General features: G+C 42.0%; 1 protein-coding gene across 11 annotated transcripts; it reads left to right on the top strand.

Annotated features, from left to right (window-relative positions):
• The first annotated feature begins 10,443 nt into the window (after window positions 1-10,443).
• On the top strand, window positions 10,444-96,599 carry LOC112649130 (integrator complex subunit 6-like). Of its 11 annotated transcripts, none has more exons than XR_004812968.2 (22): window positions 10,460-10,923; window positions 11,065-11,142; window positions 36,511-36,660; window positions 37,506-37,595; window positions 37,818-38,001; window positions 38,261-38,389; window positions 40,583-40,746; window positions 42,623-42,775; window positions 46,093-46,225; window positions 53,852-53,946; window positions 54,973-55,083; window positions 57,359-57,577; window positions 58,214-58,337; window positions 59,799-59,941; window positions 61,507-61,741; window positions 64,205-64,579; window positions 65,458-65,551; window positions 65,795-65,934; window positions 92,686-93,014; window positions 95,089-95,453; window positions 95,798-95,887; window positions 96,288-96,599. XR_004812968.2 is itself a non-coding variant. In XM_035711588.2 (19 exons), exons 2-19 carry the CDS (start codon window positions 10,852-10,854, stop codon window positions 65,904-65,906), a joined length of 2,661 nt encoding a protein of 886 aa, XP_035567481.1. In that variant the 5' UTR covers window positions 10,444-10,491; window positions 10,838-10,851; the 3' UTR covers window positions 65,907-66,803. The 11 variants fall into 11 exon arrangements, 8 of the variants coding, with proteins under 8 accessions (XP_035567481.1, XP_025286940.1, XP_025286942.1 ...); XR_004812969.2 differs by having other exon boundaries at window positions 92,686-92,802; XM_035711588.2 differs by lacking the exons at window positions 92,686-93,014; window positions 95,089-95,453; window positions 95,798-95,887; window positions 96,288-96,599 and having other exon boundaries at window positions 10,444-10,491; window positions 10,838-10,923; window positions 65,795-66,803.
• Window positions 96,600-106,606: the final 10,007 nt, after the last annotated feature.

Genomic DNA, 106,606 nt, shown 5'->3' on the forward strand with positions numbered 1-106,606 from the left:
CGATCCTGGGTTCCAGGATCGCGCCCTAGGCCAAAGGCAGGCGCCAAACCGCTGCGCCACCCAGGGATCCCTAGAGTATTAATGTTTCAATGGATTATCACTTTCAGAGAGATCTGTACTTAACTAGGGGCTCTTAACTAGGTCCATGACTTGACCTAAATGAACAAGTCATTAAATGTGGGGAAGCTACTTCATTAAAGGTGGGAGCCATGATTTGAGGAAGAGTGCTTTAGACTAATATAAAAGGCTTAATGTAAAAATAAAAGAAACTCAGAGGCCTTGCCTTATTCTTAGGTTTAATCTTCCCAAGACTGTTTCTAGACTCACGCGTTAAATACAAGGTATGCTAAATTTCTAGAAGTTCATCAAACACACTATCTTGGGCTGGGTTCCCAATAAGCAGAGTCAGAGCGAGACAAGGATCTGGGTGCTTGTAATTGACTGAGGGAGAGCTCTCAGGAAGAAGGGGATGAGGGAAGCACCATGAGGCAGGTCTAAGAATGGCTGTGGTCTCATTTGGAGTCTGGCTTTGGCCAGATCCCAGGTCACTATGAAAGTGTGGATGACATCACAAGGTGATCCCATTCTGAGGCAAGGGGACTGTGTCAGTCAGTCATTGGAAGGAGGAAGAGGGGAGGCGAGCAGGCTGCCTAACCTCTAGGCCAAAGTGGCTCTTACCTCTCAAGGCAATTTTCCAGAGAAGGGAGAGAAGTTGGGAGCTGTTAGCAGCCCCTATTTACACAGCTATCAGATGGGGCCAGTGGCCATGTCAATGGAACCTGGGCAGGGTCCCAGCAACAGCTATCATGTACCTCAGTCTGTTTCAAGACCTCAGACTCTGCCTTGTACGAGTCCTTTATCCTAGGATATAAATCTTTCTTTCATCAGTGATAATCACCTCCTCCAGTAGGCTTTCCCTGATAACTAGCTGGCTACACACTACCCTTCCATGCTCATATAGAAGCCTGTGAAAGTCTCCCTATAGCTCAGCATTTATCACGTTGCACTCAGAGTACCTGCTTATATAACCAGCCTTCCCCCGTGGAGTAGACACTTACCAAGGCAGGAACCTTGTCTGTTCATCTTTTTGCCCCAGGAAGTTAGCAGAATGCCAGGTGGAGCAGGCCTGAATAAATATCTGGTGAATTGCACAACAGGTAAGTGACTTCTTACGGTGGTAGTTCAAGAGCAGCCGGCTCTGCTGTTAAGACTCTTCCATCCCCAGATAGTAGGAGGGAAAATGGAAAATCCAGTTATTTGTGACACATTAAGTGATTTATGACAAACTAGCTGTAGGGCTTCTCCCTACACCTAAGTACAAATACTGTCCTACTACTGGTACATTTTAAAGAATATGTTCTAACATGGTTTAAATGTTGTCAATTTTTTTTAAAAAAATAGTGTTACGATGAAGAGGGAAAATGATGAAATCTATGCGCTAGCAGGAAAAGAAATCTTTTTTAAAGATTTTATTTATTTATTTGAGAGAGAGAGAACATGAGCGGGGAGGGGTTGGGGAGAGGGAGAAGCAGGCTCCCCACTGAGCAGGGAGCCGAGGGTTGGGGGGACTCAATCCCCGGACTCTGGGATCATGACCCAAGCTGAAGGTAGATGCTTAACCATCTGAGCCACCCAGATGACCCAAGAAGTGATTTTTTTTTAAGTGGCTATGGCTTGGTGTAAGCTATTGGAGGATTTGTCCCAGCACCAATCCTCCCCAGAGATCAAAAAGGGAAACTGAAGATATGTCAGTACTATTGGCTCTCAGCTGAAAAGGGCCTGAATTGAGGGATAAGGAGGGAGATGAATTTGAGTAATGTCTACAAGGTAAAAAGCTCCCTGCTACTCAATGGCAAAGACAGAGGGCCCGGGTCACTAGAGGCAGGAGAGGCCAGGGCTGGCTCCCCTGCTGCTGTGCTTGGAATCTCTGGCAGGGTGCACAGCCCTGGAGCACCGCAGACAGTGAGGATGCTCTTGCCTTGGGAGTTTCTGACTGAGGTTCCATAAGATGGGGGGGGGGGTGAGGGGTGATGAATGAGGTGGTGGCCTCATGGCAGTGAAGTGGAAGGAGCGGAACACTGCAGAAGATCCCAGGGATCCTACGCCCTGATGGGTGACAGGAAGTTATCCAAGTGGCAAAACCCTCTGGGAAGGCTCTCTGGGGGCTGTCCTGAGCCAAATTTCATCCCCAGCTATTGTTTTTTTTGTTTTTGTTTTTGTTTTTTTTTTATCCCCAGCTATTTTTATGTTTAGCTTCTGCCATCTCTCAGAGTACCCCGGTCTATAAATGTCCAGATGACTTGCTATGTCTGAGCCCAGGGCAGAAGGGAGCAGCTGAAAAGGATTGGGCTGGGCCCCTGTGCTAGGCAATTTGCTGCCATCCATTGGCAGAGGCCTGGACCTCAAATGTCCCAGGGTTGCCTCACTAGCTCTCCTCCCATCAGGTTTCACAAAGAAGATTCCCTGGGCGTGGGTAAATCAACAGGTGTCAGTAGGCAGATCACAGCAAAGCCAGGTCCCACATAACCTCATAGGATAGGTTATCAAAGACCAGTCTTAGGGGAATGAGAGGGCATCTCCAGGCCTGTGGTGCTGCTCAGGGCTGGTGGACCACTCCTGCCCTCCTCTCTCTAAGCCCCTCTGCATCCTGCTGGTGAGTTCATTCCTCCCGGGCTGCTTCTAATAGGCATCTGGGCTCTTGGCACTCTGTACACATCCCCTCATCCCGCTATTATTTCTGCAGAGTGGGGAAGGAGAGCTGGGGCACAGGGGTCCAGCAGCTGACCAGTTGAGGGACTTCAGTTTCTTTCCATAATGGGACCAATAGGCCTTACCTCATAGGACTGTTGCCCCTGCCCTGAGGTTAGGGGTGCAAAGCACCAAGCACCTGGCCTGGTGCGTTGTTAGTGCTTCAGTAATGAGGCACCCAGAACTCTGATGTATGCCCCCCAAATCTGCCAGAGTGGGGCAGCTTTTCCTCCTTCAGAGGCTTATTTTTATACTTTCTCCCAGCCAGCTTGCCTCCTACATATTTATACTTGGGTGTCCCTACTTCATTTTCTCCATAGTGTTTGTCTCACATACTAGATACTTACTTGTTTATTGGTTCTTCATCCCCAAGGGCAGGGATTTTGGCCTTTCTTGTTCATTGATGTATGTCTAGCTCCTGCAACAAGGCCTGGTGCACAGTAGATGTTTCATAAACATTTGTTGACCGAGCCACCCCCCCCCAATATGCATCTCTTCTTTCATCCTCACTTTCAGTCTGTGGCCTCACGGTTGCCCTGTTGCTCAAGCCAGAATACTGGTCCTCCTCGGCTCCTTTCTTTTCCTCACACCCAGACTCAGTCAATGGATACCCTAACACCTAAGAGTCCCTGGCACCACACGCTTCCCTTCATTCCCTTGTTAGTGTGACAAGCTGACTCACCTAGAAAGAGATGTCTAATTTGTCTCCTAGAGTCAATGCTTGCCCGCATCTAACCCATTCTCAGAGCTACAGACAGAACAAGACCCAAACACAATCCTTCAGTGGTGCTTCACCGCTCCCGGACTAAAAGTCCAAGTCCCTATCAGGCCCCACATGGCCTGGCTCCTGCCTGCCTCTGCAAGCTCATCTCCAGTCACCTCTACCCCCTTCTTATTCCCCTGCCCTCTCTCCCCTTTAATATAGAACTTTCGTTTTCTTTTTACCAGCTTGCTTTTCTTTTTTCTTTCTTTCTTTCCTTCTTTCTTTCTTTCTTTCTTTCTTTCTTTCTTTCTTTCTTTCTTTCTTCTTTCTTTCTTTCTTTCTTTCTTTCTTTCTTTCTTTCTTTCTTTCTTTCTTTCTTGATCTTATTCATTTATTGATGAGAGACACAGAGAGGCAGAGACATAGGGAGAGGGAGAAGCAGTTTCCCTGCGGAGAGCCTGATGCGGGACTCCATCCCAAGACCCCCAGATCATGACGTGAGCCAAAGGCTGATGCTCAACCACTGAGCCACCCCGGTGCCCCTACCAGGTCTCTTTTAATGTCACTCACCATCTTGCTCCCCTCACCATTTCCTGACTAGAATGCTGTCCCTGGTCCCCTTTACCCTAGCTCACTTCCACTGGCCCTCCTTCCCCGGGCTACTTTGTTTCTTGTGTGTCAGCTTCAAAGTCATCTCCTCAGGAAACGTCTGGTCATCCCTCTGAGCTCTTCACGCCCTCTAGAGCCCTCTAGAGCGTGTGCTCCTTCCCAACATGCCCATGACACCATCCTTTGCCTGTTTCCCAGCACGTCATAGACACCGTGTCTACTCTTTTGATCATTTTCCCCAACAGAATGTCATCTCCATGGACATGGACTCTATCTGTTCTTGCTTTGGTTTAAAACTTACATAGAACTTACTCTGTGCTGAGCCCCTCTATAAACTGCTTACAGATATTAATGCATTTGCTCCTCATAACAGTTATATGAGGCATTAGTCTTATTACCATTCTCCAGACGACAAAGCTGAGGCAGAGAGAGGTTGAGTAGCTTGCCCAGGATCAGAGAGCTAGCCAATGGTAGAGTTGGGATTTGAACCCCCAAATTCAAGCTCTGAACCCCTGCAATATACCATTCCCCTTCTTCACCAAGGGATTCTCGTCGTCTGCCATATAGCAGGTGTAGCCAAGAAATATTTGGGAAAAAGAAAGAATGCATGAACACCGATGGAGGGGGGGTAGCCAAGGCTTCTGTGGGGCAGTGGCAGGGTGGGGGGAGAGGTAACCCAGACTGAGACAGAGAGTAAGTTTAGGAGTCCAAGGAGTTGAAAGGAATCATGCAAGGGGTAAGGAAGACATCAATAGGAGTGGCAGGTGATGAAAGAAACACTGGCCTGAGAAGGGGAGCTCACAAAGGCAGGTGACAGCTCCACAGTTGGCAAAGGAAAATATAGAATAGGCCCATGGATCTGGCTAGGAGCTGGCCCCTAGGGACCTCGGGGTGGGGATGGGGTGGGGGTAGTTTCCAAAAAGTACTGGGGAGAGAAAACAGACTTTGGGGTTAGGGTGGGGGTAGGCATGGAAGAGGGAGCCAGAGCTGGAGCAGCCCTATGCAGATCTTACTTCCCTCTGAGTCCTGGGCTGCAGTGGCAGGACTCAAGAAGGGGGAGTCATCAGGTTAAGTCAGGTCTTTTCTAGAGATGCCAATGTGATTAGGGCCTGCTTAAAGGCAAGAGGTAACAAATCTTTGGAGAGTGAGAAGTCAGACCAGCTCTCCCTTGAGGCGGTGGAGGGGGACTGCACCGCATCTTGGCCAATGGCGGGATTAGGGTGTAAACATGGGGCAAAGTATGCTAACATTTGGTGTGAAGGGAGTGAAGGCTAGGAGAGCAGTGCTTGGGAGGAACTTCCCCCCCTACCATCCCCCAGAGCTGTCTGGTAACCCCAGACATGAGGTAGAAAGGTCTGGAATGGAGGGGGATGGTGCTGGGTATGGTGAGGCATTAAAGTGGATTGATTTAGAGACTACAGGTGAAAGAAAAGCAGATAAAGGGCAGAGACATGAAGAGGAAAGAGGAAATGATTTTCAAGAGCTAGCGAGTTCAAAAAGCCGGAGAAAACCAGAAAGAAGACAGGATGGTTAGTGCAGGTCACAGGGCTGCGGTGAACAAAGCATCCTGTTACCTGGCCAGGGGCCTGGCAGTGCAAATGGAAGCAGGTCGGGAGAGGGTTTCGCTGAGGGGGGGCACACGGTGAGCAGGCCCCAGCAAGAGTCACCACAGAAGGAAGCATGAGTTGAACCTCAGGGAGGTAGCACTGTGTTTGGTTGGTTGGGTGGGTTGGTTGGTGGGTGGGTTGCGAGGTGGGGTGGGGATATCTCAAGGGGCTGCCCCAGTTCACAACTGGCATTTTGGGGCCACTGGTGCCCAAACCCCAAGGGGAAGGGGAGCTGTCCTGCTTGAGTGGGGGTGGCAGGCAGGGGCCAACAAGGCAGCCCAGGCAAGCTGAGGAAAGCAGCGCCCAAGAAGACGATGACAAGAAGGGACAGACAACATTGTGACAGTTCAGCAAACAATTTCTTTCAACAACCCTTGGCTGAGCATGTGCTTTGTACCATTGCTTATAGGCTCTGCCTGATCACCAGGACTTTACATTCCAGAAGGAGATAAAACCAAGGCACCAATCAAACCTATAACATGAAGGGACTGATGGTCTGGGGCTGAAAAAGATGGAGAAAGGATTCTGGGGTTGGGGGCTAATGTTGATGTATGCCAAAGACATGCAATTAAGGAGTCTATGCACACTCCATCATGACATGAGGTTTACTTTCCTCCAAGAGATGGAGAGGTTGCATGCTGAGGACTAGGGATTTGGTTTGATCTGAATAAGCCCCTAAGTCCACTAGATGGCTATTTTAAAGAAATATATTGTCACATTTGTCATTTTATGACAATACACAGATAATTTTCAGATTCTATATTTACATCATTTCAATTCCATTTGCCCTTATGCTGAGAAAGATCAATAACGTGCCCTGGTAGGGGAAGAAAAACCATGAAAAGGCATTTACCTGCATGAGGAGCCCATTCTAAGAATGGTCTTGCTGGACCTGTGTGCCCCTGAACTCGACCTCAGAAGCACTGCCTGACTGAAACTATGTGTCCTTCCCTAATATGGATAAAGCATTTCTGAAAACTGTTTCAATAGTATTCACCTTGGAGGGATTGTATTGAATACTTTGTATGTCATTTTGTAACATAATATCTTGCCTGATTGTAAAACTAGGGCACTCTCATTGTAGAAAATTTGAGGGAATGTATAAAGAAGATTTTTTTGAATGTCATCTCAAAATGCCATTTGTGAACTGTGGCATAGCTTTAGCCATCTATCTATCTACCTGCCCAGCATCTTTAATATAATATAAAAATATAAATGCATATTATTATCAATATATGTATTACTATAAATGTTTTTCTACTATAAATGTTTTTATATAGATATAAATGCATAAAGAATGAGTGTGATATGCCTCACTTCACAAATGATATCTACATATTATGTTGATTATATATAAAATATAATATATATAATATGAAATATATATATGATATAAACCCAAGTGCCCCAGGAAGTATTTTTTAAAAGATTTATTTATGGAATGTCTGGGAGGCTCAGCAGTTGAGCATTTGCTTTTGGCTCAGGGTGTGATTGTGGGGTCCCAGGATCGAGTCCTGCATTGGGCTCCCTGCATGGAGCCTGCTTCTCCCTTTGCTTGTGTCTCTGCCTCTCTCTCTCTCTCATGAATAAATAAATAAAATATTTTTTTTTTTTAAATTTTTTTTTTATTTATTTATGATAGGCACACAGTGAGAGAGAGAGAGGCAGAGACACAGGCAGAGGGAGAAGCAGGCTCCATGCACCGGGAGCCCGATGTGGGATTCGATCCCGGGTCTCCAGGATCGCGCCCTGGGCCAAAGGCAGGCGCCAAACCGCTGCGCCACCCAGGGATCCCAATAAAATATTTTTAAAAAAGATTTATTTATTTTAGAGAGAGAGTGTACATGTGTGAGTGGGGGGAGGGGCAGAAGGAGAGAGAGAGAGAGAATCTCAAGCAGACTCTCTTCTGAGTGAGCAGCCTGTCATGGGGCTCCATCTCACCACTCGGAGATCATGAGCTGAACCAAAATCAAGAGGTGGATACTCAGGCGCCCCCTTAATAGGAAATCTTGTTCTTCAACCAATCAACCCCATGTATTGATCTTGTGGACTAGAAATGTTACATTATTACTTGGAGTTGACTAACAGAAGTGGTGAGCTAGACAAAGTCCTACCCCCACCTGATGTGAGGCAGAATCATAAGTGACCCCCACAACCTCCACCCCCTGGTGTTACCTCATATATAATCTTCTCTCCTTGAGTGTATGGATAAGACCTGTGACTTGCCTCTAGTCAAATGAATACGCAAAGGTGTGATGGATGTCCCTCACAGTTAAGTTACCTTATATAAGGCTCCATCTTAGTAGATGGGAGCAAGCAGTTTCCCTGGTGGCCCTGAAGAAGCAGACAGTCATGCTGTGAACACAGCCTATGGAGAGGTCCATGTGGCAGGGAACCGCAACTGCAGGTAGACATGATGGTGGCCCTCAGCCAAAGACAGCCACAAGGAAACGAACTCTGCCAGTCATCCTGACTCAACTTGGAAGCAGATTTTTTCCCCAGTCGAGTCTCCAGATGAAAACCCAATCTAGGGATCCCTGGGTGGCGCAGCGGTTTGGCGCCTGCCTTTGGCCCGGGGCACGATCCTGGAGACCCGGGATCGAATCCCACGTCGGGCTCCCGGTGCATGGAGCCTGCTTCTCCCTCTGCCTGTGTCTCTGCCTCTCTCTCTCTCTCTGTGACTATCATAAATAAATAAAAAAAAAAAAAGAAAACCCAATCTAGCCAATAACTTCAGTGCAACCTTTGAGACTGAGCAGAGAATCCAGCTGTTCCATGTCCAGATCCCTAACTAGAGGCAACTATGAGGTAAGAAATACACATGTATTTGACCTGCTGACTCTGTGGTAATTTGTTACACAGTAATAGAAAATGGACATGCAAAAAAAAAAAAAAAAAAAAGAAAATGGACATGCCCCAACCAGTCCTGCACGTTTAGCTCCCTGCCCCATGCTCTTCTGCAACCATATTTGCATCAGAATGGAAATGGAAGCTTCTAGTGCCTTTTTCGTCTTGATCTCCCCATTAATTCCCACGGGATGTAACCCACCAGACTGGCCTGAAGTGCCCAAGTATATTTCTTTTTTTGTTTGTTTTTAAAGATTTTATTTATTTATTTATTTATTTATTTATTTATTTATTTATTTATTTATGTGAGTGTGAGTGTGTGAGCACATGAACAGGGAGAGGGGTAAGCAGACTCCCCACTGAGTAGGGAGCCGGATGTAGGACTTGATCCCAGGACTCCGACTTGATCCTAGGACCCGGAAACCATGACCTGAGCCAAAGGCAGATGATTAACCTACTGGGCCACCCAGGTGATCCTGCCTAAGCTTATTATTATCATCGACTGAACTTTTGTGCACATTATTCCTCCCAACCAAGAATTCCTCCCTTCTGTCTCTGTGTCCTACTCATGAAACCTGAACTTCTAGACCACTAGGCCATTGTTTTTCATATACTTTTTACTTGCATCACTTGTTTGTCCCTGGTTCAAATGCTGCCATGTGGCCTCCTTTGAAATCTTATTTTTCTGAAAATGTTACTGAATGTATATGTATGTATATGTATACATGTGCATTTATATGTATATACATATATATTACAGAGACATGAAATTGTAAGGTCAAAGAGGCTCAAAGATTCCATGTTGTTTATAGCAGACTGCTGGGAATCACACCTCCAACATTTTTTAAAGATTTTATTTATTTGTTCATGAAAGACACACACACAGAGGCAGAGACACAGGCAGAGGGAGGAGAAGCAGACTCCATACAAGGAGCCCGATGCGGGACTTGATCCCAGGGAATCCGGGATCACACCCCAAACCAAAGGCAAACGTTCAACCGCTGAGCCACCCAGGTTTCCCACACCTCCATATTTAAAAGTTGTGTTATATGAAGTAGTCAGCCAAGCCTGGTTGGCCCCCTCCCGAGCCTCTCTATGGAACCAGACCTGAGAACATCCCTCATTTTTTTGCCCTCATTTCGGCATGCTGCACTTTCCCTTACTGAAAATTGAATATAGTATCATCTACCACAATTATTTCAAAGACTAAATAAAGAGAACATGGGTTCCTGGCACTTCATAGGTGTCCAAATAAACTTGAGCTGAATCAGAATCTACGTTGGCAAACCTCCCACGTGTAAAGGCTATGCAGATGCAACCATAGTGGAATTATCAGAGGCAGGCCAATACTTTAAAAAGCTCAATGAAACTGAAGAAGCTTGTGTATTCAAAAGGCCAGTTTAGGTACTGTGTTTAAGCTTTAGTTTTCTTTCTACGTGGATATATGTGGAATGCAAGGCCAGCAACCACCTTACAAATACTGATCAAGAGTGGGGAGGCATTGAAAGGAATGCGAGTAAGTCTTGCCAGGAAAGAAGTTTGCTGCCTCTTAAATGTTTTGGTCTTAGCCACTGGCAGGATTGATCGATTGCAGTTAGAGCATTTTCTGTGCAGCCTGTCCAAGCATCTGCTTCTGTAGTGCTGCGCAACTGTTGCTCAAATTCACTCTCCCTTTTGAATCATCTCTGAAGAGCAAGCAAAAATCCCTTCAAACAACCGTAAGTACCCTAACAGCTTTTAAGTCCTTTAAAAGAGGGTCCTTAACATTTCCCCTTACCCCCTGCCTGGGTTCAAACTTCAACTCCCAGGGTTCGCCCAAGTCCCTCCCCTTGCCCTGTCATCTAATGAATATGCAAATACCATATAATTGGCAGCCAATGGCGTGGGTTCTGGTCACATGGTGCCCATGGTAGGTGAGCGGACCGAAGTTGTGTGTCGGTGAACAGAGACAGCTCTCAGTCTGGGGCGAGCGCTTGAGTGAGCGTGGACGGATGCTTGGGCAGTAGTACTGGCGGCGGCGGCGGCAGCGGCGGCGGCAGCGGCAGTAGTGGTGGCAGGGGAGGGGAAAGGGGAGGGCCCCGAGGGCTACACACGCTCACACTTTCAAGTTCCCTTGGAGGGAGAGGAGGTGGGGCTGCAGAAAGAGGAGGCCAGGAGCAGTTCCATCCGTCCCGTCCCGTCTCCCCCTTGCTCCCTAAACCTTGGCTCTGCGAGAGTTGAGGGTTCAGGTGGCAGTCCTCGGCAGTGAGGGCAAGACGGTCAGGAGAGTGGGGAGTGGAGCCAGGGGTGCAGGGGAAGATGCCCATCCTGCTGTTCCTCATAGACACGTCCGCCTCTATGAACCAGCGCACTGACTTGGGCACCTCCTATCTGGACATTGCCAAAGGCGCTGTGGAGTTATTCTTGAAGGTAAAGGGAGGGGAGGGGAGAGCTGGGGAGAGCTCCCGAGGGATGGGGGTGGTGATGGATCTAGGTGCTTCTGTAACGTCCATATCGCCCCCTCCTCCCTCCTTCCCTTCGCGGCCCCCTCCGTCATCCCTCGTCTCGCAGCTGCGCTCCCGGGACCCGGCCAGCCGCGGAGACAGGTACATGCTGGTCACCTACGACGAACCCCCGTACTGCATCAAGGTAAAGAGGCCATCGAGGGCGTGGGCGGGCGGGAAGTGGGAGCCAGGCACCCGGGGCTGCCGCCCCCTGCCCCCGCCTGAGGCGGTGCTGCGGCGCCTGGCTGGGCGCGCGGGCCAGGCGGGGGCGCGCGGGGGGCTGGCGGAGCGGCGGCGGCGCCCGGGGCCGGGACCTGGGGATGCGGGAGGGGTGGCCGCGGGGCAAACGGCGGGCGGGGGGAACCGAGTCGGTGGCAGGGCCGACCGCAGCGGCCTCGGAACATGGCGGACATTTTGCTTTTGTATGAGCCAGAGAGGGAGACTGAGGGCGCTGCTGAGATGGAAAGGAGGGAGGAAAGGGAGGGGAGGGGAAGGAGGGTCCGAGACCCGGAGGAAGGCCGCGGGGTGGGCCCACCCGGGCCCGCCCCCTCGGGGCGCACCGGGCTCAGTGGCAGTGGCGGCGGTGGCGGTGGCGGCGGTGGCGGCGGCGGCGGGGCCGGGGCCGGGCGGGCCGAGCGACTCCGCCCCGCGGTGCTGAGGGCTGGGCGCGCGGGCTCTCCAGGCGCAGGCTCCTCCTCCGGCCCTGCCTCCTCCCCCTCCCCTCTCTTCCCCTCCCCCCTCGCCTCCCCCTCTTCCTCCCACTGCCCTCCCCTTCCTGCTGAGAGCGTGGCAGAGCCAGCTGCCGGCCCTCGGAGAGGGACCGAGCCTGTGCACGTCTGTGGTCTCTACCCTACCCCGCCCGATGGCAGATCTGTCCGCGGAGCGAGCCTCCCCGCCCCCAGACCCGGAGAAACTTCTCATTTCTCCCCCGAGAACGGTCCGCATGAGCCTGCTCCAGGCACCTCCGCTACTGTTAATGTTTCATTGCGTACTCCACCGAACCGCGACGGGCGGGGCGGGGACGTGCGGATCGAAACTCACGTGGGGCCGAGCTTTTTAGAGACCTGGCCTACCTATTTACATCCTAAATTAGGTTGCTGTTAGCCACGTAGGGATTTGTCCCAGGAGAAGGAAGGAAGGAAGGAAGGGGGAAGATTGGACTGTGCACGGCTGCAGTAGCCAAATTCGATGATTTGATCCATGGCATTCTGACCTATAGGCGAAAAGTAGGGAGGATTTAACCTCCGTGGGGTAGTTAATCTATGTTCCTAATGGTGAGGAGATAAAGAACTGCCTTGCCTGCAGTGGCCCGATAAATGAGAACGTGGACTATTAAATCAACCTGCATAAGAGTCCTCCTGCTTGCATGTTGAAATTTCAAAATTATATTACCATAATCCTTGACGGATTTTGCTTGACGCCTTCTTTTTCTCAGAATTATCATAATAGTGCTGGGGATCGGCAGTGTGGATGTGTTGTAATCCGTTTCAGCCGAGGGAAGTGTTTAAAAGAATGGAACCTATCAAACCAAATAGTTGGTCAGAGAGTATGTGCCTTCAGAAATAAAACCTTGGGTTAACAGTTCGACGAGTGGGTTCCCCTTCAGACTGTTCTGGTTTGGAGGCTTTATTTTCAGTTTTCGATTTATCTATTTTAAAAACTACAGTGAGCAGACAGCTTTCAAAAATGCCATAAGCTTTTAAAAAATGTCAGTTTCCCAAAAGGGTGTGACCATTTTTTTCCACATAGAAAAGCAGATGTTTGTACATTCAAAGTCTGAAAGTCTACACCCTTTGAGTTACTAATACAGATAAGAACCCACCATTTGTACTGTGGCCTTTGGAAATTCTCCTTAATTTGAAGTAGTAAAAAGGATAATCCACAATGCAGTGTGACTTTTGTTTTTCTTGATAACTTATTTAACATTTTTTTCTGAACTGCCAAGACTTGTCATTTAAAATTTTTTTAAGCTGGAAATATTTCATGGCAATGTTTACAGAATCTTTGGAAAGGAAACACAAAGTCTCCCCCCCACACTCCCCAAAACAACATGCCATCTTTTTACCTAGCAGCCTAACCATAGTTAGTATACATTTTACTTTGTGTTCTGCCTTCCCCACCTATTTTGTCCCATGAATTATTCTGGGTTGCCACATAGTCTTCATACTTAAAATTTTTAGTGGCTGTGTAACTTATCCATGGTATTTTGGAGGCTCCAGATAGTTCTGGGAACAGAGGGGGAAAGTTGGATCTTGTTCTCAGTGGAAATTTCATCTGTTAGCTCTTTTTATCCTGCTGTGTTATAGATCACATTTTTCCCCTTAAGAAAAAAAGCGTCCTTCCATGTTGAATTTGATCCTTGTTTTCTTCTGTAGGTCAGGTATGGGAAGGCACTTTGTGTAATGGTTTTAATTACCAATCATTAGTTGTCTCCTTGTTTAGTCTTGATGCTTTTCTAAGGTTTGCTCAGGTTTTTCGTTTTCATGCCACGTGATTAACTCCATGTGCTAGAAAATGGTTCATGGTTAATGATCTTAATGATGTTCCTGTGATGTTGCTGTGGGTACCCCAATCACTAATGATAGGCATCTTTGGTAACAGTTTTTTTTTCTGAGTCTCCTCAGCCACTCCTGCCTTCCCTCCCCCCTCAGCATGTGGTAACTATTTCTTCTTTGGCTTTTAGGATCTAGACATCTGGGAAGGCCTGAAATTTTAGAACATATGGTGAATTTTTCTTAAAATTTAGTTGAGTCTTTCATTAGCTAATAACTAGGAGCCACAAAGGTCTGTTTTCTGTCACACGGATTATCAAGAAATTCTTTCTTTGATTGTCAGCTGGCATGTAGTTCCCACTCAAAACTTCACTCTTCATTAAGAGCCCGGTTCCCTTCAGCCAAGTGATGTTACATATAGGGCTTTATCCGTAGCTTATTTTTTTAAAAAAAGATTGTATTTATTGATTGATGAGAGGTGCAGAGAGAGATGCAGAGACATAGGCAGAGGGACAAGCAGGCTCCCTGTGGGGAGCCTTATGTGGGACTCGATCCTAGGCCCCGGGATCACGCCTGGAACCAAAGGCAGATGCTCAACCACTGAGCCACTGAGGCATCCCTGTAGCTTATTTTTCTGCAGAATACTGTGTACTGTTATTTCTCATTCGTTCTACAGTTGGAGGGCCATTGTTTATCTCTTCTCAAGATAACTGCTTGTTTCTCGTCTTGGTTACATCCAGCTCCAGACGCTGCAGAGCACACTTTTTCCCCCTACTACAAGATTCAGTTTTTTTCTTTCTAGAAGATTTCTACTAGAATATTCAGTTCTATTGGTGGTTTAACAGGCAGGAGTTGTGCATTTGGTTGGAAGGTTTTTTTCCTAATAGGCGTGAAACTATTCCCAGTATATCCACTTACAGGCTCTGACAATAAATCTTGTGAAAAGTTAGTGACTGAAATTTCTCTCTAATGTATCTAAAGTATACTGTTGAGTACATGAATATAGTGTTTCACCTAGGACTTAGTAACTTACTGCGCATCCCCTAGTAATGGCTATGTGCTCTTTTAAAATTAGTCATACCTGTTACTTGCAGTCTGCTTGGCGGGGAAGGAATGAGGTTTGATTTGGGGACCATATAAAAAGCCTATGGAATGCAAGCATTTTGTGTTTCATCTGTTTCAAGCGTTGCTTGGAAGACAAGTTTTATACACAGTGTCACAAGTGTTAACACTACTTTTATAAAATGGTATCTTTAGTGTATAGAAGGATGAAACCATGTTTAATATTTCAGAATTTCTAATGTAACCACATAAGAGTGATACAGGATTTTTACAAAGTGGGGCTTGGTTTGCACACTAGTTCTCAATAGTTTTGGCTGAGGTTCTGCTGTCTTTCTGTTTTGTTTTGCTATGAATCATAATTTCCTTTTATTCAGTGAATAGCTGAAGTAAGCTTGTCGCTACTACTAGTTCTGAGCACATTGAGGGCTCCAAGAAGAAAGGGAGTTGTGAGATTGGGGTCCAGAATAAATATTCAAAATAGTTTGATGTTTGAAGCTACTATCTTAAAATTTCTTTATTTCTTATTGAAGCAAATGCTTTTTTAACAGAAAACTGAGTCACTTTTCTAGAAATAGCTGAAACACATGTATAAATAGTGGGCAGAAGTGGTTTTTTTTCTTTTTGCATAAATAGGAAGAGAGGTTTCAAAGACATATCCCAAGTCTGTAATTTGAAAACATAGAGCATTTGAAAAAGTGAAATTTTCCCTTGAGTGTTACTTTTTCACATCCTGTAGCTAGTTTTGTTTACTGGTGTCTGCATGCCCTTGTCGACATGTGTCAGCAAAGGCAGCATTTTGGCTGACAGATTTAGGAAGTAAACTAATGCTTTTTAAATGATCTGTGTTCCAAACATGCATTGGTATTTTAACTAAGGCATCACTTTTTCATATTGCCCCCCTTCAGTATATGGTATGGGCTTTATTTGGACAAAAGAATGACTTACTTATAGGGGAGCCTTTCACTGTGGTTGGAAGCTAAGGAAGTGCTTTAGGGTGAACCAGTAGCAAAGCCTGTGAGAGCAGCCTGACACAAGAAGGTGCACTTGCATATCAAAATGCCACAAAGGGGGTGCATTGACTTCTATGATGAACTGTGCCTCTCCCATCCTTGCTTACTTTTCACCTTTCATTGGCCATTGGAAGCATGCGATCATACTTATTTTGAAATAAGAAAAGGGGAGAGAACCCATGCACAAAAGGTAAAGGCAACTTACTGAATGGAGAGAACATATTTGCAAATCATATATCCAACGTTAGATATCCAACGTCTATAAAGAACTCATCCAACTCAAGAGGAAAAAAACAATCTGACTTGAAAATGGGGAGAGGATCTGAATTGACATTTCTCCAAAGAAAACATCCAGATGGCCAACAGGTTCATGAAAAGATGCTCAACATCTTTCAGCATCAGGGAAAGCAAATCCAAACCACAATGAGATATCACCTCATGTGTGTTAATGATCATTTTCAAAAAGGCAAGGGATAGCAAGTATTGGCAGGGATGTGGAGAAAAGGAACCTTGTGCACTGTTGGTGGGAATGGAAATTGGTGCAGCCACTATGGAAAACAGTATGGAGGTAGGTGCCTCAAAAAATTAAAAATATAAGTACCCTATAATCTGCTTCTGAGTATTTATCTGAAGACAGTAAAAACACTGACTCAAAAAGATACCTACACCCCTAGGCTCCTAGATTTATTGCAGCATTATTTACAATAACTAACATATGGAAACAACGTAAGTGTTCATTGATGGATGAAGAGATGGTGATACATGTATTATTCCTCCATGCAAAAGAAGGAAATCTTGCCATTTGCAAAACATAGATTATGCTAGGTAAAATAAGTCAGGCAGAGAAAGACAAATACCGTATGATCTCATTTATTTTTTAGATCTTTTTTAAATATCACCTTGGTTTTCTAAGAATATTTATTCATTCATTCATTCATTCATTCATTCATTCATGAGAGACATAGAGAGAGAGGCAGAGACATAGACAGAGGGAGAAGCAGGCTCCCTGCAGGAAGCCCAGTGTGGGACTCGATCCCAAGACCCCAGAATCACAACCTGAGCCAAAGGCAGACGCTCAACCACTGAAACACCCAGGTGCCCCTATATGATCTCATTTGTATGTGGAGGCAAAACAAAAAACAAGCTCATAGATACAGAAAATAGATCAGTGGTTGGCAGAGGCAGGGGTTGAGAGGTGGGCAAAATGGGTGAAGGGGTCAAAAGGTACAGACTTCCAGTTATAAAATAAGTCATGGGGATGTTATGTGTGGTATGGCAATTATAGTTCATAATACTGTATTGCATATTTAAAAGTTGCTAAGAGAGTAATCTTAGAAGTTCTCAGCATAAGAAAAAAAGAAAATAAGTTTGTAACTGTGTATGCTGATGAGTTTAAGCAGAATTATTGTGGTGATCATTTTGCAGTATATACAAATATGAAATCAACGTGTTGTATACCTGAAACTAATATAAGGATACATCAGTTATGCATACATAAATACAGACTTTTGTCCAACCTATGAATTAAATATAGTTTATTGGAAAGAATTTTATGTTCCTTTTTTAAAAAAGATTTTATTTATTTGAGCGAAAGAGAAAGAACAAGCACGAGGTGGTTGGCAAGCAGAGGGAGAGGGAGAAGCAGAATCCCCACTGAGCAGGGAGCCCCAGGAGGGGCTTGATCCCAGGACCTTGAGATCATGACCTGAGCCAAAAGTAGACACTTAACTGACTGAGCCACCCAGGCACTCCTGGAAAGCATTTCCCGAGTGAGGAACTCTGAGTAGTAGCACTTTTTCTTTATACAAGGAATTAGAACTTCAGTGAAACCTTATCCAGAAAACTCATCACTCGAGTCTATGCCACTCTATCTGTACTTTTGTTGGTGGTTTTGTCTTGCAGTGAATAAAATATTTCTTGTTAAAAATAAAAAGCCAGTAAAATTTTTGGTAGAAGCCTAGATCCTTGGGTTGGGGAGTAAGTGCCCTCTGCAGACTAGCTATGAGCTGGCAGATGATGGCAGAGTCCCATCAGTTCCCTATTACCAACCTCTCCTCTCTCCATTCATTCTTACCTGCACCCCTCCTTTTTCCAACTTTCATCATTCTTCACCCAGACCTGTGTTGTAGCAGCCACTCAGCTGGTCTCCCTACTTCTTGTCTTACTCCCCACTGATGCCTCCCCCTCATTGCCACTAATTGTTCATCCTCAAAATAAAACAAAGTAAAGTAAAGTCATTCCCCTACTAAAATCCTTCAGTGGCTCCCTGGTACATTTCAGAGTAGAATCTAGAATCCAGAGACCTCCAAGGCCTCTTGGAGCGTAGGATGATCTAGCTCACCTAGCTAGATCTAGCTCACCTTCCCAGTTGTGCCTTTCCACTCTTCCACTCTTCTTCTGGACCCTAGGCTCCAGCCAGGGCGATGGGAAAGTCTGCTGTCTTCTCTGGACTCACTATGCCTCTAGTTTCCTTTGCCTGGGACACGCACTTGGCTGACGTGACACGCCTCAGCTCTCTATTCTTTAGTCTCCAAAGTCATCCTGCCCTTCTGCCCAAGCTCTACTCCAAATGGTATAACCCCTCCTACTGTGATCCGCCAGCACTGCCCGGACCTTAAAGTTAGCAAACTGTATGGTGGTGGTTCTCAGTGCTCATATTGGCCTTCCTAACATGAGGTCTTTATGGGCTCCTATTTAAACTTATATTTGTACCCTGAGCACCTGAAAGAGTGCCTATATTTTAGCAGGTACTCAGTCAATGGAAGGGGTAGATTTCAAGCAGTAGGTAAGTGTGAAAGTTACCCAGTCCCAGCTCCCATTTCTGCTACTCTTACTTCAAAGGGTGATCAGTATTAACGAACGGTGTAATGTGTTTAATGTTGATTATAGCTAGTATTTTCACTTAGGGTCAGGTTTATGATCCGGCAGGGCTGTATCTTTTATAAGGCCAATGTATGTGCCTCCCCTTTCTTTTGTTCGTTGCAATGTGAGTTACATACCTAGGTACATCAATCTTAATGACCCAATGCAGTTTTTAACATGTTTCTACATTCATGTAAGCACCAACCCAGGCCAAGCTACAGACTATTTCCATCACCCCAGAAAATGCTTCTTGCTTCTTCCTGTAATCTGTTCCTCCCCTGCGGGTAACCACTGGTTTAACTTTTATCAGCTCCACGATGATACAATCATGATGGTGTTTCCAGAATAGAAATCCAACGGTGGGTGGCTACTCATAGCACTCATAGTAGGGGTCTGCAATCTAGGCCTGAGAGACCTGGCCCAGGGGGACACCAGAAGGGTAAAAGTCACAGTCCTCATCATTGAGGGTCTGGAGAATGGTCACTTGGAAAAAAAGGTGACTGGAGCATATGGATTAAGGTGTGGGATACACCAAAGACAGTGAGTGGACTCTTAACCGACAGATTGGAGGTGAGGCAGGGGGTGGGGTGGGGTGGGCAAGTTACAGTGAAAATTCAATTTATCCAGTCAGGGTTGTAACTAGCTGCGATTGGATCACAAAAGGGCTTTGAGACCTCCACGCTAGAGTGTGGACATTTTCTCTGGGATGAAGAGTTGCAAGGCAGATTTGAAGAGGAATGGGGCTAGGCTTGTGGTCAGTGCACTTGTTCAGTTGTTATTCCCAGGAGCGTAGGATGAGGAAGGCTGGGGCAGAGGGATGAAGGGAAAGATGGGAAGGAACCCGAGAGATATGGTTGGAAATGGCCTTGCTTTGCATGAGTGCTGACTGCCTGAGAGCTCCTGGTTTTGGGGTTGGGATTGGGGTGGGGCACTGGCAGAGGGGTGGGGCCCACAGGAGGAGAGTACAGATATGTCCTCCTCAGGTTGCCTGTGTTTCAGGAAGGTCATTAGAACTGCTTCCAAGATGGGACTCGGAGGTTCACAGGGAGCTCAAACATGGAAGCAGTTGCACATTTCAAGCAGAGATGTGCCTTCCAGAGAAGGGCAGGACCCTCCATGTGGGGGACCCTCTGTAGGACAGGTCTGAAGACAGACCTTGGCTTTTAAGTCTTTCAATGAAAAACTCTGTAAACATGGCCTCTGGGTCCCTTTTGCCAAGGGCATAAGAGATCAAGGCAGTCCCTTTGTGTGAATATTAGAAGCTTGGAACACACTATCTCCTGGATACAATGTTCTAAATCATGATGAGGTTCCCAGACCTTCCTTCCCAGGAAAGGCTTTTTAACCCTTAATGCCACTTAGCCAGAGAACTATTGTGTTTGTTATTGTTTCTACGGGGGAAACGGATTTGGGTTTCCAGGTGATTTGGTCAAAACACATCCTTCCCCTCTTCTTCCTCACAACTCCTGGTGGCTAGTGATGGGGGTGGTGGAGACCCTCTAAGGGCTCCAGTAAGATAGATGAAAGGCTGAGATGGCAGTGAGGTAGGCAGAGATCTTCAAATATACCATTCTTGTGTATGAGAGAGAGGAGGGAGGGGCAGAGGGAGGTAGAGAGAGAGAAAGAGAGAGAGAGAGAGAGAGAATCTTAAGCAGGCTCATTGTACAGCACGTAGCTGACATGGAGATTCATCTCAAGACCCTGAGATCAGGACCTGAGTGGAAATCAAGAGTTGGATGCTTAACTGACTGAGCCACCAGGGTGCTCTACCATTCATGTTTTAGATTGGCTACATTTACCATTTACACCATTCAGTACAGTACCCACTGGGCACATGTGGTGATTGAGCCCATGAAAGGTGGCTGGTCTGAATTAAGATGATAAGTATACATTAAACACTTGATTTTAGGGATCCCTGGGTGGCGCAGCAGTTTGGCGCCTGCCTTTGGCCCAGGGCGCGATCCTGGAGACCCGGGATCGAATCCCACATCGGGCTCCCGGTGCATGGAGCCTGCTTCTCCCTCTGCCTGTGTCTCTGCGCCTCTCTCTCTCTGTGACTATCATAAATAAATAAAAGTTTAAAAAAAAACACTTGATTTTGAAGACACAGTTCAAAAATATATAAACTACTCATTAACAATTTTTGGATTGATTACAACAAATTTAAGCAATTGTATTTCTTATATACTGAGTTAAATGAAATATACTATCAGTTTCACCTAGGTCTATTTTTTAAAATATGTCTACTTAATATAAAAAGACACATGTGGCTTGCACTAGATTTCTGTTAGCAGTGTTAGTCTACAGTCTTTCTTTTTTTGTATATTTTTTATTGGTGTTTGATTTGCCAACATATAGTATAACACCCAGTGCTCATCCCATCAAGTGCCCACTCAGTGCCCATCACCCAGTCACCCCATCCCCCTGCTTACCTCCCCTTCCACTACCTCTTGTTCATTTCCCAGAGTTAGGAGTCTCTCAAGTTCTTTCACCCTCTCTGATTTTTCCCACTCATTTTCTCTTCTTTCCCCTATGATCCCTTTTACTATTTTTTATATTCCCCATATGAGTGAAACCATGTGATGATTGTCCTTCTCCAATTGACTTATTTCACTCAGCCTAATACCCTCCAGTTCCATCCATGTTGAAGCAAATAGTGGGTATTCGTCGTTTCTGATGGTTGAGTAATATTCCATTGTATACATAAACCACATCTTCTTTATCCATTCATCTTTCGATGGACACTGAGGCTCTTTCCACAGTTTGGCTGTTGTGGACATTGCTGCTATAAACATCGGGGTCCAGGTGTCCTGCTGTTTCACTGCATCGGTATCTTTGGGGGGAAATCCTCAGGAGTGCAATTGCTGGGTTGTAGGGTAGCTCTATTTTTAACTATTTGAGGAACCTCCACACAGTTTTCCAGAGTGGCTATGCCCAGTTCACATTCCCACCAACAGTGCAAGAGGGTTCCTCTTTATCCACATCCTCTCCAACATTTGTTGTTTCCTGTCTTGCTAATTTTCCCCATTCTCACTGATGTGAGGTGGTATCTCATTGTGGTTTTGATTTGTATTCCCTGATGGCAAGTGATGCAGAGCATTTTCTCATATACTTGTTGGCCATGTGTATGTCTTTTTTGATGAAATTTCTGTTCATGTCTTTTGCCTATTTCATGATTGGATTGTTTGTTTCTTTGCTGTTGAGTTTAATAAGTTCTTTATAGATCGTGGATACTAGCCCTTTATCTGATATGTCATTTGCAAATATCTTCTCCCGTTCTGTAGGTTGTCTTTTAGTTTTGTTGACTGTTTCTTTTGCTGTGCAGAAGCTTTTTATCTTGATTAGGTCTCAATAGTTCATTTTTGCTTTTGTTTCCCTTGCCTTTGTAGATGTATCTTGCAAGAAGTTGCTGTGGCCAAATCCAAAAAGGGTGTTGCCTCTGTTCTCCTCTAGGATTTTTTTTTATTTTTTTTTTATTTTTTTTTATTTTATTTTTTTATTTTTTTTTATTTTTTATTTTATTTTTTTTTTAAAGATTTATTTTATTAATGATAGTCACGGAGAGAGAGAGAGAGAGAGAGAGGCAGAGACACAGGCAGAGGGAGAAGCAGGCTCCATGCACCGGGAGCCCGACGTGGGATTCGATCCCGGGTCTCCAGGATCGCGCCCTGGGCCAAAGGCAGGCTCCAAACCGCTGCGCCACCCAGGGATCCCTATTTTTTTTTATTTATTTATGATAGTCACATAGAGAGAGAGAGAGAGAGAGAGAGAGGCAGAGACATAGGCAGAGGGAGAAGCAGGCTCCATGCACCGGGAGCCCAACGAGGGATTCGATCCCGGGTCTCCAGGATCGCGCCCTGGGCCAAAGGCAGGCGCTAAACCGCTGCGCCACCCAGGGATCCCTCCTCTAGGATTTTGATGGAAGTTTATATTCTTTCTTAAGATATTTATGATGTTCCTATCCTAGAAATTATTTGCTAAGGAGGTTCTTTTCTCTTGAAGTTCTGTTTAAAATTAACATCATAATGGACTCATTTGTGCATGAAAGGTTTTCATACAGTTCAGAATTGATGGGTTGATAACCCTCAGCCCTGGGGCAAAATATGAAAGCATCCCATTCTTGTTTGTATTGAAAGCCAGTGGCTTTTGGATGCAGTTGGTGATCCAACTGGTTGGGTTAGAAGTATTTTCCTAGGCTAAATACAATAGAATATATGTGTGAACTCCTAATGCAACTACAGGAATCAGAATTCTGTTTGTAATATGTGCTCAACAGTGGCACTGAATGTTGCATGCTTTTAGTGTTACTAGAAATATGTGACATAGCCCTGATTCAATTTATAAAACTTCATGGCCCAAAAATCCTTAGGAACAGCATTCATTAAGAAAAGTAGGATAAAGGATAAATTCTCTAGCTTGGCATAGTATAAAACCCAATAAACAAAGGGGGGTTTGTATCTCTGCTTTTATTGAAGGCGTTCTCAATGTTCCGTAGAGGAGCCCTTGTCTTATATTGTGGGATGTCATCAATAGCATTAAAAGGAGGGGGGAGAGCTCCCATGATTATTTCTCTCTCTAACATCAGTCCTCCTCATGGGGGTTACGGAAGTGACCACGTTACTTTATTTATTTTTTTACTGTAATGACTCCCATTTAAGGAAGAAACAGCAATGTTTAATCCGGAATCTGGACAAAAGTGCAGATGTGCTGCTGAATGGCATGTATTTTATAGCCCTAGTTTTGGGTCCTCCTGAAACCCACCTCATTGCTGAAGGTGTTATCTGGCTTTTACAGATACGATTGGTCTTATAACTACTTTCTTGTAATAGTGAACAATAATAATACAGTAGCTTTCTAATAATAGCAGCTGATGTTTATTGAGTAATGCCTATGTATAAGGCAACATGACAATGAATATAAAGCACTTCTTTCATTTATCTTCCCAACCACCCTAACTCAGAGAAACCAGGCCCAGGCAGGTTACTTATAACACAGCCAAATAGTAACCCAGGTCTGTCTCTCACTGGTATTTTCTCATTATAATATACGTCCTAGAGCCATGGTTTTTAGACAGAATTATCATGCTCTTATTTATAGTTCTTGATATAGCAGTGCCTGGTATTAGAGCAAGCACTCAGTGAATGAAAATTATTACTGCCACGTTACTAGCTTTATTTTCTTAACTCGTTCTAGCACGGTGCATTAATTTGTGAAATGGTTTGGCTTTTGATGTTCTGCAGTTTGGCCCTTACCCCAGTACCCATGTGTGTGCAGGTGGTAGAGATGGAGATAGTATGTATGTCGGGGGCGGAGCTTGAGGGCCTGTCCTCTGGGCTGAGTCCACCCTATAGGAGGAGTGGTAGGCTTGTAAAAGCAACAGGGTAGTCTTTGGCCATCTAGTGGCTTCCACAATCTGATTTGCCACTTTCCCTTTATGAATCTCATGATACATGTTTTTCTTGTAAGGAAAAAGAAGACATTCAAGATACGCCACGGTAACCATTTCGTCTCTTCTCATCCATCACCTGTGGGGATGCAGAGTGGTTTTGTAAAAGGCTTGAAGGTGCCAGAACCACCTTTGCAGTATTTTAGGCATCAGCCTGTGCTTTACCTTATGGTACCTTCTTCATTCCCTCCCCATCACCCTCTCTTTCCCCGGGCCCCCGACCCCTGCCATAGCCAGATGGCTTGTGGCTGCTTAGTTAGGTTGGGAAAGATGAATTTCAGAGAAGGAATGGAGGTACTCCCTCATTCAGCCACTGGGGTCTTAACTAGAGAAAAGGTGTATGAACACTTTTGTGCTGATGTGCCAGAGGTTGGGAGGAAAAGTGGAGTGCTGTTTCTGAAACCATGTTCACCTGATTATACTAGTCATTAATGGCAGGTGCTCTTTCATTATCTATATTGTGCCCTGTAGGTTGAATAGTTCAGTAAACTTAGTACCAAGAGCCAAATTCTGGACTTGAATGCTAATGAACAGAAGACTTTGAAAGCATTTATGTTTGTGTAACTAAGGAATGGTACTAGCGAGAAAAGTAAATATGATTTCTCAAGGTCTCAGGATTCACTCTGTAGCTACTTGAGCCAATGTACTAATGTTTACTCTCCTTGCCATTGACTATATTTGGAACTGTTACTACTCCTTCCTTCCAAAAACTGATCACCTCCTCTGTATTCTTTCTCTGTCTTCCCAATCTGCTCCCTTGGTGAATGCATCTGACCTCATTCATGGTTTCCTATAGTCCTTCCACACTGAGGTTTCTACATCTTCAGCGTCTTACCCAGACACCTGTAGCTGACTCCAGGACATCTCCACTTGACTGTCTATCCTGCCATCAGCTCACAGTAGGCATGTCAAGAAGACCCTGTGGCCCTAAACCTATCCGCTCTTCCATGTTATCCAGCTTTTAGTCACCCAGTGCTGAAAGCCAGGCATTATTCAGCTTTGACCTGGTCCTTCTATTTCTTCTAATACCTGTCCATCATTTCTTTGAAATGTCTCTCACGTATGTTCCTTCGTCTCAATTTCGGCTGCCGTCACTTGAGGCTGGGTCCTGAACTTTTGTGCTTTGACCACTGTAACAACCTTCGACTTGGTCTCCCTAAGTGCTACCCAAATTCCTACTCTGCCCTCATGGACTGCTAACTCTCTAAAAAAGCTGGTTTCATCATATCGACCCCCTTCCCCCGCCCAAGTCTCCAAAGACTTCTCAGGTCTGTGGATGCCATCCCGAGGCCTCTAGTATCTGCTCCATGCATGAGTAGAAAACTTGACCCCCATCATCTCCCCACAGGAGCCCCGTGCTTCAGCCAGACCTGTCTCTTACACCGCCTGATTTGGTCTCCCCATTCCTGATGCCGGCCCTTAGAGCATCAGTTAACTGAAGTAAGAGGGAGATCCAGAGCCCAGAGAACTGGGGGCTGGGGGGCAGATGGGGAGAATAAAAAGTGAACTGGCAGCATTCCAGTAAGGGTGTGACTTGAGGGGGAGGATGTGACAGAAGGTGCTTTATTATAATGATGAGAAGTTGCAGAAGGAAGGGGGAGAAAGGTGGAGTATGACCTTTGGAGGTTTATTAGCGTGAACTAGACCAACATGTTGTGATTTAAATCAGTCTGCAGTTGCCTGGAGGTGTGGCAGTGTAATCAGGAGTTCTATCTTTTTGCATTTGTCTGTGCCCAAGGGGACCTGCCTAACTAGACAGGAGACAACAGAATTCCGGGGAGAATATCTAGGCTTTAATACAGCCATGGCATTGGAAAGTGTGTGTGGGGGGAGTGGGGAGGTACCTCCTGGTTTATTTCTTGTAGGAGAAAGCTGAAGATGGGCGGGGCAAAGCTGTCCCTCTTTCTTAAAAGCTCACATGTGCTTTGACTCTATAACCTCCACCTCATAGGGATGGCTCTGAGCTGCACGTTAGAAGTCTGGTGAAATCTAGGTCCTGTTACAAAAATCAGTTTTTAAAAAGTGGTCATGATACATCCTGTCTGGTAGGTCACCCGCCCACTGTCATGTACCTGTGGCAAAGGGTGTCACTTTAGCACGCAGCCACAATCTGCCATGGACTAGATAGATACATGACCCTGGGAAAGTCACTTTCCTTTTATGAGGTTAATTTTCTTATCTGTAAAAATGAAGGGATTAGACTAGGTTATTCCCACTGTTCTTTCCAAAAAAGGACAGGAGAGAACTGTATAACCGAAAGATAGGAAAGGGGAGTAGTTGAGGCATGGAATTCAGGGTGATTTCAAAATTGCTTTAAATTTTAGAAAACATAGAAAACATGGTTCCTGTCCATGCCTACTGTGCTCTTCTGCACACTTACTCAGTGAATGTCACTCCATTTTAGTGGTAAATGTCACTCCATCTTACTGATGTCATTTTTGTCTGCTAACAGCTCCATGATTCCCGGCAATGGTGACCTCTGAAGAGTGTGGAACTGGGAGTTTTGGGGAGATATTGACTGACCTTGTATTTCTGTTGGAATTTTCAACAATGAATGTTTATTTGTATAATGTAAAAAAAAACTGCTCATAAAATTGAGAAAAAACTTTTTAAAAAGTCTGAGGGCATCTAGATGGTTCACTTGGTTGAGCATCTGACTCTTGATCTCAGCTCGTGTCATGATCCTGGGGTCCTGGGATCCAGCCTTTCTTCATGCTCCCTGCTCAGTGGGGAGCCTGCTTCTCTCTCTCTCTCCCTCTGCCACCACCCCCACCATTCTCTCTCTCTCTCTCTCTCAAATAAATAGATTATCTTTAAACAAATCAGTCTGGGGGAAAGAGATGCTATGCAATCTTAGGAAAGTCACGAGTGGCCATTCTAGAGTATCCTCTGTTCAATTTTTTCTGCAGTGTTTGGGTGGGTTAGCCTTACTTCTGTCCTTGTGTCTTTCCAAGGCCACCTTTGTTAATTTTTATTCTCTGTATGTGTTCATAAAAATTTCTCCTATCAGAACCCAAAGTCTCAACAGTTGAACATGTGATCTGCCCAGCGGCTTTTTTTTCCCTGACATTAGGTCAATAGCTACAGTTGAAATGGTCCGAGAGTGAGAGAGGTAACATTTTACACTATATCTGACTGGGTTTGGCCAATTCTTTGCTTCTCTAGGGTATTTTTCCTTTAGTAACAGTGCAATTGACTCTCAGAGAGAAAAGTTTCTAAAGTTCTGGTTCTACATGTTAGCATCCTCTGGTGAAGATAAAATTTCTTTTGATCTTACCATGTTTTCAAGTGAGAGGTGTGCTACTTCATAATTTCATCCTGATTCTCTGGGGTAAGAATTGAAAACTCATACATGCATTTTGGAGATATTTTAGACTAATCTTTAGGTTTATTTATCCACTAACCCCTCCCCCCCCATTCTAGGAATTCTAAAGAGACTGGTGATACAAAATCACGAACTTTGTGTCAGTAGAATCAAACTGTGAATCATTTCCTTGCCCAGTTTACTTAAAAATAGGCACTCATGGTGGCACCTGGGTGGCTCAGGCGGTTAAGTGTTTGACTTCAGCTCAGGTCATGATCTCAGGGTCGTGGGATCAAGCCCTGTGTTGGGCTCTGTGCTCAGCAGGGAGTCTACTTCTCCTTCTCCCTCTGCCCTTCACTGTGCTCATGCTCTCTCTGCCTCTGTCTCTCTCAAATAAATAAATACAATCTTAAAAAAATAGACGCTCATGAGGGCCTTTAGCCATCTGCTGGAAAAACAATCCTGTGGTCCACACACTGTCAAATACACTTCAGCAATGTACTAGGGGGTCAATTTCTTAGGCATTTTTTTAACAAGTAGAAGACTCAAGTAAGCTGGAATTATTTGGTGTGATCTTGACTCGTAGTATTTCCTGAAGTATGTGGATAGAAATTAGTTGATGGACCAAAACACAGAATGGCAACATCCAGAGTTCTCAGGGAGAGGACTGATTGAATCAAATAAAATGGACTTTGAGCATTTTAGCAATTTCAGGACACTAGGTGCCCATGGGGGCAGTAACTCAGACAACAAGAAATCCAAGAGAACTGGATATTCTTAAAACCAGTAATTTTTGTAAGAAAAAGTGATATTAGTAATCCCAAATGATAGGCCACCTCGTTACACCTGAAAGTGTATCAGAACCTCAAGTCACTAAAAAGTGAAACCAGTCCAAATCGCTAGAGTTTTATGGGGGAAGAAATGTGTCAGGGTGAGAAAGTATAGTACCAGAAGAGAAGTTTAAGGGAGATACAAGAGGCAAGACAATTCCAATCTTTTAATGATATGATGTCTTCCTAATGTGTAGTTCACCATTTGAACAAGCTCCTTTGTAAGGGTGCTGCCTGGAAACACAATTTAGAAAGAAGTTTGAATGTTTTAAGGTGATCTGGCTAGCATGGTGGTCTGTTTATGTAAGAGGACAAGAAAACCTTGTCTTATATCTCTCAGAATTAAAGTCTGTTTTAGTTGTGAGAAGAAAACCCCAAGAGTTTTAAAGTTTTAACGTACACTGATAGTCCGTATAAGGCTAAGGGCAAAGACCAAGGGAAAAGGCATCTGTCTCCTCCAGAGATAGAGTTGATTTGAAAAGCAAGGCTTCCTACTTACTCTTCACATCATTCTGTCTTACTGGTCAGTTCACCAACACAGGAACAGTCCGCACTGACAAAGTTGACAGAGCATCAGATTGGAGAAGAAATTAAGTTTGTCAGAAAATGTGGAAATTGATTTAGTCCGATTTATGAGTTGCCCTCAACTTTCAGAGAGCAAATGGAAAAGGGAAATAGTTTATCTTTCAGCAGGAGAAATGATGGCCCTGCTAAATTTAAACTCCTTGGCTTTAACTTGCAACATCTGGAAAAATACTCAAATCCGTTCATCGTCTGGTTTGTAACCACCTTGAAGAAGAGCCCAAGGTCCAGGATAGCTCTATGGGATTGTGAAGGGCAAATATTACCAGGCTGATTTCATTTCCTTTAATAAAAGATTTTAAAAAGTCTTGTTAAAGAAAGGGAAGCAACATGTATTATCTCTCCCTGAATCCCAGGGAAGCCTTTTATTCATCAGGAAGGCCTTCTAACAAGCTATGAAGACTTACTTGGGCTGAGTTGAACTGTTACTTTTCAGAGGAGTGTCCAAATAGGCTTTCAGGCATGTGTGCCGAGAATGGGTCGGTGCAGTGGCTCAGCACTAAGTCAGAGGGACCCAGTGAGTGGTGCCCTTCTAGTGAGAGAGCCTGGGTTGTGACAAGCTCTATTTCTGCTCTTTAAAAAGATTCCCTACGGTTGATTCACTTTCAATAGCTATCACCCTATTGGATTGGAATTATCCGTTTATTTCTTGATTTACAAGTATCCCATTTACATAGTTAGAGGGGTGCTTCTCTTGTGGAAAATTAGATGTTGCTGCCCTAAATATGTTTTTTGCTTACTTTAGAAGGGGAGATTCACAGCACATTCATTAAATTTGCATGTAATCCTAAACCTAACAAGGTTGTTTATATTTTGGAAAAGGATTACAAGTGCCATTTACATGTGGAGGGATTTTCCAAAAGGGCTCTAGCACCACTCCCACATTGCCTTCAAGGACAGTTGATCCGCTTTTATCTTTCTTACTTGTTTATACTTCCTGTCATGATTTTGATGGAGGAAAGGGTTCTCCTCTTTTCAAAAATAAGAATAAATTAAAATTGATGAATTAGGGAAATGGTCTGGCCAAGGTGGGATGAAGCTCGGGAAGGAAAAGTATTAGGATGGTGAGGTTTGGGGGAGCCACTAAATAACACCTCCACCTTTCCCTCCTCCATTGAAACCAATGACGAAATAAGACCCAAGGAGCCAGCCAGAGTTCTGAATAACAGCTGTCTTCCTGACAAAGGCTAGACTGGAGGTGTGCATTCCCAAAAAAGCTTCTAAACTGTTCACACATTGATAGACCTCCCCTATAGGTCTGATGTAGGGACAGAGCCTATACCTTAAGCAACCAATGTCAGAACATACCAGGAGATTAGAAAGACATGCTTCCTCCTCCATGGGAGCATGCCAATTTCCTGCAAAACCTAGCAGTCAAATAAGAAGATGGAAATAAGGTCACAGAGGATAGTAGAAAAATATTTTCTTTTAGGCTTTGACCTTCCAGGGAAAGGAGTGAAGATTCTCTCTTTTCTGTGGTGATACGAGGGGTCAGTAAATGGCCAGTGGTTAGTCAGTAGAGCTGGAACAGAACCCAAGGCACTGATAGGCTGAAAGGCTCATCATACTTTCTCTGTTGGTATTCAAAGACATTTTCAATTAACTGTACATATTTCAACTGGGCCTGAATGAGCATATATATTAATATGTGAGGTGTTTTGTTTCTGTAAGTCAGATTCATATAATGGTATGGAATTATGAGGTATGAAAGCTTGAAGGGACCTTCGAGTTCTTTAGCCTTTAGGCTAAACTTAAAGGCTAAAGTTCTTTAGCCTTTTCATTGCTTAGATGAGGTACCAGGCCCAGCAGAGTGTAACTGACTTCCTCTGGACCAGTTGTTTTGATAGTTAGTTACAGCCAGGATAGACTAGGGTCTTCTAAGTCCTAGATCACTCGCTGCTCCCCATACCCCACTGGTCTGCATTTAGACATCAGGGAAGGTAGGCTTCGGTGAAAGGAAATTTGGAAATTTCGTGAAATGTATGAACTTTTAAGCTACTATAACAAGACTTGTCTATGAAGTGAACATGCAGAATAGGTAGAAGATCCTCAAGTAATTAATGGTTTAAATTGGCTACCTGGGTTCAAATCCTGGCTGTGTCATTTACTAGTTGTTTGACTTGGATGAGTTGCTCATCCTTTCTGAGCCTCAGTGGGCTTATCTACAAAGTGGAAATAAGAGCAGCACCTACTTGATGGGGTGCTGGACGACGAGGAGGATACTGTGCTTAGCATGAGGTCCTGACACATTGGCCCAGAAACACATTACCTATTATTATTATTCAGCACCACCATCATCCTATGACTTCTGGGAGACTTTTAAAACTTGATCTGTAGAGACAGTAAACTCTTAATTTAGGATTTCACTGATCCCAGGTTACTCTTTTGTCCCAAACCTCTGTTTCTTCATGTGTCCTGGGCTAGAAGTTTGTCAGCATCTTCCCTCTCTACTTGTAGGCCCATGGTCTATCTGTCATCAGATCCTATCTTGTTGGTTTGAAATGTTCCTTAGTTAACCCCTTGCTCTTCATCCCTATCCTAATCCAGGCCCTGCTTCTCTCAGGCCTGGATTACTAATTCAAACCTTCTAGTTTTCTTTTTCCTGACCACAGGTTCTCCTTCCCCAATCAGTCCCCTATGTCACTGCCAGACTGACCTACTTGAGATACTGCTTTGATCCTGTTTCCCCCCTGCCTCGGGGTCTGTAGTGTGTCTATTGTCTGCAGAAGACAGGCCAGGCTCTTTTGCCCGACCTCCAAGTCCTTCTAGAACATCTCTGTCCAATAGACATATAATGCCAGCCATACACAAAATGTAACATTTTCTAGTAGCCACATTAAGAAGTACAAAGAAACCGGTGAAACTTTTAGTGATACATTTTATTTAACTGCAAATATTCAAAACATTATCATTGCAACATGTCATCAATATAAAAATCAATACTCAGGTATTGTCATTCTTTTTTTTTTTCTTCCCAGTCCTCAAAATGCCATGTCTTTTACACTTTTTTTATTCCTTTTTTTTAAATTTATTTTTTATTGGTGTTCAATTTACTAACATACAGAATAACCCCCAGTGCCGTCACCCATTCACTCCCACCCCCCGCCCTCCTCCCCTTCTACCACCCCTAGTTCGTTTCCCAGAGTTAGCAGTCTTTACGTTCTGTCTCCCTTTCTGATATTTCCCACACATTTCTTCTCCCTTCCCTTATATTCCCTTTCACTATTATTTATATTCCCCAAATGAATGAGAACATATAATGTTTGTCCTTCTCCGACTGACTTACTTCACTCAGCATAATACCCTCCAGTTCCATCCACGTTGAAGCAAATGGTGGGTATTTGTCATTTCTAATAGCTGAGTAATATTCCATTGTATACATAAACCACATCTTCTTTAGCCATGTCTTTTACACTTATATCACATCTTAAGTCAGACTAGCCATGTTTTAAGTGCTCAGTAGCCACAAGGGGCTCAGGGATACCAGAGCAAGTACAATTCCAGAGTGTGACTCACTGCCACTATCACCCCCCCCCAAACAAGACCTACTTAAGTCTTACTTCTTCCTGGTTTAGAAAAACAAAATTGGATTGGTAATACCATCCCTATTTATAGGGTTGTCCTCAACAAATGTGAAATGGGATATGGCTCTGTAAGTTGTAAAGCTCCATAAAAATGTATAGAACTCATCATCATGAGTCAAGATTTTACTGACTCAATATGAAAATAGGGTACCTTTGGAGTGAGTTGAAATAAAAGACTGTATTAAGAAGGTAAGTGTGGATGGGGGGAGGGGCACCTGGCTGGCTCAGTCTTAGTGGAGCATGCAGCTCTTGATTTCGGGGTTGTTTGAGCCCCATATTGGGTGTAGAAATGACTTACAAATAAAATCTTAAAAAAAGAAAGTAAATGGGATGTTCTGAATTCACTTATTAAAGAAAGTCAACTCTAAGCAATGAAGAATATAATGAGAATGAGAATGAAGAATATAAACATCTACTTTCTACCACTAGCTCTTTATAATTATCTTTTGCAAAGAAATTTGTCACATGAATAAAGTTCTCTAAATATTGAGATTAATCTGTAGGCTTTTTCCTCTTCAGCATTGTGAGGAATGCATTTAGGGACATTTAATTCTTCTCTTGAAGAAGCTAAACTGCTCCCAAGAAGTTCATTGCTTTGGGCAGTAAATGTGGCTCCACTTTGTGATACCGAGGTAGGAGTAGCATCCACATTTCTTGTATTGTTCCATTCACTGCAAAGAATTGGAATTGGCCTGAAAACAGAATGCCACCAATTCAGTTGCAGAAACGATTTGTAAAATGCTTTCAATCCATATTATAAAGGGAAATTTAAAAGGCAGTTATTCCAACAGATTGATTAGTAAGATGATGAAAAATCAGAACACATTATTTTAAAGATGGACAAGTTACAGGGTGGTTGTTTAAGTGGTACCCATGTCTAATCCCAACCCTTTCTTGAATCAAGTAAGTCTGTTAATTCTTCTTTGGCCACGCCTTGAACTACTCTGGCTCCCAGGAGTTCAATCCTCACTATAGATAGAATGTTGAATGTATGGTGTGGAAATAAGATTGCTATGTGAAGTCACTTTGAAAAAGAAGTCAACTTAATAACGTGGCTTGTGGATGAATGACCCACCATTCTCAGGTTTGCCCAGGCCACAGAGCTCAACCTAATGGACTACCTCTTTTCCTCACCCGGCTCTTCTAATTAGCTCCTAAAAACCTTGTGACTGCCTCTGAAATACTTCATTCATTGGTGGCAGCCTCCTCCCCTCCCCACTGCTTTTGCCCAGGCTTTCATCACTCTTCCCATAAGCTATTGCAGCAGTTTCCAAACCAGTTTCCCTGCCTTGAGCTTCAGAAGCCTCCCCTATACCCCCTCCCCAATTTATTCTCCAGGTCCCTAGCGGAACAATCTTGCTAAAAGGTATATCTATCTGATCATGACACTCCCCTAATTAAAAACCTCAAGTCATTCCCAGAGCCAACAGATAAAATCCAAACTCCTGAGCACAATGTACAAAGCACTGTATGGTCAGAGCCCCACTTATCAGCCTCGCCTCCCGCCATGTACCCAGAACAATGATAATCAAATTACTTGTGGTTCTCCACAAAGCTCTAGCCTCTTATGGATTCTTGTTCTCTTCCTTGGCACACCCCTCCACTCCTACCATCAATTTGGGACGTCCCATGCTCTTCCACAGATGCCCCATGCTCAGGGAGAAGCCCTCCCTGACTTCCTAGCCACTTGCCCTTTCAGCCTTCCTGCCAAAAACTGCATTTCTCATTCCTCTGTGACAAGAGCTCCTCAAGGGCCTAACCCCTTCCATATCCTCAGTGTATGGCGTTCTGCCCAATATGGTGGGGTTGATCCATGCCAATTTGTTGACTTAAGGAAAGAATTCCTGCTGTCCCTCCCAACTTTGTACCTTTCCTGTCCGCCACAAAGCAGAAAGCTTATTTTTGAATTCAGCTCAATTTGTTTGATTTATTTATTTATTTATTTATTTATTTATTATATTTTTTATTGGAGTTCAATTTGCCAACATATAGCATAACACCCAGTGCTCATCCCGCCAAGTGCCCCCCTCAGTGCCCATCACCCAGTCACCCCAATCCCCTGCCCACTTCTCCTTCCACTACCCCTTGTTCATTTCCCAGAGTTAGGTGTCTCTCATGTTTTGTCACCCTCACTGATATTTTCACTCATTTTCTCTCATTTCCCTTTATTCCCTTACACTAATTTTTCTATTCCCCAAATGAATGAGACCATATCATGCTTGTCCTTTTCCGATTGACTTATTTCACTCAGCACAATACCCTCCAGGTCCCTCCACATCGAAGCAAATGGTGGGTATTTGTCGTTTCTACTGGCTGAGTAATATTCCATTGTATACATAGACCACGGCTTCTTTATCCATCTTTCGATGGACACCGAGACTCCTTCCACAGTTTGGCTATTGTGGACATTGCTGCTATAAACATTGGGGTGCAGGTGTCCCGGCGTTTCACTGCATCTGTATCTTTGGGGTAAATCCCTAGCAGTGCAACTGCTGGGTCGTAGGGCAGATCTATTTTTACCTCTTTGAGGAACCTCCACACAGTTTTCCAGAGTGGCTGCACCAGTTCACATTCCCACCAACAGTGCAAGAGGGTTCCCCTTTCTCCACATCCTCTCCAACATTTGTTGTTTCCTGTCTTGTGAATTTTCCCCATTCTCACTGGTGTAAGGTGGTATCTCATTGTGGTTTTGATTTGTATTTCCCTGATAGCCAGTGATGTGAAATTCAGCTCAATCTGTAACCTGCTGATATTTCTAGGTAATTTGATGAGGACCTGGGGCTCCAAAGATTTAGTCTCATGTGCTACTTTCCCTAGGCACTAGAAGTCATATCTACAGTGTGCCAAAGGAACACGTGCAAAGGTTTTACCTTTCGATCCTTTGATCTATAGGATATGTTAGGAGTCTTTTTAAAAACAAACAAACAAACAAACAAACAAACAAACAAACTAAGCATGTCTTTAATTTTACAGAATCCCAGACTATTGGACTGGAATGGATCTTAACCAGGCCCTCCTTCACCTTACATGGTTATGCAGGTTCTGAATTGTTCAGCTGCAGGGAGTGCCATTCTCATGGATTCCAGTGGGAATGACTCCTCCCTCGGGTTGTATTTTGCACAGCCTCACAAGGTGTCCCTGTTTGCCTTAACCTTCTTCATTTTCAGAGAGTATGATTTAGGTCCTCAGAGCCAACAGGTTTGCTCAAGATCACGCAGACACTGCCCCCTTTCTGCCTCCCACTCATCCCGACCCAAACTGCTTCTGAAGACTGGGAAACCAGCAAAATAGCTTTGGCTGGAGTTGTGTAGATAATGGACAGTATGCCTTCAGCCAAATGTGATATTTGAATGCTTTACTTTATCTCTTGTCATTTGCTTTTGCTTCCACCTCCATCTGTCCTGGCCTGGTTGGCATGACTTCAGCATCTCACACTGCTGCCCTTAGGGCTCCCAAGACTCAGGTGGCCACTGGTCCCACCAAGTTGCCCAGCTGTGCTGTGTGCTCTCTCCCTTGCTGGACTTCTCCTCTGTGACTCGCTCTTAGCCGCCAATTCTTCTTTTGGCCTCTCTTCTTTACATTTGAAGCTGCTTTGTTTTTCTGGCCATGACTGCCCCATCACTGTGATCTTTTCCTCCTCTTCCACAAACCATTAAATCATAGCATGCTGGCTGCTGACCTTGGTTCTTCAGTTCCTGGCTGCTGTCCAGAGCTGCTGGGGGTGCCTCAGGGATGCTGCTGCTTTGCCAAAACTTTTTAAATTTCTTTCTCCCCTTTTTCTAGACTTGGGGCTTTCTAAATGTTTGAAGATACCAGAAGGGTTGTCTCCAAATAGTTGTGGCTCTATTCCTAGAATTCCCCCTTGATTCTTATTTAAAGTGAAAATATTGTTTGGGAGGAGGAATCGGTTAGAAATGTTCAGGTAGATCAAACATTCAAGAAAGAATTGTCTCTATGAAGGACAGTGCATTTAAAAATTGTGCTTCCTCTCCTCTGTACTTCATGCTCATCATCCATGTCAAACTAAGGTAAATACTGAGATGTTTGGGTAGTTTCGATTGGACCTGAACAGAAGACTGGACTCCTTGAACCAGAGCCTTCCAGCCATAATGGATGAAAACATTGTTTGCATCTTTGCTGTTGGGCATTAATGTGGATGGATCTTTCTGAAACTGATGGCTTGCTTTAGTTCCATTTGGTTGGCCAAGACATAGAATATAATTAGATCAAGGAACTATTCATTCATTAGATGTTTGATACTTGCTGTTTAGTGGTTGCTTGCACTTTATATTATTGTTCATTGTGTAATCGGGAATTTCTTTGTAAATGTTTGGTTTTCAGGCTGGTTGGAAGGAAAATCACGCAACATTCATGAGTGAACTAAAAAATCTTCAGGCTTCTGGACTGACTACTCTTGGTCAGGCTCTAAGATCCTCATTTGATTTGTTAAATCTCAATAGATTAATATCTGGAATAGACAATTATGGACAGGTAAAAAAAACTTTAAGTGAGTACAGCTAATTTATTTTGGTGACTTGGGTTAAGAGTTTAAAATTGGGTGTGGTTACCAAGTTTTTTTTTTTTTTTCCAAGTTTTTTTTTTTGCTATTTGTCACAACTGCCAAAAGGAAATCTGTATCTTTTAAATACCTGCTTTGAAAAAGATCCCTCTTTTGGGGAGGGGAGTTTTGTATGTGGCTTGATCATAAAATATGTAGTGAAAAGTGACTCCCCATCATATCATCAGAGATCTGAGAATGAGATGAATAAATTGCTGAGAAATATTGGAATGAGGCCATTAAAGAGTGTTTCAGTGTCATGAACTCCCTTGTCTCTCCCAATTCAATGAAAAAGCTCTAGAATAAGAGGAAGGCAAGATAGCATCTGGTGCTCCTGTTGTCCTTACTCTAGAATCTCTGATCACAATAACCAGACTCACTGCCTGAGCTCCAGAGCATAAGTCACTATTGTCCCCCCAATCTGTGCCAACGTTTTGACTCAGGGGAATGAATTCACAGATGTGGATGCTGCTGCCATTATAATCTCTCTACTATCTTTCTCTTATGATTACTTGGAAAGCAGAAGGAGAGGAGTATTTGGTTGTTATAGTTTGGGGAGTTCCAGAATTATATGAATTCCTCAGTTTATTCTGAATGTTACCTCGGCGGGGATCGTTATTTTGATTCCCACCCACTTTAGCCCCTAATCTTTCCCTTCTTACTTATCCAGGCAAATTTTGTCACATACTTGAGAGATCACTGGCAAGACAAATGTAAAAAAGTTTAAATGCAATTTTATTACTTTACATGGCTCTAATACTTGTTAAATGTATTTTAGGGGAGAAATCCATTTTTTTTAGAACCATCTATTTTAATTACCATCACAGATGGAAACAAGTTAACAAGTACTGCTGGTGTTCAAGAAGAGGTGAGATTTCATTTTTTTAAAGTTTCGTTTAAATGGCAGAGAACATGCCGCTATTTCTGTGGGAGGTGTACGTTGCCAGTTAAGAATAAGTTGGATCAAACCTTCCATCTTCATGAGCCCTGAAAGATTATCGAGTACATGAAAGAAAAGTGACCCTTTTAACTCTTTCTTCATTGTTGCCCAGGTTGTTATGATGAAACTTTTCAACTTTTGCCTTATCAGCTTCATCTTCCTTTGAATTCTCCTCTGCCCGGAAGTGAACTAACCAAAGAACCTTTTCGTTGGGATCAAAGGTTATTTGCCCTGGTGCTACGTTTGCCTGGATTGGCTTCTACAGAACCAGAGCAACTAGGGAGTGTACCAACTGATGAGTCTGCCATCACACAGATGTGTGAAGTCACAGGAGGTATGGGCAATAACTTGTATTTCTAAAGGAAGAATTCAGAGCAACAGGGGGTGGTTCTTCTTAAATGCCATATTCTGTCTGGCCTTGCTTTCCTTCAGAATCCTTTAGCTCTGCTGCTTACGCGCATAATAAGCATGAGGTTTGCTGCCAACGTAGTTATGATTAGTTCAAGGTATATTTTAGGATTTCAGATGCTTATATTGTTAAGTAGTATTTTATTTGATCAAACTTTCACAATTTGTTTTTCTTTTTGGTATAGGTCGCTCCTACTGTGTTAGAACACAAAGGATGTTGAATCAGTGTTTAGAGTCTCTAGTTCAGAAAATTCAGAGTGGTGTAGTTATTAACTTTGAAAAAACGGGACCAGATCCACTTCCTGTTGGAGAAGGTACAGTAGATGACTTTTTTTTTTTACCCTGGAGAATGATCTGAGATTGGGAAGATATTCAGCTAATAATAGACAGTCTTTACTGTCTATACACATTCATGTGGTTGTGAACATCCATCCAAGCAACTGCCATTCATTCACTGCCTTTGTATGTGTCAGGTGGTCAGATTCTAACAACTTTAATTTGACATCAGATCTTACAAAAATTTTTCCTTTTCCCCATCCAATTCATATCCCCTTGTCCCAGTTCTGGGATACACCAAATTACTCTCTTGATTCATTAAGTATCTGGAGAATCACTTTGGAGTGCCACTTAACCAGTAACCTGGTTTAGGTCTTGTGAGTGCCAAATGTGCCAAGTGATCTTTATGAAATCTGTGTTTGTCACCACATGTCAGCGAGAGATTGTGAACGTTTGTCTAGAAACTGCTGATATCCTGTAAGATCCTACACCAGGATTTTCCTGGCCACTTTTTAGCTGCAGAAACTTTTCTCTTCAAATGACATTTTACAGAAAGTTCAGCGTCTCAAAATAGATGATCACAGAGAGTACCTTTGTGTAAGGGAAGGGTCTTCTCTCTTATATCATCTTAGCACCACAAGGCTTCCTGGAGCATAAGGCTGCTGCTTCTCATTCCTGAGTGCTCACACACATCATTACCATGGTGCTTGTCTGATCGGATCCATACATTTTCATTAATGGCCACAATTAGTGGTGACTGCTCAGAGAGACACATGTTTCTGTCTGAAGCCATTGGATCCTGTGATTCCTGGCCTTTTGAATGTTTAGTTCCTAGAACCCTTTAAGAAGCAGTTGGAAACAGGAGAGACTTCTCTCCCTAGAATAATGGACATAGGCCACACAAATACAATTTTGTATTTAATTCTAGGGTTTCTTGGACTCCAATTTAAGAACACTCACCACAGAAGACTGAAGCCTCACAATCTATTTTAAATTCATTAAATTAATTGAGGAAAGACATGTTCTTTTGCTAATGATTGACTGCTCCATCCATACTTTCGTGTTCGTTATCTAAATGTGAACTGGGAACTGTCCCACTGAAAGCCGATTAGATTTGGTGTCCTGTGAATAGCTCAGATTTTCTTTCTAGATCCAATTCTCCTTTGTCCAGAGTTCTCAGCCTTTGAGATTCTGATGAAAGCTAAGAACTCTCTCCTGAGAAGAATGCACATCCCCAGAATTGTGAGCTCAACTTCAAGGGGTGGGGGTCCTTTTGGTCCCCTGAAGCCATTATATGTCTTCCTTAGAGCTCCATGGACTCTAATAAATCTCTGGGTATAAAGTAATTACTTGTTTAAAGTAATGTGTAAATAAGTAAATCATATGACTTGTAATATAAGAAATATGAGACTCAAATCATTAAAACATGTCCTTTACAAATATAATTTAGACTATTTAATCATTGCATTAAAGGAGATATATATGCCTTCTTTGCGGGGGCAAATGAAATATGCTAGTTTAAATAATTAAAATACATTCAGGATATATCCTTCAGCATTATACAAGCCCAGTTTCCTGGAATTTTAATGGTGGATGGGGAAACTATCATGAATTAGTTCATAACAAACTCAATGCATTTGCATTATGTTCCCTCCCCCAACTATATATATAAATTGTATTGGCAACATTCCTTCTATCTTTGTGTGAATCTGGATCGTGTTTATTTTGCTTTTGTGGTCATTGAGTCTGTTTAGTAAAGAATACTTTTTTTCCCACCTAATTGGGAATAGAAAGAAAAACTAAATGTAATTTAATGACCTATTTTGTCAGATCCCAAAAATGTAAAAACTATACCAGGAGGTGAGCAATTTCATTTGCCTAATTTAGAAAAATAACTCTAGTGGTTTGGTGTGTTTAATTTATGTGTCTAAATTCAGAAAATTAAAAAAACAAATTCAGAAAATTGAAAACTAATTTTATAATAGGTTCCCATAAACTACATGTTTGGGGCATAGATAAAGATGGCGTGGGGTGTTAGATTAGAGGGGTGGATTAGAGGAAAATTGCTAGAGAGAACATTCAGAAATCTTGATACAGTCTTATTTCTTTAATTTTTCATGAATCACTGTTTTGGTTTGTTTTGTACTTTGCTTTTTGCTGAAAATTTTCTGCAAGAAGATCAGTAGCTGTTAAAAGAAAGTCTTGCCTTAGTGTCTTTGTTTACCTTTTAGATGGACTTATGGATTCATCCAGGCCAAGCAATTCATTTGCTGCTCAACCATGGCATAGTTGTCATAAGCTCATTTATGTACGACCTAACTCTAAGACTGGTGTTCCTGTTGGACATTGGCCAATTCCAGAATCTTTCTGGCCAGATCAGAATTTACCTTCACTAGTAAGTGTCATAAAACAAAAAAGTAAACCTCATTCTGGGTTTTCAGTTTGCTGATTAAATTGGGCCTTGTAAAATAGCTTTGAGGCTCTTCAGCCATACCTTCTATCTCTTGCTGGAAGTCTAAGCTTGTACCTAAAAGCAAGAGAGGACTTCCTTGCTATTCTGGTATTCTCTTTCTTTTAATTGCCTTTTGCCACTTGAACTGCCCACTTTGGATGTTTAAAGCATTGTTATTTTTGATGGTGTTGCAATCGGTGGCTTGGTTTTTATTTCTGAGTGTCTGATTTGATTAACATGGGAAATGCAATGTCTAAAGACTGCTAGCATTATTTTTTGTGTACATCCCCAGGAAACGAAAACTTAGCTTACACCTTGCATAGGTTCTAGAAACCTACTCAGAACAGAAGCTCTTCTACTTCCTCCTAGGGAGTCATTAGACACATAGTGCAACTTTGTGGACCTGCTTTTCATCTTTTTTTTTTTTTTTGTAATCAGTGGGACTTGGCATTCCTTGGGAGTGCACCTTTCAATGATGGGTAATTAAGCAATATTTTAAAAATGATCTTTAAGTGAAGACTTTTCTTTTTGTTCACTGCATTGGGAGAAGAGGTTTTGATATTGTAGTTGCTCCTAGTACCAGATGAATTGGCTTTTTCGGAGAGGGGGTGTCTGCTAATGAGGGAAAGCATATGAAACCCACTCTCCCTCGGTCTTCTTCCCTGCCCACCCCCCAGCCTCTGTAAAAAGGCCCAAGTGAGCCTTCTTGGGTGTGTTAGGGGGGTGCATGACGCTCACTACGCCTTCAGTTAGCACCTTCCTGGTTCGGCCAAACTACATTCTGTGTAAGTTGTAGAACTTTCTGACATGAGCTGCATTTTTTTCCTGGATTACTCCTTCTAGGCTCCTTTTTCTCAGGAGACGCCATGAGAATATAGGGCCAAACAGCCACTTCCACCACTGCTGTGGGTGAGGGCACATCTCCTCCACCTTCCCTCAGGGCTCCAAGATCACACACCAGTCAGAGCTCAGTGCCCAGTTGCTCTTAGCTCCAAATCCCAGAGTGAATATTTTGGTTACAAATTTATGTCATTATTGCTAGTGACAGGGCTGCACTTGTGTCTTTATGGCTTTTTGAAAATCGGTTTAAATAGAACAGGCCAGAAATATTTCTCAAGTTTAATTAAAATGAAAATCAGGGGGTCACCTGGGAGGCTCTGTCAGGTAAGCGATTGGCTCTGGTTTCGGCTCAGGTCATGATCTCAGGGTCCTGGGATTGGGCTCCAAGTCAGGCTCTATGCTCAGTGTGGAGTCTGCCTGTCCTTCTCCCTCTGCTTCCCCCCACTTGAGTGTGAGAAGTGCGATACAAATTCCACTTTAAAAGAAATTTCCACTGGTTCTGTGCCTTGCCATTTTTCTGCTTGCTTGTTAGTGGCTCTAGCCCTATCATTAGCTCATTAGATAGCTTGATGGATTTCTTCTTCACCAGTAGGGTCTGGACTACCTGTAACCTCTTGGTACAAAGGAATGAAGGGCAGGTCATGCTTGGACGTGCAAAATGGGTCTGAAAATCAGGGTTCATCTTACGGATCATTAGTGACTTCCTAACCATATTCAAAGCACTTATCATCTTTATTTCATGGAAATTGTAGTTATGGGTATTCTAATTTACCTTTCCTCCTCCAATGCCAAGTAGATGGTAGAGCTAAAGAATCTGTGTGCCCTCCCCGAATGGAAGCTGTTGTCGATGCTCTCTTTTACAAAGCGCCGGTTTATAGTTCAGCGATGGTTTAACAAAACATGAAAGGGATTGCAGATTTTTGTCAGAAATGTAAGCTTGCTTTGATAACAGACTGTATCTTCCCTTTTTGTCTTTTAGCCTCCACGAACATCTCATCCTGTTGTGAGGTTCTCCTGCGTAGATTGTGAGCCAATGGTAATAGATAAACTTCCTTTTGACAAATATGAACTTGAACCTTCCCCCTTAACTCAGTACATCCTGGAACGAAAGTCTCCCCATACCTGCTGGCAGGTACTTACTCTTACCTGGTGGCCAAATGTCTAACCACTCTGGGATCTAGGGACTGTTTTAAGAAGTTTCAAAGGTTATTCTGGGAATAATTAGACTGAATTTGTTAATAATTTTTCTAACAAATGCTATCAAATAAGCCACAGGGCCAGGCAAATAATTTCAGAGTGATAGGAATCATTAGTCCACTGTATATTGCCATTTGAGGTGGTGGAATCTGATTACATTTGTGTATTTGGAGGATTTGGAGGAACCTCCCCCCCTCCCCGCTTACTCAGGGACCCCAGGTTAAGAATCTCTAACCTAAATGATATAATTCTATTTAGTTATGGCTTCTGCAGCTGAAGCTTAGTGTGAGTTTGACAGATTGGAAGCACAAGATCAATTTTTAAAAGTTTTTTTTAATTCCATTAGTTAACAGTACAGTGTAATATTGGTTTCAGGTGTACAAGATATTTTTGACACAAAAAAACCCCATAGGCCCTGAAACTACTTTTTACATTAGTGTAAAGTAATCAAACTTCTCTTCCTGTACAAAGCACATTGGCATGTGTAACATGGATTTTACGTGGATGAGACAAATGCACATACTGGCTCTTGCAAGTGTTAGACTTCAGCCAGAAAGGCATGCTGATTTATTAATAGACTCACCTTTGGATATTAGTTTGTAAAAATCCAGACATGGCAGTCATAGCCCTTTTATTTGGATATAATAAAGAAGTCCTACGCTGGAAGAATGTTTGTTCTGTTTCTAAACTACAGCACCATATAGCAATCAGTAATTGTTAGGTTCTATTTACGCAAGAAACGCTTTTAGACTGCCATCTGTTTCATCCTAAAATGTGAGATTATTGCTACCAGTTGTCTTTAAACTACTTTAATTCTCTAAAGATGCTAAAACTGGGTAGAAAAAAAGGAACAAACTTAAAGCAAGAGTGTAAAAGTGTAAGAAACAGAACAATCTCATAAATATAATATTGAGTGAAAGAAGCCAGACCTCAAAGATCCCAGATCCTGTGATTCTATTTTATTGACACTCAAAAAGATGTAAAGCGGGCTTACTCTGTCAAAAGTCAGGCTGGTGGTTTCTCTTGGGGTTGCAGAGCAGTGACCAGTAAAGGGCATGAAGGAGTTTCTGGTCATGTTCTATTTCTTGATCTGGGTGCTGATTACACATGTGCTTTCACTTTGTGAGCATTCATTGAGCTATATACTTACGACTCTTGCACTTTTCTGAGTGGATGTTTATATTACGGTAAAATGCACTGGAAATGTGCTAGGAATGTAGAGATATAGATAATAGAATGTTAACTTAAAATCACAAGAGGAAGTTTGACATCATGGATTGACAAAAATTTTGCAATAAAGGCAAATACAATTACAAATCATAGCTTTTTCCTAAAGGCCTCTTTTCTGTATAGCACATTTCTTGTAAATCTTCTCCAAAGGAACATCAGAAATTATGCCCTTGCTTGTTGCACCACCCCTCAAATGTGCCATATGCTTGTCTCCTCCTGTACCTTATGTGACTTTGGTTGAGTTTTAATGCAATGAATTAATGGGAGTGAGAAAGAATAAGATGAAACAGGGGAGGGATGCCTGGGTGGCTGAGCAGTTAAGCACCTGCCTTTGGCCCAGGGCGTGATCCTGGAGTCCCAGGATCAAGTCCCACATCGGGCTCCTTGCATGGAGTCTGCTTCTCTCTCTGTCTCTGCCTCTCTCTCTCTCTCTCTCTCTCTCTGTTGTCTATCATGAATAAATAAATAAAATCTTTAAAAGAAAAAGAATCAGGGTGAGCCAGGAAATTTGGCTGAGTCGTAATGGAGCCTGGATTCTAACCTTAGGTCTGCCACCAATTATATGGTCCTGGGCCAGACACTTCCTTTCTCTAGACTAGATGGTCTCTAATGATCCCTTTGAACCCCCTGATTCTATGAATTTGCAGGTGAAAAGGAGTTTGGAAAAACTCAGAGGGCTTATGAGAAAGAAGGAAGAGAAGAAGGAAGGGAGGGAGAGGAGAAAGAGAAAGAGAAAAAGAGGAACAGAAAACAATGTTTCTCCTCTCATGAGCCTTATACGTCTGACTGCCAATGGCTGTGTGTAATGTTTTTAATCCTTTCTGATGATTTTCCCCTTCTTCTGTTTTACACACTTAGGATGTAGGGGGAAATTCACCATGTGTTATTACAGTCTATTAAGGTTCAAATTATGACATGAAATCTCATAGATGAGTCCTGTTTTATAGCACCGGCACGACTCATTGTTTTGTAGGGTTGTAAATGACACAGGAAAGATTTATTCTTAGCTATGACTAAATATAGCAAGAATTTAGTCAACTGGTCGGTGATATGGCTGGTACCAGGAATTAGCAAGGTGAATGGATTCTGTTCTTCATCAGGATTTGATTTTTGTTTTCAACGATCCTACTGAAGGACCTGGGAACCAGCAAAGGTCTAGGTCCCTAAAAGTATATACTGGTGCCCTAATTTTTGGCCAAAGAGTAAACAGAGAACAGAGAGAAAGCATGGTAGTCAGAGGACTTCAGCCCAGCATATTGAGTGTACAGGACTTGACCATATGATATATATCAAATCAGGAATCATCAGTGAGGAATAAGATGATAGTCACATGGAATAAAGATCAATGTTTTGATCTTTACTGAATGTTTGCTCTATCGGCATCATTTAGAAGAGAAAGTGCCTTCCAGATTTAGCCAAAGCTCAATCCTTGCTGCCTCCAAATAATTAATACCCATTCCTGGCTTATAATAGCCTACTTGATAAATATTTACTGGATGAAAAATGAATAAAAATGGGTAGGAGAATGGGGGCATCAAAAGGAAGCAGGGCAAGACTAATAGTCTTGTACATATGATGTAATAGTACATCAGGAGTAGTAGTAGGATGCTTTAAATGGGCTTTAATTTTGTAATTGCATGCCTTAGGCATGGGGCCATGTTCATTTTTCTCAAGTCTCCACTCTGGTCACCACGTGTTCTTTTGAGAAGTCAGTTTGTTTTAATGGCTGGTATCACTTGGTGGAATTTCAGCCTTGATTGCCATTGTACTAACTAAGTCAGTATTTGGGTATTGTTGATGTGAGCCCATGGTCTCCAAATGGTTACTGCACAGTCCAGTCTCAGTTTTTTGTATAACCTATAAAGAATTGCAATTTGAACATCCTTTTTTAGTATGGCATATTTGGACATAACTTTAGACTAAAAGCACTACTGCCTTAGATATCATTTTGGAATGTTGCTGAATGCTTAGTTTCAGATAAAATCCTTATTGTTGTAACTGTGTATGACTTCATGTTCTCAGGTATTTGTTACTAGCAGTGGAAAATACAATGAACTTGGTTATCCATTTGGTTATTTAAAAGCCAGTACGACTTTAACTTGTGTGAACCTCTTTGTGATGCCGTACAACTACCCGGTTTTGCTCCCTCTTTTAGGTAAGTAAAGTATATGCCTCTTAATCATCTTTAAAATACAACAGAAATGAAAAATAGGATAACGGGCTAAACATTTTAAATGTAGCCAAAGAGTAATTGGTATCAGGATATAGAAAAGTCTATACATGGGTTTGGAAGGATGGAATTCACACACAGTTTTCTGTTCTGTTCGTTTTGTTGCTGTTGTTCTTTTTTGCATCACACAGAAGAGACACTTAACCTCTGGTGTGGCTTGTGACTCATGCTGCTCTTTAGACTGTGAGCACCACTGCTGCCATTCCTGGCACCCCCCACCCCCCGCCCTGGGTTTCAAGCGACTTTGATTTTCTGTAGACTAAATTTGGACCAAAAATTCCATTGATTGAGGTTAATGCTCCAAGAATCTGATGGTTTTCTCCAGAAAATAGGGCTTCTCTGTGTGTGTGGTGGGGGAGGGTATTGGCTCACACTATTTCCCCCCTAAAAGAATCTCAAATGCTCTGGAGGCATCTGTGTTAGGCAAGTTAAGGAGCTTGGTATGAGAGTAAATTCTGCAGTCACTCTAGTCGTAAAAGCTGTGGTTTCTATGGTAAAATTCTACAAGAAACAGCTCTAGAAGCTGCTACTGAGATATCACTGAAAATGTGTGTAGAGATTTTTTTTTCCCATTGAAAGAGCTGCATCTGTTTGGAGCAATTTAGTAGTAAACCAGTATGCTTCCAGTTGTGCAGTTGGACTCACTTTTATTTGATGGGCTTTCTCTCTCTCTCTCTTTCTTTCTTTCTTTCTTTCTTTCTTTCTTTCTTTCTTTCTTTCCTTCCTTCCTTCCTTCCTTCCTTCCTTTTTTTTTTTTTTTTTTTGGTTGGGGTTTCTTAATTCTTGCAAAAAGTTTCAACCTTACTTGAAGTTGTAATCTAGTCATTAAAAGCATAAGCTTTTTAGTGCTATAAATACTATTTGTACTAAATATGCTGAAAAGCATTTCAAATTTTGCAAGTTAAGCAGATTAAGAACTGGTCATCATAAATGTTAGCATGATTGTTTCACATGTAGTCTACGGACTTTCTTTCTTAGTCCAATATAAAAATGTCCTCTAGGGGGCGCCTGGGTGGCTCAGTCGGTTAAGCGTTAGCCTTCTGCTAGGTTCATGATCCTGGGGTCCTGGGATGGAGCCCAATTAGGGCTTTCTGCTCAGCGGGCAGCCTGCTTCTCCCTCTCCTTCTGCTGCTCCCCGTGCTTGTGTTCTCTCTCTGTGTGTGTCAAATTAAATAAATAAAACCTTTAAAATAAATAAATAAATAAATAAATATGTCTAAAAGGTGATTGTCACTGATATAAAATATAGGTTATGTCTTTGAGATTAATAACGATACCAATAAAAAGTACCTAAACTTTGTGGATTTGTTTATACGTTCAAATAAATTTATTAATCGTTAATTTATTTTCTTAAAAAATTGATTTTTTAATGGGTGTAGTTGACACACCATATTTTTTTAAATATTTTATTTATTTGTTCATGAGAGACACAGAGAGAGAGAGAGAGGCAGAGACACAGGCAGAGGGAGAAGCAGGCTCCATGCAGGGAGCCTGATGTGGGACTTGATCCCGGGACTCCAGGATCACACTCTGGGCTGAAGGCAGGCGCTAAACCGCTGAGCCACCCAGGAATCTCCAACACGCCATGTTACATTAGTTTCAGATGTACACCATAGTGATTGGACAAGTCTATATGTTGTGCTGTGTTCACCACAAGTGTAGCCACCATCTGTATCACTATAACAATACCACTGATGACATTCCCTATGCTGTGCCTTTTATTCCCAAGACGTATTCCTTCTCTAACTGGAAGCCAGTATCTTCCATGCCCCTTTACCCAGTTCACCCATCTCCCCAACCCCTCCCGTCTGGCAGCCATCAGTTCTCTGTACTTATAGGTCTAATTCTGCTTTGTCTTTGTTTATTCATTTGTTTTGTGTTTTTAGATTCCACGTGTGAGTGAAATCATATTGTTTTTCTCTTTCTCACTCTGACTTATTTCACTCAGCATATTAGCATCATGTCACAAATGATACAATCTCATTCTTTTTTTTTAATTTTTATTTATTTATGATAGTCACAGAGAGAGAGAGAGAGAGAGAGAGAGAAGCAGAGACTCAGGCAGAGGGAGAAGCAGGCTCCATGCACTGGGAGCCCGATGTGGGATTCGATCCCGGGTCTCCAGGATCGCGCCCTGGGCCAAAGGCAGGCGCCAAACCTCTGCGCCACCCAGGGATCCCTACAATCCCATTCTTTATGACTTCAGTTTTCCCAACTATAAAGTGAAGGATTAGACTAGATAATTTCCACTTAAACTATGAATGATATTGTTTTTCTATTTTTAAAGACTACCTTTTATTTTCAAATAATTGTAGATTCACATGCAATTGTAAGAAGTAATGAGAACACTGGTGTAGCCACCAGTATGGGGGAAGACAGTATGGAGATTCCTCCAAAAGTTAAAAAGGATACCTCCCTGGCTGGGAGAAGTAGGAGTTCCTCATAACTCCTCCCCATGTGGTCTCCACTAACACCTCTGGGGTGGAGGTGCCCTTATTTACCAAGGCAGTGGAAAAGTTTTATAGAACTATTATGGGCTGAATTTCAGGATCTCTTCTTTGGTCTAAACTCAGCCTGCCTTCCAAATTATGATATGAAAGTGCCCCTAACTAGAGTAGCTGGTCTCCCGTTAGAAATTGAGATGTACAGTTCTTCACAAAGCAAGACCAGCCCTCTAAGCCTGGCCTTTGCTGGTCTTGTGGGCAATAGAGGTCAGATGTGGACACGGTGTAGTTAGTGGTTAAGAGGAAGCATTCAGTCCTCTCTTTGTCTCAACCTGCTGTGCCTAATAGCTATATGTTGTCCACTCACACTCCCCACTACTAGATAAGGTCAACTCCTGGGACTGTCTGCTTGGTGACCTGGTAGTCTGTATTTCTTCCCCAAATGCCAAGTTCCCCTTCTCTCTGAGATATTTCCTGTCACAAGAGGTACATGTGCCACATCTATCCCTGGTCCTCCTTAACCTAGGACACTGAGGATCCAACCCTGCCTAGAGCATCACTATACCTCCGCAAACATCTCAAACCAGAAACCCCAGACACATATTTGATTCCTCCCTCGTCCCCAGCACCACACGTCTATCTGAGGGTCAATCCATCCTTGACTCAGTTCCCATTCTGCCCTTTGGCTTTAAATATCCATTTCCAGGCTTTTCTGTAACCTGTGTCTTTCCAGGAACATAGGGTTTTTCATACCCTCTGAGGCTGGAGGTCCTTGTGCCCCTGAATCCCAAACTTCAGTTTTGTGTTGAGTTCTGAAATAGACACTCTCAATATTTTCATCATTACTTTGCTTTCTGGGTTGTGTAGCCCCACAGCCATAAGAATATGGACTATAGAAGGGCACCTGTGTGGCTCAGTCAGTTAAGCATACAACTCTTAATTTCAGGTCAGGTCATGATCTCGGGATCATGGGATTGAGCCCTGAGTCAGGCTCCTCACTCTGTGGAGTCTGCTTGGGATTCTCTCCCTTCCTTTCCCTCTGCCCACCCCCATCTCAAATAAATAAATAAATAAATAAATAAATAAATAAATAAATAAATAAATAAATAGATAAATAAATAAGTAAGTAAGTAAGTCTTAAAAAAAGACTATGGACTGTAGAGCATAGATGGCTTAGTATGGATCCTGGCTCTGCTGTTTGCTAGCTTTGTGACCTTGGATAAGATACATACCCTCTCTGTGCCCTAGTTATTTTATCTGTAAAATGGGAGTAATGATAGTATATATCCAAAGGCATTTAGTTGGGATTAAATGAATTAATGGAGTAAAATTGCAAATAGTAAATGTCCAGTAACACTATCAGCATTATTACTACTATTGTCATTATTAATATCTTTTTTAAATAAATTTTTATTTATTTATGATAGTCACAGAGAGAGAGAGAGAGAGGCAGAGACACAGGCAGAGGGAGAAGCAGGCTCCATGCACCGGGAGCCCGACACGGGATTCGATCCCGGCTCTCCAGGATCACGCCCTGGGCCAAAGGCAGGCACCAAACCGCTGTGCCACCCAGGGATCCCTCATTATTAATATCTATGCTATTTCTGTAGCTCTTGAAGGTACTCCTATTCCATATGAAGGACATTATTAAAGATGTAGAACAATTTTGCAGTTTGGTGGGCCGGGCATTTAGTAAAAAAGACAAGTTAAGTCACATGCCTAATGCCTGGAAACATCACTATATTACTGCATAATATAAATGTCCAAAAAGGTCATCCTTGTTTTCTTCCCCCTTATTAATTCAAGATTTCCATCAAAAGTAGTGAACAGAGGTTTAATTATTTAAGCACTAAACCTTACCTGGAAGGGATAAATGAAGCTTGATTGGATCAATAAGCCATCATAAGAACATGTCAGTAGGATGGTGACCAGAATATCACAATTGGCAAAAAGATTATCTCTCAATAAGGAAATTCTTTTTTCTATCAAGAACCAATATGGCAACCCAGGTGGCTTAGCGGTTTAGCGCCTCCTTCGGTCCAGGGCATGATCCTGGAGATCCGGGATCGAGTCCCACGTCAGGCTCCCTGCATGGAACCTACTTCTCCCTCTGCCTGTGTCTCTGCCTCTCTCTCTCTCTGTGTTTGTGTGTTGATGAATAAATAAATAAAATCTTAAAAAAGAACCAATGATTACAGAAATTAAGGCATTTATGGCAACTTTTTTCCCCTTGACTATACCATATTCAGTTCACCATTTTTTTTAAGATTATTTATTTATTTTAGAGAGACAGAGAGAGTGTGGAGGGAGGGGCAGAGGGAGAGGGAGAGGGCGAGAGAAATCCAAGCAGAAATTCCCACCGAGCTCAGCTTGGAGCATGGAGAGCTCTATGTGGGGCTTGATCTCATGACCCTGAGATCATGACCTGAGCTGAAACCAAGAGTCGGGCACTCAACTGACTGTACCACCCAGGTGCCCTTATTTGTTTGTTTAATTAAGAACTGGAAAAAAAAATAAGAACTGGAGATTTGTGTAAGAAATAAAATTCAGCTCCATATTAAGATCAATTTCGATCAGGGGGGATCCCTGGGTGGCTCAGCAGTTTGGCGCCTGCCTTTGGCTCAGGGTGCGATCCTGGAGTCCCGGGATTGAGTCCCGCGTCGGGATCCCGGCATGGAGCCTGCTTCTCCCTCCTCCTGTGTCTCTGCCTCTCTTTCTCTTTCTCTCTCTCTCTCTCTATCATAAATAAATAAATAAATCTTTAAAAAAAAAAGATCAGTTTCGATCAGAAGAACAAAAAGGACATAGGCAAAGCAATTTCTCAAAGCTCACTCTGCTGAGTGTGTGGCTGAGCCTGGAACTCAAACCCACGTCTCCCCTTACTTTTTTTGCAGCAGGAAAGGAGGAGAAAGGAATGAAAGGGAAAATATCAATAGTTTTCGAGGTGTGGGCAGTATCACTTTACTCTCCTACGCTCTTATATCCTTGCCTTTCAAATGCTGACTAGCTGAGTGTTTATGATATCTTCACTGTCCCATCCTCCTAATGTAGCCTAACACCATGGAAATAATTTCCTGCCCTATGGAGAATGTGACTCAAGCGGCTTTACCCTGGTGGCTCTCTACCCTTAATCTAGACTGTGGAATATTCTCTTTCTTCCTACCCATTTCAGAAACCCCCAACAAGAAATAATTAGACTAAATGAGACTAATTGGTGGAGTCAGTGCAATCAGCAATTGTTTGAAATTGTAAGACTATTCTTAACTCTCATTATCAAATCTATTTATATCTAAATGTCTCCCAAGTCTTGTGGTATTTCCATTTGTCAGGTTCCAAAAATCTGCTTAATTCCCAACAGACTCCACGTAAAGACCCAAGTATAACAGCATATTTCCACCGACTCTCATTCCTTTCTGCCAAGATATGAATGGTCTTTAAAGGACCTGCGTGTTACAGTGAGCCAGAAATCTCTTCAGATCTGTTTTCCTTTGTTCTTTCTATCTTGTACCAAAAGAACAAAGAGCCACATTTTATGACTTTGTAAATTCATTTAAATTAGTTTCGGCAGGGGTGAATAATTTATTATAGCAGTAAAAGGAAGAAAATGTGTAGTTGCCTTTCTTAAGTAATTCAGCATTTCAAAGAATAGGCCTATTTGTAGAGAAATTATGCATATGGCAGAGGAATGGCTTTTGTCCTTGGAATAAAGCATTTGGATGTGTTTTGGATAAGAGCCAATGAAACCTGAAGAAATAAGATAGAAGATGAATTTCAAATATCTTTGGCATTTATAGTGTGGCAGGTTCTTGTTGATGTCTGGTGATATCAATTTTGAATTCTTAGATAAGAAATATTTTTGTACCCTCAGAAGGAAATAATAACGTGTTTTGTAAATTTTCCTGTAATGTATATAATGTATTTAGATTATCAAAACAATTAAATTTAAGTGTGAAAAAGGGAGAGGATGTCTGCTTATTGAAGGACAATATCTTCAGTGGTATTAACACACATGGTATTCAAGAAACATAATTGTACAGAGTTTCAAACTTCAACTGAACATCTCCACTAGCCTTTTCTAGTGCCATGGCCTAATTGTTAACTAATGTTTGACAGAGCCAAAATTTGCCTCGAACTGCCTGACCACAGAAATGGAAGAAATGAAGTGAGTGTACGGGAATAGACTAATCAAAGTATAGGTAGATGAAGGCGAATCTAAAGCCTAATTTACAGCTCGCTGTCATTGCCTGAAAATTAGAGGCTTCGCTTTTGTTCTCATATACTTTGTGTAGTCTCTTTACAACACCCTCCATTTATTTATTTATTTATTAATTATTGAGATATAATTGATATATAACATATTAGTTTCCTGTGTACAACATACTGATTCAATATTTGTATATATTGTGAAAAGAACACCGAGAACACCAGCTAACATCCATCATCATGCATAATCACAAGTTTCTTGTGATGAGAACTTTTAAGATCTGCTGTCTTAACAGCTTGCAAATATTCAACACAGCATTATTAACTAGAGTCACCATGCTGTGCAGTACATCCTCAGGACTTATTCATTTTGTAACTGGAAGTTTGTACCATTTGACCACTTATCAGCCATTTCACCTACCCCTTATGCCTCCACCCTACCTCTGGCAGCCTCCAATCTGTTCGCCATCTCTGTGAGTTTGGGTTTTTGTTATTGGTGTTGCTTTAACACCCTCTATTTGAATGAAAGAAATATTTTACCAACCAGTGACCACGGATTCCCCCTAAGGTGAAAATTAGTACAGTAGTGTTACCAGTACATAACAGGTCAGAAAGATATTTCACGTGGCTCAGAGTAAGCGCTTTAATATTATATTTGATGTAGCTTCACAGATGGAAGAGGAATATGTAATGTGAGAATTTGGTATTTTCTTTCCTAGAAAAATACTATATGTAATTTTGGTAAGTGGTACCAAAAACGACAATCGAATCAATGAAAGGTTCATCTGATGTAATTAAAACTTGAGCTTTCTAGGAAATGATACAACAGATGTGGGTTGCCTGATATAGATCTTGGAATTTAGGACTGGAATAACGTAATACTTTGTTTCATTTTCTTTTACAGATGACTTGTTTAAAGTTCACAAGCTTAAGCCAAATCTGAAGTGGCGACAGGCTTTTGACAGCTACTTAAAAACTCTGCCTCCGTACTACTTATTAGTATGTATTTAAGTGTATATATGCATTAACTGTATCAGTGATGAGTCTTGTCACCAGGAATGTCAGTGAACCAAAAACTTGACCCCTGAAATAAGCTTGATATTTTTATTGCTAAATATTTGTATTGCCATTGTCTTCTCGAATTATGTGTAAGTTATGTGTAAGAGCTTGGTGATGTCATGGCAGCACAAAAAAGAATTTTTTCTTTATTTTATTTCCTATAACTGCCATGGTTATTTTTATAAGAAACACATCTATCTATGTTTTTCTTCTTAAAAGTAACCTTATGAAATTGGAATTTGGGGATTTAAGAAAAACAGGTCTGGATTCATGTGTGATATCAACTTCCCTTTTTAACTCTAGAAATTTTCAATATGGAGTTACCCTCTGAAACACAATTCTGAAGGCAGTATATTGACATACTGTCTGTTAAATGTGTCCTAGACACAGCCTCAAGCAAGGGTGCTGGTTGGGGAGGGGAATCTAAAAAGGAGGAAAAGCTACCTGGCCTCATGTGGGTTTTTACAATTTGAGAAAGATCGTCATGATGATTTTGAACTGGTTGCATAATCGAGCGTCACGACGATCAAAATCATTTTGGAGGTGGATGTAGCAAACTTTTAAGCCAAGTTTCTAGAGGTGAAAAGGCGGAATCTTAAATGGTACTATTGGTGTTACTGGGAGGAGAAATTGGGGTGCATTAGGATTCACCATGGCAGGAGCGGGGTGCACGCTAAAATGCAGTATGAAATGATTTTATGACTTGGGAATTAAGACTGATGCAATTGATCTGTTTGAATTTGCTGTTTCTTGCTCTTCTTATCCCACTCTCTTCTGATTTTGTTACTTTCTGCTCCTTACTCCTCTGCTATATTCATTGCCACTTTTTAATGTTCCATGTTTGGTTTTATGTGCAGCACCTTGACTTCTAAGAAATGAATCATGTCCCTTTGCCCCTTATAACTGAACGTTGAGTATTTTAAGATTTATTCTATTCTTACTGTTGTGTATTTTGTTTCCTTATAGCCATTAAAGAAAGCACTAAGGATGATGGGAGCTCCAAATCTGATATCAGATAATTTAGATTGTGGACTTAGTTACAGTGTTATCTCTTACCTTAAAAAACTCAGCCAACAGGTAGTATTGGTAAAAACAAACAAACAAAAATCCTTTGCCCTCAGAAGTGCATTTCCTTCTTCTTTAGTGTAATTGTAATTTTTTCCAATTAAATGTGTATATATTTCTCCACTTTATGGATTAGTAATAATGTGATACTCTCTGACTTCTAGCTTCACCATTAAACTGCAGTTAAGGGTCTGTCAGTGTCATTGGATGCTGTGCCATCTCTCCTTTCATTTGCCAGTCTGTGTTATGCACAAGCTGGTTAATATCTTGTGGCCTGAGAGGGGCAGAGGCTTAGTAAAATTATTTCACGGGTCACATTTTGTCTCTTCTCAACCTTGTGCCTCCGCAGGTCACATTGGGCTAGAGCATCCCCCCTTTCCTAGGTCAGCACACTGAGGCATGGTGTGATTCAACGTCTTGCCTGAAATTCGTTTTTAGGCAATACATATCCAGATGCTTTTGCTTGGAGACGGGGAGATGAGACCAGTGTTCTCACGCTGGAGGGGGATAGGCCCCAAGGGGACCTGAAGAGTGGAGCTCAACCTCCTCTCTTCTTGCCCTCCATCTATTCCTTTATACCCCCACCTCATTTACCATTATTCACCTTGTCCCTGCCCCTCTATGAGTACCTCATCCTCCACTCACCCCTACTTATCATACTTCTCACCTCTACCTAGCCCATTCTCGCAGGATGGAAATGTTTGAGAACTACCGAGGTAGAGATTTACTGCCACACGAATGTGTTCATGTGATAGGACCAATTAATGCAGCCTTTTAACTTTCTTCTTCTGCACAAGGGTAGTTCCAGGTAGGGAGCAGTACTAGCATTTGCAGTGACTATCAGGCTTCAAGTTAGTTATGTTTGGAAGTTGGCCTGTAGAAGACAGATAGTAGTAAGCAAAAGGGTGTCAGATTCCACTAAAGAACCAAAGTGACTCCACAACTGGGAACGCTGACACACCTTGCTAGGAGCTGGCACACGCAGAAGGATGGTCTGGGGCTTACCAGCTCCTGACTGGCCAGCATGCTCATAAATGCCAAAGAAATTGCTCATAAAGGCAAACCTTAGACTTCTGATCTACCAAGTGTCCCCATGATCCCCCTTTCCTCTCTGCTGATAGATTTTTGTTGTTGTTAATGTTTTGTTTTGGTTATTGATCGATTGATTGACCTGTTGATTTATATCTATTTTTTATTTGATGTCTACTGTAGGCCTTTAAGGCTGTGTCAGCAGGGTATGGCCACAAGGAAGAATAGTGAGCAGAGTGGAAATTCATGCAAGTTCTGGGACCTTCTGGGACACGTTGCTTATGTGGTTTTCCAAATGAAATTTTGAGACCACTTCTGGAAACAGACCATTTGCTCTTATCCCTTATTTCAGGACTTAATTTTTTTTTCTTTTTGAGAAAGATAATAAATGTGTTTAATTCCAATCATAGTGAGAGTTTAGTGCATATTTCTGACCTAACCATAAGAAACTCAGAATTCTTTTGGGCTTACTGGGCATTGGTGGAATTCCTTCTTTTAGAGAAAAAGAAAAAATTATTACTAATTTATAATCGCTCCAATTACTAATTTAATTACTAATTTAATAACTATGTTGCCAGTGTTCCTTGATCCATCTCAGATGTGTGTCAATCACAAAATATGCCCAATATATTCCTACAATACCCTGTCAAGCAATCTTTATCAATGTGGTTTAATAGTGTCTGTTAAGAAAAATTTTTTGTAAGTTAGTTAGAAACTTACTGAGTACATATTACACATTATTTACGTGGTAATGTTTGTTAAATTGAGCATTACTTTTTGGGGGTGGTCCGATATAAGAAAACAACTGTTAAAGTTTTTACAGATGTAATGCCAAATCTATGTAATCTGAAATTTAGCACTCATTTACATTTAGAAATCCAGAGTCCTAAACTTTTCTGTCTGGGTCTGAAATAAATATGTTGACTTAGACTAGATTTTAAAGCAACAAAATATGCTTTTAAATGTCTATGAATGGAATTCTTATCCACTATTTCCATTCTCTCTATGATTTGATCATAATTTTGACACTAGATGAGAAAAAAAATGTACCAAGTTATTGACCTTTCTAGCTACCCCCTCCCTGTTTGCTGTGATAGCTCAGAGAAGCACAGGGAAATGTTTAATTATCAGTTTTTCTGTAATTTACAATTGAAAAAAATTATTCTGTGGGGTTCTTAAAGTATTACCTTTCTTAATTAGTGAAAACAACAGTGATGCTATAGGCCTTTTCTTAACATACTATGTACTTTCATTTTAGACCAAACTAGAGTCAGAACGGATACTAGCATCTGTGGGGAAGAAACCTCCCCAGGAAATTGGAATCAGAGTGAAAAACCATTCTGGAGGTGGCGTGTCCTTGACTCACAGTAAAAATTTTAGAAAACTCTTGAAAGAAATCATAGGGGAAACTGCACCAAGACTGGCAGAATTGAATACCAAAGAATTTGCTGGCTTCCAAGTAGGGCTCTTAAACAAGGTAAACTGACAGAAATAGTTCTTATTTGTTTGAACTTGTCTGATGCATTTATGTCGTATTACTTCAGTTTTGAAATAATCATGATCCTGTTTTGGACTTTGTGGTTATTGATGTGGACCAGTCTAGGAATTGTCCTGCAAGTAGCTGCCACTGTGGAATTAAATGTACAAGATACATTTGGTGGGGAGTAGGGTGTGGGGTAATGTCTGTGAAGGATAAAGGGGAGAGAGGACAGGAGTAGGCAGGGAGAGCCTTCAGGCCATACTGCTGATCTAGCACCTGTGAGGACAGAACAAGGCAGAGGATTGCGTATGAAGAGTTTTGGTAAGCAGTGCAGCTGTGAGACAGTCTTGGCCAGGCCCGCAGGGACCTGGCCCCACAATTTCCCGTAGAGGAGGTCCACTTGGGGCAGAACTGGCCAGGCCAGTTGACATACTTGGAAAAGGGTATTCTCAGGGGTTTGAATACTTTGTGGGGGCGTATGAGAATTCAGAACAAATTTGCCACTGGAAGAGTTCTACTCTAGTTAAGCATTGAATATCCCTCTCTAAACTATGATTTTCAGAGAATTAAGAATTATACTTCTATCTGAAAAGCCTCAGGAAGAACTGAAATTATTTGTTCCCTTTCAAATAGGATTTGAAACCCCAGACGTACAGAAATGCTTATGACATTCCGCGTAGAGGTCTCTTAGACCAGTTGACCAGAATGAGATCCAATCTGCTGAAGACACACAAGTTTATTGTGGGACAAGATGAAGGTAAATGAACAAAGAAGTAGTTTTTGTTGATTAGGAAAATGTCAAGCCCTGATTTACATGGAGGTGTTACTGCCTAATGGGTAGGCTATTCAGTCATATTTTAAGGCTTAGGATGGCCATTTTCATTGAATCCCTACATTCCTCAGGCACAAGTTGATTGTTCTCGGGTTTTAGGGGAGGTGTGCATTAATCTGCAAGCGTAAGACACCACCCATGCTTCAGCTCCTGTAAGTCTCAGAACAGTCCCATGAGAGAGATACTGTTTTTATGCCCATGTTACGGATCTGGGAATGGAGAGTGAGCATTTTTTTCTTAGTTTTTAGTTTAATTACAGTCTAGTTAATGAACAGTGTAATATTAGTTTCAAGTGTGCAATTTAGTGATTCCACACTTCCATACATCATGCAGTGCTCATCCCAACAAGTGCCCTCTTTAATTCTCATCACCTGTTGCACCCATCTCCCATCCCCCCTCCCCTCTGGGAACCCTCAGTTTGTTCTCTGTGGTTAAGAATCTGTTTCTTTTTTAATTTACTTAAATTTTTAAAAACATTTTTAAAGATTTTATTTGAGAGAGAAAGAGAGAGCACAGGCAGGGGGAAGAGGCAAAGGGAGAGGGCGATGCAGACTTCTTGCTGAGCTAGGAGTCTGACATGGAGCTTGATCCCAGGATCCTGAGATCATGACCTGAGCAGAAGGCAGACGCTTAACTGACTGAGCTACCCAGGGGCCTGTTTCTTGATCTCTCTCTCTCTCTCTCTCTCTCTCTCTCTCTCTCTCCTTAATGGCTAGTCATGAGTTGGAAAGTGGCAGGACCTAGGTGGAAATTGTACAACACAGTCTGCCATGATGAATTCAATCCAGAATTCCTCATTTACATGAAAAGAATTAACCTGATAGCACTTAGGATAATTGGTGATGTTGTACAATTCCCCTTTACTCCCTTTTGTTCATTTTAAAAGGGGTCATTTGTCTATTGAAATGAGCAAATCTTAGCCTGGCCAACCTCCTGAAATTATACACCAAGTTTATGGCAAGGAGGAAGCTTCTCTAGGAAGAGAGCCTGTAGATTTAATCACATTCTCTAAGAACATAAAGCCTACTACTAACCAAGGTCCTCTGGAGGATAAGACAGAACCATGGAGCGTAGGCTCTTTGAAATGCAGAACAAACATGGTGCTTCAAGTTGGGTGGTGCCCTAGGGGATGTCAGCCCATTTTTAAACCTCATTTGAAGTGGAAGGGAGTTGCGGTTGGCCTAGTGATTTGAGCTTGTAGGCATTACTGATGGTACACTGAGTAATGAGTGGGATGATGAGAGATGCTTTTAGATTTTAGAATTTGAGATTTTAGACTATTGTATGCCAAGGTCCACATTGTTAAAGCCAAGTATGATCATGTCCTCTTAAAAAGACAGACACTGCAGCTGTGTAGCATCTGTTTCTTTCCCTATGATTTTATAGATTCCCTTCATAGCGTTCCGGTCGCACAAATGGGTAACTATCAGGAATATCTGAAGACATTGGCTTCTCCTCTTCGGGAGATTGATCCAGATCAACCAAAAAGACTGCATACTTTTGGCAATCCGTTCAAACAAGATAAGAAGGTAAGATGTATATTTCTAGGTCTACCTAAATTGTGATATTCTTGCCATAATTCCTTTCTTCTGGGCAAGATGAATATAAATCAGAGCTTCTCCTTCTGTTTGTTTAAAAGATAAAATAGGACTCTGGGGGGTCTTTGTGAATGGAAAGTGGGAGCCTCCTAATACGAAGGTGTGTTGCTGGAAGAAAATAATAACTGGCCTTTCTTGAGTACCAAGTAGAAGCTGGTGTTTTAAATTATCACATTTAATGTTCACATCTGCCCTTTAATAAGAAGAAACCAGGGCTCACAGTAGTCAAGTGACATGCCCTGAGTAACATGGCTGACAAGAGCCAGGATTTGAATCTACATCTTTCCAGCTCCAGAGTCTGTATCCATTCCCACCTCTACACACTGATTCATTTACTATTGAGATCACCATTTATTTCCTGTTTCTGTGACTCAGATTTCTAGTACTTCCTCTAGACTGTGATGAAGTGCTCCTCATGAAATAGGGAGTACTAGGTGATGTTGCTATATTTGGATTGTCCTACTAGAGATCTAAATGTTATATGCATGTGTGTGTGTGTGTGTGTGTGTGTGTGTGTGTGACCAGGAGAGAGAGAGAGAGAGAGATGCTGACTTGATCATGTAAGGATGAGGACACATGGGGATTATATCTGCACACATGGAGAAGACCATTGGTATTAAAGTGCAGACCATACAATAGTCTCTTTTGTAACAAAACTAGACTGGGAGGTATCCCATTTCACCCCCATCTTCAATTAACTGGAGCTTTTCTTAATCTTTCTGTGCCTTGGTCTCCTCATTTGTAGCTATGGGGATATTTGTTATGTTTAACTAACAGAGCCCTGTGGAATAGTGAGTGGATGCATGTATACCATTTTGAACATGATCAGACATGTAGTAATGCTCAGTGAATGTGGTTTCCCCTTGCCTACTGTTTTGCTTTGGAAAATGCCTTGGAAATGTCGTTTATCATGATTTTATGAAAATATTTCCATATTATTGGGTTATCCTTGAATGAGAACAGCTTTTAGCTTACTGTCTACACTACTGGCTCTCATCCTTTACTCCTGAGAGTAAAAAGCCCCTGCGGTAGACATATTTGAATCTCTGTGAGGTTGCTGTTGGGGGAATGACATTTCCACCATTTACATGCAGCATTCTGTACAGTGATAATCAGTATTTCCTAATGATGCGTTTAAAGCACAAAAGCACAGTAGAAGGAATTATTTCCTTTACCCAACTGGGTTGGCTCAGAATGGTTTGTCCTTCCTCAGAAAAGTCACTGTGGGTTTATTCCCATTTTGGTTGATACAAGTTGCTCATTCCTCAAGTTTTCTGAGTAATCATGATTGTACTGTGTTTGACCTTGGCAGCCCATTCTATTGGACCAGAGTAGAGCTTTCTAAGGAAAGAGTCTATGTGGGGCATGACAAATCTCTGGCCTGTGATAAAGACCTGTGTTGGTGATGTGATGCATGATTGTGTATATGTGCATGTATGCATGGGGCATGCACACAGCATTTTCTTTAATGGACCTCATTCACTGATGTTTTCTAGGGAATGATGATTGATGAAGCAGATGAGTTCGTAGCAGGGCCACAAAACAAAGTGAAGCGTCCTGGAGAAGCCACCAGTCCTCTGTCATCTAAAAGAAGGCGGAGTATGTCCCTGCTGTTGAGGAAACCACAAACACCACCTACTGTAACTAACCATGTGGGCGGAAAGGGACCACCCTCAGCCTCGTGGCTGCCATCTTATCCAAACCTCATAAAACCCACCCTTGTCCATACAGGTATAGAGTAGTGGTTGTGATTTCCTTATGGCTCCTAGAGGACTAAGACTCTTAAGCAACTTTAGTTTCCTTTGTACTCATTTCTTTTGTTTTTGCTCTTTGGTTGTTGAGTAAACCGTTATATCATCGATGTGGTAGGTATGGAGGACCAGGTGGAGAACAGAGGCCCTAGTTGAGGGGGGAGGAGCCAGACTGACATTGTCACCAGCCTGAGATGGAGAAATGGGTAAAGGACCTTATTGCTCCATGAGTCACAACGAGGAAGCAGGTTCCTGAAGTTGCAGGGGTGAATGGGCTCAAGAGGAGCATCAATGCGGCTGCGCTGGCTCTGTGTCCTCTGTTCCTCTTCCTTCTCTCACTCAGTGTGGTTGGGCTCAACCTCTACCTTCCACTGACGCAGGCATTATCAGGGTCTCCAGTATCTGCTGCATGTTGCCATTGCCCCTCTGTGTCTTTTGACACAGCCATTTCCTCCCTCCTCCTTGGAAACTTCCTCGGGTTCCCAAAGACTACCTGGTTTTATTTGCTCTTTAATGGCGACCCATCTTCATCTTCTTCTTGTCCTCTCTCCCTTTCTCCCCTACCTGTAAATAGTGTAGGAACCCAAAGCTCTATTCTGGACCCTCTCACCTCCCTGGGTCATTCCATCCAGTCTTGGACTTTCCAGGAGATTTATGTATCAACAACTTGGATATTTATTTACACCTCTACATTACAACTTGCTCCAAACTCTAAATTTAACGATGGGCATGGTCTCTCCACTGAAGTGTCTGGTAGATAGACAAAACTCAGCTGGTTTCATATGGGTCATTGGAACACCTCACCTCTACCCTCTCCATGGCTGTGCTTATAGCACAGTGCAGGTCATTCAATCTTAAGTGATGCCATCGGGCAGTGTGTTAGTAAAGCTGTGACAGCTGGCTACCTGAGGGTGTGGGGGTTGGCAGGGTGAAGCCCTGGATTATAGTGTTTGCAGATTTCCACAGTGTAAATAATGCCAGCATTATTGATGTCAGGCCATCAACATGAGGTCACTGAGGCAGATTGGGAAGAGTAGGGCACGGTCCACCCTCACGAGCAGTTGGGCACCGATCCCTGCCCAGCCCTGGCACTGCTGTTTCCCCAGGGGTTCAGATGAAAACCTTTGGAGTCAACATGATTTCTCTTAATTCTTCTCTCACTTCCATCCTTTAGCAATTCCAGGCAATTTGACACCCAGAATTCCTGTAGTGCCCATTTGTCCCCATCCCTCTAGTCTCTGCTGCCACCATGTGGCTGGAAGCTACTATATAGTAGCTTCTCATCTGATTTCCCGGCTTCCCTTTCTTGATTGACCCTGTCTAGCCGCTTCACTGCCCTGCAGCCAGAGTGACCATGTCCACACAGAAACCAGATCATGCCACGTCCATCCCGGAATCCATCATCACCCCCTGCCCTCTGTGCACTCAGGAGGAAGTCTGAGCTCCCGACACTGGTCTACATGCCCTGCAGGACCTGGCCCTGCCATCCTCTCCTGCCATCACCTGTCCTCTCCTTGTCATTCTTGATGCCTCTCTCTCTGTCCTTTGCTCCCCAGCCCTAGCTTGTCCCATCCTAGGGGTCCTGCATGGCCCTCATGGCCACTAGAACTTCTCTGCATGTGCACAGGCTGGCTCTGTCTCCTGCTCCTGGCTCTGACCACACGCTGGTAGAGGCTTCCCCTCTTGCTCTCTGCCACATCCCTGCTTACTTCTTTCCTGCACAAAGTCAAAATGGGTTATTCCCTTTGCCCATTTTACACATACCATCTGACTTCCCCATGAGGATGTAAGTTCCATAAGCTTAGGGATCGTTTCTGTCTGTCTCCTTCACTGCTGATCCCCTGGTGTTGGCTCAGTGCCTGGCCCCAAGGAGGCTGAGCATATGAAGTACAGGTATCAGACTTGAGGTGAAAGGACACCCACTTCTCTGTCACAGAAAGGAATTATGAGAATCGTATGCAGACAGAAATTTCTGGTAATGGAGTACATATAGAGCCTTGGGACCTAATGGCCACCTGTTTCCTCAGAGACTTTGAGGTAGAGAAGAGGCAGGTTGAAGGGGGCCCACGGAGTCTAGTGCCAAGCTCAGTGAAGAATGCCATTTTATATGCCAATTACATACACTATGACATCAAGTGAGATTTGCTGCTATTCAGCTTGTAACAGGCAGCCACTAAACCATGGATGCCAGGTATCTGAGAATGCTTATTAGTTGTACTGTCTGACTTGGTTTCCATATGTATTTCAAATGCCATGGAGAGAAGAAATGGTTTTGTGGTATTATCTTCATGAGCTCAATTGGAGGGGGTCTCAGACTCCACCTGTACATCTTCTCGCTCTTGGAAACAAATAATTTCCTTCAAACTGAGGAGCACCAGGATCTACGTGTAGGGTTGATATAACACATCTACCTCACAGCTCAACTTCTTAATTTGGTTTCCAGATGTTACTGTCATTCCTGAGGTCCATGAGGAGAAGATGGAAAATGGTCAGATCTCCCCTGATGGCTTCTTGTCAAAATCTGCTCCACCAGAGCTTATGAATATGGCGGGAGATGGCATTCCCCACAACCAAATGGATTCTCTGTCAGATGACTTCACTACCCTAAGGAAAGATGGCCTGATTCCCAAACCTGGTACTAACACACTTCTAGGAGGAAGCAAAAAGTGCAGTGTCTCTGTCGAGGATCAGAAAGTCTCAGTGACATCTCCTCTGGGAACTGTACCAAACACATTGCAAATCACTCCTGCCATGGCGCAAGGAATCAATGCTGATATAAAACATCAGTTAATGAAGGAAGTTCGAAAGTTTGGAAGAAGTAAGTAGTGAAAGAACATGCATCAATAATGTCACGGAAGGTCCGCATTCTATGATTCAGGATAGATTGATGCTATCTCTTGAGGTACATTTTTGAGAGGTTTTGGGTTTTTGCATAATTTAAAGTGATTCCTCTTGCTTTAACTAAAAGGACCCAATACACTTTTTTCTCTTGCCTCGCCTTAGGTGTCATACTAGTTTCTTTTTGCTGCTGTAACAAGTTTCCACAAACTACCAGGCTCAAGACTCTATTCCCCTTGCAGTTGTGGAAGTCAGGATCCTAAAATTATTTTCAGTGGACTAAAAGGAAGGCACTGGCAGTCCAGCGTTTCTTCTGGAGACTCTAGGGAGAAGATGTCTTCTTGCCCTTTCTTGTTTCTCAGGCTGCCTGCACTCCTTAGCTCCTGGCCCCTTCCTCCATCTTCAAGCCAGTAGTGTTAGCACCTTCTCTCCTATTTAGCCTCTTCTCCCATCCTTACATCTTTTCTCTCTGATGCCAACTCTACTGCCTCCCTTTTATTCAGATATTTGTGATTACACTGATGCATCAACATGGATCATCCCCTATCTCAAGATCCATCACTTAATCACATCTGCAGAGTCAAATCCCTTTTGCCATATATGGTAACATATTCGAAGGTTCTGGGAAATAAGATGGGGACAGCTTTAGGGGCTGTTCTCAGCCTACCACATCTGTGCAGTGTTTACAAGAGTTTCCTTAGTAGCTAATGGGTGGATTTTTTTATTTGAGGGTTTAAAATACAAACTATATCTGACTTTCCACCCATGAAGAATGATTTCTAAAGGTACATAAGGATTGAATTTTATTTTTCATTTATTTTTTTTAATACTGAAGTTGTTGTTTTTATATATCTTTAGAGTATGAAAGGATTTTCATTTTGCTTGAAGAAGTGCAAGGGCCTCTTTCAGTCAAGAAACAATTTGTTGAATTTACCATCAAAGAAGCTGCAAGGTGGGTGTAAAGAAGAGACCTCTTTTTTTTTTTTTGAGGCAGGACAGGGGTAGGAATAAGCCCTACCTTGCTTTTCTCCAACCCCGGCCCTCACTCATAGTTAAGGCTGTCTCCAGAGGCATTTATATTGATATAATCTGAGTCCACCTCCTTCATTCTAAGTCTACGGAATCTTCTAGGCTCACCACAGTGTGAGGTGGGCTTTAAGCGTATTTGGTTAATACACTTTCTCTTTATTTTTAGGTTTAAAAGACGAGTCTTAATTCAGTATCTTGAGAAGGTCCTAGAAAAAATAGACTCCCACCACCACCACCTCAACAACGTTAATCACATCAACAACAGATCATCATGTTAATGCAAAGACCAAGGAGGATAAAAAAAGGGCAAGTTTTCTGTACTGTAGGATGGACGGGGATGTTGTTAAATCTTCCTAGACTGTTTAGCCAAGGGAATTGCCTTTCTGAAGCTAAGGAAAAGCCATGGAGCTTTTTATTTTTTTTATTTTATTTTTTTATCTTATGAGTCTCCGGAAGTCAAAGCTGGCTTTTGCCCTAAGAGTTTCCCTTGAAAGTATTAATTTGTTGTTTTGTTGTTTCTTTTCCCAGTTGGGGAAGGTGATGTTCTTAATTCAGCAGGTTCAATTCAGTAAACACTGTTACCCCCTACTAGATATGATAAGGGTTTCCTCACATGAGCTTTGTTCTGTGCATTTCCAGAGTGACTAGGGGTCACGTGTAAGTGGAGCACTGCTCGGTGCTCTCACTACATCGTTTAGAAAGAATAAGTGTTCAGAATACAGCTGGTAACCTTGTGTGTGCCGAACAGAGTTTTCAACAGTTCCTAGTTGTGCCTTTTAAACCATGCAATATTCAGGACAGTTTGAATCAAAGAGTAAGAAAGCTGCTATGTGGGTAACTTATTTCTCTGTGGGAGGGGGCAGGGAGAGTCATGAACGATCTACCTCCAACTCTCTTCTATTTTGTCTAGAGACATTACAAAGTGCACCTGAGGCAACCCCAACCCTGACATTTGTTCTTGCATGTGACGCCAGAAAGTCTTCAGGTGGACTTGTACATTCTGTGCTTTGAAAGCACAAAAAGAAAAAAATAATGTATATATTTCCTTTAATGTTTATACAAAGGTTTATATGGAGCAGTATTGTTATGTCTGTACTAATTTGCGAAAATTTAAGTGTACAAAGAGATTTTGAGTTTGCATATATAAAATAAATCATTTTATTGATTTTTCACAAGCTTGTTAACACTAGAGAAATTTCTAGTTTTACCTTTCTTGTAATCTGTTGTTCCTTTCCCAAAACAGTGCACATTGTCAGTAAAGATGTTAACACAAGGATTTAAACTTCAAAATGTCACTCACAGAACCCAATGTTGGGGAAAATGGCAGAGCAGGGTACTTTGGAGGGGGGTCAACCCCTCCCCAGAAACACTGAAAACACTGAAAAAAAAACCTGTCAGAATGAAGGATAGAGATTTACAGCAACCAAGCGAACACTGAATCAGGAGAAAAGCCATTGAAACCTGATAAGAGAGTTCTGTGGCATTTGAATAGATTCTTGTTCACCTCCCTCCCCAGTCTTGAGGATGGCAGCTTGCATTCTAAGTATGGGTTCCTACTTCTGGAGGCAGGAGAGTTGATCTTAGTCCCAAGGAATTGTTTGTCTGTTTGAACCTGTCTGGGGGCCTCCCAGAGGACAGACACAGGGGGAGCAATTGCTTCTGTTTGGCCCAACTCCTGGGAGGAGACACTGGGGGATGAGAAACCTTGGGTATTACGGGCTTTGGCATGCTCCAGTATGGACCTGAGTATCTAGAAAACCATGTGCATGCCCATGGCAGGGCTCATAGTTGGAAAAGACCTGAGAAGACCATAAGTTTTCACCTCTGGTTGGGTTTTAGGTTTAGCACAGTAATGGCTAGAATGACTAGTCAGGATCAGTAAGAAAATAGAGCACTTGGGATCCCTGGGTGGCGCAGCGGTTTGGCGCCTGCCTTTGGCCCAGGGCGCGATCCTGGAGACCCGGGATCGAATCCCACATCGGGCTCCCGGTGCATGGAGCCTGCTTCTTCCTCTGCCTGTGTCTCTGCCTCTCTCTCTCTCTGTGACTATCATAAATAAATTTAAAAAAAAATTAAAAAAAAAATAACTAGTCTGTTAAAAAAAAAAAAAAAAAAAAAAAAAAAAGAAAATAGAGCACTTGAACAACACTACATCAATTAGATCTAACAGACACCTATAGAACACCCACCCAACAACAGCAGAGTACATATTCTCAGGTGCTCACAAAGTATGCTTCATGGTTGTCCATATATTAAGCCACAAAACAAGCCTTGATGAATTTTAAAAGATTGAAATCAAAGTATCTTAAAAAATTTTTGTTTTCATTTACTTGGAGCACCTGGGTGGCTCAGTTGGTTGAGCGTCTGCCTTCGGCTCAGGTCATGCCTGATCCCAGGATCCTGGGATTCAACTCTGCATTGGGCTCCCTGTTCAGTGGGGAGCCTGCTTATTCCTCTCCCCACCTCCCACTTGTGCTCTCTCTCTCTCTCAAATAAATGAATAAAATCTTTTAAAAAAGACTTCATCAAAATTAAAAGCATTTTGGGTATCAAAGACTATCAAGAGAGTGAAAAGACAACCCGTAGGATGGGAGTATTTTAAAATATTTGCAAAGCATACATCCAATAAGGGTCTAGTATCCATAATATAAAAAGAATTCTTTCAGCTTAACAGCAAAGAGGCAATCTAAGGAAAAACAGACCAAAAAACTTTGAAGAAACATAACTGGGACACCTGGATGGCTTAGTGGTTGAGTGTCTGCCTTTGGCTCAGGTCATGATCCCAAGGTCCTGGGATCAAGTCCCACATCAGGTTCCCTGCAGGGAGTCTGCTTCTCCCTCTGCCTATGTCTCTGCATCTCTCTCTCTCTGTGTCTCTCATGAATGAATAAGTAAAATATTTAATAGTAATAAATATATATATTTAATATCTATCTATCTGTCATCTATCTATCTATCTATCATCTATCTATCTCCAAAGAACACACACAAAAGGAAAAAAAGAAAATAAAAAGAACATACACAAAAGGCCAACAAGCACATGGAAAGATGCTCAACATCATTAGTCATTAGGGACATGCAAATCAAAACCATAATATAACACTTCACATCTACCAGGACGGTTATAATAAAAAAGAAATAGAATAAGCATTGAGGATGGAGAGAAATGGGAGCCTTTGTACATTGCTTGGGATAAAGTACTGACACATACTACAACATGGATAGACACTGAAAGCATTATGCTAAGTGAAAGAAGCCAGATAAAAGACAAAATAAGGCATATATGTATGATTCTGTTTATATGAAATATCAAGAACTGGCCAATCCATAGAGACAGAAAGTAGAAAACTGGCTCTGAATGGCTGAGGAGAGGAGGAAATGGTGGATGACAGCTTGTATAGTTTCCTTTGGGGATAGTACAAACTGATTCCTTCTAGAACCAGTTCTGTGATGGTTACACAACATTGTGAGTGCACCTTATGCCATCGAATTGTACCCTTTTAAAATAGTAGATTTTATGTGTAGTTTACAACAACAACAACAACAACAACAACAACAACAACAACAAAATGCTCTAGGGCAGTCCAGCAGCCATCTAATGCCACTTGATGCTGTATGGAGCAGAATGAGTGCCATCTCAGCCCTGTTCAAATTCCTGACATACAAAATTATGAGATGTAATATTTTTTTAATTCTAGTATAATTAACATACAGTGATACATTAGTTTCAGATGTACAATATAGTGATTCAGCACTTCCATACATTACTCAGTGCTCATCAGGAGAAGTGTACTCTTCATCCCCTTCATGTATTTCCCCCCTCCTCCTTCCCACCTTCCTTCTGACAACCACCAGTTTCTTCTCTAAATTTAAGAGTCTGTTGTTTTGTTTGTTTCTTTTCTGTCTTTGCTCATTTGTTTTGTTTCTTAAATTCCACATATGAGTGGAATCATATAGTATTTGTCTTTCTCTGACTGGCTTACTTTGCTTAGCATAATGCACTCTAGATCCATCCATGTAATTGCAAATGGCAATATTTAATTCTTTTTATGGCTGAATAATATTCCATTGCATGTATGTATACACAAATATACATACAATATATACATACACACACGTACACAAACCCACATCTTCATTTTCTTTATCCATTCATCTATTTATGAATATTTTGGTTGCTTCCATATCTTGGTTATTTTAATAATGCTGTGTAAACATGGGAGTGCATATATCTTTTTAAATTAGTGTTTTTGTTTTCTTTGGGTAAATACTCAGTAGTAGAATTACTGGATCACATGGTAATTCTATTTTTAATTTTTAGAGAGATGTAATAACATTTAAAAAAAAAATTCACTTCTAGTTTTTTGGTCCTGCATGTAAAAAGCTTGGAAGTCATCATTCCATCCCAACAAGTGAAAGGCTGAACAGACTGAAAAACAAACAACTCTTCTTGGATCTATAAGTGAGGGGCAGACACAGGGCTGACAACTGCCCCCAACATTGGAGAGACAAATAGCAGGGAGTCATAGCTTATTGGAGCAGGGATTAATGATAGGAAGCCACCATGAGAATGAGGGCCATGGTAGAAAAACCTGAACTATAATCAACAAATTGCTGGTTGCTTAGTGTGGACAAGCCTGAGAGTTAAAAACTCCAGTCTTTGGTTGTCAATTCTTCCCAACTTGATTTATAGATTCAATGCAATCCCAATCAAAATCCCAGCAAGTTCTCTTCTGGATGCTGATAAACTGTTTCTAAGATTTATATGGAGAAGCAAAAGATCCAGAAGAGGCAACACCATATTGAAGGAAAAGAAGAAAGTTGGAGGATTGACCCTACCTGACTTCAAGACTTACTACATAGCTGCAATAATCAAGACAGTGTGGTATTGGCAAAGGGATAGATAAATAGATCAAGGAACATAATAAAGAACTTGGAAATAGGCCCATATAACATAGTCAACTTATCCTCAACAAAGGAGTAAAGGCAATACAATGGAGCCAAGATAGTCTCTTTCTTTTTTTAAAAGATTTTATTTATTCATGAGACACACACACACAGAGGCAGAGACATAGGCAGAGGGAGAGGGAGAAGCAGGCTTCCTGTGGGGAACTTGATGTGGGACGCAATCCTGGGACTCCAGAATCACGCCCTGAGCTGAAGGCAGACACTCAACCACTGAGCCACCCAGGTGTCCCGCCAAGATAGTCTCTTTAACAAATGGTACTGCAACAGGTAGACATCCACATACAAAAAAAATGAATTTAGACACAGATTCTTCACAAAAATTAACACAAAATGGATCATAGACCAAATGTAAAATAGAAAACTATTAAACTTTCAGAAGATCACATAGGAGAAAACCTAGAGGACTTTGGATATGATGAAGACTTTCTAGATACAGTACCAAAGGCACAATTAATGAAAGAAAAATTGACAAGTTAGACCTCATTAAAATTAAAAGCTTCTTCCCTGTGAAGGACAATGTCTTGAGAATGGGAAGTCAAGCAACAAACTGGAGAAAAGGTTTGGAAAACACATATGTAATAAAGGATTTTTCCTGAAAATATTCAAAGGTCTCTTAATATAATCAGAAAAACAAAACAATCCAACTAAAAAAAGGGCCAGAGGTGACAGACATCTCACCAAAAATTATATACAGATAGTAAGTTAGTATAGGAAAAGATGATCCGCATCCTATGTCATTAGAGAATTGCAAATTAAAACAGCAATGAGATACTACTACACTCCTATTAGAATGGCCCAAATCCAGAACACTGACAGCACCAAAAATTGACAAGGATGTGGAGCAACAGGAACTCTCATTCATTGCTGGTGGACACAGTCACTTGGGAAGACAGTTTGGCAGTTTCTTACAAAACTAAACACACTCTTGCCATACCATCTTGCAATCACTCTCCTTGGTATTTACCCCAAATAGTTTAAAACTTATGGCCACACAAAAGCCTGCACGAAAGTGTTTATTGCAGTTTTATTCTTAATTGCCAAAACTTGGAAGCAACCATTGTCCTTCAGTAGGTGAATGGATAAATAAATGGGTACATCCAGACAATGGAATATCACTCACTGCTAAAAAGAAATGAAATATCAAGGGGCAACTGGGTGTCTCAGTGATTGAGCATCTGCCTTTGGCTTGGGTTGTGAGCCCGGGGTTCTGGGATTGAGTCCCACATCAGGGTCCCTGCAGGAAGCCTGCTTCTTTCTCCCTCTGCCTATGTCTCTGCCCCTCTCTCTGTGTCTCTCATGAATAAATAAATAAAATCTTAAAAAAATGAATTATCAAGCCATGAAAAGACATAGAGAAATCTTAAATGCATATTAATAAGTGAAAGCAGCCAATATGAAAAGGCCGTTTACTCCATGATTCCAGCTATCTGTCATCCTAGAAAAGGCAAAACGCTGGAGACCATAAAAAGATAGTGGTTGCGAGGGGTTGGACAGATTGAGAAGAAATGAATAGACCAAGCACAGAGCATTTTTATAAAGATCTATTTATTTATTTTATATATAGAGAGAAAGCACGGGGTGGGGGAGGGGTGGAGGAGAGGGAGAGAGAGTCCCAAGCAGACTCCACGCTGAGTGGGGAGCCTGATGTGGGGCTCGATCTCATGACCCTGAAATCACAACTTGAGCCAAAGCCAAGAGTCAGATGCTTAACTGTGCCATCCACCCAGGCGCCCCAGGACAGAGGATTTTTTTTTTTTTTGCATTGTGTTGAAAATGATTATTTTACCCACCATTTGCTTTGACATGGATGGAACTGGAGGGTATTATGCTGAGTAAAATAAGTCAATCGGAGAAGGACAAACGTTATATGGTCTCATTCATTTGGGGAATATAAAAAATAGTGAAAGGGAATAAAGGGGAAAGGAGAAAAAAATGAGTGGGAAATATCAGAAAGGGAGACATAATATGAGAGACTCCTAACTCTGGGAAACGAACAAGGGGTGGTGGAAAGGGAGGTGGGTGGGGGGTGGGGATGACTGGGTGATGGGCACTGGGGGGGCACTTGATGGGATGAGCTCTGGGTGTTATGCTATATGTTGGCAAATTGAACACCAATAGAAAATTAAAAAAAAGAAAATGATTATTTTATTTATTTATTTATTTAATTGGAGTTCAATTTGCCAACATATAGCATAACACCCAGTGCTCATCCCAAGTGCCCCCCTCAGTGCCCGTCACCCAGTCACCCCCACCCTCCACCCACCTCCCTTTCCACCACCCCTTGTTCATTTCCCAGAGTTAGGAGTCTCTCATGTTCAGGACACAGGATTTTTAAGGCAGTGAAAATACTTTGATACTGTAATGGTGGATACATGTCATTATACATTTACCAAAACCCATAAAGTGTGCCACACCAAGAACGAACCCCTATGTAAACTATAGATTTGAGGTGATGATGATGCACCATTGTAGGTCCATCAATTGTAACACATGTCCCACTGTGGAGGGGGATGCTGGTAGTGGGGAAGCTATGCTTGTGTGGGGCAAGGGAGACATGAGAAATCTCTGTATCTTCTCAGTTTTGCTGTGAGCCTAGAACTGCTCTTAAAATTAAAAAGTTAAAAAAAATCACTTACTGCAATGGACTGAATATTTATTTGTGTGTCCCCCAAATTCAGGTTGAAATCCTAACCCGCAATGTGATTGTATTAAAAGGTGGGGCCTTTGGGGGGGTGTTTAAGTCATGGGAGTGGGACCTTCAAGAATGGGATTAGTTTCCTTATAGAAGAGACCCCAGAGATCTCTCTTTTGCTCTTCCTGCCACATAAGAAGAGAGCAATTTGCAACCTGGTGTAGGGCCCTCACTAGAACCTAAGCATGCTGGCTCCTAGATCTTGGACTTTCAACCTTCCAGAACTGCAAGACATACATTTCTGATTTTTTAAGATATTTTATTTATTATTCATGAGAGACACAGAGAGAGAGGCAGAGGGAGAAGCAGGTTCCCCTCAGGGATTGGGATGTGAGACTTGATCCCAGGACCCCAGGATCATGTCCTTAGCCAAAGGCAGACACTCAACCACTGAGCCACCCAACCACCCCCATTTCTGTTGTTTTTAAGCCACTGTGTCTATGGTATTCTGTTTCAGCCATCTGAAGTAAGATACTTCCAATCAATAATGGTATCTGTTTATGCTGGATTTGGAAACATTGAGCCAAACAACAAGGAAATTATAAAAAATGAAATTCAAAGGTGTTCTTATATACAATATACAATATACTAGCACGGGGAAAACTACCAGATCCAAGAAGCCAGTGGTATGATGAGGCCTAATAAAAGTTAGGTATCCTCTGGTCAACTAGAGACACAGAGAAAGTAGGAGATATATATGCTGTTGCTGCTGCTGCTGCTGCTGCTGGGACAGAAAATTGGCCTCATTTATGTAATTGTGGAATGCGGTTAAGAAGTCTCTATAAGGATGCTGTCACCTCAGCTGGGGTAGGGAGGGAAATTCATGAGCTAAATCCCACACATTTGATCTGGAAACCCATAAGAACAAACAAATACATCACCTTTCTTGTTGCCTCTGATCTTGGTGACAAGGTTATCTGCAGAATCCAGGGCCCAGCTTCTTGGGGCTAACCACAAACACCTGGTCCATATGATAGAAAAACTGAGGGGGAACCTAGGAGAAGGTAGAGAAATTGCAGGCCGAGCTGCTGACTTAGGCCAACAGGTGAATTAGCAGAGCAATACCATGTGTGAGCTACAAAATGGCAGTGGTTTCTCTTCCGCCATGCTCTTCAATCTCTAGTAACCTCCCTGTGGCACATTCTAATTGGAAACAGCCAGTGGAAGTGTCTGTAATTTGTGCCATCTAACCAAGTGAACACATTAGAGTGGGTGCCCTCTTCTCAGCTTGGCACCCTTCAACATCTCTTTAAACCATGCTCCCTATTCCTGGTTAACATGATACAAGAGTCCCTGCTTATAATTGAGAACATGTTAACCCTTTTCCTAAAGAGGGTACAAAGTTCAATTTTTGCTGTTAAGTCTTTGTTATTCTTTTGCTGCCTAAATCACTTCTGCCTTTATTTTATTATTTTTTTTTTGAGAGAGAGACAGAGAGTGAGCATAAGTGGGGTGGGGGGAGAGGGGGCATAAGGGAGAGAATCTCAAGCAGGCTCCATTCCCAACACAGAGCCCAACTCAAGGCTTGATCTCCTGACCCTGAGATCATGACCTGAGCTGAAATCAAGAGTCTGATACTTAATGGACTGAGCCACCCAGGCGCCCCTCCTCTGCCTTTAATTTCCTGCATCTTAAACACTGAGAAATAAAGTTAACTCACATTGATGCATTTTATGCTAGTAGCTAAGGGGATGAGGGGGAGGAAACCCAAAAATATTGATTGGGGCATGGGTAGTGTAAGCATCTGCCTTTGACTCAGGTCATAATCCTGGGGTCCTGGGATCGAGCCTCACGTCAGGCTCCCTGCTCAGTGGGGAGTCTGATTCTCCTTCTGCCCCTTCCCCTGTTCATACTCTCTCTCTCAAATAAATAAAATTAAAAAAAATATATTTGGTTACTATGTATGTAAACTTGTTCATATCAAACTAAGGAAATAACACTCATAATTATTACAGTCTTTGATTCTTCAAATGGCTGTGTGGTCACTTCTCTCATTACCCATTCCACATTCCCTTTGCCCTCACCAAGCACCTTGCCTGGTGATGGTCCTGTTCCTATTGGGGTGACCCAAATCTTTATTCTCAAAGTTCATGATCATTAGCAGTCCTGAATGAATTAGCTTGGCGTAGTTTCCATTGACCATAGGAAGTGGACATGGGAATATTGAGAGGTGCCCTGCAGGATCTCCTGCAGTGCAGACATACTTCTCCTTACTCCCCTTCTGACCAAGGGGCCCTGATCAATCAAACCCCACACTTGACTTGGTTAAAGATCCAAAAACTAATGTATGAAGGAGAGGCTTTATATATATATATATTTTTAAATAATAAATTTATTTTTTTGGTGTTCAATTTACCAACATACAGAATAACACCCAGTGCTCATCCCGTCAAGTGCCCCCCTCAGTTCCCATCACCCGTTCACCCCCACCCCCGCCCTCCTCCCCTTCCATCACCCCTAGTTCGTTTCCCAGTTAGGAGTCTTTATGTTCTGTCTCCCTTTCTGATATTTCCCACACATTTCTTCTCCCTTCTCTTATATTCCCTTTCACTATTATTTATATTCCCCAAATGAATGAGAACATAAAATGTTTGTCCTTCTCCGATTGACTTACTTCACTCAGCATAATACCTTCCAGTTCCATCCACGTTGAAGCAAATGGTGGGTATTTGTCGTTTCTAATGGCTGAGTAATATTCCATTGTATAGATAAACCACATCTTCTTTATCCATTCATCTTTCGATGGACACCGAGGCTCCTTCCACAGTTTGGCTATCGTGGACATTGCTGCTATAAACATCGGGGTGCAGGTGTCCCGGCGTTTCATTGCATCTGAATCTTTGGGGTAAATACCCAACAGTGCAATTGCTGGATCTTAGGGCAGGTCTATTTTTAACTCTTTGAGGAACCTCCATACAGTCTTCCAGAGTGGCTGCACCAGTTCACATTCCCACCAACAGTGTAAGAAGGTTCCCTTTTCTCCACATCCTCTCCAACATTTGTGGTTTCCTGCCTTATTAATTTTCCCCATTCTCACTGGTGTGAGGTGGTATCTCATTGTGGTTTTGATTTGTATTTCCCTGATGGCAAGTGATGCAGAGCATTTTCTCATGTGCATGTTGGCCATGTCTATGTCTTCCTCTGTGAGATTTCTCTTCATGTCTTTTGCCCATTTCATGATTGGATTGTTTGTTTCTTTGCTGTTGAGTTTAAGAAGTTCTTTATAGATCTTGGAAACTAGCCCTTTATCTGATAAGTCATTTGCAAATATCTTCTCCCATTCTGTAGGTTGTCTTTTAGTTTTGTTGACTGTATCCTTTGCTGTGCAAAAACTTCTTGTCTGGATGAAGTCCCAATAGTTCATTTTTGCTTTTGTTTCTTTTGCCTTCGTGGATGTATCTTGCAAAAAGTTACTGTGGCTGAGTTCAAAAAGGGTGTTGCCTGTGTTCCCCTCTAGGATTTTGATGGAATCTTATCTCACATTTAGATCTTTCATCCATTTTGAGTTTATCTTTGTGTATGGTGAAAGAGAGTGGTCTAGTTTCATTCTTCTTCATGTGGATGTCCAATTTTCCCAGCACCATTTATTGAGGAGACTGTCTTTCTTCCAGTGGATAGTCTTTCCTCCTTTATCAAATATTAGTTGACCATAAAGTTCAGGGTCTACTTCTGTGTTCTCTATTCTGTTCCATTGATCTATGTGTCTGTTTTTGTGCCAGTACCGCACTGTCTTGATGACCACAGCTTTGTAGTACAACCTGAAATCTGGCATTGTGATGCCCCCAGATATAGTTTTCTTTTTTTAAAATTCCCCTGGCTATTCAGGGTCTTTTCTGATTCCACACAAATCTTAAAATAATTTGTTCTAACTCTCTGAAGAAAGTCCATGGTATTTTGATAGGGATTGCATTAAACGTGTAAATTGCCCTGGGTAACACTGACATTTTCACAATATTAATTCTGCCAATCCATGAGCATGGAATATTTTTCCATCTCTTTGTGTCTTCCTCAATTTCTTTCAGAAGTTTTCTATAGTTTTTAGGGTATAGATCCTTTACCTCTTTGGTGAGGTTTATTCCTAGGTATCTTATGCTTTTGGGTGCAATTGTAAATGGGATTGACTCCTTAATTTCTCTTTCTTCAGTCTCATTGTTAGTGTATAGAAATGCCATTGATTTCTGGGCATTGATTTCGTATCCTGCCACGCTGTCAAATTGCTGTATGAGTTCTAGCAATCTTGGGGTGGAGGCTTTTGGGTTTTCTATGTAGAGTATCACGTCATCAGCGAAGAGGGAGAGTGATTTCTTCTTTGACAATTTGAATGCTTTTAATGTCTTTTTGTTGTCTGATTGCTGAGGCTAGGACTTCCAGTACTATTTTGAATAGCAGTGGTGAGAGTGGATATCCCTGTCTTGTTCCTGATCTTAGGGGAAAGGCTCCCTTGCTTCCCCATTGAGAATGATATTTGCTGTGGGCTTTTCGTAGATGGCTTTTAAGATGTTGAGGAATGTTCCCTCTATCCCTACACTCTGAAGAGTTTTGATGAGGAATGGATGCTATATTTTGTCAAATGCTTTCTCTGCATCTAATGAGAGGATCATATGGTTCTTGGTTTTTCTCTTGCTGATATGATGAATCACATTGATTGTTTTACGAGTGTTGAACTAGCCTTGTGTCCCGGGGATAAATCCTACTTGGTCATGGTGAATAATTTTCTTAATGTACTATTGGATCCTATGGGCTAGTATCTTGTTGAGAATTTTTGCATCCATGTTCATCAGGGATATTGGTCTGTAATTCTCCTTTTTGGTGGGGTCTTTGTCTGGTTTTGGAATTAAGGTGATGCTGGCTTCATAGAAAGAATTTGGAAGTTCTCCATCTCTTCCTATCTTTCCAAACAGCTTTAGCAGAATAGGTATGGTTTCTTCTTTAAACATTTGATAGAATTCCCCTGGGAAGCCATCTGGCCCTGGACTTTTGTGTCTTGGGAGGTTTTTGATGACTGCTTCAATTTCTTCCCTGGTTATTGGCCTGTTCAGGTTTTCTATTTCTTCCTGTTCCAGTTTTGGTAGTTTGTGGCTTTCCAGGAATGCGTCCATTTCTTCTAGATTGCCTAATTTATTGGCATATAGCTGTTTATAATATATTTTTAAAATCGTTTGTATTTCCTTGGTGTTGGTAGTGATCTCTCCTTTCTCATTCATGATTTTATTAATTTGAGTCTTCTCTCTCTTCTTTTTAATAAGGCTGGCTAATGGTTTATCTATCTTATTAATTCTTTCAAAGAACCAGCTCCTGGTTTTGTTGATCTGTTCCACAGTTCTTCTGGTCTCGATTTCGTTCAGTTCTGCTCGAATCTTAATTAACTCTCTTCTTCTCCTGGGTGTAGGATCTATCTGCTGTTTATTTCTCTAGCTCCTTTAGGTGTAAGGTTAGCTTTTGTATTTGAGTTCTTTCCAGTTTTTGATGGATGCTTGTATTGCGATGTATTTCCCCCTCAGGACTGCTTTGGCTGCGTCCCAAAGATTTTGAATGGTTGTATCTTCATTGTCATTATTTTCCATGAATCTTTTTAATTCTTCCTTAATTTCCTGGTTGACCCTTTCATGTTTTAGCAGGATGGTCCTTAACCTCCACGTGCTTGAGGTCCTTCCAAACTTCTTGTTGTGACTTAGTTCTAATTTCAAGGCATAATGGTCTGAGAATATGCAGGGGATGATCCCAATCTTTTGGTATCGGTTCAGACCCGATTTGTGACTCAGTATGTGGTCTATTCTGGAGAAAGTTCCATGTGCACGTGAGAAGAATGTGTATTCAGTTGAGTTTGGATGTAAAGTTCTGTAGATATCTGTGAAATCCAACTGGTCCAGTGTATCATTTAAAGCTCTTGTTTCTTTGGAAATGTGTTTAGAAGACCTATCGAGTGTAGAAAGCACTAGATTGAAGTCACCAAGTATAAGTGTATTATTATCTAAGTATGTCTTAACTTTGGTTATTAATTGATTGATATATTTGGCAGCTCCCACATTCGGGGCATATATATTGAGGATTGTTAAGTCCTCTTGTTGGATAGATCCTTTAAGTATGATATAGTGTCCCTCTTCATCTCTCACTACAGTCTTCGGGGTAAATTTTAGTTCATCTGATATAAGGATGGCTACCCCTGCTTTCTTTTGAGGCCCATTTGAATGGTAAATGGTTCTCCAACCTTTTATTTTCAGGCTGTAGGTGTCCTTATGTTTAAAATGAGTCTCTTGTAGACAGCAAATAGATGGGTCCTGCTTTTTTATCCAGTTTGACACCCTGCGCCTTTTGATGGGGTCATTAAGCCCGTTCACGTTCAGAGTTACTGTTGAAAGATATGAGTTTAGTGTCATCATGATATATATTCAGTCCTTGTTTTTGTGGATTGTTCCACTGGACTTCTTCTTATAGGGGAATTTTAAGAGTCCCCCTTAAAATTTCTTGCAGAGCTGGTTTGGAGGTCACATATTCTTTCAGTTCCTGCCTGTCTTGGAAGCTCTTTATCTCTCCTTCCATTTTGAATGAGAGCCTTGCTGGGTAAAGTATTCTTGTTTGCATGTTCTTCTCATTTAGGACCCTGAATATATCCTGCCAGCCCTTTCTGGCCTGCCAGGTCTCTGTGGAGAGGTCTGCTGTTACCCTAATGCTCCTCCCCATAAAAGTCAGGGATTTCTTGTCTCTTGCTGCTTTAAGGATCTTCTCTTTATCTTTGGAATTTGCAAGCTTAACTATTAGATGTCGAGGTGTTGATAGGTTTTTATTGATTTTAGGGAGGGATCTCTCTATTTCCTGGATCTCAATGCCTGTTTCCCTCCCAGATTAGGAAAGTTTTCAGCTATGGCTTGTTCAAATACATATTCTGGCCCTCTGGCCCTTTCAGCGCCCTCGGGAACCCCAATTAAACGTAGGTTTTTCTTCCTCAGGCTGTCGTTTATTTCCCTTAATCTGTCTTCATGGTCTTTTAATTGTTTGTCTTTTTCCTCAGTTTCCCTCTTTGCCATCAACTTGTCTTCTATGTCACTCACTCGTTCTTCCACCTCGTTAACCCTCATCATTAGGACTTCTAGTTTGGATTGCATCTCATTCGATTGATTTTTAATTTCTGCCTGATTAGATCTAAATTCTGCAGTCATGGTGTCTCTTGAGTCCTTTTTGCTTTTTTTCTAGAGCCACCAGTAGCTGTATAATAGTGCTTCTGAATTGGCTCTCTGACATTGAATTGTAATCCAGATTTTGTAACTCTGTGGGAGAGAGGACTGTTTCTGATTCTTTCCTTTGAGGTGAGGTTTTCCTTCTAGTCATTTTGCTCAGTGCAGAGTGGCCAAAAACAAGTTGTATTGGGAAAAGGAGAAAAGGAGAGAGAAAGAAAGAAAGAAAAGAGAAAAAGAAAAAAGAAAAAAGGAAGAAAAAAGAAAAAAGAGAAGAAAAAGAGAAAGAAAAAGAAAGAAAGGAAAAAAAAGGGTGGGGGAAGCAAACAGAAATCAAAAATCAAAACAAAACAAAACAAAACAAAACACCACAGGGGAGTATCTTCTGTTTCTGTATACTTTAAGTCCCTTGACTTCCCCTGGAACTTGTCCGTCTAGCTGGTCTTCTGGGGGAGGGACCTGTTGTGCTGATTTTCAGGTGTTAGCACTTGGGGGAGCTGCTCTGCCCCCTGCCTGGTGCAGGGCTCAGTGGGGGTTGTTTACCCCGTGAGGCCCCAGGAGGAACAAACACAGTGGTGGGCGGCCCTGGAGCCCTGGCTTCAGTAACTATGGAGCTCTCCATCTGCAGGGCCTGGAGGCTCCAGGGCGGGGCCGCTGATCTGCTCAGCTCGCTGGCAGGAGCGTTCTTGCTGTCCTGTGCCCTCCCGGCCTCTGCCTGTCCCGGTGGGAGGCCGGATCCTGGGCTGTGTCCCAGCGCCCTGTGCTCCCGGTCTGCGCTGTTGGATTCACGCTCCCACGGCCGCGCAGCCCCCTCCGCGGAGCCGCCGCCCGAGCCCCTCCGAGCTGTTCCGGGTCCAGCCATGCACGCTGCAGTCTTTTAGGGAGCTCAGCCGCGGGGTATGGCATACTCTCCTGGGTGCGCAGGTGTCTGTTAGTGTCCCAGGGAGCCTGAGAGCATCCCCGCCCTCCTGGGGTCCTGCTCTAACTCCCTGCGGGTGCCTTTCCCCCGGGGAAGATTGGTGCAGCTCCTGCTTCTCCGGGATGGAGCTCTCCTGTCCTGGGGGCACTCGCCCCGTCCTTAGCCCGGCTCCTCGCGGGGCCCCTCCCCCTTGGAGGCCTTTTGTTTCTTTATTTCTTCCCCCCCCTCCCGTCTTCCTACCTTGATAGAAGAGCAAAGTCTTCTCACTGTAGCATTCCAGCTGGTCTCTCTTTAAATCTCAGGCCAAATTCGTAGATTTTCAGGATGATTTGAAGGTTATCTAGGTAATTTGGTGGGGACAGGTGATTTGGGGACCCTACTCTTCTGCCATCGTGCCCCTCCTCCAAGGAGAGGCTTCTTAAGGAAGGACCTTTCTAATAGTTTCTGTTATTACCTCTCTCCCATGAATACCCAAAGGGGCCTGCAATCTTTTACTAGTGTGACTGTACATTGGGGATGAGAAATAATCAGATTTGTCAGTGATTACAGGACCCCAGCTCTGAACTGGCACTAATTTCCCAGACATATGAAACGTCATTCTGGTCCTTTTGAACAACATTGGGCTTACTACTGGGCGTTAGTAGGATTGAATACTTGACCAGGGTACACTGAGTTCCCATGCCATCTGAGCTGTCCATCCTAACCTGGGTGCTTTCTGACCACCAAGTCACAGCAGTGGGTATGCACAGAAGTGCTCCTTTTCAAATGGAAGTGGCGTGTACAAGATTGACTGAAGCAGGTCTTAAAACCAAGGGCTTGGGATCCCTGGGTAGCGCAGCGGTTTGGCGCGGGCCTTTGGCCCAGGGCGCGATCCTGGAGACCTGGGATCGAGTCCCACGTCGGGCTCCCGGTGCATGGAGCCTGCTTCTCCCTCTGCCTATGTCTCTGCCTCTCTCTCTCTCTGTGACTATCATAAATAAATAAAAATTAAAAAAAAAAGAAAGAAACCAAGGGCTTTTCATTAAGGAAGTGGCTCTAAACCCATGGCTACCTTAACTTCTTTCTCTTGCTTGGAAGAATTCTAAGATGTTCCCTATGCCCTTTGCCCTCTCGTTTTTTCCTATTGTTACATTACAGGGCAAAAGTGACTGTGCAGATGTAACTAAAATTACTAATCATCTGACCTTTATAGTGGGATTACTGGGAGCACCAAAGCTACCCTCTGAGCCTTTTAAACAGTGTTTCCTCCAGCTGGTAGCACCAGCAGCTGGCTGAGGTCATTAGAAAGCATGAGAAGAATTTGATATGTCTTTGGTAACTTGGAGATGGACAGAGCCACATGAAAAGGGCCTCTAGAGGTGACGCTGAGCCCTAGGTAACAGCCTGTGAGAAATGCAGGATCTGTCTCATAGCACAAAGGACTTGAATTCGGCCAATAATCCGAATGAATTTGGTGGTGCATTTCACCCCAGACCTTCCAGATGAGAACCCAGCTTGGCTAAAATCTTGACTTTGGCTTTTTAATCCCTGAAGCAGAGAACCAAGTCAAAGCCATCCAGACTTCTGAGCTACAGGACTACGAGAGAAGAAAGAACAAATATTGTTTTAAGCCACTAAATCTGGTATAATTTTTGAAGCTGCTAAATTAGGGGTAATTTGTCATACAAAATTAAAAAATGAATAAATACCCTCTCTGGGGATTCACATACGTTCATGTGGATTTCACTAAAACCAGTTGGCTAGAGAAGCAATACATGAAACCTGGATTATAGATGGTTCTTCCTGATACGCAGGCACTGCCTATACTAGTTTTCGTCCAGAACAAAAAGAGAAACAGAATAAAAAATTTACAGTCTTATACACTCGATTTTATACCTCATTTAAAATGCAGCATATATTGGGGTGACTGGGTGGCTTAGTCAGTCAAGTGTCTGCCTTCAGCTCAGGTCATGATCCTGCGGTCCTGGGATGGAGTCCCACATCAGGCTCAGCAGGGAATCTGCTTCTCTCTCTCCCTTTGCAACTCTCCCTGCTTGTGCGAGCGTGCTGTCTCTCTCTGTCAAAAATAAATAATAAAATCTTTTTAAAAAGGTAGCATTATAAATCAGTCAGAAGAGCATGCTACTCTTGATCTGAAGGTGGTGAGTTCAAGATCTGTGTTGGCTGTAGAGACTACTTAAATAAATTTAAAAAAATAGCATATATAAAGAGGCACTTCTGGGTTGTTGGAGGAAGGCCCTATGAAAATCCACTCCAGCACACAAGCAATGAGAACACACGTAAATCCTGTCTAAATAATGGTTATTATTTAAATGGATTCAGAACTGTGCAAATTAACCCAAGGCTGACAAGAATGGGAAGAGCGTTCACTCAAGAAAGAAGGCTAGATCCCAGGAGGGACAGTGAACTCTGGGCTGTTGTGATGAGCACTATTCCCATGGTTGTTTCCTGAGTTCTGTGGTGGCCCTGACATCAATGATGTCACATGCACAGTAGCTCTGAACACCAGCGACCTGTCACCCACTGAAGGGACAAACTTATTGGAACCCCCAGCAGTCTCTATTCCCAGACAATTGTCACTACCTGACATGCTTGATAACTCCCTGAAAAGCACCACTCCTGGGGCTTGTCTATCACTGAGCAGTCTGAGAGCTCATTCCATGGGCATAGCCCTGTTCACCATCTTAAGGTGCCAGGTAGGACTCCTGTAGGGAGTATGAATAGAAGGGATGATGATGGGCATCCTTATTTCTGATCCTTTTTTTAAAGATTTTATTTATTTATGCATGACACACACACACACAGAGAGAGAGAGAGAGAGGCAGAGACACAGGCAGAGGGAGAAGCAGGCTCCATGCAGGGAGCCCGACGTGGGACTCGATCCTGGGACTCCAGGATCACGCCCTGGGCCAAAGGCAGGCGCTTAACCGCTGAGCCACCCAGGGATCCCCCTTATTTCTGATCCTACAAGGAGCACTTCTAATTTTTTACCTATGAATAATATATGCTGAAGATTTCTGTAGATTTACATACCCTTCTTAACAAATGCTTTTAAGTATACAATGGAATATCACTTAGCCATTAGAAATGACAAATACCCACCATTTGCTTCGACGTGGATGGAACTGGAGGGTATTATGCTAAGTGAAATAAGTCAATTGGAGAAAGACAAACATTATATGGTCTCATTCATTTGGGGAATATAAAAAATAGTGAAAGGGAATAAAGTGGAAAGGAGAAAAAATGAGTGGGAAATATCAGAAAGGGAGACAGAACATGAGAGACTTCTAACTCTGGGAAACGAACAAGGGGTTGTAGAAAGGCAGGTGGGTGGGGACTGGGTGATGGGCACTGAGGGGGGCACTTGATGGGATGAGCACTTGGTGTTATGCTATATGTTGGTAAATTGAACACCAATAAAAAATAAATTAAAAAAAATTTTTTTAACTTTTCTTCATGAATAGTTGTTGCTTTTTATCCCATTTTTTGCATTCTTTGATCATGTGACATTACTCTTTTAGTGTGTTAACAAAATGCCTGTCTATATTGCCTGTAAGATCCAAATTCACTCTTGTCCTGCTCTGTGGAAATGTTCTGAGTCCTTTAGATTTTTTCTTGTAGTTGTTACTGAAGTTTGTTTGTAAAGGGTGCCAGAGACAAGTGAAAAGTTTCCCTTCCTGGTCTGGGTCCCTTGCACAACAGGGTCCTGTGGGCACAAGATTTCTCCAGCACCAAGGCCCCGCACCCAGCAGTGGGTATGCACAGAAGCGCCCCTTTTCAAATGGAAGTGGCATGTACGAGACCAACGGAAGCAGGTCTTGAAACCAAGGGCTTTTCATTAAGGAAGTGGCTCTAAACCCATGGCTACCTTTACTTCTTTTTTTTTCGTAGCTGTTACTGAAGTTCTTCAGCTTCTGGGGGGGGGTGTGTGGGGGAGAGCTGCTGTAGGGCAGTGTGGCCAGCAGCACTCCATGGCCTGCAGCCTCCCTTACACCTCCCTGGGGCAGTAATAATAGATCAGACTCTTCTGGTGGGAAGGACTTTGCCTTATGCGCTCTATCTCAACCCAGACAGGATACTTCCTTGGTGCTCCTTCTCAGCTCTGGGCAGGAAAGTCTTCCTTGCAGGGAGCTTATGAAGTCCTTGGGTAATTTCACCTTGTGTGCTTTAACTCAGCCAAGGAATGGTGGGGGTTGGTGGTGGGGTTTTCCTTGAATGTTCTATTTCAATAATGGCCAGGTGAAGAGTGTAGGGGGATAGACTGTCTTGGGTGCTATAACAAATGATGGCAGACTAGGTGGCTTAAGAAACAATGGGAATTTATTTCTTAACAGTTCTGAAGCTGGAAGTTCAAGATCAGGGTGCCAGCATGGACAGGTTCTGGTGAGGGCCTTCTCTTCTGGTTTGCACACAGCTGACTACTTGTATCCTCACATGGCAGAAAGAGGCAGAAAGAAAGCCTCTTCTTATCAAAGCACTAATCCCACTCCCATGAAACCAGAGCCCTTATGATGCAATTACCTCTCAAAGATCCTACCTGCATATACCAACCACATTGGGATTTGGATTTCATATATGAATTTAGGAGCTAGGTACAAACATTCAGCCCATTGCAGGTGCTCTATTTCAATTCTGGGGACTGAATAAGAATAGGAATTCTCTTTACTTATCAGCCAATCTCTTGTTACTCTATTCCTGCCTGTTACAGTTAATAATTCTTTATGTGAAACTTTTGCTGTTCAAATTACTCTGTGGTTTCTTTCTACTGATTTGATGCACTCGGAAACAGAGCTGGTGTTGTGGGTAGGATGGTCCCTGAGGTAGACTATTAGACTGAGATTTTGGGGTTGACTGGGTTGTGCTTTTGGGTTTGAGAGTAGTGCTCTGCTTGTTGCCAGTAGTAAACAGGATAAAAGTAATCCATGGCATGCAATAACACCACAGTTTGTCAAACTGTCACAATGGATGATTGTAATAAAGTGCCAACTGAGGCACAGCGGAACAAGTGTATCTGGTTCCAGAAATGCATGAGAATTGTTACATCAAATTCCTGCAAACATATGGTCATAGTTTGTCTTAAATTGTAGCCATTCTCGTGGGTGTTTAATGGCATCTCATTGTGGCTTCAATTTATGTTCCTCTGCTGATTAATGATTTATACTTATTTATATGTTTAATGGCCACTCTGGGATATTCTTATGAAGTACCTTCTCAGGTCTTTTGTCCGTATTTTGGGGGGTTGCCTTTTTCTTATCTATTTGTAAGAGTTCTGATTGCAACTCCTTTATCGGATGTATATGAGCCTTTTGTGAGTCTCTGGTTTACTTTTTCACTCTCTTAATAGTGTCTTTTGATGAAAAGAAGTTCTTAATGAAGTCCAATTATCAATCTTAGATTTGCTTTTGTGCCCTGTTTAAAATCTATGCCTACCCCAAAGTCATGAAGATGATGTCCCAAGTTTTCTTCTAGATTTCTCATGCATCTGAAATAAATTTTTGCATGTGGAATGATGTAAAGATCAAGGTTCATTTTCCCAAATTGTTATCTAGTGGACTTATCAAAAGATTCTTGGAGTGCCTGGGAGGTACAGTCAGTTAAGTGCCCAGCTCTTGATTTTGACTCAGGTTGTGATTTTAGGGTCATGAGATAAAGCTCCATGTCAGGCTCTGTGCTGAGCATGGAGCCTGCTTAAGACTCTCTCTTTCTCTCCTCCCCACCTCCTGCATGTACTTTCTCTTCTCTCTTAAAAAAAAAGATTTTATTTTCATATAGTATGTGGTTATATTTTTCTGTGAATTTGTCTATTTCACCTATGTTGTCAAAGTTAATATAAAGTTCACAGTATTTACCAACCCCCCTTAAAAATCTTTGCTGAATCCATAGTTATGTTTCCCTTTTCATTCCTAGTATTACTTATTGGTGGATTATCTTTCTCTTCATCAATCTCATTAATAGTTTGTTTTTGTTGTTTTCAAAGGACAAACTTTGGACTTTGTTGATTTTCTTTATTGCAATTTTTTTTTCTATTTCACTAATTTCTGTTCTGTCTTTACTAGCTCCTTCTTTCTATTTTCTCTGGGTTTATTCTACCCTTCTTCCAACTTCTAATGTTGGACACAGATAACTGATTGTGAGGCTTTTTATCCCTTTTTAATTTTTATTTTACTTTTTAAAAAATATTTTATTTATTTCAGAGAGAGAGAGAGAGAGAGAGAGAGTATGAGCATGGGGAAGGGCAGAGGGACAAGCTCAGCAGGGAGTCTGACACAGGGCTTGATCCTAGGACCCTGAAATAATGACCTGAGCCAAAGTTAGTCACTTAACTGACTGAGCCACCAGATGCTCCTTTTTCTCACAAAACAACATAAGGAAGGCTATAGCTTTGAGGTCCACCTTCACTGTACCCAAAAAGTTTTGTTATGTAATATTTTCCTTATACATTTCTATGTATTGGTTTAAAAGAGTGTTTAAAAACCTCTAAATACATTTTCCTGTTGCTTTTGACTTCTCATTTAATTCAGTTTTGCTTAGAGAGTGTGGACTGCATGAAACTATGTATTTGATCATTGTTGAGACTGTGGTCCATTTTTGTACATATTCTTGAGAAGAATTTATACTATGATTATTGGATACAGGTTTCTGTAAATGGCCATAAATCAAGCTTGTTAATTGCATTGTTAACATTTACCCATTTACTCATCTTTTGTCTGTTTGAACTAACAATAATGTAAAGAATTGTGTTACAAATCTTCCACAATAAAGATGACATTTTCAATTTCCTTCAGTAGTTCTGCTTATATATTTTTGAGGCTGTTTTATTAGGTTCATGCAAGTGGATGGACAATTGTTAAACATTTCTGGTGAAATTAAATCTGGTTATTCTATAGTGGCCTCTGAACTGTAAGGATGCATTTTAAAAGTCTCTTATATCTAAAAAAAATAAAAATAAAAGTCTCATATCTGATATTAATATAATTACCTCAACTTTCTTTTGGTTAATATTTTCTCAGTATAAAATACAAATTTTTAAATAATCATTATGTGTTCTCATATTTTAAATGTTTTTCTTTTAAAGAACATAACTAGAGATGCCTGGGTGGCTCAGCAGTTGACTGTCTGTCTTCGGCTTAGGGCGTGATCCCTGGGCTCTGGGATTGAGTCCTTCATTGGGCTCCATGCGGGAAGCATGCTTCTCCCTCTGTCTGTGTCTCTGCCTCTCTCTCTCTCTCTGTATTTCTCATGAATAAATAAATAAAAACTTTTAAAAAATAAAATAAAAAACATATAACTAGAATTAAAAAAAAATCCTTACTGGCAACCTTTACTGGCAAGTGTAGCTTATTTATATTTATTTTCATTACAGATATTTGGACTTGTATTTAGCAAGTTACTTTGTGCTTTCTCTTTGTATTTCTTTGTGCTTATTTTCTCCTTTATTTTTATTTTTTAAGTTAGATTTTTGACAATAAATTAAAACATTAATGAATGCTGTTGTGGATGTTTTCTTTTATGATCATAAAGCCTATTTGTAGTTGGCACTTATTATTTGCTTTCATTTAGGTTTATGATCCACTTGGGGTAATTTATTTTAAAGATAGTATTTATTTATTTATTATTTATTTATTTATTTATTTATTTGAGAGAGATAGTGTGAGAGAGAGCACAAGCAGGGTGAGGGGGACGGGGAGGGGCAGAGGGAGAGGGAAAAGCAGACGCCCAGATGAGCAGTGAGCCTGACTCTGGCTGATTTCAGAGTTCTGGGATCATGATCTAAGCCAAAGGCAGATATTCAACCAACTGAGCTATCCAGGCTCCCAACTTGGAGTAATTTTTGTATATGATGTGAGGAAGGGGTTTGACTTCATTCTTTTGCATGCAGATGTCCACTTCTCCTGGCAACATTTGTTGAAAAGACTGTTCTTTTCCCATTGAATAGTCTTGGCACCCTTGTCAAACCAATTGACCATTGATTAGGGGCTTATTTATGGACTCTTTTGTTTGTTCCTTTGGCCTATATGTCAAGCCTTATGCCAGTACCAAACAGTCTTGATTATTGTAACTTTGTAGTAAGTTTTGAAATCTGGGAATGTTTATGATATTGTGTGTAGTAGTCAGACCAGTTAACTAGAAGGAGACTGATCTGCTAAAAACAGACAAAATTTTGTTTAGGACATTTGTTGTTTATGAAAATATCAGGTCTAGCTCACATGTTTATTGCATGAATGGGTTGTTTTGTAATACTTTAATATTTAGAATATTCATTTTCACTGAATCTCTTCATCTAACCAGATGTACACACATTTATTTTTCACATTTATTTTTCTCAAGCATGTGGGAAGGGTGTGGGTTGATTATCACTTACAGTGCTCTCTTCATGCTTTATCTCTTTGCTACAAACATTTCCATGAAGTAGACAGCATTTTATGCTCATTTTATGGTTATAGTAGTTTCCCTAGGTTTAGCCAGTTGAAAAGTGGCAGAATCTAGATCTAGAAGATTCCAGAGATTGCACACCCTGATATTATATTACACTGCCTCCAGTTATGAGTTCAGCAGAGAATTCCTTATTCACATGAAAATAATTGAACTGATAATATGCAGGATAATTTGTGTCAGTTTATAATGCTTCTTTGCCCAATTTAGATGATTTTAAGTGGGGTTATCTGTCCATTAAATTGAATAGATCTTAGGCTGGATGCACCCTTGAAATGATACACCAAGTTTTGTTTGTATGGGGGCTATCTTAGGAAGAAAATCTGTAGGTTTAATCAAATTATTCAAAGAAGTTAAGGTCCTCAAAGACTATCTGGACTATAAAAGAATTCCATGGAACCTAGGCTCTTCCAAATGGGGACAAGTGTGGTCTTTTATTTGGGATGGTGGTATAAGGGAGATCAGCCCGTTCTCTAACCTGGCTTGAGACATAAAGGAGTTGTTCTGGACCTAGTGGTTTTAGCCTATAGACAGTAGTGATGGTGGACTGAGTAATGACTTAGATATGGGGAGATTATTCTAGACTCTAGACCATGATAGATATCCTGGAAATGAGATTCTAAATTCTATTTGGTGCCATGGTGCACTTCGCTAACACAGTGTTTGGCCATGTCCTCCCTAGAGGATCATACATTTGAGCTGTATAGCATCAATTTCTTTCCCGCTGACTTCCCTGTTTCCCATCAGAGTGTTCTGCTCGCACAAATAGTTAATTATGAGAAATATCTAAAGACAACAGCTTCTCCATTTCAGGAGACTGATCCAGGACAACCTAAAAGAGTTTATACTTTTAGCTATCTGCTTAAAAATGATAAGAAGGTAAGATAACTATGACTATTTCTGCTCAAATTGTAATATTTTTGGTATAATTATTTTTGTCTTTAAAGGATGAATGTAAGTCGTGTGCTCTACTTCTATTTATTTAAAAGCTGAAATATGATACAAGGATTCTTATGTGAACAGAAAGTGGAAGCCTCCTGATTCGAATGGGACAGAAATCATAGTTATCATTTATTAGAGTAGGAGCTGGTGTTTTAAATGATTATATTTTAATGCTCACAACTGTTCTGCAGACCAGTGTTCCCATCTGCTCTTTAATAAGAAGAAATCAAGGCTGACAGTGGTCAAATGCCTCTTCCTGAATGACACAGCTGATAAGAGATAGAGTCAGGATTTGAATCCACATATTTCTGGCCCCAAAGTCTATAATCTTTCCCACCTCATGCGCCAGTAAGCCCTTTGGTATTGAGTCTACTCCCTCTGCTTCCATTATTCAAGTCATTATTGCTCTACTGAGAAAATGCCTAAGTGTTCCTCTTGAAACTTGAATTACTAGGTGATGTTGCCATCATTGGATGGTCCTTATGGACCTCTTAGTGTGGGATTATGTGTAGTGTGTGTGAGAGAGACATACTGACTTGGCCGTTGAAGCACAAAGACAAAGAGCATATAATATCTGCCCTCATGGAAGAGAACACAATATAAAGGCACAGAACAGGGATCCCTGGGTGGCACAGCGGTTTGGCGCCTGCCTTTGGCCCAGGGCGCGATCCTGGAGACCCGGGATCGAATCCCATGGCAGGCTCCCGCTGCATGGAGCCTGCTTCTCCCTCTGCCTGTGTCTCTGCCTCTCTCTCTCTCTCTCTCTCTCTGTGACTATTATAAATAAATAAAAATTTTAAAAAAAGGCACAGAACATGCTACAATATCCTGTAACAGGACAAGACTTGGAGTGTCCCACCACACCCCAAACTCCTCAGTTAGTTGGAGTTTTTCTTAATTTTCTGTGCCTTAGTTTCCTCATTTTTAACAACAGAAATAGTAATCACACATAATTCAGAGCTTGGTGTGAGACTGAGTTAATATAAAGCATTTAGAACAGTATCTGGTAGAGACTAAATGCTCAATGAAAATGTTTTCACCCATTCTGGATTCCTCTTTTATGGGAAATGCAAATGGTTTGGGAAAATATTTTTATCACAACTGTATTCAGGGAGTGCAGGGACGTATTCCTGGCTTATACTTTATTTTTTTAAAGATTTTATTTATTTATTCATAGGCAGAGGGAGAAGCAAGCCTCCTGTAGCAAGCCCGATGCAGGACTAGATGCCAGGACCCCGAGATCACAACCTGAGTGAAAAGCAGATAGACGCTCAACTGCTGAGCCATGCAAGCATCTCTTGGGTTATCCTTTAATGAAAACAGCTTTTAGCTAACCAATTATACCCTTGATTTCATGTTTTATCCACCACTACCTCTGAAAAGCATTCTCTACACCTACCCAGCTTCAAGGATGACAGATTTGATTCTCCATAGGGTTTGGGATGGAGAGATTTATATATTCAATTGGTTCTACCTCTTACCATCTACATGTATCATTTAATGGAGTGTTAATCAGTATTAGTTCATAGATTTAAAGCACAATAGGACAAAAAAGATATTTGCTTTTTTTCTCCACTAACAAAACGTGAAGCAAAATGGTGCATACTTCTCCAAAGAGATAACCATAGGTTTATAATTTTGATTGATGACAGCCACTCCTTCTCCGGCATTCGTAGTTGTCATGATTGTCCCATGTTTGGTTTGGGACACAGACCTTGCATTTTACCTTCTTATTATTTCATTTAGGGTAAATTAAAATTGGATTGCATTTTCTGAAAACACGGTGTGGGTTGGGTGAGTATAAATCCTTGGCCAATGATTTAAACATATATTAATAATATGAACACATGGCTGTATGTGTATATGAAGAGTGTGATTTTCCAATGATTGGATTTTGTCTTTAATGAAATATGTTCACCGATGTTTTTCAGGAAACAAAAGAATGCTGAAGGAGTTCAGTTTGCAATGGGGCATCAAAAGCAAATGAAGCATCCTAGAAAGCCCAGCAGCTGCTCATCAACTAAGAGAAGATAGAGTACATCACTATGGTTAAGCAAACAGGAAGGAGAGTGGGAAACCCATCTCTAGGGCTCAACCATGTCAATGGAAGTTTATAACCCTTGAGGGATGGATAAATACGAGCATGTTTGCAAGTGGTGGGGCAAGTCTCTACGTTACTTCCAACCATTTGGAGTGGTTTAAGAGTTAGAACAAGCAGTTCCTGAGGCAGAAGAAAATGATGAACTTGACAACAGAATGGGTCTGCTCATGTTTTGCCTGTCTTCACATTGTGTTCATGCTCTAATCCAGTGTAGTCTGGCTTCTTATGATAGTCCAATGAAGCTGTTAGCGTCAAGGTCACTAGCAGCTGCTATACTTTGGTATTAATTTCTCAGAAGCATGTGATATGTTTGTTCACTTCCTGCCCATGGAAAACTTTTTGGGTTCCCAGATACCACATTCTCCTGGATTCCTTATCGCCTTACTAGTGACCCCTTTTCCTTCTCCCTTTCTCATTTTTCCCCTCTTTTTTCCCACATATTATATTTCAGGGGCTCAAAGCTGGATATTGGGCACTTCTCTCTTCAACCCACTACCCCCTTAGGTGATTCCTGAAGTCTTAGAATTTAAGTATTACTCACACTACAAGAACTCTCACCTTTGCACCTTTACACAATTTGCTCCTGAACTTCAGTCTCAAATACAACTGTTTACATGTCATCTCCAGTTTCTATTATATATCTAAAATGTATCTGGTTGTACATGAACTTCTGACTCTCCCCCTCTCCAAAAATGCTCTACTTTCAGCCTTCTCTATCTCAGGTAATAGCACCCCCCCATTGGTGTAACTTTCATAAAGGTGTAACAACCTGCTGTCCACAGGTATGGTAGCCAGTGAAGGGTCTAGAAGCCCCAATATTTATATTTGTAGAAATCCATATTGTAAAAAGTCTCAACCATGGCCTACATCAATCTACCATCCTGAGGTCACTCACCCAGAATCAGGAGACCACACTTATGACTCTTGAGAGCAGTGGCCTAACACTATGCACACTCCTGTACTATTATTTCCCCGGGAGTTCAGGCCAAAACATTTAAATTCACTAATGATTCCTCTTGTTAATCTATTCTTCTCTCACATCCATCCCTTAGCAAATCCAGGCAACTTGACACCCAGTAGAATTCCTGTAGTGCCCATTTGTCCCCATCCCTCGACTGCCATCATCTTTCCCCAAGCTACTATAGTAGATTCTTAACTGATTTTCCAGCTTCCCTTTATTGCCCCTGTCTAACCCATTCGCCACCCTTCAGCCAGAGGGACCATGTCCACACAGAAACCAGATCATGCCAAGTCCATCCCGGAAGCCATCATCACCCCCTGCCCTCTGTGCACTCAGGATAGAGTCTGAGCTCCGGATGCTGGTCTACACACCTTGCAAGATGTGGTCCTACCAGCCTCTCCTGCTATCACATGTCTTCTTCATATCCTCCTTGCTGTCTCTGTTTCTGCCCTTTGATCCCTGGCTCTGGATCGTCCCATCCTAGGGGCACTGCATGGCCCTCATGCTGCTGGAACTCCTCCTCTGTGTGTGCCAGGGTGGCTCTGTCTCCTGCTCTTGGCTTTGCCCAGGGGTAACCTCCTTGGAGGGCTCTGCCCTACCAGGGACTCATGGAGGCTTCCCATCCTGCTCTCTGTCACATACCTGCTTACTTCCTCCCTGACACAAAGTCAAACTGGTTATTTCCTTTGTCCATTTTACACATACCATCTGACTTCCCCATGAGGATGTAAGTTCCATAAGGGTAGGGATCGTTTATGTCTGTCTCCTTCACTGCTAATCCCCTGGGGTTGGCTCAGTGTCTGACCCCAGAGGAGGCTGGGAATATGAAGCACAGGTATCAGACTTGGAATGAAAGGAAATTACCTTTCTGAGACAAAAGACAAATGAGGAGGATCATATACTGACTGGGATTTTTGATGATGGAGTGCCAATATCAGGCATCCTGACTTCAAGTGATATGTTCAGCTTTTCACCTTGTAGAGAGTATCAGGGGAGACATTAAATCATGAGTGCCAGGGCTCTGTGAATGTTTGTTTATTAGATGTACTATCCAAGTACATTTCTGTATGTATTCATGGTGCCAAGAGAGAAAAAGGGATTTATTGTATGATCGTTATAGAGCCCTATTTGTGGGATCTGACTTTTCCCCTTGATACCTACTCCTGATTTTGAAATAAATAATTTTCTCAGAACTTCAGAGCACAGAGATGTCCCTGTGGGGGTGACAAAATGCACCTACCTCACAGCTCAATCTCTTAATTTGGTTTCCAGGTGCTATTGTCACTCACGATATCCATAACAGGAAGATGGAAAATAATCCGAACCCACCTGAGGGTTTCTTGCCAAAACCTGCTGCACCAGAGGTGATGAATATGTCAGGAGCTGGTATTCCACCCAACCAAATGGGTTCTCCCTGTGACGACTTCATTAAAGATGACCTGATTCATAAACCTGGTAGTAATTCACTTGGAGGAGGAACCAAAAGCCACAGTGTCTCTACAGGTGACCCCAAAGGTCCAACAAGGTCTTCACCAGGATCTGTGCCAAATAAATTGCATATAAGAACTGCTATGGCAATAAAATTAATGATGATATAAAATATCAGTTAATGAAGGAAGTTCGGAAGTTTGGTCGAAGTAAGTAGTGAAAGAAATGCTATTACTAAAACCATGGGAAGTATCTCTCAATCTATGATTTAGAATAGATTCAACCCACCTCTTGAACTCATCCTTTGGCCAAGTTGGGTTTTTACATAATTTAGGGTGATTTCTCTTGAATTGGTCTCAAAATTCCTAATACATCTCTTAAAATTGTACTTTTTGCTTGGTTAGTGTTTACAATAGTTTCCTTAGTAAACACAAATACTATGTAACTCTTTAGCCCATGAGGAATAATTACTGACAGAGTGGATGCACTAAGATTGAGTTCTATACCATCTTCATGTCTTAAAAAAATATTGAATTTTAAAAACTATTTTCAGAATATGAAAGAGTTTTCACTTTGAAGAAGTGCAAGGATCTCTTGCAGTCAAGAAACAGTTTGTTGAATATACCATCAAGGAAGCTGAAAGGTAGGTGTAAAAAAAGAACTCTTCACTTTCCTTTTTTTCAAAGAACTCTCCAAAAAAAATTTTTTTAAACTACAGTTATGCCCAATGCTGGAAGAGGGTCACAAAAAATTCCTGGCTTATTTTCCTCAAATCCTGGCCCACAGTCATAGTTCATGCTATTTCCCTTAGGCTTTTTGATTGATATTATCCTAGTCTAATCCATTCTTCCAAGCCTAATGAATGTCCATGCTCACCATACTCTGGAGTGGGCACAGGCCCTCAATTGACATTATTGGTATTTTTCGAAGAGGATGCATTTTCTATTCCCATTTTAAGCTCTATCTTGTATTCACTACTATCTCTTACACATCATAGATGCTTTAGATACCTTCTAGTTATTTATATTTGTCTTTACTTTCAGGTTTAAAAGAGGAGTCTTAATTCAGCAACTTGAGAAGGTCCTAGAAAAAATAGAATCCTGCCACCATCTCAAGAAAGTTAATGATCAGAAAAGTAAATAATTGTGTTCTTGTAAAGACCACTGAGAAGCAAGGATGAATTTTCTATGCTGTATGCTGCAATGAGATACTTCTTAAGCCCTCCTAAAATGTAGTCAAGAAAATTATAGTCAAGAAAAGGATAAGCAAAAAGGCAGTGGAGCCTTTTAGTTTTATGGTTCTTTGTCAGTAAAAGATGGGCTATATATAGCCCTAAGAGTTTCCTATGAAAGTAATTTGTTGTTTCTTTATTTTTTTGTTGTCTTACCTGAGGAGGGGGATGTTATTAACGCACCAAACTGAATGATATTTCAGTCCCGGTTTCTGTAGCAGGTCATGTGGTGTAGCTGGAATTTATAACTGCTTCCTTGCATTGTCCACTTCTTACTCCTTTGTCCTGAGACAGAACTTCAGCTAGTCATGGTGCTTTGCCTGGTAGAGTGACTCAAGATTTCATTGCTGAAGCATCTGGGCCATTAGATATCCTGCCTTAAATGAACTGTTGCCATTTTCCACAAACTCAAAGCACAGAATGTGAGAGTAGTAAAAAGCTTTCCAGATGTACTGGGTGTATCCTCCCTTAGCTCCTTGTGTAGCATAGCAGGAACCCAAATGCCCTTTGATTGCCAGCCAGCATGGGACTGCCTTCTTCACCTCTGGATTGAGAGGGCTGAAGGGGCCAAAATGGCTAGCTGACAGTTCCAATTCCATCTCACTTGGTATCACCGGTGTGTTTTTCAGTGAAAGCTTAGTTGATGTACCCCTCTGGGATGAATACCTCTGGTTCAGCAAAGCCTATAGTAATAGAGGTGGAAAGAATTTAGGGATAAACTAACAGAAAGCTTTTCCATTTCCACTCCTTGATTTCAAGACCTGTAAATCCTGACTGTAGGAGAAAAAACAAATTATGTTGAATGCTGATATACAGCAGATACTGCTTCTTAGAAGTTTTGCCGTCTAGTATAATCTTTGTCCCTGCCACCTTGGTGACTCTCTCTGTGCTTGAACTCACTAGGGATAATACAAATGCTGTAGGATGAGGTTGATTGATATCTAAATAATAGATACTTTATTCATTAGATTATTCAACTGTTTTAAGGATTTTATTTATTTATTCATTCATAAGAGACAGAATGAGAGGGGCAGAGACACAGGCAGAGGGAGAAGCAGGCTCCATGCAGGGAGCCTGATGTGGGACTCGATCCTGGGACTCCAGGATCAGGCCCTGGGCTGAAGGCAGTGTTAAACCGCTGAGCCACCCGGGCTGCCCAGATTATTTAACTTTTGCATTGGTAAGGATATTCTTAGTGATCATCCACGTGACACACTTGTCTTCACATCATAGGGCTATCAAGATGGTATATCCATATACGTCCTCCCCAGGCCTCCTCATCACAAATTTTCAATCACATATCCTCAAAGTGCCTGACCATTCAGCCAATGACATGAACACAGCCTGTGCAGGACCATATATTTGTACTTCAGCTCAGATATTCCCTCTAGGAGGCTTACCCTTTACCAGTGTCCTTCAGGGCTGTGCCAGGAGGGACTGCAGTGCAACAGCTGTCCACGTTTGGCCTGTGTGGTAGGCAAGTGTTATGGACTAAATGTTTTGTCTCCCCGCCACAACAATTCATATGTTGAAGCCCTAACCCCCAATGTGATGGTATTTAGAAATGGGTTCTAGGGAGGTAATTATGTTTAGATGAGGTTATGAGGGTGGAGCCCTCATGATGGGGTTAATGTCCTTAAAAGAAGAAACCAGAGAGCTTACTCTCTCCCTCCATGATGTAAGAACACAGTGAGAAGGCAGCTGTCTTAGTCTATTAGAGCAGCTGTAGCAAAACACCATAGACTGGGTGACTTGAAAACGACAGAGATGTATTTCTCACCATTCTAGAGGCCAGAAAGTCCATGACTGAAGCTACGGCAGATTCAGTGTGTGGTGAGTACTTGCTTCCTGGTTCATAAACAGCTGTCTTCTCACTGTGTCCTCACATGGCTGAAGGGATGAGGGAACTCTCTGGAGCCTTTTTTTTTTTTAAGATTTATTTGTTTGTTTATTTATTTATTTATTTATTTATTTATTTATTTGAGAGAGAGAGAGAGACTATAAGTGGGGTGAGGGGCAGAGGGAGAGAAGCAGACTCCCCACTGAGCAGGGAGCCCCAGGCAGGACTTGATCCCATGACCTAGAAATCATGACCTGAGTTGAAATCAAGAGTTAGATGCTCAACCCAACTGAGGCGAACACACACCCCTGGAGCCTCTTTTAGAAGGGCAAAAATCCTATTCATGTAGATCTGCCAAAGGCTCCATATCAAAGTACATGATATCGATGTAGAGAGGAGTAGCCATCCCTTCCCTCTCCTTGAATCCCTGCCTGGCTCCAAGCATCAACCAAGGACGGTCCCTCCTAGCCACTGAGCCCAGCAAGACAGGCCCCTGCCTCAAAGTCCTGTCACACTGGGGATTAGGATTTCAATACATGAATTTGGGGGTGGGGAACACAAACGTTCAGACCATGGTGGCAGCCATCTGCAAGCCAGGAAATGAGCCCTCACCTGACACTGAACCTGACAATACCTTAATCTTGAACTTCCAAGCCTCCAGAAGACTGAGAAATAGATTTTTGTGGTTGAAGCCATCCAGTCTAAGATACTTTGTTATAGCAGCCTGAACAGACTAAGACAGCAAAGTTCTAATCATGTCCTTCCCTATTCTCATCTCTTGTATCAAACGCATGAGTACCATGTACGAGTACTGTGCTGGTGGGATTTTGCTGATGTAATTAAGATCCCAGGCCAGTTGACACTGAGATACAGAGAGAATGTTGGTGGGTCTGATCTACTCAGGGGGTCCTTTCAAAGCTTTCCCTTATCAAGGAATGGAAGAGATGTCAAAGAAACTCAAAGCACAAGAAGCATGCAACATGAAATGACTACTATGAGGATAGAGCAGCACTCCTGAGAAGGCATGGGGTAGTTGTAGGATTGTACAGTGCCTCTCAACTCAAGGAAATGGGGACCTCCTTCTTCACCTTTCAGGAGTTAGATCTGCTAACAGCCTGAATGAATTGAAGTGGATGATTCTAGAGCTTCTAGATAAACACGAACCTAGCTGATGCCTTCACTTTTGCTTTTGAGTCATTCAGCAGAGATGCTAGATGAGTCTTCTGGGTCTTTCCATATGCAGAACTGTGAGGCAATAATGTATGGTGTTTTAAGCTGCTCCACTTGTGAAGATTTGTTGTGTAGCAATATAAAAAATACAGTGTTGCCCACCTACTGTGAAGGAACACCAGTCATCCAGGGCTGAGGGTATTTGCTTATGTTCTCCAGCTACCTGTTCATAAGAAACTCCCCTGGAGTCCATAGGTGCAGGAGCAGAGGACTTTCTCATGTCCTAGGCCCCCCTCAAAACTAGGATATTTACAGGTTACTTGACAGAGCTCTCCTAATAGCAGAACAATGAGGAATACATTACTACCAGAGCTAAAACACTGCTTTTTGTGTCCCTTATAATGGTAGGAAAGGGTTGCTGTCACACATTGTTGTTCACCATCTGACATGATCCACACCACTCATTTCACATCTCTTATTCAATTACAACTTTTTTTTTAAGTGTGCTGATATTTTCTCACAGTTCTTCTGCTTGTCTACCATTGTTATTTCCCAACTGGAATGGAAGAACAATGGGAAGAGAGCCCAGTTCCTTTCAGACCTAAATAAGCAGCTGGCACTTAGATGGTTTCTAGCAAATACTGAATGGATTATTTTTAATCCTCATCCTCAACCTGGGAGGTTGATGCTGTCAAGGGCCTCAGACTGCAGGAGGGGATGTGGAAACACAGAGAGGTTAGGTATATAACCCCAGGTCATGAACAAATATGGGTGGACCTGGACCAAACACTCAGAGCCAGGTCTGGCTTGAAGCCAAGTTCTTTATATTCCTCCAATGCTGCCTCCGGACCACATAGCCTCTGCATGCGCCTGGCCCACAGTCTGTCATTGGTCCTTATTTGTCACCTGACCCTGGATCTGGAGCATTCTCTGCTGACTCTCCCTCCCTGACAGGAGGTCCCAGGATTGGGGGGGGGGCTCAGCCTCTGCCTCGGTTCTTGAGCCCTGAGGACTGCCAGGAAGAGCTACTCTGTCACACAGGGCCCATATCTGCCCCTCCACTTATCCCTGGCCTAGAGGAGGGTCTGCTGTCTGTGTGTTCCCCAGTAGAGATCACAGACAACCAGTGAATGACCCACTGTGAACATTTCCCCACTGCAGAGCCTGTAGCCTCTCCCAGGTACTGTGCCATGACTGTCCACTCTAGGCAGCACCAAGCCTGAGAAGAACATTAACAGAATGCCTAAAATGGGCCAGGGTGGACTTTGGATACTTACCATCCTGCTCATCTCAACCTCATAGCCATCTTATGAGGCAGGGTCTAGATTTACTCTCAACCCCTGAGGAAACTGAGACCCCAGAGAGCATATCCTTGCTCCAGGTCCAACAGCTCGCTGGGAGCTGAAGCCAGAGTTAAATCCGGGTGTCTCTCACTCCATGGCGTATGCTCTTGAGAATGGGGTAGCACCATTCCTGTGCTTCACAATGGGAAACTGGATTCCTTACTAAATTGAGATCTAAAGAATAAAAAGTGAGAGGACTTTGCCTTGCCAAGTGAAAAGTCGTTAACCTTAAAATGAAACTATCAGTTATTTTGCCAGCAAAATTTGTTTATTTAGGAAAGGTAAAGAACTGCAATCCAGGACAGAAATCTACAGCAAAACCATAGGGAAGTCCAGAGAACAAAGGAGAGTAAGGCTCTTTTATATAAGAGAGGGGGCAGTTGTAAACAAGAAGTCCACTGGAATAAACTGGGATTGGAAGTAGAGCAGCTTCTCACTGGCTGACCTGTGCTGTCCCTCAATGGCTGGATTGTGACTGTCCCTCATTGGCTGGGCTGTGACTGTCTCTCATTGGCTGGGCTGTGACTGTCCGTCATTGGCTGACCTGTGACTGTCTCTCATGGCTGGCCTGTGACTGTTTTTCATGGCTGGGCTGTGACTTTCTCTCATCTTGCTGCACTGTTACTGTGTTTCATTGGGCTGCTGCTGGGGAGAGTAGGAAAATCTTTCTCCCTCCTTCTGGGATAATAAACTAGTAGCTGAAGCAGTATGCACTTGCAAGGTACATCTCATCCTCTTGGATTCACAGTTGGCCACAGATGGTAGGGTTTGAGAACTCCCCCTTGTGACCTCTTGACTCCAACTTAGTGAAGTTTCCCTTTATTAATTTTCATAAAGTGCATAGCAAGAACTCCATTCCTCTTAGTACAGGATGAGGGTCCCCAGTTGAAGAGACCAGCACAGAAGACTGAGTGCTCCTAGACAAACAATTTCTGCAACATGAGGTGGATCAAGGAAGAAAGTATGGGCTTCTGATTGCCTGCACCTAAAACAACAAAGTCTCCTTTCAAGGGGACTGACTTAGAAAACCAGTTCACATTAACTGTAGAGAGTCTACTGAAAGCTAAAGCCCACATCTCCTTTGGGGCGATGTTCCTGCCCCACAAGAGCATATGGGCCTGTGGCAGAGCTCTTCTGTGCATTGAGTGTCTCCCTTGTGTACCAGGTTCCCTGGAATCCGTCCCCGTGTAGTGGTCACACAGCACTAAGGAGCCCAGCAATCAGTCTTCATTACCCTCAGCATGAACTCATGAATTTCTGGGTACCACTGTGTCCAGGCCCTGAACACACTAGGAATGTTAGACCTCTTCCACTTCTTAGGCTCTATGGAATAGAGATTATTTTGTCCTTCTATTGTGAGGAGATTCAGGCCAAGGCTGTGAGGGGACAGGCAAGGTGACCCACTCAGGAAGTGGTAGCATCAACTCTTACTGATGGAGGACAGACAAGCAATTGGGTCTCAGGACCCAGAGATGGTTTGAGGAGCCTTGATGAGGGGGTGACCTTAACCCAGGTGTTATCTTCCTGTCCTGCTTCCATGACAACTTACCCTGATGGTTAAGGAAAGAGTTTTACATAACATGCACATCATCTCAGAAGAACAAGAATCAGGGTTCCACAGCCTTGTGCCCTTGAGTGTTCAGCAGGTTTCTACTGACACCTGATGATCTGCTTCTAGTTGACTTTCCATGAGTTCATTACCCAGTTCATGTAATCTCTTATTTATTTATTTAATTAATTAATTAATTAATTTATTTATTTTTTCATGTAATCTCTTAAAGTAATGGTCAGAGAACATCAAAGGAGGAATAGAGTGATCAGCTTCTAGCAAAATTCCCTTATCTGGGCAGCAGTGGGCTGTCCAGACCTGTGTTTAAACTGTTTTAACCATGATCTTGAACCATTGAGCCAGGAAGGACTGACAAGTACATCACAGAAGGGACAATTGAGAAGAGCCACGGATCTATCCAAGCACTCTTGGGTCCCCTCTTTTCCCACAATCCCTAAGCTGCAGCCACACCAGGTGCTGTTTCCAGTACCTGGCAGCCTGCACCCATTCTGGGGCCTTTGCAGCTCTACTTCCCGCTGCCTCACCTCTGCTTCCCACATCTCATCCTTCCCCTCTCTCCTGAAATGCCACCTCCTCAGAGTGTTGCTGTGTCACCCCATCTATAGTAAGACCATCAGTAGTATGTACAACATCTTCTTAGTACATTTGTCAGGGAAAGACAAATAACATGATTTCACTCCTATGTACAATTTAAGTAACAAAAAAGACAAAGAAAGTAAGACAAACAAAAGCCTCTTGACTACAGAGAACAAAGTGGTGGTTATCAGAGGAGAAGGGGTGCAGTGATGGGTGAAATAGGTGATGGGGGTTAAGAATCCAGTCATCATGATGAACAAAGTAATGTACAGAATTGTTGAATCCTTATATTGTACACCCAAAGCTAATATTACACATGTTAATTATATTGGAATTAAAACAAGTAAGTAAAAATATTTTAAAAACATCATTGAAAAGATATTATAAAATTGAAAATTAGGTGTACCTTCACTCACAATATTATTTTCCATTTGAATATTTTGTTCCCAAATAGAATTTATTATAATTATTTTCTGGCTTTCTTGGTAGCAGACTCATTAATCATATTTTCCAAATATATTTCTTTGCCAATGTCATTTTTGATGAACAAATTACCATGAGTGTCAATTTTTCTTGCCAACTGATGGTATATAATGATTTTTATTTAACTTCAGCTTACTGAAAGTTCCTTTGCAGGATGCTGCTTTGATTGGTGTTATTTAATATAAATCTGAAGGCTACTGCTACATATGGACAAGAGTGAACAAAGGAAAAATTCATGAGTCAGTTTTATGAGATCCAAACAAGATTCTGATGTGTAACAAAGTCTAGATATTGTCTCTGCCTTAATCTGAGATTATCATTGAAATTTCTACAGAACTTATACTGTCAGCACATTTATGAATCACATCAGAAGCTTCTTTTGGTAAATCGGATATAGTCACACAAAGTAACATTTTTTTTTGCATTAAAAATTCCAAGCCTAAAAGACACTTCATATAATTTGAAATATCTCCATTTCAAATGTGAAATTAGTACATTTGTAACTCCCTGATTTCTATTTTATATGTATTGTCCTCCTTAATAATTAAAAGTCTCATCTGGTGATTTGTGTATTTCTAAGTTCTATACTTTTCTTCCCTTCACTGGATACTGAAGAAATATATTCTCATCTTTGTTATGGCCACACAATCATCAAACACACTTTTTTTTACACACTTTCAAAATTACTTTCTTTCATTTGTGTAAGCTAGGGAATAGAATTTCTTTTAAGCAAATGGCTTCATACACAGTCATGGTTTATGATCTTAGAACCTTATTTCCTTCCTCTGCTTTGTTCATATTACCATCCCACTTATATAAGTTAGATAAGAAATTGTAGTCTATTTCCTGATATGTATTTGATTTGGTACAATGTATTTATGTCATTTGATATTATATCATTCAAAATCTTGTGGAGGTCTCTGGGTGCCTGGGTGCCTCATTTGGTTGAACACCTGATCTTTGGGTTTGGCTCAGATTATGATCTCAGGTTCATGAAATGGAGTCCCACAATGGGTTCTGCAATCAGCAGGGAGTCTGCTTGAGATTCTCTCTCTCCCTCTGCCCCTTGTCGCTGATCACACGCACACACACACTCTGTGAAAAGTAAATAAATATTTAAAAAATTTTTGTGGTAGTGTGTAATTTGTGTGCAATAGTGTCTTGATTGCATTTGGTTTGATGCCTCAGTGTGTCTCATTTGTATTTAAATATAGTTTTCTAACAGACAGAAAGAATATTTCTCAGTCATTTGTCATCGAGAAATGTGCCCATCAAGACACAAATTTGGCACAATCATTTTTGCAGGCATAATGGGTCCATGCACACTTCTCTGTGCCTGTTCTAGTTGGTCCCTGATCATGTCCCTGGCCTGAGCATTTTAATGACAATGTCAGATTCTTACAATGCATTAGAATTTTTATCTGATAGTCTGTAGTCAACTTCTTTTCAGTTCAACCAAGCCAATAAAAATATTAAATGTCTGATATTATCCTTAGTGTGAACTTACATAATAATTATAAATTTTGGTTGGGATTAGTCATATCTGGTACACAATCAAGAGGCAAGAACACATTTAGCTTTCTTTGTTCTCAACAATATGTCACATTTAACATATTTTCCTGGAAGCATGAAACATTTATTTCTAATTTTACAAGAGAAACATGACACAGAAGTCTTTTTTTTATAATGAGCTAGACTCATAGCTATATCAACAGTATATAATAGAAATCTGACCCTCAACATTATAATTATCTGAGTTCAATTAGATTTTAAAATACTAAAGCATTTGGACTTTCAGTCATTTCCTGGGATCTTTTGAGAGGACAATTATTTTGTGCAGAAACATCAACCACCAAATTTATTGGAAAATATTCAACCACTTTTTTCTCTATTTTGATCCCCTTCTGCCACCGTCATTTATAAGGGCCAGCCCAGGTGGCTCAGCGGTTTAAAAGTAGAAGTTCTCAGGTAAGGTTATTGTTGCATGGGAACAATGTGTTCTGTGGCCTCGCTGCCTTGAAGATGTCAGGAGAGGGATTTGATGGCAGGCTCAAAGAGGTGAGAGTGGCTTGCAGTTCACATGTGTTGAGAAACCAAGGATGAGACTTTCACGTGGCAGGATATTGGATTGTGCCAACAATTCTGAACGAGGTTGGAGGCCACTGCACCTCAGGCCTTCCAAAGGAGGACTTCTCTTGGCCACAATTATAATGTCTGCTTTTTAAGCCCCGAGTCAGAGACTCCAGATGAGACCATCCCAAATTTGTAGCTATGGAACTTGAGAGAAGAAATAAGAAACGGGTATTGTTTCACTCACTGGGTTTGTGGGAACATTTTGGTCACTGAATTTGGGTAACTTGTTACTCAAAGTTAAAAACCAATACATTCTCTAAATCTGCCCCATGTCCTCATGTCCATTTCATGGAATCAATTGGCCAGAGAAGCAATCTGGGAGGCCTGGTTATAGGTAGTTTTCTCAATATGCAGGCACTGCCTATACAAGCTTCCTTCCAGAAGAAAAAAGAAAGCAATATAAATAATTCCCAGATGGTTGGATTGTATATTTCATTTACATTATAGCATATACTAGGAATCACTTCTGGTTGGTGGAGGAAGGGCCTGTGAAAATCCACTCCAGCAAACAAGTAATGAGAACAGGGGAAAATCCTGTCTGAATAAATGGTTTCAGAACTGTGCAAATTAACCCAAGGCTGGAAAGAATGGAAAGAGAGATCACTCAATAAATATGTCTAGATCCCAGGAGGAACAGTGAACTTTGGGCTATTGTGATGAGCACCATTCCACTGCACTCTCCTCAGCTCCCTGGGCACTTTATTTTTTTTTCTTTCCACTTGTTATTTATTTATTTTTTTATTGGAGTTCAATTTGCCAACATATAGCATAACAACAAGTGCTCATCTATCAAGTGTCCCCCTCAGTGCCCAACACCCAGTCACCCCCACCTCCTGCCCACCTCCATTTCCACCACCCCTTGTTCATTTCCCAGAGTTAGGAGTCTCTCATGTTCTGTCTCCCTTTCTGATATTTCCCACTCATTTTTTCTCCTCTCCACTTTATTCTCTTTTACTATTTTTTATATTCCCCAAATGAATGAGACCATATAATGTTTGTCCTTCTCCGATTGACTT

This window comes from Canis lupus, chromosome X, assembly GCF_003254725.2.
Source record: "Canis lupus dingo isolate Sandy chromosome X, ASM325472v2, whole genome shotgun sequence".
Lineage (NCBI taxonomy): Eukaryota > Metazoa > Chordata > Mammalia > Carnivora > Canidae > Canis > Canis lupus.

What these genes read in the sequence shown, in the direction of transcription:
- LOC112649130 (XM_025431155.3), top strand. Translation starts at nt 10,813, where the DNA reads ATGCCCATCCTGCTGTTCCTCATAGACACGTCCGCCTCTATGAACCAG. An exon ending in CTCCCCATACCTGCTGGCAG is followed by an intron (nt 42,776 to 46,092) that starts GTACTTACTCTT and finishes TCATGTTCTCAG; the next exon opens with GTATTTGTTACTAGCAGTGG. An exon ending in ACCATCAAAGAAGCTGCAAG is followed by an intron (nt 65,552 to 65,794) that starts GTGGGTGTAAAG and finishes CTTTATTTTTAG; the next exon opens with GTTTAAAAGACGAGTCTTAA.